The sequence below is a fragment of the Phyllobates terribilis genome, unplaced genomic scaffold (assembly GCF_046119375.1).
Source record: "Phyllobates terribilis strain yellow unplaced genomic scaffold, ASM4611937v1 Scaffold_8__6_contigs__length_399053987, whole genome shotgun sequence".
In the NCBI taxonomy this organism is placed as follows: domain Eukaryota; kingdom Metazoa; phylum Chordata; class Amphibia; order Anura; family Dendrobatidae; genus Phyllobates; species Phyllobates terribilis.
Window position 1 is genome coordinate 252,200,777 of NW_027362768.1, and position 144,179 is coordinate 252,344,955.

Below are 144,179 nucleotides of genomic sequence, written 5' to 3' on the forward strand. Positions count from 1 at the left end.
TCTCCGGGATTCAGAGCTATTCTGAATCTATTCTCAGTGATGTGACCATACTTCAGACTATCAGGATTACTCTATGCATGGGCCAAAAATTTATTTTGCAATGCAAGCCTATGGAGCCTTGTTCTGATGCTCCATGAACTTAGTGGGGCCGTGGCCTTATAGTGTATCAGTATTTGGCCAGTATTTTTTTCTCAGGAGTGGGAGCCAAAACACTGTGAGGAACAATCAGAGAAAAGGTATAATACAACCCCTGGCAAAAATTATGGAATCACAGGGCACGGAGGATGTTCATTCAGTTGTTTAATGTTGTTGAAAAAAGCAGATCACAGACATGGCACAAAACTAAAGTCATTTCAAATGGCAACTTTAGGGCTTTAAGAAACACTAAAAGAAATCAAAGATTAAAAATGTGGTACTCAGTAAGGGTAATTTTTTTCAGACCAAGCAGAGGGAAAAATGATGGAATCACTCAATTCTGAGGAAAACATTATGGAATCATGAAAAACAAACACACAAAAGAACACTTCAATACATCACTAGTATTTCGTTGCACCATCTCTGGCTTTAATAACAGCTTGCAGTCTCTGAGGCATGGACTTAATGAGTGACAAACAGTACTCTTCATCAATCTGGCTCCAACTTTCTCTGATTGCTGTTGCCAGATCAGCTTTGCAGGTTGGAGCCTTGTCATGGACCATTTTCTTCAACTTCCACCAAAGATTTTCAATTGGATTGAGATCTGGACTATTTGCAGGCCATGACATTGACCTTATGTATCTTCTTTCAAGGAATGTTTTCAGTTTTTGCTCTATAGCAGGATGCATTATCATCGTGAAAAATGATGTCATCATCCCCAAACATCTTTTCAATTGATGGGATAAGAAAACCGTCCAAAATATCAATGTAACCTTGGGCATTTATTGAAGACTAGATGGTGGCCCAATTCTAACGCATCGGGTATTCTAGAATATGTATGCGGCCAACCGGGCGCAGTCAGCAGAGCGTTGTTCAAATTTGGCGCCAATATCGCGGATTGTCACGGCCGCAACCAATCTGCACAGTGGTGTTTAAATTTGGCACCAATAATGCTGATTGGTTGCGACCGCGACCAATCAGCAGAGCGGGGTTTAAATTTGGCACCAATAATGCTGAATGGTCGCGGCTGGCAGTCGCGACCAATCAGCAGAGGGGTGTTTAAATTTGGCGCCAATATCGCTGATTGTTCAGCGGTGCCGCAGGTCGGGGTACTTATGCTAGCAGCCAGGAGATGAGCAGCTAGGGCCGCTCATCTCCCGGCTGCATCGCCGCTGACCTCTGTGCAGAGCGGTGTTTAAATTTGGCAACAAAATCGCTGATTGGTCGCGGCCGGGACCAATCAGCGAATCGTATTTGAGGATCGGGCAGCGGCGTTGCCTGTGCGGGTACTTCCGCGGCGAAGAGCCGAGAAATGGTCGGCTGCTCGCAGCTGAAGTATCCCGACCGGCGGCGCCGCTCACCAGTCCTCCCTTCACACTTGCCGTCGGGAGATCAGCGGGCCAAGCCGCCGATCTCCCGACGGTAGACGCATGGAGGTCAGCGGCGGCGCCAGTCGGGGTAGTTGTGCTGCCAGCAGCCGGGAGATGAGCGGCTAGAGCCGCTCAACTCCCTGCTGCATCGGCGCTGACCTCCGTCCAGCAGATGAGCTGCTAATGGCCGCCATCTTTTTCTGAAATCCCGCGTCGCTGATTGGCCGCGGCCGGACCAATCAGCGACGCGGGATTTCCTGGACAGACGGGATAAGACTATTATATATATTAGATGTAATGACAGCCATCTCCCCAGTGCCTTTACCTGACATGCAGCCCCATATCATCAGTGATTGTGGACATGTGCATGTTCTCTCCATGCAGTCATCTTTATAAATCTCAATAGAACGACACCAAACAAAAGTTCCAGCATCATCACCTTGCCCAATGCAGATTCGCGATTCATCACTGAATAAGACTTTCATCCAATCATCCACAGTCCACTATTGCTTTTCCTTAGCCCATTGTAACCTTGTTTTTTTTTTCTGTTTAGGTGTTAATGATTGCTTATGTTTAGCTTTTCTGTATTTAAATCCCATTTCCTTTAGGTGGTTTCTTACAGTTCAGTCACAGACATTGACTCCAGTTTCCTCCCATTCGTTCCTCATTTGTTTTGTTGTGCATTTCCTGTTTTGGAGACATATTGCTTTAAGTTTCCGGTCTTGACGCTTTGATGTCTTCCTTGGTCTACCAGTATGTTTGCCTTTAACAACCTTCCCATGTTGTTTGTATTTGGTCCAGATTTTAGACACAGCAGACTGTGAACAACCAACATCTTTTGCAACATTGCGTGATGATTTACCTTCTTTTAAGAGTTTGATAATCCTCTCCTTTGTTTCAATTGACATCTCTCATGTTGGAGCCATGATTCATGTCAGTCCACTTGGTGCAACAGCTCTCCAAGGTGTGATCACTCCTTTTTAGATGCAGACTAACGAGCAGATCTAATTTGATGCAGGTGTTAGTTTAGGAAATGAAAATTTACAGGGTGATTCCATAATTTTTTCCTCAGAAAAAAATTACCCTTACTGAGTACCACATTTTTAATCTTTGATTTCTTTTAGTGTTTCTTAAAGCCCTAAAGTTGCCATTTGAAATGACTTTACTTTTGTGCCATGTCTGTGATCTGCTTTTTTTCAACAACATTAAACTAAATGAACATCCTCCGTGCCGTGATTCCATAATTTTTGCCAGGGGTTGTATTATACCTTTTCTCTGATTGTTCCTCACAGTGTTTTGGCTCCCACTACTGAGAAAAAAATACTGGCCAAATACTGATACACTATAAGGCCACGGCCCCACTAAGTTCATCCTCCGAGCCCAGTGATTCCATAATTTTTGCCAGTGGTTGTAGAAGCAAGTCACCAATTCTGCATTTATCACTCACTCCTGGTATTGGCTCCCACTCCTGAGAAAAATTACTCACCGAATACGGATACTGGGGCCGTGGCCTAAAAGCCAGTTCTGGGTCATGCCGAGAACAGTGTGATGCAGAGTGTCACTGAGAAGAGGAGCAGAATGGCGCTGGATCTCAGAAGGCAGCGGTGAGTATCTTAAATGCACACTACACTTTCCAAACACAGATTTTGAAAAACACACTTAATAGGATTGCTTCTTTCAGACCGAGCCCGTTTTCACATTCATGACCAGGCCAAATTTTACAACTCTGACCAGTGTCACATTGTGTGGTAATAACTCTGGAACAAACGAATCCCAGTTATTCTGACACCCCCCCCACCGACACATTGTACTTCACGTTAGTAGTAAATTTTGGCCAAAATGGTTTGCGTTTATTTGTGAAAACATCAACATTTTGGCAAAAATTTTGCAATTTTCAAACTTTTAATTTATTATGCTCTTAAACCAGAGAGTTATGTCACAAAATAGTTAAACCATATTTACCACAAGTCTATTTTATATCCGCATCATTTTTTAAACATCTTTGTTTGGAAGTTAGAAGAGTTAAAAGTTTATCAGCAATTTTTCAATTAGCAAACAAAATTTACAAAACCAATTTTTATAGGGACATCATAATTGAAGTGACTGAGGAGCCTATATGACAGAAAATACCCAAAAGTGACACCATTATAAAAACTGCACCCCTCAAAGTGTTCAAAACCACATTCAAGAAGTTTATTAACCCTTCAGGTGCTTCACAGGAATTAAAGCAATGTGGGAGGAAAAAAATGAAAATTTTATTTTTCCCACAAAAATATTGATTTAGCCCCAAAATTTGCATTTTTACAAGGGTAACAGGAGAAAATGGACCACGTAGTTTGTTGGCCAATTTTTCCTGAGTAAGCCGATACCACGTATGTGGTGGAAAACTACTGTTTGGGCGCATGTCAGGACTTGGAAGGAGCACCATTTTACTTGTGGAGCACAAAATTGTCTGGAATCGATGGCAGACGCCATGTCGTGTTTGCAGAGCCCCTGATGTGTGTAGTGCCGGCGTCCCTGCCCTCTGCTAGGCAGGGACGCTGTTCCCCTCACCGCTCTGCTCCGTGCCCGGCGTCCCTCTCCCGCTCTGCTGGCAGCGCGCGCTCCTTCCCGGCCACTGTGCTTAGGGCGCGCGCGCGCCCTCCCTCCCTCTTAAAGGGGCCGCGCGCGCCGTCCTAAGGAGTCCCCGGCCAATGGCCGGAGGACTTTACCATATATAAGGCACCTCCTCCAAAATGGAGGTGCCCGAGCAATATTGTTGCACTGTTCACTACTCTGCTTCAGCCCTCAGGTCCCGTTGCCAGTTACCTGCCAGATTCCTGCCTGATTATCTGCTACCTGCCTGCTAGTCTGAGGTCCGACGGTCTGCCTTGCTACTCCTGTCAGTCTGTCTAAGGACCAGCCTGCCCGCTCACCTGGGAGCGCACACCAGCCACCTGCCTGCTTGCCTGAGGTCCGACGGTCTGCCTTCCTACTCCCGTCAGTCTGTCTATGGACCAGCTTGCCCGCTCACCTGGGAGCGCTCACCTGCTACCTGCCTGCTAGTCTACCTGGAGGCTCCGCCGTCACATGCTGTGACCACCTGCCTGTCCAGTGACTCCTGCTCGCTCACCTGGGAGCGCTCATCTGCTGCCTGTCTGCTAGCCTACCTGGAGGCTCCGCCGTCACATGCTGTGACCACCCGTTTATCCAGAGACTCTCGCCTGCTCACCTGGGAGCTCAAGTCTACCATCAGCCGCCACAGGTCGTACCAACCCTTTACCCAGAGACTGCCCCGGTCACTTGCCGTGACCACCTGCCCGTTCACCCAGAGACTGCCCCAGTCACTTGCCGTGATCTCCTGCCCGTTCTTCCAGAGACTGTCCCGGTCACTTGCCGTGACCATCTGCCCGTTCACCCAGAGACTGCCCCAGTCACTTGTCGTGATCTCCTGCCCGTTCTTCCAGAGACTGTCCCGGTCACCTGCTGTGACTGCCTGCCTGGTCGCCACCCGCTCCCTTACCAGGACTGCCCCCTTGTATAGTAGCTCAGAGGTTCCGCCTCCCAGACCCGTTACAATGTGCCTAGACAGTGGAAACCCTCCACAAGTGACTCAAGGAACTTCTCTAGATGTGTGAACCCACAAGTGCTTCACAGCATTTAACGTTAAGCTATGAAAATTAAAAAATTAATTTTTCCCCAAATGTTATTTTCACAATATTTTTTCCTTAGTACATAGATATGTGGTTGAAAACTGTTTGGGCGCACGTCAGGGAATTATGGAGCTCAATTTTGGCTGGAATAGATTGCGAATGCCATGTCATATTTGAAGAGTCCTTGACATGAGAAAACAGCAGAAACCCCTACAAGTGACCCCATTTTGGAAACTACACCTCTTGAGGAATTAACCTAGGGGTGTAGTGAGCATTTTTAGCCTTAAGGTGATTCACAGAATTGTATAACATTAGGTTGAGTACATGGAAAATTACCATTTTTTCCACCAAAATGTTGCTACGGCCCCGAGTTTTTAATTTTCTAAAGGGATAATAGGAGAAAAACAGTGCAATTTGTTACGCAATTTCTCCTGAGTACACAGATACCCCATATGTGCTCAAAAATTACTTTTGAGGCACAGTGCAAAGCTCAGAAAAAAAGAAGCGCCATGTTAGAGTGCAGATTTTGCTGGAATGGTTTTAGGGTGCCATGACATACTGGCAGAGCCTTTGAAGAGCCAGAACAGCAGAACCCCCCATAAATGACCCCATTTTACAAACTACACCCCTTAATTCATCTAGGGATGCAGTGAGCATGTTGACACCACATATGCATCACAGCATTTTATACCATTGGGTGGTGAAGAATTACATTTTTTAGCACTAATGTTGTTTTAGCCCCAAGTTTTTAACTTTTATAAGTGCCAATAGGAAAAAAATGGACCTCTAATTTTGTTGTGCAACTTCTCCTGAGTGCGCCAATACCCTACATGTAATTGGAAACTACTTTTCAGGCACAGAGGAAAGCTCAGAAGAGAAGGAGCACCATATTATAGTGCAGATTTTACTGTTATGGTTTGTGGGTGACATGACCACTGGGAGAGCCCTTGAGGTGCCAGAACAGCCAAACCAACCACAAGTGACCACATTTTACACCTCTCAATGAATTAATCTAAGGGTGCAGTGATAATATTGACACCACAGGTGGGTCACCGAATTTTATACCATTGGGCAGTGAAGAAAAAATGATTACATTTTTGCAATAAAAATTTTGTTTTAGCCCCAGATTTTAAATTTTCATTTGGGGAAATGGGTAAAAATGGCACAAAAATTTGTCACAATTTCTGCTGAACATGGAAATACCTCATATGTGGTTGTACAGTACTGCTTAGTCACACAGCGAGACTCGGAAGGGAAGGAGCGCAATTTGACTCTTGGAGAATAAATGATTGTAGAATAGTTTGCATACTCCATATACAGAGACCCTAAGTGCCAGGAGAGCAGAATCCAAAATCAAGTGACCCTATTTTGGAGATTACACCCCTCTAGATATTCATCTACAGATGTAGTGACAATTTTGACTCCATGGGTATTTTCCAGAAACAAGCAGTAGTGGGATGCTGCAGAGAGAAAATTGCAAATCTGCCAGTGTAGTGCCAAGTACATTCTAGTGCTCATACATTATGTCCAGCTTGTGCATCTGGAGACCAGCACCTGTAAATTCGGCAGGCTCTTATCGCTATAGAAATGCTAAACATGTGGACGCTAAATGTGATTTAGGCCCACTGTGGGGCTCAGAAGAGAAAGGGGCATTAGGATTTGGGAGCACAGAATTTGCTGGATTTTTTTTTCTTACATCGAGGTTTCCATCTAAATCTAAACGACGTTATTCAGATGAAACCCCGAGGGATCCATTCACTACAATGAGGCAGTAGTTACTCTGTACTCCATCTGGCCTCTGTTCATATTTGTCCTTTTCAGAAGTGCACAAAACTGTGGCCGATCGAGTTTTTAGAAACGCTTAAAAAGATGGACAACGCCAGATCAGCATCCACAGTGTCCCCATCTGCTTCATTAAAGGGAATCTTCCGCCGGGGGTTCCGTCTGAACCACATATTTCAGAGATTTACACGGAAACCCCGTGTAAATCTCAGAGCTCAGAGCAGGATAAATGTGTGCCGAGTAATATTGCGATCTTTGGCAGGCGGAATTAACAAATCAACAGCTGGTGAAGAATTGGTTATAGTTTTTACGCCGTTCCTTGTGCGGTATAAGTGATTAAACGACTTTATTCTTCAGGTCGGTGCGATTACAGCGATAACAGATTTATATTGTTTTTTTCTGTTTGGATGCTATCACACACTAAAAGATGCTTTTCTTTGCAAAGTAAAGTTTTTGCATCGCCATATTTTGAGAGCTATACTTTTTCTATATTTCTGATGAGTGTCATGTGAGGGCTTGTTTTTTGCGGGACAAGTTGACGTTTTTATTGGTACTATAATCAGGCATGTAACATTTTTTAATCGCTCTCTATTCTGATTTTTGGGAGGCAGAATGAACAAAGACCAGCAATTCAGGTTTCTTTTTTTTTAAGCTGTTCACCAAATGATAAAAGTAATGACAACTTTATTCTTCGGGTCACTACGATTACAGTGAACTACATTTAGATCATTTTTTTTAATGTTTTAACGCTTTTAAACAATTTTCTAGAAAAAAAAAGTTTTTGCATCTCTATAGTCTCAGCGTTATAACTTTTTAATTTCTCCGCTGACAAAGCTGTATGGCAGCCTGTTTTTTGCAGGACAAGATGACATCTTCAGCAATACCATTTTTATTTACATTTGACTTTTTGATCATGTTTTATTCTACTTTCTTTTGGTGGTATGTTGAAAAAGCATTGTTCTTTTGACACTTTTTTTTGTTTTGTTTACGGAGTTCACTACTGAAGGGGTTAAACAGTGTGAGAATTTTATAGGTCAGGTCCTTCTGGAAGCAGCAAAGCTTTACTTTATTTTTGTGTACTTTATTATTTTTTTTTTTTTTACATGAGTATACCTATTTATTGGTTTAATTTTTTATTTCATAATTTAAAATATTTTTTTTGAACTTTTTTTTTTTTTTTAACTCTGTCCCTCAATGGGACTTTAACTTTTATTAGTCTGAACGATGGTATGATGCATTGCAATGCACTAGCATTGCAATTGATTATACCCGTCAGTGCTACACTGACAGAAGCCTCTTAGATCATGCTCTGAGCATGGCCTAACAGGTTTGCCCTAGCTAGCTTACCCAAAGTTCATCATGACGACTTCGGGTTGCCATGGCAACAATCGGGCCCTCGTAATGACGTCACTGGGCACTGATCTGAAGGGAGAGTGACACCCGCCTCCCTTATAAATGCTGCGATCGCTATTAATCGCGGCACTTAAAAGGCTTAAATGGCCCAGGGCCATATGGGCACCGCTCCTGGCAGTGACAGTCGAGGCTCAGCTTTCACTTAAGCAGAGTTCCCAGCGGCAATCGCGGGGGCACTGCTACTGTTCTCGCATGATTGCCATGACAATGTCATTTTGCGGGAACCCTTTCCAGACCATTACGTAAACTTTCGTCAAATGTTGTGAATTAAGTTATCTTAAAGGGGTATTCCCATCTCAAAGATCCTATCCTAATATGTAGTACGTGTAATAATAATATTAGCAAATATCTCCAATTAGAAATGTAGTATAGTATTTTTGATTTGCTATGTCTTTCCTCATGTGCAGGACATTGCAGGAACTTAGGTATCCATGGTTACGTCCACTGATAAAGTGACAGTTAGCTAGCTGCTAGTGGTCGTAACCGTGGATACCTAAGGTCCTGTATTGCCTGCACATGAGGCAAGTGGCAAAGCAAATCAAAAATACTATACTACATTTCTAATTTGAGGTATTTGCTAATATTATTACACCTACTACATATTGGGATAGGATCTTGGAGATGGGAATACCCCTTTCATAGAATCATAGAATGGTAGAGTTGGAAGGGACCTCCTGGGTCATCTGGTCCAACCCCCTGCTCAAAGCAGGATTCACTAAATCATCTCAGACAGATGTCTGTCCAGCCTCTGTTTGAAGACTTCCATTGAAGGGGAACTCACCACCTCTCGTGGCAGCCTGTTCCACTCATTAATCACCCTGTCAAAAAGTTTTTTCTAATATCTAATCTGTGTCTCCTCCCATTTAGTTTCATCCCATTGCTTCTAGTCTTTCCTTGTGCAAATGAGAATAAAGATGATCCTTCTACAATGTGACAGCCCTTGACATATTTGTAGACAGTTATTAAGTCTCCTCTCAGTCTTCTTTTTTGCAAGCTAAACATTCTCAAATCCTGCAACCGTTCCTCATAGGACATGGTTTGCAGACCAGTCTTTAATCCTCTTATTAATAACTTGTCACAAAGTTATCTTCTGTTTCATTGTGAATCATTATAACCTTTGCTACATATTCCGTTCCCATGTTCTGCTGACTGAAGGAGGCACAGGTGTTGCAGCCCACGGCCACATTATAAAGTCCATACTATGTTCCCAACATCCAGCCGTTGTACATCATTAAAATTGTGTCATAGCCAGTCTTTATTGACCAAAACTTGGATCACTTAAACCACTAGGGATTTGACTGTTGTAGCTTTAATACAGATGCTTTAAAATCAAGCCATATTTTTTACAACAGATGACCTATCCTGAGGATAGGCTATCAATATTAGATCAGTGGCACTTGTCTATTAGCTGTTTAAAGGGTACCGCAGTGTAAACTGGTCTAAACTGCACAAGTGCTACATTTAGTTCTGGCTTTTCTTGGTTTTGTAGCTTTGTTCCATTAATTTGGTGTGCGCAGTACAGACCAGTGGACAAGTTGGACCACTAGAGTCAGACCACCACTGACTTAATATTGATAGCCAACCCTAAAGATAGGCATCACAGCCTTTTAGGCTTTGCCCTAATCTGAATGAAGATGACAGTAATATAGCCAATTACAGTCAGCCGCATATTCAGTAGTGAAAATTGGATTAAATTTTACTAGGGAAAAACCTTTATCATTCAAAAGCAGTGCTAGCGTAAGAAAATCCATTCTTGGCACTAAATATTTTGGATTTAATAGGGAGCCATATTGGAGCCATGTAAGTCCAGCCTGAATGACAAATTACTTCCTATGTTCAAAAAATGCTCACTCAGGTCAGAACATGTACAGAAAACAAAACAACCATATACAATAAAAAAATAAATACTTGATAGGCATTAACAGATTTGATCTCAACAGACTTAACAGGTTACCCTTTCTTTAACCAAATTTTCAACCAAATTGGTATAAATATTCAGACCAACAAAATGGGAAATATTTTCAAGTTTTAAACGCTGGTGGAAACCATATATTTTAATGATTTTTTCACTTAATACTTTTAATTATGAAATGCTTGCAAACAGCATTACCGTGCCACGTGCACCACCTTGTAAATGCTTTTACTACATAACACTTCTTGTTTAAACCATTATAAATTAGTAGAATATCCATAACAAATTTTACTGTTGGCCTCATTTCCATTAAATCTTCAATTCCCCCTCCCCCTGCCCTGTTATCTACTATATAAAAAGGGAAAAAAAAAAAAAGCAATATTTCTACTTCCCACAACATCATTTTGAATTTTTTGTGCGATAAATTTAAAAAAGCTTTAATCCTACACGATTTTTAAAAGTTTTAACTGTTAAATAAAAAATAAGGCAATTAATTATGCTTATAGACCATTTGGAGAATAAGTCCCATTTGAATTAAATAACGATCTGTCAAATTCCACAAATGCAAGTTTCTTGACAATGGGCAAAAAGGCGTGTTCTGCTTTTTATTTGTAGCTACGTTTTGCCAGCAACCACCTTCTGCAATTCTCAGTAATATAGAATGGAATGCAAACATATCCACTTCATGTGGTTTATGCTCTATGATACCTGCAACAAAAATAAATATAAAACAATCATTTAGCCCAGTGATTATTTAAGGTTATGGAGGGAAATCTCTTCCCCATCTATCCCTCGCCCTAGAAGAAATCCTTTGTGGCTTGTTAGCACCAACTTATAGCCAGCCATGGTCATGAACATACTCCTGGGGCCTTCCTTCTCTTGCTTTCATCAAGTATTCTTTCTGCTCTCCACAGTGCTTGGGATTCATGTAAACATAGACAGCACACGGCAGCTTTTTCAGATGACAAAGCCCTTCCGGATAGGACAGTCCAAGCCAACCAGAAGAATACATTTTAAATCAACTTCGTTCCATTGATCAGCTGTCATGGGTTTTTACGTTGCAATTTAGAGTCTCCTTTACTTTGAGCTGCATCTGGAATAACAAAAGAAAAATGGCCAACAAGAACCCAAAACGGCAAAACAAGTTTTTCAGATGGCAATGCTTTAACAGTCGAAAAAAGATTTACTACTGATGATGGAGACTTAAAATATAACATAGCGAATGTGAAAATATATATATTAAAATGAAAATTGGCACTAGGCCCATAAACAGGATAAACACATTGGGCGGTAATCACACTTGTGGTGCACAATATTTGAAAGCATTCAAATGTAACATATCAAAAAGTAGATTGCCACTCACCATGTAGTATGATAAACCAGCTGTGCACAGTCGAGCGGTATACCAAGAGAACAATATATCGCAGGTCAGTAGCCTACAGCCAATCACATACAGTACAGCAGGTCAGTAGCCTACAGCCAATAACATACAGTACTGCAGGTCAGTAGCCTACAGCCAATCACGTACCGCACAGCAGGTCAGTAGCCTACAGCCAATCACGTACCGTACTGCAGGTCAGTAGCCTACAGCCAATCACGTACCGTACTGCAGGTCAGTAGCCTACAGCCGATCACGTACCGTACTACAGGTCAGTAGCCTACAGCCGATCACGTACCGTACTGCAGGTCAGTAGCCTACAGCCGATCACGTACCGTACTGCAGGTCAGTAGCCTACAGCCGATCACGTACCGTACTGCAGGTCAGTAGCCTACAGCCGATCACGTACCGTACTGCAGGTCAGTAGCCTACAGCCGATCACATACAGTAGAGCAGGAAAGTAGCCTACAGCCGATCACGTACAATAGAGCAGGTCAGTAGCCTACAGCCGATCACGTACAGTAGAGCAGGTCAGTAGCCTACAGCCAATCACATGCAGAACAGCAGGTCAGTAGCCTACAGCTAATCACGTACAGTACAGCAGGTCAGTAGCCTACAGCCAATCACATGCAGAACAGCAAGTCAGTAGCTTACATCCGATCACATACAGTACAGCAGGTCAGTAGCTTACATCCGATCATACAGTACAGCAGGTCAGCAGCCTACAGCCGATCACATACAGTACAGCAGGTCAACACAACACAATAATAGAACTCCCAATGGAGTCTCCAATAAAATGAGGCATAAATAGATGGTTAAAATTAGTTTTATTAAAGATGAATATAAAATATACATAAAATTAAGCAAAGGTATCCACATGTAGCAATCAGATAACAAGGCATATAATCAAATAATTTTCTGGTATGAAGTATTTTCTAGTCATCCCTAAATGAATTAAAGTGCCAATAGATATGAATAAAAAGGAAAAGAAAATTTTTTTTTGCAAAGTGCTTGTGCTTAAATATCCATATTCCAAATATAATCGCAACAAATTTAATCAAAGTGCTGTAGAGTTTCAACAAATTAATAAACAAGATGCAAGTGCCTATATTGTATTTGTATTGAATACATACTAATCAGCTAATCAGAATACTGCACATAGGGAGAAAGAAGGTAAGTTTATCAGAAGTTAGGCATAATGCCACTTACATGTTGTAATTAGAGAGCCTTGCTATCCGGCCACCACCCCGACGCCACCGTTGCGCCCCTTTTGAAAAAGCCAGGGTGAAACGGCGTCATCGGGGTGGTGGCCGGATAGCAAGGCTCTCTAATTACAACATGTAAGAGGCATTATGCCTAACTTCTGATAAACTTACCTTCTTTCTCCCTATGTGCAGTATTCTGATTAGCTGATAGTATGTATTCAATACAAATACAATATAGGCACTTGCATCTTATTTATTAATTTGTTGAAACTCTACAGCACTTTGCACTTTGATTAAATTTGTAGCTGTTATATTTGACATATGGATATTTAGGCACAAGCACTTTGCAAAAAAAATTCTTCTTTTCATATTTATTCATATCTATTGGCACTTTAATTCATTTAGGGATGACTAGAAAATACTTCATACCAGAAAATTATTTGATTATATGCCTTGTTATCTGATTGCTACATTTGGATACCTTTGCTTAATTTTATGCATATTTTATATTTATCTTTAATAAAACTGTAATTTTAACCATCTATTTATGCCTCATTTTAATGGAGACCCCATTGGGAGCTCTATTATTGTGTTGATTGACTATTGCTATAGAGGCTATCCTGTTTGAGGACACTGTGTATTAAGTACAGCAGGTCAGTACAGCAGATCACATACAATACAGGTCAGTAGCCTACAGCTGATCACGTAGAGGTATCTTGAGAAAGCGCTCAGTGCATGGGATGGCTTTAGACTAGTAACCTGCAATATATTGTCCTTCCGTATACCTCTCGACCATGCAAAGAAAATAAACCACTGTTTTATCATACTACGTGGTGAGTGCAAACCTAATTTTTGGCATGAATGTGGAAATCTGCATAGAGCTCCACTCAAAAGTGAGTGAGAACAGTTGCTCTGCATAGCATGGATTACAGAGTCACTATGCCATTCAAATACAGAGTGCACCTTAAAACTTGTAATAATGTTTGTGCCGTTAGTAACAGCAAAGAGCTCAGTGATTTGTAGCAGTGGTGATACGCTCTGTAGGTGTGACATCACTGCTATGCCAAAACAGCACCGAAGCAGAGGTGCAGAGAGGGTGCTGTAGTGCCATCTGGATTTTTTCTTTAACTATCTGATGGGTCTATTTTTTGAAAAGGTAAAAACCCCTTTAAGGCCACGTGCACACATTCAGTATTTGTAAGCCCAAACCAGGAGTGGGTAAATAAATACAGAAGCGGTGACGTGTTTCTATTATACTTTTCCTCTGATTGTTCCACTCCTGGTTTTGGCTTATAAATACTGATGTAAAATACTGACCATGTGACCGTGGCCCAAGTCCGCAATCATTTTACATACTTTGATTTAAATGCTAAATATCTACACTTCAGTGACCGCAAAAATGTCCCGTAATCGTATCCCATACCTGTGAAACCTTGTTGCAAGTGAGGAGGCAGAGGGGAGTGAGACATGTTAGGCGAGTGCGCAGAGGTGTTCTGAAGTCCTTTTATTAAATCTGAGAGAAATAAAAACAGACGCAAGAAACAGAATAAAAATCTAACGTTTGCTTTATGACTTATGGACGCACATATTGAGAAGAAAGTGTCAGCAGTGTTTAAATCATTATTGTTATGAACATACTTAAGAATTTTAGGTGATTTTTTTTTTTTTTTTATATATTTTCCATGTCATATATAGGATACAGAAAATATATATATATAAAAAAAAAATCAGATCTTTCAGTGGATACTTCTTGTTTTGTAGATCACTTGAATAGTCATCTCGCCATCATTGCAGCCAGGATTATAATTGCAGGTATCCACTCTATATAGATCCCGATACGTCATCACAGGCATTCTTCACGCCAATCTTGAGGAGATGGGATGTAGTCAGGAGCTCCTGATTCATCAAGAAGCATACACCTTCATGAATCAGGGGTGTAGACCGAGTGGCGTACAACTCGGTGTGCACCTTGTCACAAGTCTTACTCCAGTCCCTGCTACAGTAACACTTGTGGTGTATTGAATGTTGCCAAGCTCCTGAACTTCCCAGCTCTACCCGCTTTGTTGTAGCTAGACGTTAATGGCGTGATATAATGGTGTGATAACGCCAAAAGTCACAATTTTACCAGTTGCACCAAAATTGTGTAACTTTTTAAAGGTTTTTACACCAGAATACTTGCATAAAAACTTTAATGAATCAGGCCCAATGAGTTCTCTCCAGGCTACTGATTCCTATAGCCCATGTGGCAGCTGTACAGCATCGCTGTAAATTGCGGTTAGCAGCTCAGGCAAGATGGCAAGATGGCAGTCCCCATAATCATGAAATAGAAAGAAATCCACAATCCAAAATATACAAACAAATAGTAAAACATTTATTTCTAATCTGATCCGTTCTTCTATGCACAGTTGTTAAAGAAGGCTAGAGGTGAACAATGAATGGGGACAACAGTAACAACGAATTATAGAGGTTGCCCAATCTAAGAAAAGTCAGCAGTTACTCCACATCACTGCAGACTGCTGAAACGTCACAAATCCCCTGTAATCCACAAGCATTTGGCCGATCAGGCATCTGTGTGTATACAATTTGTACACTTGCAGCCATATTCAGTCAGACTCTCCTCAGCTTCTCAATTTTCCAGCAGAGTCTAGTCTGCATATGACTGCAAGTATGTAAATCGCATAAATGTGGTCATGTGACTGTCCACAAGCACAGAGAATACAGAGACAATTGTGACACACTCAGCATTCTGCAGTCAGTGACAGCAAACAATGGACTACGCTTTTAATTCTATGACTATTTGCACAATCACAGATCTTGTGTGCAATGCATGCCAATCTGAGGCAGAAATGGAAGTTTAAAGCGCACCTGTCAGCAGGATTGTGCTTAGTAAACTACATACACTGTCAGGTGGGTGACATAACACTGATTAAAATGATACCTTTGTTGATGAAATCCTTACTGTGGTACTTTTATAAATCTTTATTTTCCTCCAGCAAAATGGCGCTTGCGCAGTATCATCTCTCGGCAACCGAGAGAAGCTACTGCGCATGCGGCGGGGCTGTTTTGCTGCAGGCAAATTTCTTGATGTGTACCACGATTACACAAGCAGTATTTAAAATAGTAGGCAGGTCACTGAAGGCACAGTGACCTGTCAGAAGGCAGACATAGGAATACATAGCAGAGCACCAATTACAGCCCCTCCCCCAAGGCCGCTCAGAAGCACGAGCATATCATTATCTCAGGAACGAAAATAAAGATTAAAAAAGAACCACAGCACTGATTTAATCAAAGGTATCATTTTTAGTCAGTGTAATGTCACCCACCTGACAGTGTATGTAGTTTACTAAGCACAATCCTGCTGACAGGTGCACTTTAAGGCTCACATCATAGGGTTCAGAATCTTCACAGTAGTGAGCAATTTTGAAGGGCTGTAAATTACAAAGTTGCTTATGTTTGCACAGAGACTAATTCCTGGAAAATCATTTTCGTATGAAATTTTATAGTTTTTCTTCTTCATTATAATTCATTGGAATACTTTATTGCAAAATATTACTATTGGTGCATTTTGTATGCCCTAACAAGTGATCAGCTTTTGTTTGGCCCCCACCTTAAAAGCAATTTGTCACCAGGTTTTTGCTGTATAATCTGAGTGTGCCATCATGTAGGGGCAGAGACCCCAATTCCAGCAGTATGTCACTTGTTTGACTGCATGCTGTAATTTTAATATAATCACTTTTATCAGCTGCAGATCTAGCAGTTCTCTGAATGCTGAGCCCTGTATAACCCCGCCCACATCACTGATTGGCAGATTTCTGTGACCAAAAAGATTCTAATTTTCCTTAAAATATGCCTTGGCTTCTGCCATGGCTGAGCCTGCCAATCCACTTCACAACAGACATCCCTTACTTGTGAAGCTGCAATGAATATACACTGCTCAAAAAAATAAAGGGAACACTTAAACAACACAATGTAACGCCGAGTCAATAACACTTCTGTGAAATCAAACTGTCCAGTTATGAAGCGACACTGATTGTGAATCAATTTCTCCTACGGTTGTCCAAATGGAACAGACAACTGGTAGAAATGATAGGCAATTAGCAAGATACCCCCTATAAAGGAATGGTTCTGCAGGTGGTGACCACAGACCATTTCTCTGTTCTCATCCTTTTTGGCTGTTGTTTTGGTCACTTTTTCATTTTGCCATTGCTCTCACCCCTAGAGGTACAGTAGCATGAGGAGGTGTCTATAGTACAACCCACAGAAGTTGCTCAGATAGTGCCGTTCATCCAGGATGGCACATCAGTGTGAGCTGTGGCAAAAAGGGTAGCCGTGTCTGTCAGTATAGTGTCCAGAGCATGGAGCAGATACCAGGAGACGTGGAGGGGGCCATAGGAGGGCAACAACCCAGCAGGAGGACCGTTACCTCCTCCTTTGTGCAAGGAGGAACAGGAGGAGCACTGCCAGAGCTCTGCAAAATGACCTCCAGCAGGCCATAAATGTGCATGTGTCTGCACAAACGGTGAGAAACCGATTCCATGAGGGTGGTATGAGGGCCCGACATCCACAGATGGGGGTTGTGCTCACAGCCCAACACAATGCAGGACGGTTGGCATTTGCAACAGAACACCAGGATTGGCAAAGTCACCACTGGCGCCCTGTGCTCTTCACAGATGAAAGCAGGTTCACACTGAGCACATGTGACAGACGTGACCGAGTCTGGAGACGCCATGGAGAGCGATCTGCTGCCTGCAACATCCTTCAGCATGACCGGTTTGGCAGTGGGTCAGTAATGGTGTGGGATGGCATTTCTTTGGAGGGCCGCACAGCCCTCCATGTGCTCGCCAGAGGTAGCCTGACTGCCATTAGGTACCAAGATGAGATCCTCAGACCCCTTGTGAGACCATATACTGGTGCGGTTGGCCCTGGGTTCCTCCTAATGCAGGACAATGCCAGACCTTATGTGGCTGGAGTGTGTCAGCAGTTCCTGCAAGATGAAGGCATTGAAGCTATGGACAGGCCCGCCCGTTCTCCAGACCTGAATCCGATTGAGCACATCTGAGACATCATGTCTCGCTCCATCCACCGTCACATTGCACCACAGACTGTCCAGGAGTTGGCAGATGCTTTAGTTCAGGTCTGGGAGGAGATCCCACAGGAGACCATCCGCAACCTCAGCAGGAGCATACCCAGGCGTTGTAGGGAGGTCATACAGGCACGTGGAGGTCACACACAATACTGAGCCTCATTTTGACTTGTTTTAAGGACATTACATCAAAGTTGGATCAGCCTGTAGTGTGTTTTTCCACTTAAATTTTGGGGGCGACTCCAAATCCAGGCCTCCATTGGTTAATAAATTTGATTTCCATTGATTATTTTTGTGTGATTTTGTTGTCAGCACATTCAACTTTGTACAGAACAAAGTATTCAATGAGAATATTTCATTCATTCAGATCTAGGATGTGTTATTTGAGTGTTCCCTTTATTTTTTTGAGCAGTGCAGATTACACCAGAACAAGGCTTACACAGTCGGGATCAGAGTTTATCCTAAATCCTGCCATTGCTGGTGGGTAGCAACAATCACAAACAAACTGACAGTTGGGGGAATAGCATGGCTACTGCTGATGTCGGCTCACAATCACAGAATTGTCAATTAACAATAAAATCTAAGTGTTCTCTTCCAGTGATGCACATTAATGATAGATGTTGCCAATGATTTAAATAAACATACTAAAGCGTTATCATAAACAGAGGCAAACTGTAAACTTTGGCTGGTGTAATTAGCTGCCCTCATTTTTTCATCTCAGGGAAGGTAAATGCTACTATGAACATAATAGGAAATTGTGATAAACCTGACAATAACGACAGCATACAAGTTTTGCTTATCAGATCTGTTCTTTTGTATAGTTTGAAGACAAAAATGGTATACTGCCAAATACCTACCCATTTGAATGAATGCCACATAACCCTCTGATGGCACCCATTCTGTGTAAGGAGCCCTATGGATACATTTGGATTTTTGGATTATGCGCTGCAGTGTATAACAAGCCCTTAATTTTAATAGGTAGATACTCCCATGACATTAAGATACACAGGGTTATCTCAAGTTAGTGTAACCATTGTTTTCATTTTTCCCCCATAAATGAATAGCGCAGGTAAAAATAAGAAACTTTATATCTTCTAGAAATCTGCTTCCTTCTTCTTTTGGACTGATCATTCAGTCTCAATTCACAGGGAAAACAGGATTTTTGGTTACTCACCGTGAAATCTGTTTCTAGGAGCCCTCATTGGGGTACATAGAAAACCATGGGTGTATGCTGCTGCCAGTAGGAGGCTACACCCCACCAACTGGCACCAAGTTAATCAGTTTGTATACAAGCAGTAGGAAAAGAGACTTGTAAAGAAGAATATAAAAGAAAATATACAAAATCAACTTGTAACAATAGAAAATGATTAATACAGCTGTCAAACATGGGAGGGTGTTGTGTCCCCTAATAAAGGCTCCGAGAAACAGATTTTACAGTGAGTAACCAAAAATCCTGTTTTCTCTATCGCTTCATTGGGGGACACAGGAAACCATGGGCTGCCCTAAAGCAATCCCTAAGGAGGAAAACAGCATAAACTACATTCAGAACAGAGAACTAGCCACTGCCGCTTGTAAGATTCTCCTACCTAGGCTGGCATCTGCTGAAGCGTAGGTATGGACCCTGTAGAACTTAGCGAACATGTGAATAGAAGACCATGTTGCCACTTTGCAAAGCTGTAAGGAGGATGCCCAATGGCAAAAGGCCCAGGAGACCGCCAGGGGGAGGCGCTCTGCTCTCAATCCGGTACGCCTCCAAGATGGTCGCCTAGATCCAATGAGCAATCGTAGGCTTGGATGCTGGAAGGCCTATTCTAGAGTCCTCAGGGATCAGAAAGAGAATCCGCTTTCCGGAAGGGGGCGGTCCTAGAAAGGTATGTTAGAGGCCTGGTCAGGGTCCAGGCCCGACTTCTTCGCAACTCCAATCAGAGTCCGGTTCCGCTGATGGCGTGTCTGGGGAGGACGAATGGGTAGAAGCCGCCCGCTGAGAGGGAGATCTGGAGCGACTCACCTGCCTAGCTCTCTTACGGCCATTGCTGATAGCCGTGAAAGGAGGTAAGGATAGATCATGGGATCCGCTAGCAGCGGAGGGGTCAGGAAGAGGCAGTCTGTCCAGAACAGATACTAGGGTCTGAGACACCTTGGTAAGATCTCTCCTGAAGTGGTGGAGGCTTCCTGAGTAGTAAAGACAGAGGGATTCCTGCAATCCTGGCAGAGGGGAGAAGACTGACTTGAAAGGAGTCTGCACTTACAAGAAGAACAAAGTAAGTGTTTGACAAGAGTAGTAGGGGCCGGAGGGCGAAAGCGCTCTCCTTTAGAATTATACATTACAGAAGATAGCAGACTCACTAACTAATGGTTAGGGGACAGAAAAGAAAATTTGCTGAGAAGAGTGTCAGTCTGCAGAGCTTACCCTCTGGAGAGCTGAGGTCCTGCAATGTGTTTCCAGGAGAGCGCAGTGAAGAGTGTTCAGGAGGTTGGCTGGAGAGGCTCCTGAAATAACGATGTCCGGATGCCTGAAAATGGCGGCCGCTGGAGGAAGAGGTGGGCCTCGTGCGAAGATAAAAGGCATGCAGTCCTGGCCAGAGAGGAAGGAGAGGGGGGCGTGTTTGCGCCGGGCGCGAAAAAAGCCCGCACTATGAAGAAGGGAAGGGGCAGCACCGAAGCCAGGGCTTAGTGAGTGAGGCAGGCGAAGGAAAAGGGGATCAGCGCGGAAGCCTCAAAAGAAGCGGGAAAAACTGTGCCCAGACAAACATTCACACACACTTATGGGCCCCCAGATACCATACTGGATTCTTTTGAGAATTGCTATGTCTTATACTACATCCTGTAGACCCCCTTCTCGTCACCTCTGCAATCCTGGAGTTCTTACTAAAGAGGGAGGGAGGGAGAGGGGATCTGTGGGGGAAAAAAAAAGGTACCCCTCTCCATCCCTGAAGATGTCTCTGAAGAATACTCAGATGTCAGATGTCCAAGCCTCACCGGACTGTGGGGCGTCTGTATCTCCTGAAACAATCAGGCTCTAGTGGGCGAGCAGGCAGGAGTGAGGGGTCCAGGACCATTCTTCAGATCACCTGAACACTCTTGATGTGTTAGGGGCTAGGTTCCTGTCGGACAGATGATGATATGGGGTGGCAGTTCGTGCCGTACTCTGTCTGTTGACACAGTTTCCCTCCAGAGGAAGAAAAGAAGAGCCTTCTGAAAAAGGAAGGGGAAAAAAGTTACTGAAAAATGACAAAAATCGAGGTAGATATAGGTCTAGTGAAAAGAGCCTTGTCCACTTCGTACTGACACTAAGCTAAACTGATTAACTTGGTGCCAGTTGGTGGGTTTATACTGCTGGGGAGGAGCTATTTTTTGTGCAAGGTGTAGCTTCCTAGTGGCAGCAGCATACACCCATGGTTTCCTGTGTCTCAGAATGAAGAGATAGAGAAATCTATTTACAGTGATTACAGACTTCCCCATTACTGAGGAAGTTGGTGGCAGTTGGTGCTTATAAAGTTCTGTGAAGAACTGGAACCATCATTTCAGGAATATTTTTTTGCAGAATGTCCATCTGCCTCTAGCTCCTCCCTCCTTTCCACATAAGAGTCTTGAAAGCACCAACTATCATCTATCTCAGTAATGGGAAAACGTGTCTTCACTGAACACAGATTTTACCTATGAATTGTGTGTGAAACATCTTAGGCTGTGTGCACACGTTGCAGTTTTGGTACGTGTTTGCCATGTAGATTTGCTAGCAAAACCTAATGCCAGCAAAGTGAATGAGAAACCTGAAGTGTCATGCACACGTTGTTCTTTTTTTACTTGCAGATTTGGTGCAGAAAATAATCGACAGCATGTCAATTCTCTGTGCATTTTTCACCCATTGAATGCACTGAAAAAACGCAGGCAAAAAAGCAACCTTTTTAAGGCGGTGTTTTTCTGCCAAGATATGCAGAAATGGAGCAGAAATCCTGCACACAAAATACTCAACGTGTGCACATAACCTTAGAGCGGTGTTCCCCAACTCCAGTCCTCAAGGCCCACCAACAGATCATTTTTCAGGATTTCCTTGGTATTGCACAGATGCTAATTACATCACCTGCACAGGCAATATTTACATCACATGTGCAATGCTAAGGAAATCCTGAAAACATGACCTGTTGGTTGGGCCTTGAGCACTGGAGTTGGTGAACCCTGCCTTAAAGGACTAAGTAGTAGAATTCTCTGATAAGATCTATTTCAAAGTTTCTGATTTTCATGTGCACTATTTATTTACGAAATGACAGCTGTGGGGAACCTCAGGCCTGAGGGCCGCTTACAGCCCTTGATGACCTTTTCTCCAGCCCCCTGGCAGATTCCTGGGGACCAGTGCTTGGGCTGGCAGCGGTGCTTTGATGGCCACCGGCCTTTTCATTTCTTCTTGCTCTGTGAGCACACATACGCAGTAGTCACTCCTGAATGCTGAGACGCGTGCAATGTAAGATTACGTCCTGACACAAGTGCCAGAGTCAGGATGTACTTTGTGAGCGGAGTTAGTGCGCAATTTGTACGGCCCCCAAAAGATGGTATAAATATCCAAATGGCCCTTGGCAGAAAGAGGGTTCTTCACCCCTTGATTAAAATAATGTTTACGCTTTCATTTTACTGCATGTATAAAAAATACAATCTGCTAAAGATTAACAATACAATTCTTACTCTGTGCGAGAGTGTGGTGGAAAGCGGCTGAGGTAGAACCTGGAGATGTTACCGCACCAGCAGTGTCACTCCCAAAGTTGAGCAGCTCCAAAGGAAACTGGAATGGCATGGTGACCGGTACCAGTCCGCTCAACATGCCAAATGGACTAAGTGGGGTTGTCGTCACATTTGGGTTTGTTACAGAAAGTGGTGATGTCATGAGCGTCAACGGTGCTGTATTTGCAAGGAGAGATGCTGCAGCAGACTGTAAAAAAAATATAAAAATAAAATTTGAACATTGGAGATAAACGTAACCAAAAATTACAGTTTAATACACAAAACAGTACAGCTCACAAAGTAACAGTAGACATCATTCGGTGTTCGATCACAGCTGCAATATACTCATTATCTGGGTCTGCTACACCTGCTGGAACCCCTAAACAGTTAGCTGGACAAGTCACAATCCAGTGGGTTGTATGACATTACAGGCAGCAGCTACGTAATAGGAGTCATGACGTCACTGCTGCAGTCCATCAACAAGACCAGGGGTAGAGTCGGAGAGGCAGTGCTGGATCTGCAATGGGTAACTAGAGCTTATTTTATCCAAGAAGTCTAACAAAACTTACTACTACTAAAATTTATTTCCATACACTTGTTCTAAAAGGTGAAATTTCAGTATGGACAGTGATGTTTTGTTTTCCACCATGCAGAAGGAAAGTAGGCAGTAATAAGGCTTAAACACCATATGAATGAAAGTTAGTATAACTTTGTAATGTATTATGTTTCAATTCCTCATCAGATTAGTTTGGTTAGTGAAGGAGAACACTGTTGTTCAAGCAGATGTGAAAACCAGAACGAGTTGTACATTAACTAGTATTGTATTTTGCTTAGACAGCATTGCCCAAGTATCTACGCCTCAGCTGAAAGCAGGATTTAATTATCCATCAAGTCCCTCAACAGCCAGGGGCAGATCAGAGATCCACCTGTGTGCTATTGTCAATCACTGACAAAGCCATTTAATACGTGCAGTCAGGAAGCGCGTCATTGATCCCACCCATCAGTGCCCGTCACACGATCAAGATGGGTTGTCATAGCAGCAGGGGGTCTGCCTGTGGCCGGCATTTACAGGAGATTGTAACTTTTGCTATACATAACAGGCAATTGGACGATCGCAGCGTCAAGTCTCCTAAGGGGACAATGAATCGAGTAAAAAAAATAAAAATAATATATATATATGTTCAAATCATCCCCCTTTTTGACCCATTAGAAAAACAACACATAATTGGTATCTTTCAGTTCATAAATGTCTGATCTTTCAAAATATAAAATAAATGAACCCAATTGGTAGACGGTGTAACAAGAAAAAATTTCAAAACGCCAGAACATTTTTTTGGTCACCACAACATCACAATAGAAGGCGACCAAACATCGTATCTACCCATAAATGGTATCAGTAAAAACGTCAACTCAGGGCGCAAAAAATAAGCCCTCACTCAGCCTTAGATTGAGAAATATGATAATGTTACGGGTCTCGGAAAATAGCGACAAAGGCGTTGTTTTTTTTTTTTCACAAATTCTTGCATTTTTTTTCCACCATTTGAAAAACAAAAACAAAAAAAACCTGTACATGTTTCTGCATACTCTTACTGACCTGGTGAATTATGTTGCCAAGTCAGTTTTACCATATAGTGAACATGGTAAAAAAAGAACCCCCCAAAAAAACATTAAAAAAAACATTGAAGAACTGCACTTTTTTTTTTGCAATTTCACAGTATTAGGAATTTTTTTTCCCCTTTTCCAGTACACTATGTGGCAGAATTAATGAGGTCATTCAAAAGTACAATTGGCCCCGCAAAAAACAAGCCCTCATATGGCTATATCACTGGAAAAATAAAAAAAGATAAGGCTCTTGGAGGGGGTTGGGGAAGAACAAAAAAATTGCCCGGGGGTGAACGGGTTAAGGAAAAAAAAAAATCAGTAAGGCACTGTTGACATGCAAGTACTTGGTCAGTATTTTGCATCAGTATTTGTAAGCAGAGGCAAGGAGTGGAACCTAGGAGAAAAATAATTGAAAAAAGAAAAAATTGCACTTATTCCGTGTTTTGCAGTCACTCTGCTTTCAGCTTACAAATATGGATACAATATTGGCCGAAAAAAAAATGGTGTGTGAATAAGGCCTAGGGTAAGACTGATAGATTGGCTGACAACTTTGGCAACATGCGACTACTGCCTTCTGTTATACAATATATGGCTTTGCTGGATAAAATTCAGGACAGTTAATGGATAATTTACTGAGGAAAAATCAGTACTAGACTGCAGAATATATTTATCATGAGTCTATAATATATGCCCCAAAGGCATAGTGGCGAAAGAAGCTTTAAAGAGAACCTTTCACCAAATTTTTCATGTTGAACTGGACATGTTGCAGAGATATTAGCATATTCGTTAGAAGGATTTGCAATGTGACACATCTAAACTCCTCTGTTCTGCCCTCCCCCACCATACTGATTCATGCAGGAGGTTAAAGCAGGAGATCAGGGCTGTATCATTACAGCTCACACACTGAGAAACCTGCTCTAAGCTATTAAGTTACATTTCCCAACACTTTCAATAATATTGTTGGATAAAAAAGAAACAGTTGCTTTTCTCATTAAGCAATACTTTACAATAACTTACTTGAACAGCAGCTGCTGCAACAGGAGACACTGAGGCAGATGGTTGTCTGTGAGGCATTGGCTGTTTAGTAGCACCCAGCGCTCCACTCCCTGTTCCCCCAGAAATATGAGTCCTATTTGAAACATTTGAATTTTGATTTCCTCTGCTGATAGGCACATTTATTACTGAGCTGGGAACTGGGGATTTTATAGGCCCAGAGTGTGCAGAGTTTACTGACTTAGGAGAAGAGTTGGGGGTTTTTGTAGGTTGGTTGGGTGGTTTTGGAGATTGAATTTGTATTTTTGGAGATGGACTGGAGAGTTTTGCAGAAGGAACAGGAGACGGTACTGGAGAAGAAATAGACATTTTTGGAGAGGAGCTTGGCTGCCTGATAACAGGCGATACTAATTTGGGAGAAGAGCTAGGAATCTTGGGAGGTGCAGAAGGGTGTCTCACTCCCTGAAAAACTGTTGTGCCCCGACCAGAAGATACTGGGCTAACTGTGGGTGAAGGACGTCCAATGTTCATTCCACTTGCCAGTTTATTATGTGTCGTATTTTGGGTGACAGAAGTACATGAACTGGAAGAACTTGAAGAAGTGGTAGGTTTCGGTGAAGGAGCCATGGTATAAGGGGACTTAAAACCTGGGTTTGAACTGAGAGAGCCAACATTTTTTGACATTAAGATACTAGAGGTAGAAGAGGCAGCTGTTCGAGATACAGGTGTATGCTGGCTGCTTCCTGGAGAAGGTGAAGAAGGTGGCCTATAACCAGCTGTTTTTTCAGGTGTCTTGATAATGGGCGATGTGGAAGAGATCTGAGGACTGCTGGTCAGGCGTACAACAGGGTTAGTATGGGATTTGCTTATTGTAGCTTGCAAAGGAGTAACATAGTTTTGCTGAATGGGTGGATTGAGCTTGACGGTCAGCAAGGAAGAGTTTTGTACTTGTGATGAGGAGGAAGAAACATGGGCATGTGAAGAGGACGTCAATGGCACTGAAGTGGAGGATGGTGACGTGGAAGAAGCGCATGCTGTTTTAAGTTGAGAAGCAGAAGATGCTTTCATTTTAGCAGGTGTAGAGGATGAGGATACTTCAGCTTGCAAAGACCTTTGCAATCCTTGCTGAAGCAGCTTAGCCGGCAGTGGTTCCAATGACACTTTGGGATTCTGAATGGAAGAACCTGCAATGAGCCCAGACACCATGGTTGAATGGGCTGTTGCATGGTCCTGGGGCTTCTTTGGTACAGGGGTCGAGTGGCCTGCAATGAGACTAGTGGTATGATGAGGAGTATCAACCTTTTTAGGACCACCTAATGGCAATTTGCTCATGATAGAAGCCAGCTTTTCTTCTCTTAGGGCAACTTTTGGTCGAGAGGTTGGAGTTTCTGTGTGAGAACTGGATGAGGGGCCAGATCCATTGTTTAGAACAGCCAGAGCTTCAGAAATTGAATCTAGTGAAGGAGTTTTGAATGAAAGCTGTTCATCTAAGGAGTCATCCAGGCAAATAGTCTCAGAGCAAGTGGAGCTCGCAAGACCTCCAATAGGCGTAGCATTTAGAGAAGGTGCACGACCCACAGTAGATAGAGGTGTGGAAACCTTCTGTTCCTTTTTAGGACTTGATTCCTACAAAGAAATAAAAAATCATCAACAATAATAAAAGGCCAAGAAGATTTTTCAATAATCTTCAGTAACATTCTTCATAAAACACATGTAGTCTTTTATTCCGGGATAATGTCAACAATTACTTCTATAAACCTCCAAGGGTTTTAACTAATTGCCCAAAATATAAGCAGGAATAAGAGTTATCAAAACGAACAAACAGAAAATATTTCATGAGTGGGATAACAAAAAATGTCAACATTGATCTTTAACTGCTAAACCTGAATATAAATACCTTAACTTTGGGCTTTGGGACCAAAATAACTTTCTTCTTCGCTCTAGGAGTAAAACAGAAAAAAGACATGCACTGCTAATCAGCAATACTTACTTAGTAATCCCAATGTAATAAATTACTTTATAAGTTTGCATTGTAATGTTACAAAAACGTAAAGGGGTATTCCCACCTCCAAGAGCCTATCCCAATATATATTAGGTGTAATAACAATATTAGCAAATGCCTCCAATTAGAAAGGTCGTATAGTTCTTCTTATAACTATGTCACTTACTCCATGTGCAGGGCATTACAGAAGCTTAGGTATCCATGGTGACAGTTAATTAGTTGACGTAACCATGAACACATAAGCTAATGCAATGCACTGTACATGGGATAAACGGCATAGCTTATCAGAGAGACTATGCTACATTTCTAATTGGAGGTATTTGCTAACATTATTATTACACCTACTACATATTAGGATAGGATCTTGGAGATGGGAATACCCCTTTGAAGGGCTCCTTGCGGTGATTTGCTCACTTCCTGTGACATCAAGTAGACAGGGCAGTTTCTTTTCTTCCACTCTGCTCTGCTGACATGGCGCTAATGCCGACATGTTAATTGACGGTCAGCTCCCTGCTACGCAAGTCAGTGCGGGTTACATTGCATGAGCTGGCGCATGAGCAGTGCAAAGATTTCTGCCCGTGTCTCTGATTTCCAGCATCACTAGCAGACTTCACTCACTACGTATACTGCTCATGCAATGTTAATCACACTAACTCGGTGCACCTGCGCGGAGTTAGGCAGCGGGGAGCCTGCTGTGAATCAGCATGTCAGCAATGATGTCCCATAGACAGAGCAAAGCAGAAGAGAAGGAACTGCTTTGTCCACAAACGTTATAGGAAGCGGAATAATAGTGGCAAAGAGCAGTTCTGTGACCACCCTGATTCAGGAGAACAGAACAAGCAGGTAGTTAACGACTACCTACTGATAATTACTTAGCCCCATAAAATAAATAAATATATCTAGAAAAAGTCCTGGATAATCCCTTAACCCCTTCAACGTAAAGGTTTTGTATATCTAAATAAATAAAAAAAAATAGAAAATACAGAAAACTGTGAAGAGACTTCAAATACCGTTCCTACCTCTGAGTGTTTATGATGCATATGTTTTGCAGTTTCCCCCAAGTCATTGCTGGGTAGTTGAAAAGCAGTAAAAGGCTTTGATTTTTTACAGAATGAACCAAACTCCTAATGAAACCACATTGAGGTGGCAAATGTCAGTAAGTTGAGGCTCAGGACTGCAATGATTTTAAAGTGCAAATAGCCTCTTCAGAAAAGACAAGGCCTGGAACTCTAGTGCCACCTATTGGATGTAATAATCCAAACAGTCAATATTACCATTTTAACGAGCCTTGCCACCTGACTTAGAATAAGAAGGGCATTCTCCAGGAAGCAGTACTGTGTAACCACCGATTCCCCATAGGACGACAATGTGAATGTATCTCTTGTGAACTTCACATCGATAACTTCAGAAGCATCTGTACCATGTTCATCACCTAACTGGATGAGATTAAAGGGGTATTCCCATCTCCAAGATTCTTTCCCAATATGTAGTAGGTGTAATAATAATATTAGCAAATACCTCCAATTAGAAATGTGGAAAAGTTCTTCTGATTCGCTATGTCACTGACCCCACGTGCAGGGCATTGATATTGCTTAGGTATCCATGGTTAAAACCCTTAACAACTGTCACTAAATGAGCGGTCATAATCATGGATACATAAGCTAATGCAATGCCCTGCACATGGGCTAAGCAACATAGTGAATCAGAAAAACTATACTACATTTCTAATTGGAGGTATTTGCGAATATTATTATTACACCTACTATATATTAGGATAGGACCATGGAGATGGGAATAAGTGTATGCTCAGATTTGAACACCGATCATTCTCCAAAGTTTAAGCACTAATCCGCCCCCTTATGCAGTGGTCATATGCCTGTCGAGTCAGAAATGGAAAAATCAAACTGGTAGGGGAACAAGGCATAGGTGACACAGGAGCTTCATTCACAAACCTGTGACTTTCAGAGCTAAATATCCAAACTTTCCTTGTTTGCACAAAGCTTTCTATGGTAATTTGAATGGTCACAAAATAAGTCTCTACACCTGGCACATTTCAGTCAACTAATGGTAACAAAACTTCTCACAGTATAATATAGGTGTTCAGCTAAACTGTCTGGAGTATGCAGACTGCAAGGACTTTAGTGTGTTTTCAGACTGGTGAATGGATCACTGGACTTTAGTTCAGACTGTATATTGAGTAAAAGCCATAACACAACCTATTCTATAAAGTGAATCATTTCTTTTCTATAGAGGATAACAGAATATGCATATCACATTTTAGACCTCACACACTTGGCACCAAATGTAGACTGTTCTCGTGCTGTATATACTTACGGAGCAGAAGTGAGGTGATTATGTACACTGCGACTCTCCTTGAAAAGCAATCTACAGAATAGAAAAAAAGTCAAACAGCATTAAATCTAAATCTTGCATTATTAATACAGCAAAAACGGGTGACAATTACCTGGACTGCATCCAGCCTTTTGGCCATAATGGTTTCACTTCAGTTTCCATAAAGTTCTTTAGATAGTCTTCTGCAGTCTGACTTTTATTAGGCTCAAGCTCGTAGCATCCCAGTTTAATCTTTACTAGATTACACAGTAAGTTCCTAATTGGCGATGATGGGAAAAATGAACATGTTAGGTTGTAGCAGCCACAATCCTATACAGATAATTTAATATGTCTATAAGTGACAGGCACTTTCTACCTATTGTGTCCCCCTATTTCCTTGTAGACTGTAAGCAGGACCCTCATTCCTAATCTAACTGGTGAACTAGGTTACTTTGTATTGTCTTTGTGCATGTCCCCACTTAATTGTAAAGTGTTGCGGAATATTTGGTGCTAAAGAAAGAAAAATTATTATTACTGAAGGCAGAAAGCAGGATAGGGAGGTTCCCGCCTCGTCATCACTTAGTACTAGAAGTTAGTGTCTACGTGTGACATCATATTACCTTATTGTGTCATCCCAGTAGAACTTTTTTCTTGGTCCCATCACTCTCTTTCCAGGCTTCTCTTCATCTTCATCCTCTGAAGGATTACGGTCACGATCATCATCAGCTTGATGCCTATAGATGGAAAACACAAAATCAAGCCAACATTTAAAGAAGACCCCTTTACCAGTCTGAGCATGTTAAACTGGCCCCATCATGGAATAGTGGCTGCAGAGCTGAGAAAAATGTAGTTTATCTTTCCTTTAATCCCTCGTCTCTGTGGCAGTGATATTAGCTAGTACAGTTTATATGGCAATTTTCACTAAAACCAAGAGAAGGTGCAGTGTCTGGGGGCGTGTACCTTTCCCCTGCAGGACTTTGTCCAATCATAAGCAGGAGGCGTCATGCAGGGGAAAAAAAAGACAAAAACTACTGCCAGAGAATGTCAGGCCTGCTCTCCTCACTAATCTCACTGTGATTACAAGCAGGGGAAGGGAAGGAGAGCAGAGCTGCATGTCATTACAAACACCTCTGCAGGTCTCATCTTACAGCTGTCAGCCTGGTGGAATAGAAAGCATCCTATATTACTGAGAGAAATGCTCCCATACAAGAAAAATCTAAAAATTCATTCAGACTACAGCAAAGAAGTGAGATTTCCAAGATGGCTAGAGTACTTCACTACGTTCCCTTTGGGGGAGGCAATATTAAGTTGGCCTATTTTCAGGTCTCCCAAAATAAAGCCAAAAAAAATCAACAGGAGCCAAAATACTCTAGCTATTTATAACATGTGTGAAGTTCCCTGTAACTAGAGGTAAATGTTGACTGCAATTTGAAGGGTTTCTCTAGATATACGATATTGACCACTTATACTTTGGACAGATCATAATATCAGACTGGTGGAGTCGGGACACCTGGCAACCCCACTGATCCGGCAGCAACCAGATGTAACCATTGGGCATTGGATGAGTGCGGCGTCCTGGGGTCAGTATTATCTTAATACCATCTTATTCTAGACTGTACACATTCGTTGCCATCATTTATACTATTGTAGTAGAGCCTAGTCTGTCAGGTGTCCATTTATTGATAGTTCATGGTGATTGAGTTTTGTATCTGAGCACAATGCACTTTACTTATGTAATTTCTCATTACCAGTTTCTATAGAATGGTTGACTTTGTATTTATTACTCAGACTTTTACTATGTATCTATTGATGGTTTTTCTAACAGTGACTAATATCTGTGATTATTATGTATACATCCCCAGGTGTCAATTTGGAAACGGGAGGAGCTAATGGCAGAGCTCCTCCTTCCTCCTCCTACACAGAATCTCATCAGTAGCCACTGCCATCTCTCTCAGTAATGGGAAAGGGTCTTCACCGAATGAAAATTTTGGCAGAGAAAGAAGCAGATGGCTCTGATGAGATATATTACTAAGTTGCTTATTTTCATGTTCACTGTTGAGTTATGAAGTAGTTACGTGATCGGACAGATTTGGACGGACGACTGCTTGACCCTTAACAGTTTTGGTCTATGAACAGATTACTTAACGAGCGCATAGAAACTTACAATTGCTTTGACTGGCAAATGTATGAATTTGCATAACGAAACAAATTCGCTTAGGTAAGTAAGGGAGACACGGGAGAACAGCCGTTCATACACATACTTGGCATTTCTAGCTTGATTATGTGCTTGACAGTCCTCCTGGTATCGGGTCACCTGGCCAGGCATCACAAGGCTGATAGCGGTTTTCAATTTTTGTAATGGTTCTTTCAGTCGGTCATCCTGGTATAAATAGAAAGCATCTTTATAAATACTGTATCAACCACCAAAGTAGAGAAGTTTACAGCTATAGACCATGTAGAGGAACAAAAGTTACAAGGATTTTCCAAGTGTAACCACCTTACTAATAGGCTGAAATTCTGCTCAATATTTTATATTAATTATATCCCTTAATATTTTACAGAATTGAGTATACTGACTCGCTGGTACTAATACATGATATGATAATGCCTACTGTAATGTATTCTTACTTCTAGCAGAAAATCAATATAATAATTTACTGGTTATTATAAAATTCATAAACAGCAGTAAATCATACATCACAGTATGATGCCCCCAGTCACCCACACACAGTATGATGCCCCCAGTCACCCACACACAGTATGATGCCCCCTGTCACCCCACACACAGCATGATGCTGAGTCGGACAAAGACAGTAGAAGGCGCCTATGCAATAAAAGTGCATGGACCCACTGCAGACCAAAAAAGTGGCCGTGACAGAAGTGGATTGCTGCTTTGGAGGCGTAAGTGGGCCCTCTTACCTCTTGGGTCCCTGTGCGGCTGTACATGTGCAACAGTTATGAGCAAAATAATAGCAGTGTGTTCAAAACAACTGAGAAAAAGCTCAATCCTCATAATCGCATATAGTTCCATATAACAAAGGAACATTCAATTCCAAATGAAAACATGAACATATACATTTTTAAACGAAAAAAAGAAAAAGGAATAAGCTGCTCAAAAAAAAAGTGTCTGCATCATTGCCATTTAGAATCTCAAATATTTACAGTAAAAAATTGTTTAGACTTCACTTTTCTGTTAATCACTGAAATATTTGGTTATATTGCCTTTTTTTCTGATAACTGCTTTACATCTCTGTGGCAGAGTCAACTAACATCTGACACCTGCGAGCAGATATTCCAGCCCATGCTGACTAGACTACATTCCACAGTTCGTTTGCATTCTTAGATTTTGTATCAAAAACAGCATTTTTAATGTTAGTCCACAAATTCTCAATATGAACCAGGTCTGGGGATTGGGCTGGCCACTTCATAACATTAATCATATTGTTCTGGAAACAGGAGGTTGCCCGCTTGCTGGTGTGTTTGGGGTTATTGTTCTGCTGGAACACCCATTTCAAGAGCATTTCTTCTTCAGCATAAGGCAACATGACCTCTTCCAGTATTATGAACTATTCAAACTGGTCCATGGTGCCTGATATGTGATAAATGGGACCAACTCCATAATATGAGAAACTTCCCCAAACCACTATGCTGGCATCTCCATGTTTTATAGTCTTCAGTGTACTGTGGCTTGAATTTGCTGTTTATGGGTCATCTCACAGACTGTCTGCGGCCTTCAGACCCAATAAGAACAATCGTGCTCTCATCTGTCCATAGAATGTTGTGCCACTTCTCTTTAGCCCAGTCAATGTGTTCTTTTGCAAAATGTAACCTTTTCAACTTAACGAGGGTTTCGTGCAAATAGTATGGCTTCAAGTAGCCATCTTTTGATGGTTGCAGGACTCACAGGTAACTGAAAATCTTCTTTCATTTCCCTGGAGTTGATTATTGGATGAGTCTTTGCCATTCTTGTGATTCCATGATCTATGCGGATGGTAGTAATTTTTTTTACCACATGTTTAGGGTTTTTCTTTGCCATGTTAATGCATTGGAAATCTTTTTTAGTTGAGCAGCCAATTATTTTCTGCACTTTATGTTTTCCCCTCTCTAATTAACTTCTTGATCAAAGTTCTTTCTGCTTCAGCACAACGTCTGGAACGACCCATTTTACTCACTAAGCAAGGGCTAAAACCAGCAGGTACAACATTTGCTGCCCTTCTTTAAATAAGTGTCATAACAGACACCTGTATCTACACAGAATGAATGGACCTCACTAATTGTACTCCGCACGGCTATTAATTAGAACACCTCCCTTTCATTAAATAAGTCAATTACACTCAATTAGCAGCGTGCATGTCACGACTATTGATTTTGTTGGTTGCCCATTACTCGCCTACATGTAGTCATGCAATTTTTCCCATGTAATAAGATCTTTTATGCCATCCCCTGGGCGTGTCACCAGCCATGCCACCGGCCGCAACACCACACTCCGGGCGCGTCCCTGTTCACGTCACTGGCCCCGCCTCCTCCATATCACCAGCAGAGCCCCTGGTTGCACCCTCCGCTGCGTCACTCGCTGCATCACTGGGACATCTGACCTGTCAGCCACGCCCCCGGCAGCTTCCAGGAGATGCCGGGGCACTTCCGCAACGCGGGGAGGACGGGATTCGGCTGGAGTAGGAGGCAATCTGAGCCGCACTGGAGTCGCTCATCCCCAGGCAGGGGATGCGGCTCAATAGCGACCAATCACGGAGCAGGCCCCCTTGAGTCCACCGTGGCGCCACCAGGAGCCCTGCACCGACTGAGGTGGAGAAGGCATCCTCACCTAATCCGGTCAACCAGGCCTGGGAAGAATCTTCTGTCTTTATTGCAGGTAAGCCTGCATAGGTTCCCCTCATCAAGGACAGGAAACCAAACTGAGGCGGGAAAGAGGTGCCACCCTTTTAGCCAGTAGGTTTCCTGTCCTTGGTGGGCGGATCCCCCTCTCTCATGGTGCTGTCATGTGTAAAAGAATAAACAGTAATTAAAACACATTAATGATTTTAGACTGCTATTATTTTGCACATAACTGAATGTCCACCATTGGTGGACATTGATGTCCCTACGGCTCCCAAAAAAGTATCATGTCCGCACAGCCCCATCTATTTATTTATTTTACTCACTTATATAGCACCATTAATTCCACAGACATTATCATCGCTGTCCCCATTGGGGCTCACATTCTAAATTCCCTATCAGTATGTCTTTGGAGTGTGGGAGGAAACCCACACAAACACGGGGAGAACATCCAAACTCCTTGCAGATGTTGTCATTGGTGGGATTTGAACCCAGGACCCCAGCGCTGCAAGGCTGCAGGGCTAACCACTGAGCCACCGTGCTGCACTATTAATCTCCCACAGCCCTCTCACACAGATTCGCACCTCCTGTGCTGAGTCTCAGACCCACAGGCTAAGTAGTGGAGCAGGGAGCTAGCTACTCCCAATTCCACCATTGCTGAAATAGAGACACCGAACGGGGAAATTGCAGCACTGGGCTCAAATAATTCACAGGTGGTATGCCATTGTTTCCAGTACTTTGTCTCCGTATGCAGGCTGGACAAGAACAGTTAAAGGGTTGGATGTGGCACTCAGGCCGCGGTTTGCCATTACCCCGTCTGGCAATTCATCTGGAAACACATGCAGCATTAAAAGGCTTTGTAGGTTATTGATTGACCAATTGAAAGAAATGAGCTTAACATGAATGTGCATTAGTACAAAACCATATTTAGATTTTGAATATCTAAATACCTGTATGTGAAGGTGCAGTTTCTTCAGACGTTTGACAAGAGTATCCTTGGTGCATGGTACAAAGGCTTCAATGTAACCATATACTCCATTCCTGTTCACTTTACCGAGTTCCTGCAGCTGCACCTCAATGCTGTCAGAAAACAACAAGGGATTAGATTATTGCATTTCTGCAGTGTCACAATATAGAAACTTAAAGAACATGCCTAGGTACAAGCCATATATTTAGATGAAAATTGTTTTTCATTTTATACTCAAAAAGCACTAGGGCCAAATTCAGACATTTGAGATATGGTCAGTGTGGCGCGGCCACGGGTCACTTGGCAGCCTCATATATGCCTGTGGAGACTGTTGAGTTTGAGACGGGAAACTCAGACAGATATAGGATATACTGCAAAGCCTCATCAAATTGCAATACAATACATGTGCAAAATCGATTATGCTGCGGATTTTGAATCATATTAATTTATGAACTTTCATAGGAACATGGACAAGTTCAGAAAGATCAATAATATAAATATGTTTTATCAATCAAAGGCCCCCATTTATTAAAAAATACAGCGATACCAATGTTTTAATCTTATTGGTTTAACTATTGGGCAGTTATGAAGGAGTCTGGTTATAGAAAAAATGGAGGAGTCGAAACGGTTATAAAGATCAGTGGTTTTTTTTTCAAGTGCCTCTGATCAAACATTCGTTACCTATTACGTGGATAGGTTATAAATATTAATTTAGGGAAAATCATTTTAACCCCTTCTCCATTATCTGAAAAGGTGAGGCAACTGAAAATATGCAATTCTGGCGTTTATTTTTCTTTCTTTACAGCATTTTGAGAACAGGTTAAATTATTTTATATTTTCAGACATTGGAATTTTCCGAACTTGCCTGTACAAAATATGTTTCTTTTTTTAATGTCGTCTTCATTTTTAGTAAGGGAAAAGTTTCCCAGGGATTCAAATTTTTAGTTTAACATTTTTAAAAAGTTTTAAAGTCCCCTTCGGATACTTAGGGTATGTGCACACACATTGTGTTTTGCTGCAGATTTTTATGTAATTTTTCAGCAGCATCTGGCAGTACCAGCACAGGCTACGAGAAACCAGAATTCACTGTTCCCACATGTTGCTGAAAGAAGGGACCGGTCACTTCTTTCAGCGTTTTTTCAGCAGAAACGCGCGTATTTTGTCGGGTATTTTGCTATGTTTTTCACCCATAGGAAGTAGTGGGTGGTCAAAAATACACACCAAAATACGAAGCAAATACGCGCGTTTTTGACGCATCTAATCTCCTGCCAGATAAAAGTTATCAGCAGATTTGTTGCAGAAAAAAACACGTCTGTGCACTTACCCTTACACCTGCAATTGTGCATCTTAATGGAGATGCCCACCTTTTGTTACTTTTCTTTTTTCATATTACTATTGGTTAAAATCCATTTTTGTGATTATGTTTCATTAAAAATGTTGCACTGTTGGCCTTCTATAACCTCTGCATTGCAGTGTCTAATGCTGGCAGCAGAAAGCTATCTGAGAATAGTCCGTGTGCTCAGACTGACAGTCTAATAGGGAGTTTCTAACTCTTATTTATCTTTTTTTCTGAGCTCCTTTCTGATCATTTTTGACTACAGACCACCTCAAAGTAAATCCCCTACACTCGCAGAAAAACAAGATTTTTTTATCAGCACTTTTTCCTCAAGGAGAAAATCTGCAAATAAAACACACTCATCATGAGAGATATTGACACACTGCGGATATAGAAAAAAAAAGTGCCACAAAACAGTTTACATGGCGGTAAAAACAACAGAGTGGGCATGAGCGTGAAAAACATCCAACACTCTGCTGGAACTGTAAAACACGTACAAATATGCAGCATCAAACCCGCACCAAGTACTCAACGTGTGAACTTAGCCTTACACATCTGGCATCTGAGGGTATGGTGCAGGGCCTTAAGCTCCCGATTCCCCGCACCAAACTTAACCCCTTTACCCACCGAAGGCTGTTTGCATGTTAATGACCAGGCCAATTTTTACAATTCTGACCACTGTCACTTTATGAGGTAATCACTCTGAAACGCTTCAACGGATCCCCCTGATTCTGAGATTGTTTTTCCGTGACATATTGTACTTCATGATAGTGGTAAAAATGTATTTGATATGACTGGAGTTTATCTGTGAACATGACGCCAGTCATATTATTTGTGATCATGCACTGCGCATGATCACACTACCTTGCTAGTGCCTGGTGACCCGGATGTCATCATGATGACATCGGGTCACCATGGCAACGATGACGTCATGGGGCCTCCGATCCAAGAGCAGAGGGGCTTTTGTCCCTCTGCTCGCTCAATGCTGCGATTGCAGCATTTAGGGGGTTAAAGCTGTGATACCCTGCTGTCCTGTCTGTATACTCTGCCCAGGAGCTGTGGTATGATCAAACTCATGTCCCTGCAAGGTCACACAGCCATTACGAAGTACACAGCAGGAGCACATTTATAAGATTATCTCAGCACAGGGACATTTTCTTTCAAAACACATCCAATTGTGGAAGATATTATTATTCCAAGATCTATTAATTAAAATTAACTTTTGTTCTTGGGGAAAACCCCTTAAAAGTTGTACACGTATGGCTGATGTCAGGAAGGGGTTTAACTGGACCCTTAGCCCATGACCATGGAATGAGAGAGTATGATGGCAATATGTTTTCATTGTGTCCTATATCCTACCTAACAAAACAGTCAGTAGCGCAAAAAGTTATTTCTATAGGCTGCTTTGCAGTAAACAGAACAGGCTGTCAGGAGAGTGACTGGGCATGCATGACCAGCAGCATTCAGCTCCGGAGCTTAACCTGCACATTGCCATATACTTGTCAGTAAATACAATAAATCTTCACTTGACTGGTATTTTAAACAGCATGAAAATTGCAAATATTCATTTTTTTTTTTTTTTTATTAGCCACATAGTGGTTGTGATATGAAAGCGTGCGCCAACATCTTTAACCCCTTAACAACCGCTAATAAGCCATTTAACGGTGGTCGTTAAGAGTACCTATTCCTCAGCACTGCTTTTTAACACTGCTGAGGAATAGAATACCGCCACTCCAAAGCCGAATTTCCGGCAGGTGTCAGCTGTATGACAGCTGACACCCTGCAGTATCGGCCCTGGCCGGTTTTGAAGTGCTTCAGGGCCGATTAACCCTTTAAACACTGCTGTCAATCGCGACAGTGGTATTTAAGTGATTACCAGTGGTAATCGTAAGACCCCCCCCTTAGTAACCATTGGACCCCCGCGATGAGAATTGTGGGTCTCGATGGTTACCATGGTACTCTGAGGTCATGTGATGATTTAAGGGTACGGTGGTCTGCGATCCAGCTATAAGCTCACAGACTCACTGACAGTCTCATGCACTGCAGTATAGGAGACCAGTGATCAAACTGAAAATTATACATGTACCACAGTGAGACTAAGTGGAAAAAAAAGTAAAATAAAATATGTAAAAAAAGGTAGAAAAAAAATGCACACAAATCACTGAAATCCGTTTCACGACACAAAACGGTAGCCTTTGTGATAAAACGAAAATAAACCAAAAAAAAAAAGGTACACATAATTGGTATTGCCGCGTTTGGAACGACCCACTTTATAAAACTGGCACGTTAGTTATTCCGTATAGTGAACGCCGTAAAAAAAATTAAAATAAACACTGTAAAAATGTCGCCTTTTCATCATACTTGCTCACAAAAAAGTGAATAATAAGCAAACAAAGTCGTATGTAAAAAAAAATGGTATAAAAGAAAACGCCAAACCATCCTACAGAAAACAAGCCCTAATATGGCTAATTCGGCAAAAAAAATAAAAAAGTTACAGCTGTCAGAATACGGTGATGTAAAAACAAATTATTTTTTTAAATGTTTTTAGTGTGTTAAAATAGCAAATAAAAATCAATATAACTCTAGTACCGCTGTAATCGTACCGACCCAACAGACAAATCCGTCTTAATCACATTTACAGCACAAAACAAAACAATAACTGAATTGCTGTTTGTTGTTCATTCTCGGTCTGAAAAATCTGAATAAAAAGCGATCAAAAAATAGTATGTGCCCCACCCAAAAATGGTATCAAAAGAATCTGCAACTCGTCCCGCAAAAAATAAGCCATCAAACAGCGCAGTTCGCCAACAAATAAAGTTACAACTCTCAGAATATGGCGACGAAAAAAACTACTTTTTATAAAGAAACACTGTGTGATTGGGATACTGTGTGATTGCAGCAAAACCCCAAAAAAACAAACAATATAAATCTGGTATCGCTGTAATTACACCAACCAGAAGAATAAATCCGCCTAATCACTTATACCGCATGGTAAACCGTACAAAAATACACAGCAGTACAAGAATAGTCATTTTTATTTGCTCATTCTACCTCCCACAAATTGGAACAAGACTCGGCTCACATTTATCCTGCACTCTCCGCTGAGCGCTTATGTTGGGGGCTTCAGTGTAAATTCTCTAAACCAGTGATTCAGACAAAACCCCCGATGGAAGCATTCACTTATGAGGCAGATTGAGGCACTTTGGACTGGTCTGTGTTCCAGCAGTGTTCCATCATTTTAGGCGTCTTTTTAGAGCACAAGTGTGGGTGACCACAGATATGTGCACGCCTAAAAAGATGGATACTATCGGAGCAGAGCCAAACGGAGCCCAAAGTGTCTCCATCTGCCTCATTATGGTAGGTGGTTCCATCGGGGGTTTAGTTTTAATCGTATTTTTGTGGGATTTACACAAAAATTCCGATGTAAACGCTCAGCATAGAACCCAAAATATTGATCCCAGCTTTATTCTGGAAGCAATCAAAAAATATTATGTACCCCAAAATGTTACCAATAAAAAACCTAATTTACAAAGGAGAAAAACCTGCACCACCTGTATGGCAGAAAAGGCAGACCTGTTTTTTAGGCACAGTTTCGGCAATTGCAGTATTAGTGGTGCAAAGCTTTGTAAATAGAATTAATGACAATCAATATTAGAAAAATGAAAAGCTGCACTCACCGTACCGATAAAAGATTTGTCCTTTATTTCATAACATTCATAAAATCAGTGGCTAGCAGGGAGTGCGGGGAGACGAGAGAGGGACAACAGCCGTTTCGTGCTAAGACATGCGCTTCTGAGGTGTAGCTTTTCATTTTTCTTCTATTGATTGCCAAAAAACCTAATTTATCCTGCACAAAAGCAGCACCTACTCAGGTCAGTCATCTGTCACTGGAACTATAGGGAGTCACACATTACTGGTAGAACAAAGACTCTGGAAAAGAGACATGGCTCCCGCCCCCTCAAATAAAATCCAGTGAATTCTGTGCTCCCAAATCCAAATGCCCCCCCCCCCCCCCCTCCTTCTGAGCCCCACTGTGCCTAAACCGTAGTAAGCGGCCACATGTTTGGCATTATTGTAGTGGGGAGAGAGCAGTTAATTTACAGGGTGCATGTCTCCAGAAGCACAAGCTGGGCTTAATGTATGGGAGCACTACACAGTATAGGGGCCCAATGTATGGGCACTAAACTGGCATATTCTCCAGAAAAAAAAGCCTGGCATGGATGTTACAAAATAGTCACTGCAGTCGTAGATTAATTCATTTAGAGGTGTAATTTCTACAATGGGGTCACTTTAGTTTTTTTCTGCTGTTCTGACACCTTGGGGGCTCCGCAAATGTCACCACAAACAATTCTAGCAAAATCTGTGCTCCAAAAGCCAAATAGTGCTGCTTCCTTCTCGGCCCTGACGTGTGGCCTAAAAGTAATTTCTGATGACATATGGGGCATTAATGCATTCAGGAGAATTTGCGCAATAAATTATGAGGTTCAGTTTCACCTATTAACCCTTTTGTATTTGCTGCAAACTTGGCAGATACACAAATTACATTTTGCCACACAAATTTAATATTTCCACGTCTCAATGTTACTGAATTCTGTGAGGCACCTATGGGCTCAAAATACTCCGTACATCCCTAGATTAATTCCTTAGGCGATAAAGTTTCCAATATGGGGTCACCCGGGGAAGTTTCTGCTATTCTGGCACCTCAGGGGCTCGGCTAATGGAACCCACAAACTATTTAAACGAAATCTGCGTTCTAAAAGCAAAGTAGCGCTCCTTGCCATCTGACCCCTGCTGTGTGCTCAAACAGTAGTGTACAATCACATAAGGGGCATCACTGTGCTCGGTAAAAATTGCATAACAAACTATGGGGTCCAATTTCTTCTATTACCCCTCGTGTAAATTATAAATTTGGTGCTAAAACAGTATTTTAGTGGAAAATTTTTCATTTTTTTGTTTTCACATCTAGAAGTTATAAAGTTTTGTGAATCACCTGTTGGTTAAAATGCTCAGTACTCCCCTAGATCCTGGAGGGGTCTAGTTTCCAAAATGGGGTCACTTGTGAGGTATTTCTGCTGTTTTCGCATGTCATGGGCTCTCTGTCAGGGATATATATCCCAAATATCAAAATTATCCACAATATCACAGGCCGGGAGTCACGCAGAACCACCCACTGTGATCTTTGGAGCGAACAGCTTTCTGCTGCCCCCCATCATCCGGACAATTACACGATTGGCCGACGATCAATGGAGAAGGCGGCAGGCTGTTCGCATTAACAGGCCAGTTATCGGGAAACTAACCGTGAGCGTATGAAATACACCTCCGAATTCCAACACATGGAATATGTGTATATACTGCCTTACGATCACTTCTAACTCCATGATAACCCCAGAAAGATTATTAACTGCCACCAATCGTTTTCTGCCCGACTGGATGCAGTTTCGGGTAGCGTATGGCTTCGGGGTGCAGTTTACAAAACTATTACATTTTATATTTAATCCAAGGGGAGGCAGTGTTTATGAACAAAGTTACAAAAGATTTTACAAAGGGGACAAAACAATACAGCATATACAGCTACAGAAAAGGGATTAACAGAAGAACTTACTATACCTATCGTAGAGACTATTCAGTTTCACAGAAGGAGAGTGCTTTGATTGGCTGTTTCAGTGAATGGGGTCCCTGCATACACATATATATATAACTCCTCTCTGGATGATCGCAGAAGTTGGAGATGTATGCTATATATTTTTTAATCTGGATTTTAGCTGTTGTCAGTTCTCTGGCCACTGTGGATCCATGGCTCACTGGCAGGGGCTACAAGTTATGAGAAAATATGTATCCTTTTCCTTGGCTAGCCCCGGTGCTAAAACTGTATGTCTCATTAATATCAGATTTACATAAATTCCAATATTCCATATTTCCTTTCGGAGACGTATTTCTGTTGCCGGTGTAACATTTCTCTTACAAATACAAAAAGGTGTCAAGTGTAAATGTAAAATATTTCCCCTTTAACTGACCATGTATTTCCTAGGGACAAAAGGTTTCTTCCACTTCTGTGTTTATGTGTCAACACATGTCTCCATGTTTGTTCAACTCTCTGAAAAGACATCTCCTCTCTCAATTACCTGTCAATTGTATAACTCTTTGACTATGCACAATACACATCCTCATGGTCTTTGTCCTATAAGAAGCTCTTGCATGTTAAATAGGGTTGGCACTACTCTTTTTACCCTGCCACTTTACATAAAGGCAGCTATAGATTGCTAGCTCCTGTTTCCTTGCAAATGCCAAAGGGAATGAGGGAGGGGGGAGAGTCACTTCAGAGATTTTTAATATTTTTCCATGACACTCTCCAAATGCGACATGGCATTCACAATATATTCCAGACAAATCGCGCTCTTTCCTTTCCTAGCCCTGCCATGTGCCCAAACAGAAATTTTTGACGACATATGGGGAGGGTGGGGTATCATCGCAGCAGGAGAAATTGCATAACAAATTATGGGATCCGTTTTCTCCTATTATCCATTGTGAAAATTACAAATTTGGGACTAAAACAGTTCAGTGAAAAAAAATTAAAATTTTCAATACGACAACCTAATGTTATCAAATTCTGTGTAGTATCTGTGGGTTCAAAATGCTCACTATACACCTGGATAAAATCCTTGAGGGGTGTGGTTTCCAAAATAGGGTAACTTGTGGGGGCTTTCCACTGTTTAGGCACATCAGGGGCTCTCCAAACGCGACACGATACCAGCAGACCATTCCATCAAAGTCTGGGTTCCAAAAAATCACTCCTTCCTTTCCGAGCCCTGACGTGCGCCAAAACAATAGTTTTCCCATACATATGGTGGGGGGGGGGGGCGGCGTTCTCAGTAGAAAATGGACCCCAAAATTTGTTGTGCAATTGCTTCTGTTACCCTTTTAAAAATAAAAAAAATTGGGGCTAAAAGTACATTTTTGAGGAAAAATGTTGATTTTTTATTTTCACAGCTCTACGTTATAAACTTCTGTTCAGCACCTGAGTTCAGGGTGCTCACCACACATCTAGATACATTCCTTGAGGGGTCTAGTTTCCAAAATGGGGTCACTTGTGCGGAGGAGGAGGGTTTTTCTTCTACTGTTTAAGCACATCAGGGGCCTTCCAAACACGACATGGCGTCCGTTCTCGATTACAGCTACTTTTGCATTCAAAAAGTCAAATGGCGCTCCTTTCCTTCTGAACCCTGCTGTGCGCCCAAACAGTAGTTTTACCCCACATATGGGGTATCGGCGTGCATGGGAGAAATTGCACAACAAATTTTGGGATTCATTTTCTCCTGTTACCCTTGTGACAAAAAAAATCTGGGGCTGGAGTAAAATTTTTGTGAAAAAAAAAAGCAAAATGTTCATTTTTTTCCTTTAACATTGCTTTAGTTCCAGTGAAATACCTGAAGGGTTAATTAGGTTCTTGAATAAGGTTTTGAGGACTTTGATGGGTGCAGTTTTTAGAATGGTGTCACTTTTGGTTATTTTCTGTCATATACGCCCCCTAAAGTCACTTCAAATATGATGTGGTTCCCAAAAAATGGTTTTGAAAATTTTGTTGAAAAATATTAGAAATTGCTGATCAACTTTTAACCCTTCTAACTCCCTAACAAACAGAGGTTTCAAAAATTGTGCTGATGTAAAGTAGACATATGGGAAATGTTATATATTAACTATTTTGAGTGACATAACTCTCTGGTTTAAGAGCATAAAAATTAAGTTTGAAAATTGTGAAACTTTCGCCAATTTTCCAATATTTTCACAAATAACGCAAGTCATATCAGACAAATTTTAATCACTGTTATTAAGTACAATATGTCACGAAAAAACAATCAGTTCGATCCATTGAAGCTTTCCAGAGTTATTACCACAAAGGGACACTGGTCAAATTTCAAAAATTTGGCCTGGTCATTAAGGTCAAAATTGGCCTTGTTACTAAGGGGTTAAAGTATTTACTTTTAGAACATATTGGCTAGCTAAATAGTATGATAAGATTGGTAGGATTATCAGTGGTCAAAAAGCAGGAAAAGGCTTTGTAACCTTTTCTTGTAATTAACATGTATTAGGAAGCTGTGTTGCACTTTTACCCCTTGCCTTCGTACATAAGAATTTGAGTTAAGAATATCACATATAGACACATGAATAGTATACTAATGTCAATCCAGGTGAAAAATTGTCATTTTTTTTCTGGATTTAAAGTAAAGAGCAAGATTTCAAATGCACTCGTCTGAATCCCCGGCCTTATGTTCCAGCAACAGAGCCATGTGAGGGATTTTTGCATGATAAAACTGTACCATTGGTACCATTATGTGGTATGTACGACTTAGTATTAGTCTTTGGACGAATGAAAAAAAAAAATCTTAAAATTATTTTTTTTGCACACCAATTGGTTTTATTGGCATGTTAACTTTTTCTGTGGGTCTATATTACAGCGATTTATAGAATTTTTTCAATGTTTCACTACTTTTGCACAAAAAATAATATATACCGTATATTCCGGCGTATAAGACGACTTTTGAAGACTGAAAAATCTTCTGTCTAGTCTGGGGCCGTCTTATACGCCGGTAATGCTTTTGAACTTTCAGAAATTGACATGCGGGGATACTCTGGGGGTGTTAATAAGCTGCCATGGCCGTATCCCTGCCATGTGGGAGTTAATATAAGGTGGAGGGAGTTAAAATACCGCGGCGGTACGTCCAGACAGTCAGCGCTTCTGTGCTGAAACGGACACATCGCTGCGTATTCCCAGCTCCGGACACAGCGCAGGGCTTCTGTGCCGACAGCTTTCACTTGTCACAGAAGCGCTGCGCTGTGTCCGGAGCTGGGAAGTTCGCATCGCTTCTGTGACAATATATGAAAAGCCGGCAATTCAGCAGCGGCATAAGCCGGCACCCGACAATTTAGAATAGAAAGAATAGAGCTTCACACATAGATTAGATAGATAGAAACATGTCAGTCACATATATATGAAGTACAGTGACAGTATTGCTTACTGTACTTGTCATTTAGTGTAAAGAATTTATTAAAACAAATAATAGTGTTTTCATGCACTGTCTCTTTAAAAAAGCCGGCCGGCAATTCAGCAGCGGTACCCGACAATTTATAACAGACAGAATAGAGCTTCACACATAGATTAGATAGATAGAAACGTGTCAGTCACATATATATGAAGTACAGTGATAGTGTTGGTTACTGTACTTGTCATTTAGTATTAAAATAAAGGATTTATTATTAAAAAAATTGGCGTGGGGTTCCCCTTAATTTTAGGCTCTAGCGGAGGTTAAGCAGACAGCTGGGGCAGATGTTTGAAGCCTGGGAAGGGGGTAATACCCACGGAGCTTCCCAGGCTACTAATATCAGCCCCCAGCTGAATACCTAGTCTTTACTAGCTATTAAAATGGGGAACCCCCCCAAAAAAATGACGTGGGGTCCCCCTAATTTAATAGCTAGCAAAGGCTAGGCAGACAGCTGGGGGCTGATATTAATAGCCCAGGAAGGGAGCCATGAATATTGGCCCCCTCCCAGGCTAGAAACACCAGCCGTCAGCCGCCCCAGAAATGGCGCATCCATAGGATGCGCCAATTCTGGCACTTAGCCTCGCTCTTCCACGCTGCCCTGGTGCGGTGGCAGGGGGTAATAGGGCTGGGGTTGATGTCAGCTTATAATGCCAGCTGACATCAAGCCCAGGTTAGTAATGGAGAGGCGTCTATAAGACACCCCCATTACTAACCCCATAGTCAAAGTTAAAAAAAACACAAACACCCAGAATAAAGTCCTTTAATTGAAATAAAGACACAATTCTTTATTGTTCTAAATTAAACCATACTTACCATCACGCCCATTCCAGCTGAAGCCAACGATCTCCTGCAATAAAAGTAAAATAATAAACCAACCTCATCCTTACCTCTCCATGGTTCCCAGGACAGCTTCAGCTCTGCTACATCGAGATGACAGGCTGGACCGCAGCAGAACGCTGCCATCCAGCCTGTCATCCCGCAGACACTGAGAAGCGCAGGCATGCTTGCGCTCCTCAGTGTCTCGCTGTGACGGCATCCAGATGAGCCGACAATGAACTCAGCTCACCTCCTGGACGTCCGTCACGGACAGCGTGGGAAACTTCTACTGCGCATGCGGGGAGCAGGAGAATTTTCCCACGCTGTCAGTGACGTGCATGAGGTGAGCCGAGTTCATTGGACATGATCTCGGCTCATCTGGATGCCGTCACAGTCAGACACTGAGGAGCACAAGCATGCCTGCGCTTCTCAGTGTCTGCCGCATGGCAAGCTGAACGGCAGCGTTCTGCTGCGGTCCAGCCTGTCATGTGAATGTAGCAGAGCTGGACCGGTCCTGGGAACCATGGAGAGGTAAGGATGAGGTTGCTTTATTATTTTACTTTTATTGCAGGAGATCGTTGGCTTCAGCTGGAATGGGCGTGATGGTAAGTATGGTTTAATTTAGAACATTAAAAAATTGTGTCTTTATTTCAATTAAAGGACTTTATTCTGGGTGTTGTGTTTTTTTTAATTACTTTACTAGAAATTCATGGCGGTCATGTCTAATATTGGCGTGACCCCATGAATTTCGGGCTTAGGGCCAGCTGATAATGCCAAGCTGGCCCTAACCCCTTTATTACCCAGTGAGCCACCGCACCAGGGCCCTGGATGAGTTGGGTACAGCGCCAGAAGATGGCGCTTCTATGAACGCGCCATTTTCCGGGGTGGCTGCGGACTGCAATTTGCAGCAGGGGGGGCCCAGAAAGCTTGGGCCTCCCTGCGCTGCAGATTCCAGCCCCCAGCTGCCTAGTTGTACCTGGCTGGACACAAAAATAGGGCGAAGCCCCACGTACTTTTTTTTTTAATTATTTCATGAAATAATTAAAAAAAAAAGGGCTTCCCTATATTGTTGTGTCCGGCCAGGTACAAATAGGCAGCTGGTGGTTGGGGGCAGCCCGTTCCTGCCTGCTGTACCTGGCTGGACACAAAAATATGGCGAAGCCCCACGTCAACATTTTTGGGAAAAATTAATTACAAAATTAATAATTTAGGGACTGCATCTTTATTAACCCCTCAATTGTCATTTAGTGTTAAAATAAAGGATTTTTTAAAAAGAAAATTGGCGTGGGATCCACCATCATTATAGTCTCTAGCAGAGGTTAAGCAGACGGCTGGGGCAGATGTTTGAAGTCTGGGAAGGGGGTAATACCCACGGAGCTTCCCAGGCTACTAATATCAGCCCCCAGCTGAATACCTAGCCTTTACTAGCTATTAGAATGGGGGACCCCCCCAAAAAATGACGTGGGGTCCCCCCTATTTTAATATGTTTATGAGTGACAGTTTTCCTGCTATATACCTGCATGTCATAAGAATTTAAATTAAAAAAGGACCATGTTAAATTCAAATCTGTTTTTTTTTAATTTTTACCGGTGTTTGGTATGCGTTGGAAAAGGGGTAGTCTTATACGGTGAATATATCCTAAACTCTATATTTTAACAGGAAAGTAGGGGGGTCGTCTTATACACCAGGTCGTCTTATACGCCGGAATATACGGTATATATATTTTTAAATAATTTGACATATTGAGACTTTTTGTGCTGTGAGGGCTTGTTTTGTACAGAATGAGCTGTAGATTTTTATTGGTACCATTTTGGCATCCCTGTGACTTTTTGCTAACTTTTGTGCTATTTATATGAGGCAGAATGAATAAATTCTGCCATTGCTCTTCATGCTTTTTACTGCACTGATTGTGTAGATTAAATAATAAAATACTAACATATAACTGTGGCCACTAAAACACAGAATTTTAGTAGTAACACATTAAAAAAGCAATATATCCCCCAAGGGGGAGACAAGTAGGGTAGATTAGTATATGAGGCAGGTATACTCGAAAAGGCAAGTAGGCATATATATGGGCAGCAATAAATCGGATCTGAAGCGGTATATTCTGTAAAGCTGGATTCATACAACAGTGTCTCACCAAAACTAACAGATTACCCAACCACGCGTATAGGTATCTGGTAGAAGAAAAAAAAAAAAAGATTGAATAGTTCCCAATATGCCTCAAAACAGCAAGATGGTGCACACACTCAGGTTGCCTTCCTATGGGATCTCATATCCAAGGGGTAACTTTTCTCCTTGCTGAGTGTGACACGTTAAGCATGTCAAGATGAGGAGACTTAAGCCGCAATGCTCCCCTGGGAAATTGTTTTAGATGGCATCAAGAGGTTGTTTGTGCCCAGCAGATGCATTTTGCTATGCGTGTGGACAATTTATTAAGACAAGAGCGAGAAAATATTCCATGAAAGCATGTTGTAAAATGTGCGAGACCTACAAGGCATATTTTGGCATGCCTGTCGGGGATCAAGACAAGTCCTGGGCACCTCATTTCACATGCGAATATTACAAGAAAACTCTTGAAGGCAAGGTGAACAATTGCGGCTCGTTTAGATGGCCGTGCTTTATTTTGTAGAATTTCAATGATTTAGATCTACTACAGTTTAAGGAGTTGCAATTGACAAAACTTTCACATGTCAATGCACTATAGTAAAATATGTATTAACTAATGTGTAAAATTTCCTGCTTTTAAATTTATATAACTAATTATATCTGCTATGTTACAGGTTGGTACAGGGGAGAAAAGAGAGCCATGAAGTTTACTATCCCGCGAATTTGGCAGCAACCGACAGACCACTCAAGCAACTGCTACTTCTGCATGGTGGATCCTGCCAAAAGTTGCACAGGCAAGAATGCGCCTCAAATAGTTTATCTTGACATTCCTTCTTCCATTGCCCCAGTACCACACTGACCTGAGCTGCCTGCTCCAACTCCCCCTAAGAGGGATCAGCCATCTTCAGGAAAAAGCAGCAAGTCAGACAGCGAGGAAGATATTGGAGATCAAGATTACATTTTCACAGATGCAATTTAGGAGAGAAGGCCATACTTGATTGGAATAAAGGGCTAAAAGGATACAACTTATTTGCAAGAAACAGACTTGATAAACGAGGAGGAGGTGTCGCATTGTATGTTAGAAAAGCGTATATCTGCACAGAGATTGAAGCTTCAGAGACTGGGAGTTCTGTGGAAACTGTTTGGGTAAGAATACAAGGAGAGAACAACGGAAAGCACACCATTGTAGGCATTTACTACAGGCAACCTGGGCAAGCTGAAGATATGGATGAACTCTTTATGTATCAAATGACCAAGTTCTCCAAAAAATATGACGTAGTGGTCATGGGAGATTTCAACTATCCAGACATTTGTTGGGAATCTCTCTCAAGTAAAACTAACAGGTCAAGCAAATTCTTATCCTCTCTTGCTGACAACTTTATCTTCCAAAAGGTAGGGGAGAAAACAAGGGGATCTGCTACTTTGGATCTAATCCTTATAAACAGGGAGGAAATGGTTGAGGAGGTAAAGGTGGCTGGGACCCTAGGAGGCAGCGATCATGCTATTATAGAATTTTGGATAACTAGAAGAGGAAGACATGTGAAGACTCAGACTTCAAGGTTAGATTTTAGAAAGGCAGATTTTAAGAGACTCAGAAAGAGAATAGGAGGGATCCAATGGCTGGATGTCCTTAAGGACAAAAATGTCCAGGAAGGATGGGAAATTTTTAAAAATGAGATTCTCAAAGCACAATCGTTAACAATCCCGAAAAGTAGGAAGAATGGGAAGCATTTAAGGAAACCAGGATGGATGAACACAGAACTTAAACACATGCTAAAAAGAAAGAAAGAAATGTTTATTAAATGGAAAGAGGGAGGCATAACTAAAGAAGATTATAATGCAGTCTGCAGATCCTGTAGGGCACGTATCAGGTTAGCTAAAGCTGACAATGAATTAAGGCTTGCAAGAGATGTCAAAAGCAATAAAAAAGGATTTTGGGGGTATGTCAAAAGTAAAAGAAAAGTCAAAGATGCTATAAGATTTTTACAGGATGAAAATGGGGAAATGGTAAGAGAGGATGTTGAGAAGGCCGAACTTTTTAATTCCTATTTTGCATCTGTTCTCTCAGAAAGAAAATGTAACATCAACTGATCTTCACTGTCCTTTTAAAGGAATAGAGGAATCCAAGTTATCTGTAAACAGAAAGATTGTGAGGGAATATTTAGCTAACATAATTGAGTTCAAGTCTCCAGGTCCAGATGAATTACACCCCAGAGTACTGAAGGAGATCGTAGAAGAAATTTTAGAACCACTCTCCATAATCTTTGAAAATTCTTGGAGAACAGGAGAAGTCCCAGAAGACTGGAGAAGAGCAAATGTTGTTCCTATCTTCAAAAAGGGGAAGAAGGTGGACCCAGGGAACTATAGGCCGGTGAGTCTGACTTCTATACCAGGAAAGATATTTGAACTAATTATTAAACAACATGTATGTAAGTACATGGATAAGAATGAAGTGATTAACCAGAGTCAGCATGGGTTTGTAACTAACAAGTCATGTCAGACTAACTTAATTTCCTTCTATGACAGAATCACTGACTGGGTGGATCAGGGAAATGCTGTAGATATAGTATATCTTGACTTCAGCAAAGCATTTGACAAAGTATCTCACACCATCCTTATTGAAAAAATGACCAAGTATGCAATGGACCAGGCAACTGTTAGGTGGATTCATAACTGGCTTAGTGATTGGACTCAAAGGGTGGTTGTAAATGGCTTCACATCCAGCTGGATGAATGTCTCAAGTGGGGTACCACAGGGCTCCGTCCTGGGACCTGTATTGTTCAACATCTTTATCAATGATTTAGATGAAGGAATTGAGGGTAAACTGATTAAATTTGCTGATGACACAAAGCTAGGAGGGATAGCTAATACTAGAGAAGAGAGAGAGAGGATTCAAAAAGACCTAAATAAACTGGAGCAGTGGGCAACAACCAACAGAATGGTTTTTAACAGGGAAAAATGCAAAGTACTACATCTGGGCAATAAAAATGAAAAAAGCATATACAGAATGGGAGGAATAGAGCTAAGCAACAGTACATGTGAAAAAGACTTAGGTATACTAATAGATCATAGACTGAACATGAGTCAACAGTGTGATGCAGCAGCAAAAAAAGGCAAATACAATTCTGGGATGTATTAACAGAAGCATACAGTCTAGATCACGTGAAGTCATTATCGGTCTTTACTCCTCTTTGGTCAGACCTCATCTGGAATACTGTGTACAGTTTTGGGCACCACATTTTAAAAAAGACATAGACAAACTGGAGCAAGTTCAGAGAAGAGCGACCAGAATGGTGACTGGTCTGCAAACCATGTCCTATGAGGAACGGTTGCAGGATTTGGGAATGTTTAGCTTGCAAAAAAGAAGACTGAGAGGAGACTTAATAGCTGTCTACAAATATGTCAAGGGCTGTCACATTGTAGAAGGATCATCTTTATTCTCATTTGCACAAGGAAAGACTAGAAGCTATGGGATGAAACTAAATGGGAGGAGACACAGATTAGATATTAGAAAAAACTTTTTGACAGTTAGGGTGATTAATGAGTGGAACAGGCTGCCACGAGAGGTGGTGAGTTCCCCTTCAATGGACGTCTTCAAACAGAGGCTGGACAGACATCTGTCTGAGATGATCTAGTGAATCCTGCTTTGAGCAGGGGGTTGGACCAGATGACCCAGGAGGTCCCTTCCAACTCTACCATTCTATGATTCTATGATTCTACTTTCCTAACCAGAAAGACGTCAACAATCTGATCAGAGACCTTCATCTTACCAAGTCCAATGGTGAGCTTCTGACATACAAGCTCAAGCAGTGGAACTTGTTGGATGAAAGCGTGCAAGTCACAGATCAGAGAAAGCGTCACCAAACATTTTCAAACGGGAAGATGGGTTGTGCTTCTGCAATAATGTGGCCGGTCTTTTTGAGGCTATAGGCATCACCTTTAACCCGAGTGAATTGCGCCTATTCATAGACAGTTCATCCCTGAGTCTCAAAGTCGTGCTGCTTCACAACGGAAACAACTACCCCGTCTCTCCCTATGGCTCACTCTGTTTATCTCAAAGAGGACTACACCAGTGTCAAGATGTTGCTGAATGCCTTGAAGTATGGATGACTATGGACGGGAGGTCATCGGAGACTTCAAAATGGTGTCATTCCTGATGGGCCTTCAAGGATTTTTCACAAAATTTCCTTGGCCTCTGGGACAGCTGTGACACTAAGGCGCACTATCACAGAAAGGACTGGCCACAGCGGACCAAGTTCTCTGTGGGGAAGAGCAACGTCAAGTGGGAGCCGCTGATAGAACCTCTGAAGGTACTGATGCCACCACTGCACATCAAGTTAGGCCTCATCAAGCAATTTGTCACGGCTCTTGACAAGGAGTCAGCAGCTTTCAAGTACCTCCAAGATCTCTTTCCAAAGCTGTCTGAGGCAAAGGTCAAGGCTGGTATCTTCGTTGGACAGCAGATCAAGAAGATCATAGAATGTGTAGAGTTCGCCAAGCTGCTGAACAGGACAGAGAAAACAGCTTGGAACAATTTAGTTGCAGTGGTTCATGGCTTCCTGGGTAATCACAAGGCTGAAAACTATGTGCAGTTGGTTCAGACTCTCAAAGAATTACACCATAATGGGATGCAGAATGTCTCTCAAAGTCCACATCCTTGACGCTCATCTTGACAAGTTCAAGGAGAACATGGGAGCTTACTCAAAGGAGCAAAGCGAGCGCTTTCATCAAGATATATTGGACTTTGAACGTCGTTACCAAGGAGAGTATAACGAAAACATGATGGGGGACTACATTTGGAGGCTACTTCAAGAAAGCGATTTGCAGTACACTCGCAAATCTAGAAAACCTACTCATTTCTGAACCTTTTTGAGTGATTTTTGACTGTCTGTCTATTTACCATGAAAGTGTTTTTTTTATCAGACCGCATGAATGAAAATATAATTTCCTTTTTTTGTCACAATAAATACGAATTTTTTCTGGGCTGTGGTCATAAAATCAAAGTTTGTGCTGAATGTAGTCGTTTTCCATAGACTATAGACATAAGCAGCTGAAATATTACACTTGGAAGCCAAGAACAAAAATTGTGTTACATTATTTTTAAGCTTCCGGTTGTCCCAGCAACCCACTGACACCCCACAATCACAGTGTGTGTACAGGGAGGAAAGGTGTGGGGTCAATGGACTAAGGCTGGGGTCACACAGCATCCACTACGTTCAGTGGCTCCATGGGGGCATACATTCAAACCCTCCAAAACGGGATTTAGGCGAATGCGCAGATGAGCCATTGACTATAATGATGCAAAGTCACAGTGTGCTCTGTCATGCATCATTTTTGGCTGTATACACATATTGGAGGGTGCTTTCCTCCAATAGACTATACTTCAAAAAATTCTGTAAAACAGAGCAAACTGTTTCATTATAGTCAATTGCTCAGATGGCGCAAACGCCTGAGTCCTGTTTTCTGGGGGTCATGATTTAAGCCGCTGAATGTAGGGTCAAATGCTATGTGAACCAGGCTTAACACAGGGAGTGCTCTAACTTTGAAAGGTCTCAGATGCTACCTACTGACTACAGCATCTGAGGAGTTAAATAGCTGGGATCAGAGCTCCGGTCTCAGCAGTTACAAGGGGAGCTCAGTTATGCCAACTCCCTCTGCAGATGGCAGAAAAACATCTTCTTTGCCTGTGTTACTGGGGCGTACATAACACGTCTTGATGTGGTAAGGTACAGTGGGTACGGAAAGTATTCAGACCCCTTTAAATTTTTCACTCTCTGCTTCATTGTAGCCATTTGGTAAATTCTAAAAAGTTCATTTTTTTTCTCACTGAAGTGCACTCGGCACCCCATCTTTGCTGAAAAAAAAACAAATGTAGAAATTTTTGCAAATTTATTAAAAAAGAAAAACTGAAATATCACATGGTCATAAGTATTCAGACCCTTTGCTCAGACACCCATTTAAATCACATGCTGTATATTTCCTTGTGATCCTCCTTGAGATGGTTTTACTCCTTCATTGGAGTCCAGATGTGTTTAATTAAACTGATAGGACTTGATTTGGAAAGGCACACACCTGTCTATATAAGACCTCACAGCTCACAGTGCATGTCAGACAAAATGAGAATCATGAGCTCAAAGGAACTGCCCAAGGAGCTCAGAGACAGAATTGTGGCAAGGCACAGATCTGGCCAAGGTTACAAAACAATTTCTGCATTACTCAAGGTTCCTAAGAGCACAGTGGCCTCCATAATCCTTACATGGAAGAAGTTTGGGACCACCAGAAGTCTTCCTAGACCTGGCTGTCCAGCCAAAACTGAGCAATCGTTGGAGAAGAGCCTTGGTGAGAGAGGTAAAGAAGAACCCCAAGATCACTGTGGCTGAGCTCCAGACATGCAGTAGGGAGATGGGAGAAAGTTCCACAAAGTCAACTATCACTGTAGACCTCCACCAGTCGGACCTTTATGGCAGAGTGACCCAACGGAAGCCTCTCCTCAGTGCAAGACATATGAAAGCCTGCATACAGTTTGCTCAAAAACACATGAAGGACTCCCAGACTATGAGAAATGAGATTCTCTGGTTTGATGAGACAAAGATAGAACTTTTTGGTGATAATTCTAAGCGGTATATGTGGAGAAAACCAGGACTGCTCATCACCTGTCCAATACAATCCCAGCAGTGAAACATGGTGGTTGCAGCATCATGCTATTGCGGTGTTTTTCAGTTGCATCATTCCAAAGACGACTCATTGTTGTACTAGCTCAAAAGGGTGCTTCTACTCAATACTGAGCAAAGGGTCTGAATACTTATGACAATGTGATATTTCAGTTTTTCTTTTTTAATAAATTTGGAAAAATTTCTACATTTCTGTTTCTTTTCAGTCAAGATGGGGTGCAGAGTGTACTTTAATGAGAAAAAAAATGAACTTTTTAGAATTTACCAAATGGCTGCAATGAAACAAAGTGGAAAATTTAAAGGGGTCTGAAGACTTTCCATACCCACTGTACATCACATCAGGACATACGTGGTGTATATCCATAGAAATCTGTATTAATAGAGAAAATTGCGCATGCCATTTTGGAGGATGCAATTTATAAATTCTCACCATTTTAATTATCTAAACCAAATTGTAATAGTGAAAAATAAAGTTTTACATACTCTAACAAAATGTTATTCATTTCTTGAGTGAAGAATTTCTTCCGACCTTCTTCATCAAACATTTTCGCAGCCTAAGAGAAAACAGTCACACGTTGCTGAAATATACATAAAGAAAACACATTAGCACGCAATTCAACGTCTTAGAAACTTACCGCCCTCAAGTCTTCAATTCTTTTTTCCAATTGAACTGGAAGACCCTCAGGAAGAGGTGGGACTTGTTTTGGTGTCTGTACCTGGGCTGGATTGCTTAACTGTACCATATTGCCATTCTCGCCCTGATCAGAAGCAGCCGGACTTTCATTGGATGCAGAATCCAAAAGTTTATCCAGGTCAAAGTCCCCAAACATTTCAAGTGCACACTCGGCCTCCTGCAAAAGCTCTCGCTCACTGCCACCGCCAAAGAGAGCAAGGACAGGGTCATTTCCGAGTGTCAGCTCTGACAAATCATTGGAAACAGGAGCTGCGTTGGGCTTTGAAGGGACAGACACTACTGTTACAGTTGATGGGTTTGGTTTATTGTCATTTTTTCGTATAGCATCTTTCTCCTTCTGAAACTTCTGAAGCATTGCAGCCAGAGTCATGGAATCTTTGTACAGCTTCTTCTTCTTCTTGTCAGGTTTGTGTGCATTAAAGGCAACTACCCTAAAAGGTAAATAAGGAGTCAAATAAAAACCTCCAAATAATAATACCTTTCATATACCGTATATTCCGGCGTATAAGACGACTTTTGAAGACTGAAAAATCTTCTGTCTAGTCTGGGGTCGTCTTATACGCCGGTAATGCTTTTGAACTTTCAGAAATTGACATGCGGGGATACTCTGGGGGTGTTAATAAGCTGCCGTGGCCGTATCCCTGCCATGTCGGAGTTAATATAAGGTGGAGGGAGTTAAAATACGGCGGCGGTAGGTCCAGACAGTCAGCGCTTCTGTGCTGAAACTGACACATCGCTGCGTATTCCCAGCTCCGGACACAGCGCAGGGCTTCTGTGCCGACAGCTTTCACTTGTCACAGAAGCGCTGCGCTGTGTCCGGAGCAGGGAAGTTCGCATCGCTTCTGTGACAATATATGAAAAGCCGGCAATTCAGCAGCGGCATACACCTGCACCCGACAATTTAGAATAGAAAGAATAGAGCTTCACACATAGATTAGATAGATAGATAGAAACATGTCAGTCACATATATATGAAGTACAGTGACAGTATTGCTTACTGTACTTGTCATTTAGTGTAAAGGATTTATTAAAACAAATAATAGTGTTTTCATGCACCGTCTCTTTAAAAAAGCCGGCCGGCAATTCAGCAGCGGTACCCGACAATTTATAACAGAAAGATAGAGCATCACACATAGATTAGATAGATAGAAACATGTCAGTCACATATATATGAAGTACAGTGACAGTGCTGGTTACTGTACTTGTCATCTAGTGTTAAAATAACGGATTTATTTAAAAAAAAATTGGCGTGGGGTTCCCCTTAATTTTAGTCTCTAGCGGAGGTTAAGCAGACGGCTGGGGCAGATGTTTGAAGCCTGGGAAGGGGGTAATACCCACGGAGCTTCCCAGGCTACTAATATCAGCCCCCAGCTGAATACATAGCCTTTACTAGCTATTAAAATGGGGGACCCCCCCAAAAAAATGACGTGGGGTCCCCCCTAATTTAATAGCTAGCAAAGGCTAGGCAGACAGCTGGGGGCTGATATTAATAGCCCAGGAAGGGAGCCATGAATATTGGCCCCCTCCCAGGCTAGAAACACCAGCCGTCAGCCGCCCCAGAAATGGCGCATTCATAGGATGCGCCAATTCTGGCACTTAGCCTCGCTCTTCCACGCTGCCCTGGTGCGGTGGCAGGGGGTAATAGGGCTGGGGTTGATGTCAGCTTATAATGCCAGCTGACATCAAGCCCAGGTTAGTAATGGAGAGGCGTCTATAAGACACCCCCATTACTAACCCCATAGTAAAAGTTAAAAAAAACACAAACACCCAGAATAAAGTCCTTTAATTGAAATAAACACACAATTCTTTATTGTTCTAAATTAAACCATACTTACCATCACGCCCATTCCAGCTGAAGCCAACGATCTCCTGCAATAAAAGTAAAATAATAAAGCAACCTCATCCTTACCTTTCCATGGTTCCCAGGACAGCTTCAGCTCTGCTACATCGAGATGACAGGCTGGACCGCAGCAGAACGCTGCCATCCAGCCTGTCATCCCGCAGACACTGAGAAGCGCAGGCATGCTTGCGCTCCTCAGTGTCTCGCTGTGACGGCATCCAGATGAGCCGACAATGAACTCAGCTCACCTCCTGGACGTCCGTCACTGACAGCGTGGGAAACTTCTACTGCGCATGCGGGGAGCAGGAGAATTTTCCCACGCTGTCAGTGACGTGCATGAGGTGAGCCGAGTTCATTGGACATGATCTCGGCTCATCTGGATGCCGTCACAGTCAGACACTGAGGAGCACAAGCATGCCTGCGCTTCTCAGTGTCTGCCGCATGGCAAGCTGAACGGCAGCGTTCTGCTGCGGTGCAGCCTGTCATGTGAATGTAGCAGAGCTGGACCGGTCCTGGGAACCATGGAGAGGTAAGGATGAGGTTGCTTTATTATTTTACTTTTATTGCAGGAGATCGTTGGCTTCAGCTGGAATGGGCGTGATGGTAAGTATGGTTTAATTTAGAACAATAAAGGATTGTGTCTTTATTTCAATTAAAGGACTTTATTCTGGGTGTTTGTTTTTTTTAATTACTTTACTAGAAATTCATGGCGGTCATGTCTAATATTGGCGTGACCCCATGAATTTCGGGCTTAGGGGCAGCTGATAATGCCAAGCTGGCCTTAACCCCTTTATTACCCAGTGAGCCACCGCACCAGGGCCCTGGATGAGTTGGGTACAGCGCCAGAAGATGGCGCTTCTATGAACGCGCCATTTTCCGGGGTGGCTGCGGACTGCAATTTGCAGCGGGGGGGGGGGCCAGAAAGCTTGGGCCTCCCTGCGCTGCAGATTCCAGCCCCCAGCTGCCTAGTTGTACCTGGCTGGACACAAAAATAGGGCGAAGCCCCACGTCTTTTTTTTTTTTTAATTATTTCATGAAATAATTAAAAAAAAAAGGGCTTCCCTATATTGTTGTGTCCGGCCAGGTACAAATAGGCAGCTGGTGGCTGGGGGCAGCCCGTTCCTGCCTGCTGTACCTGGCTGGACACAAAAATATGGCGAAGCCCACGTCAACATTTTTGGGAAAAATTAATTACAAAATTAATAATAATTTAGGGACTGCATCTTTATTAACCCCTCAATTGTCATTTAGTGTTAAAATAAAGGATTTTTTAAAAAGAAAATTGGCGTGGGATCCACCATCATTATAGTCTCTAGCGGAGGTTAAGCAGACGGCTGGGGCAGATGTTTGAAGTCTGGGAAGGGGGTAATACCCACGGAGCTTCCCAGGCTACTAATATCAGCCCCCAGCTGAATACCTAGCCTTTACTAGCTATTAGAATGGGGGACCCCCCCAAAAAATGACGTGGGGTCCCCCCTATTTTAATATGTTTATGAGTGACAGTTTTCCTGCTATATACCTGCATGTCATAAGAATTTAAATTAAAAAAGGACCATGTTAAATTCAAATCTGTTTTTTTTTTAATTTTTACCGGTGTTTGGTATGCGTTGGAAAAGGGGTAGTCTTATACGGTGAATATATCCTAAACTCTATATTTTAACAGGAAAGTAGGGGGGTCGTCTTATACACCAGGTCGTCTTATACGCCGGAATATACGGTATCTATGTTTTTGATTTAAAGTAGCACGTTAAAGAGGACATAACGATCAAGAGAAAATCAAAAAGTGACAGTACATGAAATTATAACCTCCTTCTTTAAGGGAACCCAGTCATGTGATTCAAGCTGCCCAAACCACGGGAATCAAGAGTCTGGCGGCATGATTGCAGCAAGGTATAGTCTTCTCTGAAATGTTCCAGTGTTTCAAAGACAATATAGTTAAAGTGGCAATAGAAGCCGGACTAGTCTTGTTTCTGGCTATGGTCCTGGCTAGCTTCTCTCTGCACTGTTGTAGATGGACAGGTCTCTCCCACAGCAAAAGACCTATCATTCATATGGAGGGGCTAGGGGAATATGGCACGGAGCATTCGGCCTAGTCTGGCCTATGGTTATGGTGTCCTGCCGAATCTTTCATCTATACTTTTTTCTGAAAAGCCCTAGAGTTTTGAAGTAAGACTTATTTGGCTGCAATCATTGCAACAAGCTACATTATGAGTCATGCTGCCCGTGGTTTGAGCAGCATTAATCATAAATCATTAGGAAATTAAGTCATTTCCCTCAGTAATGCAGGGACACAGGTTGTACTTTCATGTCACCAAAGTGAGTGCAAAAAGTCGTGAGAGTCTCTTCTATGGGAGGCACCATCTGGAGGAGGGGTTCATCCTATAGAGCAGTGTTCCCCAAACTATTTGAAGATTGTGAGCAACCAAATATGATAGGTGGTGCTGAGCCATACTTAAAAGGGGGTCCCCTGAAATAGAAAACAATAAATAACTTAAGGAAATGTCATCATCAATATGTTCCTACTTCTAATTAGCAAATCAGAATTATTTTCTCTGGCGAGATAAGACATTTTAATTCAATAGTGGTTATGTCTTGTTACACCAACACAAACCTGTCATAGGATGTTGGGAGAGGAGCCTATGAGCATGTGCAGTAGGAAGCTTCACCATCATCCTTCATGTATAAGAAGATGTGCTCTCAGTGGATAATCTGATCTAATACTGGAGATAACAGGGGTGCTAGGATAAGAAGATGCTGCTCACACTGCTGTCTGCCCTGTCTATCTGATCCAATACTGGAGATAACAGGTATGCTGAGGTAAGAAAAGGCTGCTCACACTGCTGTCCACATTGTCTATCTGATCCAATACTTGAGAAAACAGGGGAGCTGAAGTAAGAAAAGCTGCTCAACACTGCTGTTCGCCCTGTCTATCTGAACTAATAGTGAAAATAACAGGGGTGCTGAAGAAGAGGCTGCTCACACTGCTGTTCTCCCAGTCTTTCTGAATGATTATACATGATATAATCATCTCCAGGTCGCAGTGAAGCTTCTTACTGCACATGCTCATAAGCATCAGTTCTAACATTGTAAAACAGGTTTCTGCCAATCTAACAAAGCTGTAGCCATTTTAATGCTATAGTGATTACAGCCCTAGAATTTAAGTATTTAGCAATTTATAATGATTTTCTTTAGTTATCCATTGTTTTCTATTGCCATAGTACCCCTTTAATGCTAAAAGTGAAGATGCATAAATATATAGCCTAGTAAATATGGCTTTTACTCTTGTGTAAACTGCAAGTTATAGATTAGTACCCAAGTTCTGCTATGACATTCCTGCAGTGCATCATAGTTTATGGAGCAGCCAACAGCCTGAAAGCCACACGTGTGACCCGAGGCACTATACAGCATCTGAATGCCCAAGTGCTCATATTAGTCAGACAGCTACAACGTCAGCCTTTTTTCTTAAAGGGTAGAGGTAATATTAAAAAAAAACTACTAGATTTTGTAGTTTTCCTAGTTAAATATACTGAACTTATCTTGATGTCCTTTTTCTTCTCTTTTTAATGTGCTAGTTTTCATAAACAATTTTCCACACAGACCAATGGTTTCTGCTGCAGATTCAGTACATAAATACCAAACAGAAGAAGGCTTTAAAATGTAAATGTTAAGGATCCATATGTTAAGTGCAGCATAATTTATATGTAGTCACTGCAATGCACCAGCTGAATAAACTGAATGATGCTTCTCTCTAAGGCAGCAGATAAACTATATCATGAATGACCGTATAAGAGATGTAAAGATAGCTGTTTCACTTTACCCCACTGATTTGGCGACTTTCAGTTTTCTTGATGGCTTTTCCTTCTCCCCTGGATCTTCTTTCCTTTTACGTTTCTTAAGCGACCGATCATCATCTTTCAACTTAGATACCTAAAGATTACAAAAGCGATCAACTAGAAATGCTCAGCCACCCAGTGGGGAAGCGCGTGCCATCAGTAAGACATGAACGCCCATTGAGATCATCTGATATTCACGTTGTCACCTGTACAAACCACAGAACTGAGGTACCAGATTATTAATAGTACCACAATCTGTAAGAAGTGGTAATGTGAATGTTGTGTCTAAAACTGGCAGCCCTTGTTCAGTGAGGGATACTCCAGTATTCTTGGAGGGATATTCTGGAATTTATGAAAACCCATACCCATGTAGGTGCTCCAAGAATCATTCATCCTAAAGTCTGTTTGCATTGGTGGATGAGCTACCTTTAAAGCACGACTCCGGCAGTTTTTTTGTTTTTTTTTGAGTGGTGCTACGAAACAAATTCCCTGACCCTAGTCTTAAACTTTCCAGCCGCTGTCTTCAACTCTTCATAGCATAGCTTCGGTCCTGCAGCCCTATCTTGTGACTGCAACTTTTGACTAACTGGAAGTCAGAGGTAAAGGTCACAAGCTCTCAATGTAAGTCTATGAGAGTCTTGTTCTGTCTCTCAGATGTGCCCTGAGCTGTGACTTTCGGATCGCCCAGCAAACACTGGAGAGATCTGTAGGTCAAAAACCGCTGGAGACCAACAGGAACGACGCCAGGAACAGATGAAGATGGCAGCTGGTAAGTATAAGACTGGGGGCAGGGAACTTCGATTAGTAGAACCACTCAAGCGCTGCAATAAAAAAAAAACACTGGAGTGGTGCTTTAAGTGTTGCTGCTCACATCCTTTATAAAATATTGTTATATCAGGTAAAAAAAAAAACTTAGATTAAATTGGAAACATTCTAAAAATAAAGATCTTCAAAAGAGCTGCATGTGTTTGGGAAGTGAATAGTTTCACTTATGTACTGTATACGCTGTGCAGCAAGAAGAAAGCCTAGGCTATTTACTTAAGATTTGTGGAAAATGGCAAGATACCCCTGCTACAAACTCAGGTGTAGTATTGCCGGAGCTCAGCACATACATCTTCGCTCTTCAGAACACCATGTATTCGTACTGAACTGTACTTGCACCTCCCCAACACATACACTTTTCAGATTTGCTCCTTGTTTATATTTTGTTGATCCCATTTGTGTTAGTCCGACATGACTGTGCTAAATACATAGCTTAGCAGCATAAGATATGCACAGTTGTGGTTAGGAATAATGCATGCTTTTATTGTAACGCTATTTATATACTGTGTATGACTTCTTCCTCTGATATGTACAAGCTGGATTATCTTTTATTGGAACTATTTGTGCATTTGTTTTTCTACAACCCTTTAAATAAAATATTTTTTTTCCTTATTACTCACTTTTGATGATTTGTGCTTTTTATTTTCAACAAAATCTTCATTTTCCGAGTCTGAAGCTTGACGAAACTGCAATGTTCCAGTGTTGATATAAAACCCACCGTATTTCGTAGTCAAAGAAGCTGGAACCAGCTCATCATACTAAAATTGAAGGAAAGATTTAAATAAACAAATTTGTTCAGCGATAACCAATTTTTCTAAAATTAGAGTTTACCTAAAATTTGACCACAAATATATGAATAACATATTAAAGGAGCACAAAGGTGAGATAGAGATCGATATATATACACATACACACAGTACAGACCAAAAGTTTGGACACACCTTCTCATTTAAAGATTTTTCTGTATTTTCTTGACTATGAAAATTGTACATTCACACTGAAGGCATCAAAACTATGAATTAACACATGTGGAATTATATACTTAACAAAAAAGTGTGAAACAACTGAAAATATGTCTTATATTCTAGGTTCTTCAAAGTAGCCACCTTTTGCTTTGATGACTGCTTTGCACACTCTTGGCATTCTCTTGATGAGCTTCAAGAGGTAGTCACCGGAAATGGTTTTCACTTCACAGGTGTGCCCGGTCAGGTTTTTTTCTGTGATCCAATGTCTTATTCCAGAGAAATCCACATTTTTCATATATGTAAATAATCTGTTAAAATCTATGGGCTGGACACTGATCTGCCCGAGACTCCACCTCTTGAGCTTATTTTAAATGAAAGGGGATGTTACCAACATGATACAGAATGGCTACTCTCCTGGTCTCACTGCAGAATTGTGGGTGATTAAAACGGACACAAGATCTGCAGGCTACTCTCAGCTTCAGCTTCCAGCTCACAGGCAGACAGGGCTGCAATACAGCAGAGCTGTGAGAGCTACAGCAAATGTGTTTGTAAGGAGACAAAGATCAGCTCTACTGTTGTGTCAGTTACATGTCTTGCATTGGTAATGCCTCCTTTTATTAAAAATGAGCCCTGGAGGCAGATTGTCATGCAGATCAGTGACAGTTCTATAGATCTTATCAACTCATTTACATGCAAGAAAAACACCAAGGTTACTTACCAGTAGCCGGTTTTTCCTGAACCCATGACAGCACACCTTGAGAGAGGGATCCGCCCCACCAAGGACAGGAAACAGTCTGAAATAAAAGGGCGGTACCTCTCCCTCGCTTCAGTTGGATTACAGAGCATTGAGAGGACCTCCAGAAAAGGTTAGACACATAACCAACACCTAAAATATATATAATCACCCAAAACGTAAAGTGCTCACCAGGGTGTGAGAAAGACGGGGGGGGGACGGACGGACGGACTACGGGTGCTGTCATGGGTTCAGGAAAAAACGGCTACCGGTAAGTAACCTTGGTGTTTTCCCCTCACCCATGACAGCACACCTTGAGAGAATTTTGGAGAATATGAGCACCCTAGGGAGGGACCACCGCCTGAAGTACCCTTCTCCCAAAGGTGAGGTCAGAGGAGGATAGATCCAACCTATAGTGCTTGTAGAAGGTGGATGGTGCAGACCAAGTAGCAGCTTTAAATATCTGGTCAATTGAGACGTCTGCTCTCTCTGCCCAGGAGGTTGAAACAGCTCTGGTGGAATGAGCTTTAATACCGTCCGGTGCCAGAACACCTGTAGATATGCAAGCTAGACAAATGGCCTCCCTAAGCCACATAAAAATAGTTCCCTTTGACACCCCGTGACCTTTCCTACTCCCCTGAAAGGCCAGAAACAAGGAGTGGTCCTTCCTCCACTGACTAGTCATGTCTATGTACTGTAGTAAAGCCCTTCTAACATCTATATTGTGGAATCTAACCTCCCCGGGGTTTTTTGGGTTACTGCAGAATGAGGAAAGCACAATCTCTTGATTACAGTGGAATCTGGAAACTACTTTCGGAAGGTATGCTGGATCTGTACGTAGGACGACCCGGTCATCATGAATTTGGGTGTATGGGGGATCAACAGAAAGGGCCTGCAGGTCACTCTCCCTATGGGCCGATGTTAGGGCTACCAGAATGGTTTTGAGAGTGAGGAACCTTGTAGAGATAACCTGCAGGGGTTCAAATGGGTCACCAGAGAGTGCGTTTAAAACCAAATTCAGGTCCCAGGGAGGAACTCTGAGAGCCCGAACTGGCTTAGCTCTGGAACAGGATTTAATGAATCTAGAGACACACATGTTCCCCACCAAGTTGCAATTATAGAGCGCCCCTAGGGTGGACACCTGAACTTTAAGTGTTCCCGTAGCTAACCCCAGGTCACATCCCTTCTGTAAAAACTCTAGGACATCTTTAATTGGAGGTTTATCCGACAATGAGGAGTCTAAAATCCAGGAATTTTCCCCAGATTCTGCTATAAATCTTAGTTATGGGCTTCCTACTACCCAATAAGGTGGAAACTATGCCTGGTGAAAACCCCCTATTGCTCAGTAATAACCTCTCAAATTCCAGGCCGCCAGATGGAAACTTTTGGCTTGTGCATGGAACATCGGCCCCTGGATGAGAAGGTCCGGCCTGTCCAGCAGAACCCAGGGATCCGAGACAGACATTAGGCGAAGCAGGGAGAACCAGGGTCTTTTTGGCCAACAGGGGGCTATTAGAATTATCCTTGCCCCCTCCTCCCGAATTTTCCTCACAACTGCCAGGATCATTACCATCGGTGGAAAAGCGTTGGCCTTCCTGAACTTCCAGGGTATGTGGAGAGCGACTACAGCATAGGGATTCTCTGTTGGATCTAGTGAACAGAATCTCTCCACCTTCCTGTTTGCCCTTCTATGTCCGGTGACCCCCATAGCTGGATAATCTGTTGGAAGACTAATCGGGTTTAGAGCCCACTCTCCCTGTCTTAAAGTGTGGCAACTGAGGAAATCTGCTTTTCAATTTTCTACCCCCGGATGTAAAGAGCACTGAGGGATGGGAGATTCTGTTCTGCTAGTTGCAGGATTCTGTTTGCCACTACCATCAGGGAGCGTGATCTTGTTCCTCCCTGGTGATTTATATAAGCTACTATAGTCCGATTGTCGGACCTGATCTGGACATGGCGACCCTGTATGTGGGGAAGGAAGCCTATCAGGGATTTCTCCACTGCCAAAAGCTCTTTTAGGTTCGATGATGTCCCTATCTCGTGACGTAGCCGGAGCCCCTGAACCGAGAAATCTGCTAGATGACCTAGTGACACAAGTGCCTGCTACCGCTGGTTTCAGGCCCCCTGCCGCCGCTTCCCAGGTGTGACGCAGGAAGGAATATGCCTTCTTATCTAGAGCATCCTTTAGACTGCCCGAATCTTCCAGGGGTAGGGACGATTTTTTGGATGATCGGGCGACAGACCCGTCAACTTTAGGAATTTTATCCCAGGACCCAGAGACACTATCCTCGAAGGGGTACCTTCTTTTTAGAGGATGAGGGCAACACCCCCGATTTCTCAGGCTTCCTCCATTCTATAAGGGTCTGAATTTTAGGATTCACCAGAAAGGAGCGTCTTTTTTTCCTCCAGGCCTGCAAACATAGGCTGCCTTCTCCTCCCTCAACCCCATGGTAGATCTGACCGCTCTGACCAACTTGTCCGTATCCTCAATAGGAAAACAGGGCCTACCACTGTCTGATGAAGAGGAGGATGATGAATCACTGAGGCATGGATCCTCTGACTAGGAGGATGAATCATAGTTGGAGGAGATATCCTTATGGGATCTCTTTTTCCCCTTAAGCCTTTTAGGGAATCTTGAACCTCTGTACGGATTACGGAGCCCAAATTAGAAGCAAAATACGGGGTGCTCTCCGCTATGGTTTGGTTAATACAGCTAGCACAAAGCGGTTTCTGCCAATCTATGTAAAGGGGGACTTGACATAAGGCGCAAACCCTGTGCTTCTGTTTGGTGCTACTCTCCTTAGGTTCCTAAGGAATGAAGCACATAATAGTAATGGAAAGTTAAGTGACATTCACGAAGATCACTCACCCCTGAAGTCACAAAAGGGTACCGGATTTGGAGGCTGTGGCGGGACATAGGATGAATCCCTTCCGGATGGCCCTGAAGCGTCCGACACCTTTCTTCTTCTGCTGCCGCTACAGTTGCTGGAGCGGCTGTCCGTGTGCGAGGCGTCCGACTGCTTCTTCCGCTGGCGTTGTTGAGATGGAGGGGTCAGCTGCTGCTGCTCCTGGCTGTCCTGGTCTGCCATAGCTGCTATACCACAAGCATGAGTATAGGCAGCATTTGACCAGGACAACCCCCCACCTTAAACAGGGCACATCCGGAACCTCCTCCGGATCAGGTGTCCTCCCCCCTCCAGACGCCCGCTGGCCGAGGTTTCAAAAGCCGGCCGGCAAGCGCTTACAGGGCGCCGCCATGATGGATCCGGGTGCCGCCCCCTGATGTCATCGGGCACGCCTCTCTCAGCGTGCACCACGCCGTGACGTCAGGCGCGTCACACCCGGAAGACGCCGCTCCCGGCGTGCGGCCAGCCAGGAGCCTGCGGCAGGGAGAGGACAGCGCAGCGGTCTGCAGGGAGCCGGAGCCCTCCTCACCGCCTGCGCATGCTCGGACAAGGCTCCAGGGAACCGCGGACGGCGCTTCTGGAACCTGGTGCACAGGCTGGTGCCCGCTCTTCCACACCGGAACAGGCCTAGGTAAGTATGGACAGCTTCTTTTCAGACAGGTTCCCATCAAGGACAGGAAACCAACTGAAGCGAGGGAGAGCTACCGACCTTTTATTTCAGACGGTTTCCTGTCCTTGGTGGGGCGGATCCCTCTCTCAAGGTGTGCTGTCATGGGTGAGGGGAAAAACATGCATTTCTCTGGAATAAGACTTCAGATTGCAGATATTATTATTAAGTTTCCTATGATGTACATGCCCATATTGACGGCTTAAGAAGGTTGATCCTACTGACAGATTCCCTATAAACAATAGGTCATTTTTTGGTGACATACCCTTTAATGGTCACAGCACATTCCCATAATCACTAATACTATTACACATGTATCAACTTCAAATGGTGCCTAAAACGGTTGCCAAAATGACAAGCATTTGTAAAAGGTGTAAAAAAAAAAAGTTAAAGTTTCGTCATTTGCAACTTTGTATACATCAGCAGACAAGCTGCTGTGTATGTGGGGGGCATAGACGACCACAGACACCAGATGTCACTACTGTTGGGGATAGTACGCTGGCTATCCCTACTATAGGAGGAGGGGATTATACTATAGGGGGGTTCTGGATGTGTAGATTACGTCATGCCTCACTCAGCATGTGTAAATCATTGTAGAAGTTGTATGTACCTTATATTGGGTGTGGTCGGGCACTCTGCAGGTGGACATGTCATTTATTATCACACTGATTGGGACTGTGGTTCTATATTAATTATTTAAAGCAAAAAGGGGTTACAAAGATTATTTTTAAATAACCAGAAAGCCAAGGATGTACATTAACCCCTTAATGACCTTGGGTTTTTCTGTTTTTGCTTTTTCATTTTTTGCTCCCCTTCTTCCCACAGCCAGAACTTTTTTACTTTTTGGTCAATATGACCGTGAGGGCTTATTTTTTGCGGGACGAGTTGTACATTTGAACGACATCACTGGTTTTACCATATCGTGTGCTGGAAAACAATCCAAGTGTGGTGAAATTGCAAAAAAAAAGCAATTCCACAGGTTTTTTTTACCACGTTCACTGATTGCTGAAACTAACCTGCCATTATTATTCCCAGGTCATTACGAGTTCGTAGACACCAAACATGTATAGGTTCTCTTTTAAGTGGTGAAAAAAAAAATCCAAAGTTTGCTTTAAAAAAAAAAAAAATGGCGCCATTTCCAAGACACGTAGCACCTCCATTTTTCGGGATCTGGGGCCGGGTGGGGGCTTATTTTTTGCACGTCGAGCTGACGTTTTTATTGATATAATTTAGGGGTAGATCCGATGTTTTGATCGCCCGTTATTGTAATGTTGCGGCGACCAAAAAAAACGTAATTCTGGTGTTTAGAATTTTTTTTCTCATTACGCCGTTTACTGATCGGATTAATTATTTTTTTATATTGATAGATCGAGCAATTCTGAACATGGTTATATCAAATATGTGTATGTGTTTTTTTTTATTTTATTTTATTTTAAATGGGGCGAAAAGGGGGTGATTTAAACTTTTATATATTTTTTTTATATATATTTTTTTAAAAACTTTTTTTATACTTACTGCATGCTTTAATAGTCTCCATAGGAGACTAGAAGCAGCAGTTGTCTGATTGCTTCTACTGCATACAGGTGAGGAGCAGATCGCCTGTATGCAGTAGAAATGTGCTATGAGCGCCGACCACTAGGTGGCGCTCATAGCAATTGAGACACGACAATCACAGGGGTCTGCTGCCCACCCATCGGTGACCCGCGATCATCTGACGGGGTCACCGATGGGTGAGGCCAATGCTGCCCTTCCGGCACAGTGATGTTAAATGCCGCTGTCAGATTGACATCGGCATTTAACTGGTTAACAGCAGCAGGTGGATAGAGATTCAACCTGCGGCTGTTGTGGGCACATAGCTGTAAGAATCAGCTGACATGTGCCTGGTTCAGTTGTGGGCTCAGCGCCGGAGCCCTCACTGAACTGGCCTTTCCGACCTGGTGCGTACTATTACTGACCAGGTCAGAAAGGGGTTAAAATTATTGCTTAATCCTCCATCATTCTAGCACTGCCAGTCTGTCAGTAATCACGCAATGATAATATTTTGACAACTCTCAGGTAAACGCTGCAGCCAAACAGTCTTCAGCAATGACGACACGGCCACTGATGCTGGCAAGTCACTGCCATGATCAGTTGAGGGTATATAAAACGTTCTCTCTATAGGACAACTGACTCAGAAATGCAGGAATAGCAGGAAGATGGGCAGTGTGACCCATTTTAACCCCTTTCTGACATGGAGCGCAATAGTATGCCCCACATCAGATCCCCCTGATCTTTCTGGGCACATGACAGCTGATCTATACAGCTGACATGTGCCCGCAACAGCTGCGGCAACAGTTAGAGATAGACAGCGGCATTTAACTCACGCTTCCAGCCCCACCCATCAGCATCCCTGTCACATGATCGCGGGTCGCCGATGGGTTGGCATGACAACTAGGGGTCTGCAGGAGACCCGTGGTTGTCACTGCCAGATTGCTATGAGCGCCACCCAGCGGTCGGCGCTCATAGCAAGTGAGCAAATCTGCTACACAGGCAATCTGATCATTACCTGTGTGTAGTACAGAAGATCAGAAAATTGCTGCTTCTAGTCTCCCATGGAGACTAGTGAAGCATGCAAAAAGTGTAAAAAAAAAAAAAAAAAAAAAAGTTTTTAAAAAAATATATAAAAAGTTTAAATCACCCCCCCTTTTGCCGCATTCAAAATAAAATAAAAAACAAAAACACACATACACATTTGGTATCACAGTGTTCAGAATAGCCCGATCTACCAATATAAAAAAAGAATTCAACTATTCAGTAAACGGCGTAACGAGAAAAAAAAAAGTAAAAAAACACCAGATTTAAGTTTTTTGGGTCGCCGCAACACTGCAATAAAATGCAATAACGGGCGATCAAAACATCGGATCTACCCCAAAATGGTATCAATAAAAATTTCAGCTCGATGCACAAAAAATAATTCCTCACCTGGCACCAGAACCCAAAAAATGGAGACGCTACAGGTCTTGTAAAATGGAGCTTTTTTTTTTTTTTACCACTTAAATAAAAAAGAACCTATACATATTTAATATCTACAAACTCGTAATGACCTGGAGAATAATAATGCCAGGTCAGTTATAGCATTCAGTGAACGTGGTTAAAAAAAACCCAAAACTGTGGAATTGCAATTTTTTTGCAATTTCACCGCACTTGGATTTTTTTCCTCCGTTTTCTATTATGCAATATGGTAAAACCAATGGTGTCGTTCAAAAGTACAACTTGTCCCGCAAACAATAAGCCCTCACATGGCCATATTGACAGAAAAATAAAAAAGTTATGGCTCTGGGAATAAGGGGAGCAAAAAATGAAAAAGCAAAAACGCTCCAGTCATGAAGGGGTTAACGTCTTTCCGACATGTACGGCGGTACATGTCATCGCCCAGAGGTCAGCGCTCATAGCAAGAGCAATTCTGCTACATACAGGCGATCAGACAATCGCAGCTTCTAGTCTTCCATAGAGACTATTGAAGCATGCAAAAAGTAAAAAAATGTTACTAAAAAATAAAAAAATATATAAAAATTTTAATCACCCCCCTTTCGCCCCATTCAAAATAAAACAATCAAAAAAAGAAATCTACACGTATTTGGTATCGACGAGTTCAGAATTGCCCGTTCTATCAATATATAAAAAGAATTAATCAGATCGGTAAACGGTGTATGAGAAACAGAATCAAAACACAAGAATTAGGGGGTTTTTTTGGGTCGCCGTAACATTGCAATAAAATGCAAAAACGGGCGATTAAAACATTATCTACCCAAAATGATATCAATAAAAACGTCCACTCGGCACACAAAAAATAAGCCCTCACCCAGCCCCAGATCCCAAAAAATGGAAACGCTACGGGTCTCGGAAAATGTCGCCATTTTTTTTTTTTGCAAACTTTGGAATTTTTTCACCGCTTAAATAAAAAAGAATCTAGAAATGTTTGGTATCTACAAACTCGTAATGACCTGGAGAATCATATTGCTAGGTCAGTTTTAGCATTTAGTGAACATGGTAAATAAAAAAAAATAAAAAAACTGTAGAACTGCACTTTTTTGCAATTTCACCACACTTTTTGCGAGACAAGTCGTACTTTTGAACGACACCAAAGGGCAAAAAAGAAGCCCTCACGAGGCCCTTTTGACAGAAAAATAAAAGTTCTAGCTCTGGGAAGAAGGGGAGCAAAAAACGAAAGTGCTAAAACGGAAAACAGCATGGGGATGAAGGGGGTTGACCCATCTCCTGCTTTCTGGCATTTAAAAAAAAAAAATTCAAAAACACTTAAGTTAACATGATCATATGCATTTAAATTTGGCAACTAACATTCCTATTTGGCTCTTTTTTTTTTTTGGGCGCCAATGGTTCTAGACAATTTTTTTTTTAGTCTAGGGTATCTATCTATTTTTTCCCCAGTTTTTCGCAGTTAGGCTGTGTGCCCACGAAGCGTTTTTTAAGCGTTTCCGCAGCGGCAAAAACGCTGCAGAAACGCTTAAAAAACGCATGGTAGAAGGCCTGCAATGTTCCCCAATGATAATCCGCATGTGCTGTGCACATGCTGCGGAAATTTCCGCTGCGGATTATCATTGCGGAAAAAAACGCAGCACTACCAATTATTTTGCGGAAGTGCTGCGTCTTCGCCGCCATTGACTTGCATTAGACCGCATGGATAACGCATCACTGTATACGTAGATGCGCATTCCATGCGTTCTAATGTGCGGATGGTACCCGGGTGTGGAGGAGAGGAGAGTCTCATCCACACCCAGGTACCATTAAAAAAGCTGTAAAAAAAGAATAAAATAAAAAATAAATGTATACTTACCTTCTGGCGGCCCGCGCTGCGCTCCTCCTTGCTTCCCGGCACTTTGCGATGGAATGAAGGACCTGCGCTGACGTCAGAGTCATGTGACGGGTCACGCGACGCTGACGTTGGCAGGTCCTTCAGTGTACCGCTGCCGGCAGCCGGGACTGAGCGAAGCAAGACTGCGGGGGCCATCGGAGGGTAAGTATAGATTTATTTTTTGACATTCTCTCGGGTCACACTATATAATTCCATGCAGTTTGCATGGATTTATATAGTGTGACCAAGTTGTCAAGCACTTTCCAAGTGATGTCAACCCGCATGCGGAAATGCATGTGAAGAATGCTTCACTTCCGCATGTCCCTGGCAGGAAAACGCATGTACAATCCGCATGCGTTTTGTTCTGCAAGGGAGATGCAGAAACGCTCAGGAAAAAATCCTGAGCATTTCTGCATCGTGGGCACATAGCCTTACAACAAGTTTAGAACTGAGAAAACTACACTTACTGCCTCAGAGTTATCAATAAAAGGATCCGTCTCGTCATAGCCATAACCTATGTCAATCAGATCCTGCATACGATCCTTTCGATGGCGGTGACTTTTCACACCCTGTTAAAAAAAAAAAAGTAAAGAAGTTTTTTCTAATTGTTACTGTGTTAGGAGTAAAGCTTAAGGCTATGTTCACACGTTGCTATTTCACGTTTTTTTTGCTGCTTTTATGCAAATTAAAAGCTGTGTTTTACAGTACCAGCAAAAGCTATGAGATTTCAGAAATCTCATGCAAACACTTTTTTTTTTATTGACCGAATGGGAAAACTGCAGCATGTCACTTCTTTCAGTGTTTTTCACCAACAGAAAGCAAAGCATATGCAAAAATGCAGCAAAAAAACACAGGTATCAAGTTTTGCTGCGGTTTTAGTGAAAAAAAGCAGGTGCAGCAGTATGTGAAACATTTATTTTTGGGATTTTCCCGAGTTTAAACCATAATGTCTGTGTTCCCACATGAGATGGCTGTTAGGATTAGTACAGTTTAATTAAATTAGTGATGTGCAAAAAAGTAAACATTGGCTGACCAAGGTGTGAAATTTAACAATACCTGCCAACTCAAGGGCTGATCAAAGTGTGAAAGTAAACAGTATCCTACAAACTCAATGCCCTGCCCTGTTTATTTAAGATCAATGTCTTAAATCAGGGGTCCTCAAACTACGGCCCGCGGGCCACATGCGGCCCGCGGAGGACTTTTATCCGGCCCGCCGGGCTATGGGCAGAGGAGAGGAGAGCGGTGCCATTGCCCGCCATTCCCCCCGCTTGCTCAGGGCCCCGGCAGGCGGATACTTACCTCTCCCCGTGCCTCCGCAGATCCGCTGTCTTCCTGCTCTGCGCTTCCTGTGACGTCTCAGGTCAGAGGGCGCGGTGACGTCTTTACACCGCGCCCTCCCGAGTGCAGTCACAGGCAGCGCAGAGCGGGACAACGTCGCCGTGACGCTGGAGTCCGGACCAGAGTAGAGCAGCGGCACCAAGTGAGGCGAGTATTGTTTTTTTTTTTAATGTATGGAGGCATAGGTCATTATATGGGGGGGGGGGTGACATCCTGCATGGGGCATTATATGGGGGGGGGGGGGTAACATGCTGCATGGGGCATTATATGGGGGGGGTGACATGCTGCATGGGGCATTATATGGGGGGGGGTGACATGCTGCATGGGGCATTATAAAGACAGGGGAGTGATATGCTGCATGGGGCATTATAAAGACAGGGGAGTGATATCCTGCATGGGGCATTATAAAGACAGGGGAGTGATATCCTGCATGGGGCATTATAAAGACAGGGGAGTGATATCCTGCATGGGGCATTATAAAGACAGGGGAGTGATATCCTGCATGGGGCATTATATGGGGGGGTGACATGCTACATGGGGCATTATATGGGGGGGTGACATGCTGCATGGGGCATTATATGGGGGGGGTGACATGCTGCATGGGGCATTATAAAGACAGGGGAGTGATATGCTGCATGGGGCATTATAAAGACAGGGGAGTGATATCCTGCATGGGGCATTATAAAGACAGGGGAGTGATATCCTGCATGGGGCATTATAAAGACAGGGGAGTGATATCCTGCATGGGGCATTATATGGGGGGGTGACATGCTACATGGGGCATTATATGGGGGGGTGACATGCTACATGGGGCATTATATGGGAGGGGTGACATGCTACATGGGGCATTATATGGGAGGGGTGACATGCTACATGGGGCATTATATGGGAGGGGTGACATGCTGCATGGGGCATTATAAAGACAGGGGAGTGATATCCTGCATGGGGCATTATATGGGGGGGTGACATCCTGCATGGGGCATTATATGGGGGGTGACATCTTGCATGGGGCATGATATGGGGGGTGACATCTTGCATGGGGCATGATATGGGGGGCGACATCCTGCATGGGGCATGATATGGGGGGCGACATCCTGCATGGGGCATGATATGGGGGGCGACATCCTGCATGGGGCATGATATGGGGGGCGACATCCTGCATGGGGCATGATATGGGGGGGAAAGGGACATCCTGCATTGGGCATTATAAAGACAGGGGAGTGATATCTTGCATGGGGCATTATATGGTGTGAGAAAGGGACATCCTGCATGGGGCGTTATATGGGGGGGGTAACAGCCTGCATGGGGCATTAAAAATAGGGGTAACAGCCTGCATATGGCATTATAAGGGGGAAACAGCCTGCTTATTGGGAGCATTTACCTGCCCATTGGGGACCTATGCTGCCCATTGGGGACCTATGCTGCCCATTGGGGATATTTACCTGCCTATTGAGGACCTATGCTGCCTATTGGGTACAGTTACCTACCTATTGAAATACCGGTTGATTTAACTTTACTTGTTCTTCATTTTAAATATTGTATTTGTTCCTGTATTGTTTTTTTTACTACAAAATAAGATATGTGCAGTGTGCATAGGAATTTGTTCATAGTTTTTTTTAAAAACTATATTCCGGCCCTCCAATGGTCTGAGGGACCGTGAACTGGCCCCCTGTTTAAAAAGTTTGAGGACCCCTGTCTTAAATAAACTATTCCTGACCAATTCACCTCCCCCCGCTGTTACATTTGTAATTGTGTATTTTTTCATGAACTCATGTGAACTTTTTTGTTTAGAATAGTCACTATTTTTTCAGACATCAAATTATTTAGTGGAAAAAGATTTTTATCAAATTGCCCTTTTTTCCAAAAATGGTTTTATGGTTTCACATACGTCTTGCATTGGTGACTTGTGTTCATGCTTCTGTGGTGGAAGCAAAGCTGAACTTTGGGATCCTGAAAAATGCAGCAAAAAACACAGGAAATCTTGCTTTTTTTAAGCAGCTTCTTTACTGCTAAGAGCAGGTTTTCCCTGCAGAAAAAAACACAGCAAAAATGCAATGTATGAACATAGCCTATGAGTCAGTGAGCACTACTAGCTACTGTGATTGCTGCTATAATAGAGGAAACACCAATAAGAGCAAGCAGCACATTAGTAAGAGGCAGAGAACATAGAAAAGTAATGAAGATTTTGGGTTCTTTTTCCCTTGGCTCCTCTGCATGTGCTATCTGCCATGATGCCTCCACCTACTTGGTGCACTGCTCCAGTGTAGCAGCACATAATAAAGAGATCATTCTTAGGTAATTGTAGGCTTAGCATTTATTTTTTTTCTATCAGGTTTTAGTTTTGCCTTGCTGTAACACTATTTTTGATGTTTTCTGAAGCAAATCTTGGAGACCTTACAGTACAGGTCAAACATTTGGACACACCTGTTCATGCAATGGTTTTTCTTGTTCTTATTAGAATGTGCACGTTGATAGATTCAGATTGAAGTCAGCAATACTACGGAGGAACACATATGGAAACAGGAGTAAATAAACTGACACAAACCAGAACGTGTTGAACCCTCGATTCCTCAAAGTGCCTCCCTTTCACTCTGATGACAAATTTACATCCCCTTGTCATTCTGTCAAGCAGCTTCATCAGGTTGTCATCTGGAATGGCTCCCAATGAGCAGGTAAGCCTCAATAAGTTCTTCTGTGGAATCTCCGGCCTTCAGACATTGTTTGCGCCCGTCAGGTGTATTTTGCAGAGGCAGTGTTGGTACACAGCTCCATACAGTGCTGAGCCTTATGGCACAACTAGATAAAGTAAGGAGATTGTCAGCTCACCAACAGCTGCTATCCATCGTAATACAAGGGAGCGTGTTCTGAAGTGCTTTCAGCTGCAAATTGTAGGAGAAATGTCTGCAGCAAACAGGTCCACTTGGACGTCTGTCATTAATCATTGCATACTTCTAAATTAACTATTCCCCTATTAAAGTAATTTTCTTGGTGCTCACGTGTAATATATTATTTTATATTTATATATAGAATTAAACAAAAAAAGAAAGAAAGTTATATTAAATTGGATAAGGACATGGTTGTGGAATATAATAATGATATACAATACGTCTAACACTCAAATCTTGCGGTATTCCTACTTTAAGCTTATACATCTACCATGCCTGCCTATTTAGCAGTTTTTGTTTATGTTCTCCACTTATTGATTTAAATACTCACTCAATTCCTGTGACTTTAAAGGGGTTATTTATATATTCCCAGGCAGAACCCACTAGTGGGTAAGGTCCCACTCCATACACTAGGATGGCCGCGCCCACTACATGGGATGCGGCCTCGCTCTATACAAGTGCATGGAGCAAGGCTGCACCCACTAGACGTCTTCTGCCCAGGAGTATGTATAACGCATACATCACCACCAGTCCCAGATCAGAAACTGGCAAATCCCTGCAGCACAGTGCATGCACTGGGGGTGGGGGATTCATAAGTATGCAGTCACACAGTCTCTGCAGAATTATTTTAGACCGGAAAACCCCTTTAAAAGATCTTTGGTATTACCTGCACGAAATTCTGCGTAATGACATGATATAGCCAAAATATTACATTTATTACTAATTGTCTCAGACAAATGTCTTTTTATGGAATTTTTTATTGGACCACATGTACATCCTACATATTGAATGTTGCAGGATGTACATATGATTAAATATACTACGTGTGTTGTATTGCAATATAACCATTATGTTTTTTAAGTATGGAATTGTTTTATATTTGCATGTGATTACCAAGGAAATGGAATAAATAAGTGAATAGTTCATGTATAAGTATGCAATGATTAAGGACAAACGTCCAAAATATGTCGGCAGTTTTATTGGTGATGTGTACTTATGATTCTAAATAAAGCACATTGGTAGAGGCGATACGCGTGCGGGAACAATCCTACCGGTGCCCATGGCATTCTAATATGATATCTCTCTCAATGGTCATGCTGGCATAGTACAATCATTATTTACACCATATGAGATGACTATAACTTTGTACCAAACTCATGCTTATGTATGTATATGTAATGACATTTACACTTTAGATTAATGTAGTGCACTTTATTGTATTTTGCTGATAGCATTCTTTGTGCTGATGGGTCTACTTTATATATAACTAGCAGCCTGAGTTCCAAAACAAATAGGTTTCAGAAGCTAGAAAAGTGTGCTCTACATTATAAAAACTAACTCAAATTACCCATGTCTAATCACTTTCAGCCTTTTTACACGATAAACAAAGTTGTCATAGTTAATAAATTAGTAAATGGCATTACGGAAAGCAAAAATAAAATTTAGAAGATTAGAGACATTCGCCAATTCAAAAAGTGAATTGCCCAGGGCAGATGGCGTGGAAATCTCTCTGTAAGCCTTATCACCTGCAGCTGATCCTGTTAAAATCTCTGCCTCAAGAACACTTCTATTCAATGATGTTACAACTAATCTTGTACCATTGCAGAGTCATCGATTTGTATCCAAATTTCTAAACAACATAATAAAGCTGCCCACCTTAAGTCTAAGGCAATGACTTGGCATGCCTGATGGGGTTAAGCTATTTAAAAATTCAATAGGAAAATGTTCCCTTTCATTGTAGTCATCTACAACAAGAGTCATCGCTCCAACGTCAGCTGATGTTTTTCTCGGACTCACCTCAACATTAAGCTAGGAGGGATAGCTAGGAGCTAGGGATAGCTACACAAAGCTAGGAGGGATAGCTAATACTAGAGAAGAGAGAGAGAGGATTCAAAAAGACCTAAATAAACTGGAGCAGTGGGCAGCAACCAACAGAATGGTTTTTAACAGGGAAAAATGCAAAGTACTACATCTGGGCAATAAAAATGAAAAAAGCATATACAGAATGGGAGGAATAGAGCTAAGCAACAGTACATGTGAAAAAGACTTAGGTATACTAATAGATCATAGACTGAACATGAGTCAACAGTGTGATGCAGCAGCAAAAAAGGCAAATACAATTCTGGGATGTATTAACAGAAGCATACAGTCTAGATCACGTGAAGTCATTATCGGTCTTTACTCCTCTTTGGTCAGACCTCATCTGGAATACTGTGTACAGTTTTGGGCACCACATTTTAAAAAAGACATAGACAAACTGGAGCAAGTTCAGAGAAGAGCGACCAGAATGGTGACTGGTCTGCAAACCATGTCCTATGAGGAACGGTTGCAGGATTTGGGAATGTTTAGCTTGCAAAAAAGAAGACTGAGAGGAGACTTAATAGCTGTCTACAAATATGTCAAGGGCTGTCACATTGTAGAAGGATCATCTTTATTCTCATTTGCACAAGGAAAGACTAGAAGCAATGGGATGAAACTAAATGGGAGGAGACACAGATTAGATATTAGAAAAAAACTTTTTGACAGTTAGGGTGATTAATGAGTGGAACAGGCTGCCACGAGAGGTGGTGAGTTCCCCTTCAATGGACGTCTTCAAACAGAGGCTGGACAGACATCTGTCTGAGATGATCTAGTGAATCCTGCTTTGAGCAGGGGGTTGGACCAGATGACCCAGGAGGTCCCTTCCAACTCTACCATTCTATGATTCTATGATTCTATAAGCTCTTTATGTAGTAAGATTAATTATTTGTGGGATTATTGATACTATACCCATTATACTATTTGAGATGTCTACAGCTTTGTATAAAATGCATGTTTATGTGTTGAGACCAATACATATGAAGTGATATTTGCACAATGCATGTATATACAATAAGATTGCTGATTGGGAACTACAGGAAAGGCGGACTGAAGTCTAATACTACACTCGTTTTTGTTGCACTATAGCCATTTTTGTGGTTTTTAACTCTTTTGCGGCATGTCGTTTTTGATAAAATAATAATAAAAATTTATGTGAGGTGATCACTATTGTCTACATACAGTGCCGGCAAAAAAAATCTTTACAAATTCAACGAAACCACAAAATCTTAAAGTTCAAGTGTTTTAGTGTGGATATTTCGTTACAATTAGTATTTTAATTAATTAATATTGATATTTACATTTTACTAAGCCAGCTTTGGTATTATATAGTTTTTGATTATCTCCTTCATTGTGTGCACTTTCAAGAAGTGAAATCATGATGCGGATTTTACAAGTAAAGTTTTTTTTTACTGCACAAATGTAAAGATTTTTTTTGCCGGCACTGTATCTTGTCCTCTTTTCTGCCCAAATGTTATAATCGATATGTAGTAGTTGATCCCCTTCTATATATAGGTGGTGCCTTCCAATTATTACTTACGTATAGGATTTTAAATATACGTAATAAATGTCAGCTTTATCCAAGCAGACCCGTTTGCTGGAAGCATTCCACAACTGTTCTAAGCCAGAATATGTCAAAAAACACTCAACTAAGTAAAGAGAAAACAGTCCATTGTTATTTTAACATAGGGAAGGTCAAAAACAGAAAACGGCTAGAACCTTGAAGGTGTCTTCAAAGTGACGTCATGAAAAACATCAATTTCTATGATGAAACTGGCTCTTATGAAGACCGGTCCAGAAATAAAAGACCAAGAATTACCTCTGCTGCAGAGGATAATTCATCAGTTTCCAGGTTCAGAAACCCCAAAATGACAACACTTCAGATTAAAGCCCTCAGAGACGACTAACAGGCACATCTCAACATCAACTATCCAGAGGAGACTGAGAAACAGGACTTTATGGTAGAATTGATCCAGAGAAGCCATGGCTGAACACTGCAAATAAAGAGAGGAGACTATTTTGGGCCAAGCAAAACAAGGACTGGACCATTAGATCAGTGGAAATCTGTATTGTTGTCTGATTAGTCAAAATTTGGATGAGCAGATTGTTTCTACATGTGTGGTGCCCATCATTAAGCATGGAGTGGGAGGTATGATGTTGCTTTGCTGGTGATTTATTTCAAATTCAAGGCATACTTACCCAACATGGCTACCAGAGCAGGTACCGCAGCATTCTAAGACAACATGCCAACCTTCTGGTACCATCAATTACATTCACAGCCGAAAGTGTTGGCACCCTTGAAATTGTTCCAGAAAATTAATTATTTCTCCCAGAAAATTATTGCAATTCCACATGTTCTATTATATACATGTTGTTTATTTCCTTTGTATGTATTGGAAAACAAAAAAAGGGCAAATTGGACATAATTTCACGCAAAACCACAAAAATGGTCAGAACAAAATTGTTGGCACCCACAACTTAATATCTGGTTGCACACCCTTTGGAATAAATAACTGCAATCGCTTCCTATAACCATCAACACGCTTCTTAAACCTCTCAATTGGAATTTTGGACCACTCCTCTTTAGCAAACTGCTTCAGGTCTCTCATATTTGAAGGGAGCCTTCTCCCAACAGCAATTTTATGATATCTCCACAGGTGTTCAATGGGATTTAGATTCAGACTCCTTGCTGGCCACTTCAGAACTCTCCAGCGCTTAGTTTCCATCCATTTCTGGGTGATTCTGGAAGTACGTTTGGGGTCATTGTCCTGCTGGAAGACCCATGTCCTAGGATGCAAAACCAGCTTTCTGATACTGGGAACTACATTGCGACCCAAACTCACCAAGTGCCAGCAAAACAATCCAAACACAACTTTGAACCTCCACCATATTTGACTGTCGGTACGGTGTTTTTTTCTTTGTAGGCCTCATTCCGTTTTTGGTAAACAGTACAATAAATGTGCTTTATCAAACAGCTCTATCTTGGTTTCATCTGTCCACAAAAGGCTTTCTCAGAAGGATTTTTGGCTTTCTCACATACATTTTGGCAAACTGCAATCAAACGTTATGTTTTTGTGACAGCCAGAAATGGGGTCCTTCTGGGTCTCATGTCATATAGTTTAATTTCATTCAAATGTTGATGGATAGTTCGCACTAACACTGATAAACCTTGAGCCTGCAGGACAGCTTGAATTTCTTTGGAACTTGATTGGGGCTGCTTATCCACCATCTAGACTATACAGCGTTGCAATCTTCGCTCAATTTTTCTCTGTTGTCCACGTCCAGGGACATTAGCTACAGTGCCATGGGTTGTAAACTTCTTGATTATGTTGCGCACCGTGGACAAGGGAACATCAAGATCTCTAGAAATGGACTTGTAACCTTGAAATTGTTGATATTTTTCAACAATTTTGGTTCTCAATTCATCAGACCGTTCTCTTCTCCTCTTCTGTTCTCCATGCTTAGTGTGACACACAGACACACAATGCAAAGCCTGAGTCAATTTCTTCCATCTTTATCTGGTTTCTGGTGTGATTTTCATATTGCCCACACCCATTACTTGCCACAGGTGAGTTTGAATGAGCATCACATACTTGAAACAAAGTTTACCTACAATTTTGGAAAGGTGTCAATTTTGTATGGTCCATTATTGGGTTGTGTGTGAAGTTAAGTCTAACGTGCCTTTTTTCTCTGTTTTTGTGTTGCTCCAATACACACAAAGGAAATATACATGTTTATAACAAAACAAGTGTAATTGTAATAATTTTCTGGGAAAAATACTTCATTTTCTGGAACAATTTTCAGGGTACCAACCCTTTCGCCATGACTATGTTGCAATAAGGCAATGACCCAAAATATACCTGCAGTCTATGTAAGGGCTATGTGACCAACACGTTGAAGGATGGTGTTCGAACAATAACCAAAATGCGTTGAGTTGGACTGCAGAGTGAAGTTAAAGCAGCCAAGTGCTCAGTACATCTGGAAACTCCTTCAAGACTGTTAGAAAGTCAAAACATATGATTGCCCGGTGAAGCTGCTTTAGAGAATACCAAGGGGGCGTAAAGCTGGTGTCAGAGTAAAATGGGAGGGAGTACTTTGAGGAGTCTAAGGTTTAACAAATTCTGTCTTGTTTCACACGTGTTTCTTTATGCCTTGTTGCCAGAAGCGTTCCTTCATGGTTTTGTCGCCTTCAGTCTGAATCTACAATGTGCACATTTTAATAAGAACAAAGAAAACCACAGCATTCACTGGTGTCTCCAAAGTTTTGACCAGTGCTGTATATCATCACGTTATATAGACAGTTTTCTGTAAAAGGGATTGTCAGTACAGAATGACTATTCAAACCAAGTACAGGCACCCAGTGCATCACAGCGGGGCCAATCATTTATATACATCTTCCCACCTGCTTGTTTTCCATCCATCTCATCCTTCTGTAACTCTGTAAAGCCAGAACTGTCAATCAAATAAAAGGGGAGGGGTGGAGAGAGAGGGAAAACAAGTAGGTGGGAAGTTGTATTTAAATGATTGGCCCCACCATGAGGCACGGAGCGGAGGTACTTAGTTTGAACAGTCATTCTGTGCTGACAGAGTTCCTTTAACCATGTCATTGCCTTCTACTGTGTCTTTTTTCAGCTCTAAGATATATAAAACAGCATTTTCCATGTAATAATGTTCATTTTAAATTTGATGAAAACATTACATTTTTAGATCTAGGGTTGAAAAACAAAAGTGATTTTTTTTACCCTGAATGGTCCATGAAAAAAGGGTTTAAAGGATTTCAGATCTCATAATGAAACTAAAGGAATCACAATGAATGGCTGCTTTTTTGTTAGACTGGCCATACATCAGAAGGCGGTCATCCAAATGATGCTTCGGCCGATCATTCAGTCGATACTTCCATACATAGGAGTGCTCGCTCAGTGGAGTGCTCGATCGGCAGAGTGTTCCTGTGTTCTCTATGAGAAAGCCGCCAACTGACACGTTGTATGGTGCGTATCTCAAGGAGAAAAATATGATTGCCAGTTTGAAATCTCTTCTGAACATCAGTCGGACAGTGTTCCTATACACATTAGATCATTCTCCGAACTATAAAACTCTCAAATAACACTCTAAAAATAAAAAATTATAGAGGTGTGTCTATCCATAGAAATATACAGAGTCTATTAGGTCCCACAAAAATTACAATAATGAATAAAGTAGGGTATAAGGCAACTATAAATCCCCTAGTAATCTCTAATGTGCTCCTACCTATCCACGGAGGATGGCACCCAATATGGCGACCCCGCTCAACGCAAGTATGACTATTTATAATATACTTTATCCTGGTTGGTATTTTTTGGTATACATGGATATTACTCTCCTTGTACATATTCCTTAACTAACATTGAACATTTGTTTATATAACTAATGGTTTTAGGGATACAGAGATTTATATTTTTTTGCCTAATAGACTGTTTATTTATATGGATAGACACACCTATATGATTTTTCATTTTTAGAGTTTTTTGAGAGTTTTATAGATAATCAATAAAAGTTATATTTTAGGGGTCTATTTTCTTGTTGGTTTGATAACTTATTGGGGCCTCGCTCTATACAACAGTACGGTTTTACAATTTTCCGAACCCACTGATATCCACAGGTCCAATGTGTATGGGAGCCTTTAGTAGTTTACTTATCAGCTTTGTAGTGTAGACAGGGACTTGTCAATCTCAGTGAGAGATTTAAAGGACCCGTCACCAGGTTAAAGTGTTCAATTTTCACTCTTATTTCATTCCCATCGCTCCTGAGAATTCCATTTTTTTTTCTTTAAATCCACGATACGGTTTAAAAAATATAGGCCTTTTTATTTAGTGGTAATTTTTATGGTCTTTACAAGGGGCGTAGATTACAGGATTATCTGTGGGTGGGTCTTTAGGCTTCGCTGCATTACCTTGTGAGCACCGCCCCGTGGTAAATAAAAAATACAAATAATGAAGGTAGCAGGAATAAGTTCAGCACCAATAGAAGCCACCTTAGCCCTGATGACGGGTCCTCTTCAACAAGTTTCAGTTTAAAGTATTTTGGTCCTAATTGTTTTAGCGCCAGCAAGTTTAAATGCTATAACGTTTTAACAATATAAATGATTTTTGCAGATTTATGGTTATATATAATTTTAGCTTTTTTAAACCCTTCCCAACATGGGGATACTCTATTTTTTGCGGTTTCATTTTTGCTCCCCTCTACACTCCAAGGACCATAACTTTTATTTTATGTCAACATAGCTGTATTGGGGGCTTGTTCTTTTGTAAGACTAGTTGTAGTTTTGAATGACAATATTCACTTTACCATGCGATGTACTGAAAAATGGTAGAAAGAAAAATCCAAAAATGACATTTGCTGGAAAAAAAACGCACAATTCGACAATTGTTTTTCGAACTTTGTTTTTATGGCTTTCAATGTGTGGAAAAAAATTACCTGGTGATTCTCCAGGCCAGTAGGATTACAGTGATGCCTAACATACAGTTGTTTTAGTTAAGTGGTGAAACAAAATTAAAAAATTTGTACAAATTGTAGAAATTTTGCTTGTGTTGACAATTTCTGAGAACCACAAGGTTTTCAATTTTCGGTAAATATAAAACTGTACAAGAGGGCTTGTTTTTTGCATGGCAAGCTGACGTTTTTATTCATACCATGTTTGGTGTAGATATGACACTTTGAATGATTCCTATTGCATTTTTTGCGATGTGGCTTCTGAAAACACAATTCTGGAGTTTCAATTTTCTTTTCTTTATGGATTAATTTTATATTTTGATAGATTGACCTTTTACGGACACAGATATCACATGTATTTTTTATGTTTATTTTTATTGAGTGAAAAGGGGGGCACTAATTTAATGTTTTTTTTAACTTTATTCCTTAAAGGGAATCTGTCACCCCTGGGAGGTATATAACCTATTAATATGGGCATACGGGTGATAGAAATGTTAATCTATTCATACCCGTATGCCCCATATTAATGGCTTTGATGTAGTGAAATCTTATATTATAACTTTATGGTAATGATTGCTCCGGGCCTGTAAGGAATTCCTGCCTCCTGTCTTCATTACAATAGTAACCCCCTCCCCTGCATGTCAGTGTCCTGTGATGTGCAGATGTGGCAATGTAATCCCACGCCTGCGTGTTGAACTCCTTGACCCACCCGCCATCTTCCCGGAGACCAGAACCTGTTTTACCCTATGGATGGCAGTGTCAACACGTCACTGCGGACGCCTGCGCAAAAGATCTCAGAAAACACCAGTCTGATCTTCTGCGCAGGCGCCTGGTCTCTGGGAAGATGGCTGGCAGGTCAAGGAGTTCAAAGTGCGGGATTACAATGCCGCATCTGCACGTCACAGGACACCGACGTGCAGGGGAGGGCGGTACTAGTATAATGAAGAGAGGAGGTGGGGATTCCTTACGAGCCCGGGGCCTGGAGCAACCATTACCATAAAGGTATAATATAGGATTTCACAACATCAAAAGTTATGAGGCATACAGGTATGAAAAGATTTACATTTATAGCACCTGTATGCCCATATTAATAGGTTATATACGTCCCAGGGGGTGATAGTTTCCCTTTAATCCCCCTAGGGAACATGAACCTACGATTGTTTGATTATTCTATTGAAGACAGGGATCCGACATTGGACACACCATTATGGCTAATGTCAGGAAGGCTTTATTATTAGGTTTATTGCTCATCAAGATAGAAAAGAAAATAATGCTTCCAGATTTTTCTATTAATCTGGATTAGTGCAAAACTAAAATAAATTGTATAGCTGTGTTCACCATTATCTAAATGTAATTTTACTACATACAGTCTGACTCTCAAAGGTCAAGAAGACTATAACGGGACTTTACCATCCTATTTTTATTAAGGTAGAGGGCTGTTCTCCATCACTTCCTGAAGACTGGCATAATACATAACAGTCATTGCAGCTGCCATTAAGTGCACACTCAAACATCAGATTTAAACCCCCCTTAGCCTATAAAAAAATACTTACATATTTTGCTTCAAATTTTTTTGCCATTCTTTCTACTTCAAGCCTTTCACGTTCTTCATCATTAAACGGATCATTAGATGGGGGAATTTTAGCCTAAAATGTAAAGTAGAGCAGACTTATGAGATTATTAGTTACTTTTCTAATACCAAAGTTCACGATGGTCTTTTGGAAAAGAATAGAAATGTCACAAAGAGCAAAGTAACAAAAACAAACACTCCCAATTCTGGCGACACACCGGGAAGACACTTCCAGCTAGTAATTTAAAGTGCCTAACTTTAGATCCCATCGCACCAAGCATTTCATGCTCTTGCAGCAACAACCCAGTGCATCTAAGAGTCACCCCTGTAGTGTGAAGAATAATAATAATGCCTGATGCGAATTTTATAATAGCAAAAAAAAAAGGTTGCAGATCTAGAATATGATAATAGAGAATTCAGACGACATGTACCATGATTTACAGGTATTTTTGTATAGTGAGAGGAGAGCTCTGTCAATTTTACCCAAGGGCATGTCTGGGCCCTGCAGATTACACTACCCACAAGCCAGTGATAAAGCTTTACTTTCCCTAAAACTCAGCAGCCCAATCATCAGACTTACCACTTGGTCCCGCTGGCCCCAGTTAGGGTAACATTGCTGGGAGCTTCCTTTAAACCGAGGCTACTGAGAAGGAGCCCATCCAAACATATCAACATTACTCAAACTCCTGACATGGAAATGCTTTGGCCACTTGGACAATGTTCAGGCTACTTTCCGAAATGCAGGCAGACAAATCCATGGTAGATCTGCCCACCACTACAACCTTTATGCATATGCCAGGGGAGATTGGTTGTCCGCAAGTATGGCTCCTGTCTGGCAAACCTCACAACAAAATTAAAAATGGGCAGACAATCGCACTCAGGGTAGGAGTAACAGATGCTTATTGCAGAAGTGTTGCCAAATGATACATATAGAAATATTTGCTCTCACAATTTTGGGGGAGACCAACCATCTAGGTAAAGTTGACCCCGACAAAGCAGGAAGAATAGAAGAATTGGAATATCAGTAGCCAGACAGCAATGATGCCAGAAAACAGCCACATGTCACAGACTGACAACACACACATCCATATAGATATCTCGCTTGACTGCAGTATCCCCTTCATCAGGTCACAAAACAAGTTTCAAAAACCACTTCTATGTAGTGTAGATCTGGGAGGCCCACATCCAAATAATGGTGATAATCCAGGGGTTGGAGATTGTAATAAAACATCAGTCTAGTGGAGCACACGCCGATGTGGTGCTGTATGAGGACTGATTACAAAGGTGTTACGGAAAGGAGAACACAGAATGGAAGAAGTGCAATTACTTTTACGGCTGTTCATTGTAAATACTAGGAGAACAGGCCAGCTAGTTGTAAAATGCTGCCTGTACACAGCCTTGCACATTAAGTGGACAAACATCTGTATAATAAAGTTTACCACACAGGAAACGATTGTGGACACTTTGCCATACCAATGGCAGACCGGACTGTCCATTCATTCAGCAGAGCATACACTTCACCTTCTCCAGACTCCCACAGAGAGTGAGTGGAGATGCACATTCTCGAGGTCTTCTCCATTCAAATAAGGTTCACTAGAGCCCCCTGTTCTCAAGACCGCTGACACTTCCCCCTGTAAAAAGGCAGTTATACCCTGACCCAGAGATAGGGGATAACTTAATACTCTGGTGCAGACCCTTTAACTATGCATCAATTATACAGAAGCCAAAAATGATAAATAAGGTGCAAATACATGATCCCAGATATTTAATGCCACTTTCTAAGTCTCTATCCCCACCAATGCTATAGGGGCATATAGGCTCTAGGTTGCATTTCACGTATAAAGGCTTTGGTTACAGTAGACCTGACAGTAATCACACAGCAGGCAGGGTAGTAACAGACAAGTATCTAGCACGGTAGAGGGTATGATAAAATATAATTTTTAATAAATATGTTTAAAACAAACCAAATAGGCTCAAAAAGGATACCACAGGAGGACAAAGAAAAAAAAAAAAAAAAGATAAACGACACAAAAATAATCGTCACATACACAAGGGAGGGAGTACATGCCCTAACTATGTGGCCCCCTTTCAGTGTAATAGTGACGTAACAAAAGCATATATATGAGAAAGGAACAATCTCACCATTCGTTGGCATAAGGTCTTACTTATAAAGGATAGGATCCCCACTCAGCTGGTATTTCATCCAGGAGAAAGCAGTCCACAGAGGAGATAATGAAAATGGGTGGGGAGAAAACACCCGCACAGTACCCACAAAATATCTCATGTACAATATAAAAGGACCAGAGATCTATTGCACATGTCCCAAGAAGACTCCCATTTCCTACGCGTTTCGTTGATTAACTCATCAGGGGAGGATGAGGACAGCTGTACTGGCTCTAAACAGATCCTCTGTGGACTGCGTTCTCCTGGATGAAATACCAGCTGAGTGGGGATCCTATCCGTTATAAGTAAGACCTTACGCCAACGAATGGTGAGATTGTTCCTTTCTCATATATATGCTTTTGTTACGTCACTATTACACTGAAAGGGGGCCACATAGTTAGGGCATGTACTCCCTCCCTTGTGTATGTGACGATTATTTTTGTGTGTCGTTTATCTTTTTTTTAATTTTCTTTGTCCTCCTGTGGGCTCCCTTTTGAGCCTATTTGGGTTGTTTTAAACATATTTATTAAAAGTTACATTTTATCATACCCTCTACTGCTTTAGAGTTTAGTAACAGACAAGTGCAAACACCGTCCGGGCCGCAAACTGAGGTTACATCACTGAGAAAATTAACTGAGTCTTTCTGTAAATGAGATACCAAGTGCACCAATTCTCTCTAGCGCCCCAAGCAGGAGCTTGACTGATATCTGCTCTGCTATCTTACAGTGAAATCTCATGTGTACACCACATATTCCCAGCCCTCGCATAGCCCCGATGTATTGGCCATGTATGAGGCGTGGGGTCGGTGCACAGAGGGGCTATGTGCTGCCAGAATATCATCTGCTCTGTGACCGCTCGTCCCTGCTTACACCTCCACATGCTGAACTGATGGCAATGTCCTGGGGGCTGCAGTCTGCTCCGAGATAAAAAAAAAACAACATATATACTGGTCATGTGACAAACTGACCACTAATCATAGGCTCCTTCTGAAATTATCTGCAGTGGGGTGGACTAGCCCCGCAGTCAGGGGCAAACACAGAAACCATGGGGCCCTATAGGGAAAGTCGTGGGCTCTGTGGCCACGGTATGAGTGACAGTGAGCTCAGTATGGGTGGTCCCAGTGGCAGTGCCCCTGGGCTCAGTATGGGTGGTCCCAGCGGCAGTGCCCCTGGGCTCAGTATGGGTGGTCCCAGCAGCAGTGCCCCTGGACTCGGTATGGGTGGTCCCAGCGGCAGTGCCCCTGGACTCGGTATGGGTGGTCCCAGCGGCAGTGCCCCTGGACTCGGTATGGGTGGTCCCAGCGGCAGTGCCCCTGGACTCGGTATGGGTGGTCCCAGCGGCGGTGCCCCTGGCCCCAGTACGGGTGGGCCCAGCGGCGGTGCCCCTGGGCTCAGTATGGGTGGTCCCAGCGGCGGTGCCCCTGGGCTCAGTATGGGTGGTCCCAGCGGCGGTGCCCCTGGGCTCAGTATGGGTGGTCCCAGCGGCGGTGCCCCTGGGCTCAGTATGGGTGGTCCCAGCGGCGGTGCCCCTGGGCTCAGTATGGGTGGTCCCAGCGGCGGTGCCCCTGGGCTCAGTATGGGTGGTCCCAGCGGCGGTGCCCCTGGGCTCAGTATGGGTGGCCTCAGTGCAGTAGGCTGCGCGGCCTCTCACCTCCTCCGGCAGCACATGGCCGCCTTTCTTCTCGTTCTGCATCAGGAGCCGGTAGCTGAACTCCGCACAGCTCTCATCGGTGGGGTCGCTCAGCGTCAGCTCCAGCCGGATGGTGCTCTTGCTGCCCGGCTTCTCATCCTCCGCCTTGCTGTTGGCCTTGGCCGGGCAGGATCCGGCCTCCCTGACTGGAGCAGAGGCAGATGTTGCTTCTCGCTGCGGCCGGGGGAGGGAGGTCGGTGGGGGAGGCCGCGGCTGCATCCCTGGAGGCTGGGGGCGCGCTACCGGGGGGCGCTGAGCTGCAGCCGGGGTCGGGGGATTCCGCTGCTGCTCCGCTATTAGGCTGCCTGCAGTCTCGCGTGGCTTCACGGGTGACAGACTAACAAACGGCACCCTGCGCGGCTCCGCCATTCTTTACCGGTACAGGGCCTCCTGTGACGCCTCTATGCTAGGGGCCAGTACGCCGCTTTGCTTGTTCCTTTACTGCAAGCCCGTGTAGCCAGAGCGCTGGTGACGGCAAAACTCCTATCTCCTACCGGCCGCCACCAGCTCCATTACATTAACTATCCTATGCGTCGCCGCCATCTTGAACCCCACATAAATAATAACAGGGCCGCTCTCCACAGCGCATGCGCTCAGAGGTCGCCGGGTAGGGGCGTGAGTAAGACGTCAGCACGTATTTCTTTCTCCTCGTTTTGCATTTGTTTGGACGTGGTGACGGAAGGATACGCTGCCGCTGACGTTAAAATCGCAAGTGTTGTCAAGGCAACGAGGACGCCGCGCTCTTCTCTTCTGCTAGTGCAGCGATTTAGAAACGGCCGGAACTATACGCGGCCTGGGATGTGCGGAGCTATACACGGCCGGGGGTGTGCGGAGCTATACGCGGCCGGGGGTGTGCGGAACTATACGCGGCCGGGGGTGTGCGGAGCTATACGCGGCCGGGGGTGTGCGGAGCTATACGCGGCCGGGGGTGTGCGGAACTATACGCGGCCGGGGGTGTGCGGAGCTATACGCGGCCGGGGGTGTGCGGAGCTATACACGGCCGGGGGTGTGCGGAACTATACGCGACCAGGGGTGTGCGGAACTATACGCGGCCGGGGGTGTGCGGAGCTATACGCGGCCGGGGGTGTGCGGAACTATACACGGCCGGGGGTGTGCGGAGCTATACACGGCCGGGGGTGTGCGGAACTATACGCGACCAGGGGTGTGCGTAACTATACGCGGCCGGGGGTGTGCGTAACTATACGCGGCCAGGGGTGTGCGTAACTATACGCGGCCGAGGGTGTGCGGAACTATAAGCGGCCGGGGGTGTGCGGAGCTATACGCGGCCGGGGGTGTGCGGAGCTATACGCGACCAGGGGTGTGCGTAACTATACGCGGCCGGGGGTGTGCGGAACTATACGCGACCGGGGGTGTGCGGAACTATACGCGACCGGGGGTGTGCGTAACTATACATGGCCGGAGGTGTGCCTTGGATGTGCGGAACTATACGCGGCCGGGGGTGTGCGGAACTATACGCGGCCGGGGGTGTGCGGAACCATACGCGACCGGGGGTGTGCGTAACTATACGCGGCCGGGGGTGTGCAGAACTATACGCGGCCGGGGGTGTGCGGAACTATACGCGGCCGAGGGTGTGCGGAACTATACGCGGCCGAGGGTGTGCGGAACTATACGCGGCCGGGGGTGTGCGGAGCTATACGCGGCCGGGGGTGTGCGGAGCTATACGCGACCAGGGGTGTGCGTAACTATACGCGGCCGGGGGTGTGCGTAACTATACGCGGCCGGGGGTGTGCGTAACTATACGCGACCGGGGGTGTGCGTAACTATACGCGGCCGGGGGTGTGCGTAACTATACGCGGCCGGGGGTGTGCGGAACTATACGCGGCCGAGGGTGTGCGGAACTATACGCGGCCGAGGGTGTGCGGAACTATACGCGGCCGGGGGTGTGCGGAGCTATACGCGGCCGGGGGTGTGCGGAGCTATACGCGGCCGGGGGTGTGCGGAGCTATACGCGGCCGGGGGTGTGCGGAGCTATACGCGGCCGAGGGTGTGCGGAGCTATACGCGGCCAGGGGTGTGCGGAGCTATACGCGGCCGGAGGTGTGCGGAGCTATACGCGGCCGGGGGTGTGCGGAGCTATACGCGGCCGGGGGTGTGCGGAACTATACGCGGCCGGGGGTGTGCGGAACTATACGCGGCCGGGGGTGTGCGGAACTATACGCGGCCGGGGGTGTGCGGAACTATACGCGGCCGGGGGTGTGCGGAGCTATACGCGGCCGGGGGTGTGCGGTGCTATACGCGGCCGGGGGTGTGCGGAACTATACGCGGCCGGGGGTGTGCGGAGCTATACGCGGCCGGGGGTGTGCGGAGCTATACGCGGCCGGGGGTGTGCGGAACTATACGCGACCGGGGGTGTGCAGAGCTATATGCGGCCGGGGGTGTGCTGAACTATACATGGCCGGAGGTGTGCCTTGGATGTGCGGAACTATACGTGGCCGGGGGTGTGCTGAACTATACATGGCCGGAGGTGTGCCTTGGATGTGCGGAGCTATACGCGGCCGGGGATGTGCGGAGCTATACGCGGCCGGGGGTGTGAGGAGCTATACGCGGCCGGGGATGTGCGGAGCTATACGCGGCCGGGGGTGTGAGGAGCTATACGCGGCCGGGGATGTGCGGAGCTATACACGGCCGGGGGTGTGCGGAACTATACACGGCCGGGGGTGTGCGGAGCTATACGCGGCCGGGGGTGTGAGGAGCTATACGCGGCCGGGGGTGTGCGGAACTATACGCGGCCGGGGGTGTGCGGAGCTATACGCGACCAGGGGTGTGCGTAACTATACGCGGCCGGGGGTGTGCAGAGCTATATGCGGCCGGGGGTGTGCTGAACTATACATGGCCGGAGGTGTGCCTTGGATGTGCGGAACTATACGCGGCCGGGGGTGTGCGGAACTATACGCGACCGGGGGTGTGCGTAACTATATGCGGCCGGGGGTGTGCGGAACTATACGCGGCCGGGGGTGTGCGGAACTATACGCGGCCGGGGGTGTGCGGAACTATACGCGGCCGAGGGTGTGCGGAACTATACGCGGCCGAGGGTGTGCGTAACTATACGCGGCCGGGGGTGTGCGGAACTATACGCGGCCGAGGGTGTGCGGAACTATACGCGGCCGAGGGTGTGCGGAGCTATACGCGGCCGGGGGTGTGCGGAGCTATACGCGGCCGGGGGTGTGCGGAGCTATACGCGGCCGGGGGTGTGCGGAACTATACGCGGCCGGGGGTGTGCGGAACTATACGCGGCCGGGGGTGTGCGGAACTATACGCGGCCGGGGGTGTGCGGAACTATACGCGGCCGGGGGTGTGCGGAACTATACGCGGCCGGGGGTGTACGGAGCTATACGCGGCCGGGGGTGTGCGGTGCTATACGCGGCCGGGGGTGTGCGGAACTATACGCGGCCGGGGGTGTGCGGAGCTATACGCGGCCGGGGGTGTGCGGAGCTATACGCGGCCGGGGGTGTGCGGAACTATACGCGACCGGGGGTGTGCAGAGCTATATGCGGCCGGGGGTGTGCTGAACTATACATGGCCGGAGGTGTGCCTTGGATGTGCGGAACTATACGTGGCCGGGGGTGTGCTGAACTATACATGGCCGGAGGTGTGCCTTGGATGTGCGGAGCTATACGCGGCCGGGGATGTGCGAAGCTATACGCGGCCGGGGGTGTGAGGAGCTATACGCGGCCGGGGATGTGCGGAGCTATACACGGCCGGGGGTGTGCGGAACTATACACGGCCGGGGGTGTGCGGAGCTATACGCGGCCGGGGGTGTGAGGAGCTATACGCGGCCGGGGGTGTGCGGAACTATACGCGGCCGGGGGTGTGCGGAGCTATACGCGACCGGGGGTGTGCGGAGCTATACGCGGCCGGGGGTGTGCGGAACTATACGCGGCCGGGGGTGTGCGGAACTATACGCGGCCGGGGGTGTGCGGAACTATACGCGGCCGGGGGTGTGCGGAACTATACGCGGCCGGGGGTGTGCGGAACTATACGCGGCCGGGGGTGTGCGGAGCTATACGCGGCCGGGGGTGTGCGGAGCTATACGCGGCCGGGGGTGTGCGGAGCTATACGCGGCCCGGGGTGTGCGGAGCTATACGCGGCCCGGGGTGTGCGGAGCTATACGCGGCCCGGGGTGTGCGGAGCTATACGCGGCCGGGGGGGTGCGGAGCTATACGCGGCCCGGGGTGTGCGGAGCTATACGCGGCCGGGGGTGTGCGGAACTATACGCGGCCGGGGGTGTGCGGAGCTATACGCGGCCCGGGGTGTGCGGAGATATACGCGGCCCGGGGTGTGCGGAGCTATACGCGGCCGGGGGGGTGCGGAGCTATACGCGGCCCGGGGTGTGCGGAGCTATACGCAGCCGGGGGTGTGCGGAACTATACGCGGCCGGGGGTGTGCGGAGCTATACGCGGCCCGGGGTGTGCGGAGCTATACGCGGCCCGGGGTGTGCGGAGCTATACGCGGCCGGGGGGGTGCGGAGCTATACGCGGCCCGGGGTGTGCGGAGCTATACTCGGCCGGGGGTGTGCGGAGCTATACGCGGCCGGGGGTGTGCGGAGCTATACGCGGCCGGGGGTGTGCTGAACTAAACGCGGCCGGAGGTGTGCGGAGCTATACGCGGCCGGGGGTGTGCGGAACTATACGCGGCCGAGGGTGTGCGGAACTATACGCGGCCGGGGGTGTGCGGAACTATACGCGGCCGGGGGTGTGCGGAACTATACGCGGCCGGGGGTGTGCGGAGCTATACGCGGCCGGGGGCGTGCGGAGCTATACGCGACCGGGGGTGTGCGGAGCTATACGCGGCCGGGGGTGTGCGGAGCTATACGCGGCCGGGGGTGTGCGGAACTATACGCGGCCGGGAGTGTGCGGAACTATACGCGACCAGGGGTGTGCGTAACTATACGCGGCCGGGGGTGTGCAGAGCTATATGCGGCCGGGGGTGTGCTGAACTATACATGGCCGGAGGTGTGCCTTGGATGTGCGGAACTATACGCGGCCGGGGGTGTGCGGAACTATACGCGACCGGGGGTGTGCGGAACTATACGCGGCCGGGGGTGTGCGGAACTATACGCGGCCGGGGGTGTGCGGAACTATACGCGGCTGGGGGTGTGCGGAACTATACGCGGCCGAGGGTGTGCGGAACTATACGCGGCCGAGGGTGTGCGGAACTATACGCGGCCGGGGGTGTGCGGAGCTATACGCGGCCGGGGGTGTGCGGAGCTATACGCGGCCGGGGGTGTGCGGAGCTATACGCGACCGGGGGTGTGCGTAACTATACGCGGCCGGGGGTGTGCGTAACTATACGCGGCCGGGGGTGTGCGGAACTATACGCGGCCGAGGGTGTGCGGAACTATACGCGGCCGAGGGTGTGCGGAACTATACGCGGCCGGGGGTGTGCGGAGCTATGCGCGGCCGGGGGTGTGCGGAGCTATACGCGGCCGGGGGTGTGCGGAACTATACGCGGCCGAGGGTGTGCGGAACTATACGCGGCCGAGGGTGTGCGGAACTATACGCGGCCGGGGGTGTGCGGAGCTATACGCGGCCGGGGGTGTGCGGAGCTATACGCGGCCGGGGGTGTGCGGAACTATACGCGGCCGGGGGTGTGCGGAACTATACGCGGCCGGGGGTGTGCGGAACTATACGCGGCCGGGGGTGTGCGGAGCTATACGCGGCCGGGGGTGTGCGGTGCTATACGCGGCCGGGGGTGTGCGGACCTATACGCGGCCGGGGGTGTGCGGAGCTATACGCGGCCCGGGGTGTGCGGAGCTATACGCGGCCGGGGGTGTGCGGAACTATACGCGACCGGGGGTGTGCAGAGCTATATGCGGCCGGGGGTGTGCTGAACTATACATGGCCGGAGGTGTGCCTTGGTTGTGCGGAACTATACGCGGCCGGGGGTGTGCTGAACTATACATGGCCGGAGGTGTGCCTTGGATGTGCGGAGCTATACGCGGCCGGGGGTGTGCGGAACTATACGCGGCCGGGGGTGTGCGGAGCTATACGCGGCCGGGGATGTGCGGAGCTATACGCGGCCGGGGGTGTGCGGAACTATACACGGCCGGGGGTGTGCGGAGCTATACGCGGCCGGGGGTGTGAGGAGCTATACGCGGCCGGGGGTGTGCGGAGCTATACGCGACCGGGGGTGTGCGGAGCTATACGCGGCCGGGGGTGTGCGGAACTATACGCGGCCGGGGGTGTGCGGAACTATACGCGGCCGGGGGTGTGCGGAACTATACGCGGCCGGGGGTGTGCGGAACTATACGCGGCCGGGGGTGTGCGGAGCTATACGCGGCCGGGGGTGTGCGGAGCTATACGCGGCCGGGGGTGTGCGGAGCTATACGCGGCCCGGGGTGTGCGGAGCTATACGCGGCCCGGGGTGTGCGGAGCTATACGCGGCCGGGGGGGTGCGGAGCTATACGCGGCCCGGGGTGTGCGGAGCTATACGCAGCCGGGGGTGTGCGGAACTATACGCGGCCGGGGGTGTGCGGAGCTATACGCGGCCCGGGGTGTGCGGAGCTATACGCGGCCGGGGGGGTGCGGAGCTATACGCGGCCCGGGGTGTGCGGAGCTATACTCGGCCGGGGGTGTGCGGAACTATACGCGGCCGGGGGTGTGCGGAGCTATACGCGGCCGGGGGTGTGCTGAACTAAACGCGGCCGGGGGTGTGCGGAACTATACGCGGCCGAGGGTGTGCGGAACTATACGCGGCCGAGGGTGTGCGGAACTATACGCGGCCGGGGGTGTGCGGAGCTATACGCGGCCGGGGGTGTGCGGAGCTATACGCGGCCGGGGGCGTGCGGAGCTATACGCGACCGGGGGTGTGCGGAGCTATACGCGGCCGGGGGTGTGCGGAGCTATACGCGGCCAGGGGTGTGCGGAACTATACGCGGCCGGGAGTGTGCGGAACTATACGCGACCGGGGGTGTGCGTAACTATACGCGGCCGGGGGTGTGCAGAGCTATATGCGGCCGGGGGTGTGCTGAACTATACATGGCCGGAGGTGTGCCTTGGATGTGCAGAACTATACGCGGCCGGGGGTGTGCGGAACTATACGCGGCCGGGGGTGTGCGGAACTATACGCGACCGGGGGTGTGCGTAACTATACGCGGCCGGGGGTGTGCGTAACTATACGCGGCCGGGGGTGTGCGGAACTATACGCGGCTGGGGGTGTGCGGAACTATACGCGGCCGGGGGTGTGCGGAACTATACGCGGCCAAGGGTGTGCGGAACTATACGCGGCCGGGGGTGTGCGGAGCTATACGCGGCCGGGGGTGTGCGGAGCTATACGCGGCCGGGGGTGTGCGGAGCTATACGCGGCCGGGGGTGTGCGGAGCTATACGCGACCGGGGGTGTGCGTAACTATACGCGGCCGGGGGTGTGCAGAACTATACGCGACCGGGGGTGTGCGTAACTATACGCGGCCGGGGGTGTGCGTAACTATACGCGGCCGGGGGTGTGCGTAACTATACGCGGCCGGGGGTGTGCGGAACTATACGCGGCCGAGGGTGTGCGGAACTATACGCGGCCGAGGGTGTGCGGAACTATACGCGGCCGGGGGTGTGCGGAGCTATACGCGGCCGGGGGTGTGCGGAGCTATACGCGGCCGGGGGTGTGCGGAACTATACGCGGCCGAGGGTGTGCGGAACTATACGCGGCCGAGGGTGTGCGGAACTATACGCGGCCGGGGGTGTGCGGAGCTATACGCGGCCGGGGGTGTGCGGAGCTATACGCGGCCGGGGGTGTGCGGAGCTATACGCGGCCGGGGGTGTGCGGAACTATACGCGGCCGGGGGTGTGCGGAACTATACGCGGCCGGGGGTGTGCGGTGCTATACGCGGCCGGGGGTGTGCGGTGCTATACGCGGCCGGGGGTGTGCGGACCTATACGCGGCCGGGGGTGTGCGGAGCTATACGCGGCCCGGGGTGTGCGGAGCTATACGCGGCCGGGGGTGTGCGGAACTATACGCGACCGGGGGTGTGCAGAGCTATATGCGGCCAGGGGTGTGCTGAACTATACATGGCCGGAGGTGTGCCTTGGATGTGCGGAACTATACACGGCCGGGGGTGTGCTGAACTATACATGGCCGGAGGTGTGCCTTGGATGTGCGGAGCTATACGCAGCCGGGGGTGTGCGGAGCTATACGCGGCCGGGGGTGTGCGGAACTATACGCGGCCGGGGGTGTGCGGAGCTATACGCGGCCGGGGGTGTGCGGAGCTATACGCGGCCGAGGGTGTGCGGAACTATACGCGACCGGGGGTGTGCGGAACTATACGCGGCCGGGGGTGTGCAAAGCTATATGCGGCCGGGGGTGTGCTGAACTATACATGGCCGGAGGTGTGCCTTGGATGTGCGGAACTATACGCGGCCGGGGGTGTGCGGAACTATACGCGGCCGGGGGTGTGCGGAGCTATACGCGGCCGGGGGTGTGCTGAACTATACATGGCCGGAGGTGTGCCTTGGATGTACGGAACTATACATGGCCGGGGGTGTGCGGAGCTATACACGGCCGGGGGTGTGCGGAGCTATACGCGGCTGGGGGGGTGCGGAGCTATACGCGGCGGGAGGTGTGCGGAACTATACGCGGCCGGGGATGTGCGGAGCTATACGCGGCCGGGGGTGTGCGGAGCTATACGCGGCCGGGTGTGTGTGGAGCTATACGCGGCGGGAGGTGTGCGGAACTATACGCGGCCGGGGGTGTGCGGAACTATACGCGGCCGGGGGTGTGCGGAACTATACGCAGCCGGGGGTGTGCTTAACTATACGCAGCCGGGGGTGTGCTGAACTATATGCGGCCTTGGGTGTGCCGACATGTACACAACTTATATTTTAATGAGAAAAAAAATGAACTTTTTAGAATTTACCAAATGGCTGCAATGAAACAAAGAGTAAAAAATTTAAAGGGGTCTGAATACTTTCCGTACCCACTGTACAGGGACAAAATAAAATACCAAACATACAAAATATGCACTCTCAGACAACAGCGGGAAACACCGAAGGAATTTAGAAGGTAAACAAAAATAGAAGAGGAAGGGACTATGCACACAACCAAAACTTCAAGCAACAGTCACATAAAACTCTCCTTAAACGCCATTACTGAACAGCAACACATCCACTTCATTTCTCACCAGGCTGTACAAGATATAACACTGGCATTCCCAGAAAGCCAGAGTAGAGACTATATAGGAGAGGGGAGTGGCTCATGCAGCACAGCTGAGAACTTACAAGAAGGAAGCTAGAGAGACTCAAAGCTGAGCAGATTAACTCCTGTACTGAGAGAAGTGCTTCTATTTAATGCAGGAGTGTGTAAACTCAAACGCTGAGGACCTGTGACAGTACCCCGCTCTATGAGGGACCTCTGGAAGGACTGGAGCAACCTAACCGCATCGATGTCAAATGATGGTACCCACACCTCTCTTCCGGACCATAACCCTGTACAAAATACTGAAGGGACAGACGAACCAAGCGTGAATCCATGATCTTAGCTATCTGAAACTCCAAATTCCCATCAACCATCACCGGAGACGGAGGCAGGGGTGCTGGTTTAGAGGACGCAACATATTTTTTGAGGTGAAACACATGAATCCTAAAAGTAGATGGCAAAGCAAGGCGAAAAGCTACAGGATTGATGACGGCCACAATCTTGTAAGGACCGATGAACCTGGGACCCAGTTTCCAAGAGGGAACCTTCAACTTAATGTTCCTAGAGGACAACCATATCAAGCCACCAACACACAGGTCCGGACCCACCACACGTCTCCAATCAGCCACACTCTTCTATTTGGACCCCATCTTTTTCAAATTATTAAGAACCCCTTGCCACAAAGATGTAGTAGATGATGAAAAACGTTCCACTTTAGGTATTCCTGAGGAGCAATTCCTATTAAACGAGCTGAACTGAGGATGAAACGTAGGCTCCGAAGAACGGGACTTACCAGTAGATTCATGACAACAGTTATTTACCCAAAATTCAGCTAGAGGTAAATAACCCAATCCTCCTGATTCACAGACACGAAACATCTAAGATAAGTTTCAAGATTCTGGTTAACGCGTTCAGTTTGCCCAATAGACTGTGGATGAAAAGCTGAGGAAAACGACAGATGGATCCCCAACTGAGTGCAAAACGCTTTCCAAAACTTGTAAATAAATGGCAACCCCTGTTAGAAAAAATATCAGTAGGAACCCCATGTATTCTTACAATTTCCTTGATGAAAATTTGCGCCAAGGTCTTGGCGTTGGGTAAGGTGGATAACGCAATAAAATGAGACATCTTGCTGAAGCTGTCCACCACTAGCAAAATATCTGTATTACCTGCAGTGGTAAATCAGTAATAAAGTATACTAATAAATAAGTCCGAGGTCTACTGGGAATCACCAATGGTTGGAGAGACCCAAACGGATGAGTATGAGGGGTCTTAGAACGTGCACACACACCCTACAGGCAGCAACATGTTCCAGAATATCCTGATGCCCCCCCAGACCACCAAAAACGCCGGGTAAAGAGATCTGTGGTGGCTTTACTTTCAGGGTATCCGACTAAGACCGAATCATGATGTTCACTTATTTTAAGATGTAGATTCACAGGTATGAACAGTTTACCTATAGAACAGGCAGCCAGAGCGTCCCCCTGAGCATCTATAACCTCTTTCTCAAAGTCAGAACTTATAGCAGAAGTAACTACTTCTTTCTCTCCCAGGAAAACAACGAAATAAGGCATCCGCCTTAACATTCTTATCCCCTGGCCAGTGTTACTGTCACGATATTGTTGTCTGACATGCCGGGACTAGGGGCTCCTACCCTGTCCCTAACACTAGGGCCACCCTATCTATCCCTGTTCCCCAGATTACTTCAGATGGTGAAGATGCTGAGTGTCACGCAAGGTGTGTGAAAGACTAAGTTCAACACAAAGGGAAGGGGGAAAGGGAGCCCAGACTCTAGGGAAAGGGGGGAATGGAAACCTCCTAGGCTGATCTGATCTGATATCACCCTGTCTCCACTAACGTCCCTATATCGGTTCCTCACCAATTGCCGCACGCGAACCTAAACTCTGTATTTCCCCAGCGCTTGGCCCTGGATAGGGAAGGGGGCAATAAACACTAGTTGATCCCCATTAACGACTAAAGACAACAAGGGAGACAAACACGGGGGAAAGTAGCTTAGCTTTAGCCGACTTCAGAGAGATAACTCCAAGCGTCCTCCTAGCACCACAGAGGAAGATAGCAGTCTGAGAGCTCCAAGCATTCACAAGGAAACGTGAGTATCACTGGCACCTTCCTGCTGCAAAGTGAAACTATTTAAACACCCAAGCCAGGGTGTCAATTAGCAGGAAGGAGGTAGCCACTGGGTCCTAGAGTGAAACAGCTAAGAAGGTGTCTGTAATGCCAAACGAAGAGATCTTCTGCAACCAACTGCAGGGCGACTGTCACATCTGACATACCCATGACAGTACCCCCCCTCTACGAGTGGCCTCCGTACACTCAGGACCAGGTTTCTCAGAATAAGAGGTGTGAAATGAATGAACTAACCTGGGTGCGTTCACCTCTGATGCTGAAGCCCACATCCTCTCCTCTGAATCATAACCCTTCCAGTGCACCAAATATTGTAGAAAACAACGTTAGAGACGAGAGTCTACAATCCTCGAAATCTGAAACTCCCGATTACCATCAACCATTACTAGGGGCGGTGGTAGAGGTGAGGGCTCAAAAGTTTCCACATACTTCTTGAGTAAGGACCTGTGGAAAACATTGTGGACCTTAAGGGCTGAGGAAGCTCAAGATGAAACGCTGCTGGGTTAATGAAGGCGGTTATTTTATAGGGACCAATAAATCTGGGTCCTAACTTCCAAGAAGGAACTTTCAATCTTATATTCCTGGTGGACAACCACACAAAGTCATTCACATTCAGGTCCGGAGCTGGCAAGCCTTTTCTGTCAGCCATATGTTTATACTTGTCTCCCATGATCTTTAAATTACTCAGAACCCCTTGCCACACCGAGGCGAGTGATGAAGCAAAACGTTCCTCCTCAGGAACTCCCAAAGCTCCTCCCCCACTAAAGGTACCAAACTGTTGATGGTAACCGTATGCACCAAAAAACAGTGACCTGCCAGTGGATTCTTGATGATGATTATTAATAGCAAATTCTGCCAGCTCTAAGTAGGATGCCCAATCCTCCTGATTTTTGGAGGCGAAACACCTGAGGTAGGTCTCAAAATTCTTATTGACACGCTCGGTCTGTCCATTCGACTGAGGGTGGAAGGCAGAGGAAAAGGACAGCTGCACCCTCAGTCGAGAACAGAATGCCTACCAGAACTTGGATAGAAACTGGGTCCTCCGATCTGACACCACATTGGAAGGAACCCCGTGAAGCTTCACAATATCATTTATGAACACCTGAGCAAGTGTTTTGGTATTTTGAAAGTGCAGTTAATGCAACGAAGTGAACCATTTTACTGAACCTATCTACAACCACCAAAACCACCGTTTTGCCTGCAGAAACCGGTAGGTCAGTAATAAAATCCATGCACAAGTGTGTCCACGGCCTACTAGGGATATGTAGCAGAAGAAGAGTACCAGACGAACGGGAATGCGAAACCTTAGAACGTGCGCAAATACTACAAGCAGATACGTGTTTAATCACATCCCGATGCAACCTCGGCCACCAAAAACGACGAGAGAGGAGATCCGAGGTTGCCTTACCACCTGGATGACCAGCAAGCACAGAGTTATGATGTTCTTTAATTACTTTGTGGCTCAGATTAGATGGTAAAAACAACCTTCCTGAAGGGCAGGAGGCAGGGGTGTCCCTATGAGCCTCCAACACCTCCCCCTCCAGTTCAGGATATAATGCCGAAATGACTACCCCCTTCTGTAATATCGGGGCGGGATTCTCATGGTCACCGCCACCAGGGAAGCTCCAGGACAAAGCACCAGCCTTGACATTTTTGACCCCTGGATGAAAAGTGACAACATAATTGAGCCTAGTAAAAAACAGGGACCATCTGGCTTGCCTAGGGTTGAGACGTTTAGCTGATTGGAGATATGACAGGTTGTTATGGTCAGTAATAACAGTAATAGGATGGACAGCCCCCTCCAACCAATGTCGCCATCCTTTGAACACCAATTTGATCACCAAAAGTTCCCTATTACCGACGTCATAATATCTCTCAGCCAAAGACAATTTTTTAGAAAAGAAGGCGCATGGATGCCATTTACCAGGGGACGGACCTTGAGACAACACAGCCCCAACCCCCATATCCGACGTATCAACTTTCACAATAAAGAGTTGGGAAACATCAGGTTGACTGAGTATAGGTGCAGTGGCAAAATAATTCTTTAAGGAAGAAAAAGCCTGGAGGGAGGCATCCGACCATTTGGAAAAATCAGACCCCTTCTTAGTCATATTATTAAGGGGTTTCGCAATTACTGAGTAATTTTGGATGAATTTACGGTAAAAATGAGTAAAGCCCAGAAAATGTTGTAGAGCCTTCAGGTTCTCGGGATGGTCCCGTCAAGGACTGCACGGATCTTCTTCGAATCCATCCGAAAACCCGTAGATGATAAGTACCCCAAAAACTACCTCCTGAACGGCGAAAACAAATTTTTCTAGTTTGGCATAAAGTTTGTTATCCCTTAATATCTGGAGCACCTGTTTAACATGCCCCCGATGTGTCTCAAAATCAGGTGAGTAAATCTAAATATCGTTCAGATAGACCACCACGAACCTCCCCACAAAATGATGGAAAATATAATTTATGAAATGCTGGAATACCACAGGTGCATTGGTCAAACCGAAAAGCATAACCAGACTCTCGAAATGCCCTTCAGGGGTATTGAACGCTGTTTTCCATTCGTCCCCTTCTCTGATTCTAACCAGATTGTAGGCTCCCCTTAAATCCAACTTGGAGAATACCTTAGCTCCTACAACTTGGCTTAACAAATCAGGAACAAAAGGAAGAGGGTATGGATCTCGGATGGTAATTTGACTTAATTCACGGAAATCTAAACAGAGACGTAGACCGCCATCTTTTTTCTTCACAAAAAAGAACCCTGCTGCCACAGGCGAAGATGAAGGCCTAATGTGTCCCTTCTCCAGACTTTCCGCAATGAAATCCTTCATGGCTTGTCTCTCAGGGCCAGAAAGATTATATAGTCTGGACTTCGGTAGTTTAACTCCGGGGGTCAGGTTAATAGGACAGTCATATGCACGATGAGGAGGTAAATCCTGACAACCCCTCTCAGAAAAAACGTCCTCAAAACCAGACGGAAAAGCAGGTAATATTTCCGTAGAGACTGTAGCAAGGGAAATATGTAAACAGTTCACATGGCAGCAATCTCCCCATTCAATAATCTCCCCTGCTTGCCAATCTACCAACGAATTATGTTTCACCAGCCAGGGAAGACCCAAAACAATTGGGATGGGAAGACTGTCCAGGACATAGCGAGGGATTATTTCACAATGAACCAACCCCATCCTCCGTTTTACATTATGTACAATCTGAGTAAATGCTTTCTGTACAAGTGGCGTCGAGTCAATGGCAAAGATGGAAATAGGTTCAGCTAAAGCACCGCAAGCAAGATCATGAGTTTTCACAAACTCAGCATCAACCATGCTGACTCCGGCTCCACTGTCAACAAACACAGAAATTGTCTTGGTTTTTCTCTCTAGCACCACCTCTGCTGTCAGGACAAAGCAGAAACTGCAGGTAGGCGACAAATGCACCCCTTGCTTATCCAACTCCAGACTACCAAGAGTTAATTGAGTCTCCTTTGGTGTAGGAATTGAATGAGAGATCACAATAAAATGTCCCTTTTTCCCACAAAAAAAAACATACGCCTTTTTTCTTGCGAATCTCCGGGGAAATGTATGATGTAAAAGCACCCCCTAACTGCATGGCTTCCTCCACCTGCCCCAATACTGGTTCACCGCCAGACTGCTCTCCTGGCAGAGGTACATAACCCCAACAAGAAGGCCCCGGAGAAAGTGGTCTCACCCGTCTATGCCGAAGGTGTCTATCAGGACGTATGGCCAATAACATGGCAGCCTTCAAGGACTGAGGGGTTTCGTATACTGCCAAGGCATCTTTCAACCTTTCAGAAAGACCCTCACAAAGTTGGCTTATAAGGGCTGAGTCATTCCATTTAGAATCCGTTGCCCATCTGCGGAATTCAGAACTGTACGTCTCCACTGACCGATTCCCCTACTGAAGGCAACGTAGCCTAGACTCAGCCAAGGCGACTCGGTCAGGGTCATCATAGGTGAGGGCCAGAGCTGTGAAAAACCCCTCTACAGACTGGAGACAAACCGAATCCTGTAGTAAAAAAAAACGCCCAGGACTGAGGATCTCCCTGCAGTAGAGAGATCACAATTCCTACTCGTTGCTCCTCGCTTCCGGAGGAGTAAGGATGAAGTTTAAAATACAGTTTGCAGGCCTCCTTGAATACAAAAAACTTGTCCCTTCCTACTAAAAACCTGTCCGGGAGGGCAACCTTAGGTTCAGGCTGGACAGGCCTACCTGCAGAGACCCCCACATTAGCGACCTGTAGACGCTGATGCTGTTGCTGAACCTCACAGTGGAGGTCATTCACCTCCAGAGACAGACTGTGCAGCCGCTCTGCAACTGAACCCATATCAAGGAGAAAGGAAAAAACAAAAACCATGCCCGAAAAAAACAAAACACACAATTAAACCCAAGTGTCAATTTTTTTTTTCTTTTTTCCTAAATGTGCACGACCGGTGATAGCGTCATGCAAGGTGTGTGAAAGACTAAGTGCAACACAAAGGGAAGGGGGAAAGGGAGCCCAGACTTTAGGGAAATGGGAGAGTGGAGACCTCCTAGCCTGATCTGATATCACCTTGTCTCCACTAACATCCCTATATTGGTTCCTCACCAATTGCTGCACGCGAACCTAAATCCTGTATTTCCCTAGAGCTTGGCATAGGATAGGGAAGGGGGGATGAACACTAGGCAATCCCCACTAACGACTAAAGAGAACAAGGTAGACAAACACGGGCGAAAGTAGCTTAGCTTTAGCCGACTTCAGAGAGATAACACCACACGTCCTCCTAGCACCTGAGAGGAAGTAAGCAGACTGCAGTAGCTCCAAGCCTTTACGAGGGAATATGTGAATATCACCGGCACCTCCCTGTAGCAAACAGAAAGTATTTAAACACACAGAGACAGATCTAAGAAGGTGTCCGTAATGCCAAACGAAGAGATCTTCTGCAACCAACTGCAGGGAGACTGTCTGTCACATCTGACACACTCGTGACATAAGGACATTATCCTGTGTGTGTGAGAATGTGTTGTGGGGGAATGATACTGTGTGAGGATGAATGTGTTGTGGGGGAAACATAATGTGTTGTGTGGGCATCATACAATGAATTGGCGAATGTGTTTTGGCTGCATCATAATGTGTTGTGGGAGCATCATACTGTGTGAGGGAAAATGTGTTGTGGGGCATCATGCTTAGTTGTGGGGACATCATACTGTGTGAGGGCAAATATGTTGTAGAAGCATCATAATGTATTGTGGGGACATCATACTGTGTGAGCGCGATTGTTGTGGGTGCATCATAATGTGTTGTGGGGTAAACATGCTGTGTGAGGGAAAATTTGTTGTGTGGCATCATGCTTAGTTGTGGGGACATCATACTGTGTGAGGGAAATGTGTTGTGGGGCATCATGCTTAGTTGTGGGGACATCATGCTGTGTGAGGGCGACTTTGTTGGTGCATCATAATGTGTTGTGGGGTAAACATGCTGTGTGAGGGCGAATGTGTTTTGGGGGCATCATGCTGGCTTGTTTGGGCATCATGCTGTGTGAGGGAGAATGTGCTGTGGGGACATCATGCTGTGCTGTGGGGGCATCATACTATGTGGAGGAGAATGTGTTGTGGGAGTATCATACTGTGTGAAGAAGAATATGTTGTGGGGGCATCATACTTCTTGTTAAGCTTTCAATACAATATGTCCCACAATTGGCCTCCCTACAATAAGACCCCAAAATCCACAGTATGCAAACAATATCAAAGTCCCGTAACTGTAACCAGCGGTTCATGAATGATCTAGCAAAGATGCAAAAGAGGAAAACTGCCTCCAGGTAACCCAATGCTCCCATAGACATATCGCAGTGAATGATCTTTTTAATAGCTTCAATTAACTTAAAATGGGTACATCAGAATTGAGTAGGGGTTTCCCTCATTTTGACAGCAAGACATGACCTATAGTTGAAACCAGAAGTTTACATACAGAGTACACTATATAAAGAGACACAGATGAATGTTTTTCTCAATATCTGACATGAAATCAGAATAAACCTTTCCCGATTTAGATCAATTAGGATTACCATAATTTTTAATATTTGCCAAATGCCAGAATAGTGAGAGAGAGAGAATGTTTTAAGGCATTTTTATTACTTACTGCAAAGTCAAAAGTTTACCTACATTGCATTAGTATTTGGTACCATTGCCCTTAAACTGAATGACTTGGGTCAAAATTTTGGGGTATCCTTCCACTAGCTTCTCACAATAGTTGGTCTGAATTTGGGCCCATTCCTCCTGACAAAACTGGTGATGCAGATTTGTAGGTCGCCTTGCTCGCACCTGCCTTTTCAGCTTTGCCCATAAATTTTCAATAGGATTGAGATCAGGACTTAGTGATGACCACTCCAAAACATTGATTTTGTTATCCTTAAGCCACTGTGTTACCATTTTGGCAGTATGCTTCGGGTCATTGTCCATTTGGAAGACCCATTTCTGCCCAAGCTTTAGCTTCCGGGCTGATGTCTTGAGATGTTGCTTCAGTATTGCAACATAATCTTCTTTTCTCATGATGCCATCTATTTTGTGAAGTGCACCAGTCCCTCCTGCAGCAAAACAACCCACAACATGATGCTGCCACCCCCGTGTTTCACAGTTGGGATGGTGTTTTAGGCTTCCAAGCTTCTCCTTTTTCCTCCAAATATAACGATGGTCATTATGCCTAAAAAGTTCAATTTTAGTTTCATCAGACCACAGGACATATCTCCAAAAATTAAGGTCTTTGTTCCTGTGTGCCTTTGCAAACATTAATCTGGCTTTTTTATGTTTCTTTTGAAGTAATGGCTTCTTCTTGGCAGAGTGGCCTTTCAGCCCATGTTGATACAGTACTCGTTTCACTGTGGATATTGACACAATCTTAACAACTTCCGCCATCATCTTTACAAGGTCTTTTGCTTTTGTCCTTGGGTTGATATGCACATGTCGGACCAAAGCATGTTCATCTCTGGGACACATAACCCGTGTCATTCCTGAGCGGTATGATTCACATACCGCCAGACCTGGCAACAGACAGGGTGGAGGTGTTGGTCTGCTCCTTTCCTCACAATGTGCTTTCCAGGTCATTTCCCCGGTTCCCTCACTTATGTTTCCTTCCTTTGAAGTCCACACCATCAGACTCTTTAAACCCTTCTCCCTGCGAGTGGCAGTTGTGTATCGCCCTCCTGGCTCCTTCCACCAGTTCTTGGATCACTTTGCTTCCTGGCTTCCTCACTTTCTATCCTGTGACATCCCCACCCTCATCATGGGCGATTTTAACATCCCCATCGATGATCCCCTCTCCCAATCTGCCTCTCATCTACTTTCTCTAACCTCTTCATTCCATCTCTCACAGTTTACTAATTCTCCTACCCATGAAGACGGGAATACTCTGGACCTGTTTTTTTCCAGTCTCTGCTCGCTGGATGACTTTACCAACTCCCCTCTCCCGCTCTCGGACCACAACCTTCTTTCCTTCTCTGTTAAGAATTGTCTCCTCACCCGGGACATCCCCACTTACCACACTTATAGGAATACACGTACCATTAATACCCAACAGCTTATGGACAATCTCCACACATCTTTAGCCCCCATCTCCTCCTTCTCCTGTCCAGACTTAGCATTGTCACACTACAATAGTACACTGAAGAGTGCCCTAGATGATGCAGCTCCTTCTACTCGCAGAAAGACCCGACACAGACAACGGCAGCCCTGGCATATGATGCAAACACGTTTTCTTCAACGTTGCTCAAGGTGTGCTGAGCGTCAGTGGAGAAAATCTCTTTTAGCAGAGGACTTCATCCACTATAAATTCATGCTCAAAACCTATAACTCTGCCCTTCATCTCGCCAAACAATCCTACTTCACCACCCTCATCACTTCAATGTCCAACAATCCAAAACGACTTTTTGAAACCCTAAACTCCCTCCTGAAACCTAAAGCACAGGCCCCCACCACCAACCTCAGCGGGGAGGATCTGGCCACTTATTTCTTTGAAAAAATCAACCACATCCATCAGGACATCTCAGCCCAATCTCCTCAGTGCCTGGATCCCCTTCCCTGCCGCACTTCAAGCTCACTTGCCATCTTTGAGCCTGTTACAGAAGAAGAAGTTACCCTGCTCCTCGCTTCTTCTCGGCCTACAACCTGCAACAGTGACCCCATTCCTTCACATCTCCTGCAGTCCCTCTCACCGGTGGTCACCACTCACCTGACTAAAATATTTAACCTCTCTCTTTCTTCAGGTATCTTTCCCTCCTCATTTAAACATGCCATCATAACCCCTTTACTTAAAAAGCCATCCCTGGACCAGAACTGCACTGCTAACTACAGACCTGTCTCTAATCTTCCTTTCATCTCCAAACTCCTGGAACGCTTGGTCCACTCCTGTCTTTTTTTTAAATCAGATACATTTTTATTCGTTTAAAGATAGAATAATAAAATACATCTTCAGTACAATAATTTCTCATTTTCTTAGTAACAAAAAGAACCCCTCACCCACCCTCCCTCCCCTTTTACGGACGACAATAATCCCTTATCGTTATATAACATATGTTTCAATGTCTTATAATCATTACAATGTATTTTATACTGTAATGTAATCACCGGATTCTTTCCTCCAAAAGCATTAACATTAACACACCTTCCATGGTGCCCATAGGTTGTCACTGAGTTTGGCGTTTTTCCTTTTTAAATAAATTTTTTCCTCCATTCGTACCACATAATCCACCTGCCTTATGTACTCCTGTCTAGAGGGAGGCTCCGGTCGCACCCAATACCTAGCTATTACCTTCCTAGCTGCATATAAGAGCCTGGCAATTGCCAATTTTGCAACATCATTCCCCACAAGTTCCTCCACATATCCCAGCAAGCTAACCACTGGATCTCTAGGAATTATACAATGATACCGTCCTTCAATTAGGCCAGCTACTTCAGACCAATAGTTTGCAAGCTTTGGGCAACTCCACATAACATGTAATATATCAGCATTTTCTGACCCAACAGCTCGGGCAATCCGAATTCTCCCGTACCCCTATCCTGAACAAAAAATCGGGTGATCTATATGCTCTATGTACAAGAAGTAATTGGGACATTCTGGCAGGTTCATTTAGAGACAATTTAGGAATATATTCCAAAATGGATTCCCACCTGTCATCTTCAATGGTATCAACATCTGCTTCCCACCTCTCCCTTGCCAGAACAGGATAGTTCAATAGAAAGGTGTGGAGCCAATCAGCATACACCCTAGATATAACGCCTGCTGTACATCCCCCCATACAAATATAGTCAATAACAATATCCTTTTGTACAGACAGGTTCTTGATTTTCCTTTGCTTAATAAACGCATGTTTAACCTGTGTATACTGATAGCTGTGTCAGTCTAATAAATGAAATTCCTCTTTCAGCATCTCTAAGGTTTTCATGTTTTGATTGTCCAACAGTTGGTAAAAGTACTGTATACCCCTTACCACCCATCCTCTTAGCTCTCCTATCTTATAAAATTCACCTAAATTTTCGTTATCCCAAATAGGAGTATACATAGACATTCCTACTATACCTCTAATCCTCTTCAACCTAATCCACAGTTTATGGACTAGACCACATGTCGGGTATGACCTGCCTCTCTTCCCAAAAAGTCCCGACTCTAGGCCCACTACCAATGGACTCTTTTTAAGATGAGCTTCCAAAACCGCCTGGATAGTCCCCTTCACAGCCTTCAGTGCCCACCCTCTAATATGCTGAGACTGTGCTGCCAAAAAGTATATCCACGGGTTTGGTAAGGCGAGACCCCCTCTTCTTTCGGCCTCTGGAGAGTCTCCAGCTTAATCCTGGGTTGTCCTCCACCCCAAACCAGATCCCTAAATATTGAATTAATACGCTGGAACACCGACCGAGGAATCCACACAGGGGAGTTGTGTAAAACATATAGCAATTTGGGCATCAGCACCATTTTAAGAAGATTGGTGCGTCCCACCACCGAGAGACGCATTTTGCTCCACGTAGATGCTTTATCTTTTAATTTCCCAATTATCGGGTATACATTCAACTGAAGGTACTCCTTTACTGGTAATGATATCGTAATTCCAAGATATTTATACTCTCGTACTAATTTAAGTTGTGTACGTTCCACTTGTTCAACATCTAAGCCATCCAGGGTATCTATTTCCATAATATGAGATTTATCCCAATTAATTTGCAGCCCAGATAACAGGCCAAGTCTTTTGATGATAGCTATTGCACCATGTAATGACGCTTGAGGGTCCTGTAAAAATAATAAAATATCATCTGCGTACAACGCTATCTTCTCCTCAACCAGCCCATACCGAAATCCCTTTACCACATCTGACTGTCTCATTACAGAAGCCAGTGGCTCTATGGCCAAGGCAAATAATAGCGGGGAAAGGGGGCAGCACTGTCTGGTTCCTCTTGTCATATCAAATTTATCTGATCGTTCCCCATTTACTCTTATTCTAGCCACAGGGTGCGTGTACAATAACTTTACCCAGGCCACAAAAAACGGACCAAATCCCATCAATTGGAGAACTCGCCAGAGATAGCTCCACTCTACACTATCAAAGGCTTTCTGTGTGTCCAGTGAGACCACAACTCTATGCCCAGCATTGTCAGCGGCCAATTGCATATTAAAAAATAATTGCCTCAAGTTAATCGCCGTTGATCTGTCTGGCATAAAACCTGACTGATCTGAGTGAATAATACTAGAAACTACACGGCTTAACCGGTTAGACAATACTTTAGCTAAGATTTTAATATCAGCCGGTGTAACATACCTGGCGGCGTCCTTGCATAGTGGTCCATCTCCCACTGTGCAAGAGCGCGCACTTCATTTCCAGTCCTGACTGTCACTTTGGCTTCTTTCCATGTGGTCTGCTTTGCTCTGCTCTGTCTGCTTAGGCGACGCCCGCTGAACTTCCTGTTTCTTATAGCTACGGCAGACACACCCCTAATGCGTCATCAGCCTATTGCTGTCTGTCACCTGGTATTTAACCCAGCTCCTCCCTGGAATCCTTGCCTGAGCATTGTGTTCTGTCAGTTGGCTTCTTGTCACTGATGTGCCAGGTCCTGTCTATGTTTCCTGCCTTGCGGTATCAGTTCCCATGTCTGAACTGTGTCCTGTCTGAACTATCTTCTAGCCTGTTCTTTCCGCCTTCTAGGGGCCGCATACCTAGACCCGTTCCTGTATCTTGCCTGTTCCTGTCTGAACACGCTCCTAGCCTGTTCGTTCCGCCTTCTAGGGGCCGCATACCAAGACCCGCTCCTGTATCTTGCTGCTGTGTCTGTTCTTGTCTGAATACTCTCCTAGCCTGTTACCTGTTTTTCTCTATGTTCGTACCTTTCCTTTTCCTGCAGAATCTGATCCCGTACCTAACTCCTACTCGTTGTCCCTGTACTCCCGTTTGTGAGTTTAGAGTCCACTCGCTACTTCATTGCTAGTATCTTGTGTGTACCTGGTTCTGCCTTTCCCTTCCAGTCTGTTCCGTGTGAACAGAGCCCTGTCCCCTCTGCTCTGCCTTGCTCACCGCTCCGGCGGTTCTAGCCTGCTCTACCTTGCTCACCGCTCCGGCGGTTCTAGCCTGCTCTGCCTTGTTCACCGCTCTGGCGGTTCTAGCCTGCTCTGCCTTGCTCGCCGCTCCGGCGGTTCTAGCCTGCTCTGCCTTGCTCACCGCTCCTGCGGTTTCCGCTCTGCTCTGACCCTTTGCTCACTGCTCCGGCAGTCTCGCTCTGCTCTGACCCTCTGCTCGCTGCTCCGGCAGTCTCGCTCTGCTCCTCTCCTTTGCTCGCTGCTCCGTCAGTCTCGTCCTGCTCCTCTCTCGCTCTTGCTCTGCTCTGACTCTTTGCTCGCTGCTCCGGCAGTCTCGTCCTGCTCCTCTCCTTTGCTCGCTGCTCCGTCAGTCTCGTCCTGCTCCTCTCTCGCTCACCGCTCCAGGCGGCCTTGTCCTCCTCTTCTCTCGCTCACCGCTCCAGGCGGTCTCGTCTTGTTCTGCTCTTGCTCGACGCTCTGGGCGGCCTCACTCTGCTGTGTTTGTCCACCGCATCTGCGGTTCTGTTCCTGAGTCCCAGTCTGTACTGGGTCCTATCCACTCGGTGCTCCAACCTGTCGTACCTGCCAGTACCTCCCTGCCTGCATACCAGTCGTGCTTACCAGCATCCGCCAGTCTGCATACCAGCCGTGTCTGCCTATACCCAGCAGTCTGTGTGCCAGCCTAACCTGCCTGTTCCTGTATTCCCCTGTGTGGGTCAACAGCTGTGTCCGGGGTCTGTCCTGGAGTAGCACCTGGTCCCTCTGCTCGGTTCCTCCTTGGTGCACTGGCGTCGTATGCCATCGTGCGACCCTGGTCGGATCGGGTGGATACTTAGTTACGCCCCTCCAGGCATTCACTCTCCGGCACGGTCCAGTGGAATCACTACATATACACGCACACGCCACTCAGCCCGGGCGTGTGCATTACATCATGCTCAGGTCATGGTTCCCGTTGAGCCCCACGGCCTTCGCTCTCTGAGACTTTTTCCAGTGAATACGTGCATCTAGAAGATATTTTTTTTTTTTTGCTACTAGCTGAGTTCCAGGCGAATTACGCACCCGTCCAGATGGAGCTTTCTGCACCCGTTCCTGTGGATCCGCCACGTTACTATGGGGATCCAAGACAGAGTCGTGCATTTGTGGAGCAATGCATGCTACACTTCAAGTTCTACCCTCTATGTTTTCCCACCGATCGGGTTAAGGTGGGATTCATGATGTCTTACCTAGCGGCTGATGCCTTGAAATGTATCACCCCCCTATGGGACGCACAGGATCCTATCGTCCTGGACCTGCAGGCCTTCCTGGTGGCCTTTCTATTGGTCTTCGATGACCCTAACCCGGAAGCCCCTGCTGAAGCTTCACTTCCCAATATCCCGGAGCAGCCCCGATGGGTAATGTGTGTGGGTAGCGCACTAGTCCTCCTGCCCGAAGAGACTACTGCCCATCCAGAATCCACACAGGATGACTACGCTCTCCGGAATACTTCTCCCAACCTCAAGAGGCAGTCCAGACGTGCTAGGCGTAGAGGCAAGCCATCATGCCAGGGTCTGTCCTCCCAATGACCTCCTGATCCCAACCTTGAAGTCCCTGCTGAAGCTTCATTTCCCTGTATCCCGGAACAGCCCCGACGGGTTATGTGCGTGGGTAGCATACCAGTTTTCCTGCCCGAAGAGACTTCTGCCCACCTAGAATCCACACAGGAGGACTTCCTGCACCCGGTATCTAATGCTTCACCCACTTTAACTGGTGAGCCTGTCCAAGGGTACTCCGAAGTAGTGATTACCTCCGAGTCTGTGCATCTCTACTACCTGGCAGAGGACCCCCTGTTGCCTCCTGAGTCCTCTGGGATACCACCTGATGACAAATGGAGAGAGACTTCCCTACACCCGGTACCCGATACTTCGTCCGCTCCGTCCCGTGAGCCTGACAATGGGTACCTCAAAGCGGTAGTTAATCCCGAGTCTCTACACCCCTCCGACCAGGCGGAGGACCTCCAGTTGTCTCCAGAACCCTTCTGGGTGCTACCTGATAGCGAATGGACAGAGTCTTCCCTATACTCTGTACCTGATACCTCGCCCGCTTCGTCCAGTGAGTCCGACCTAGTGTACTCTGAAGCAGAGGTTATCCCCGAGTCTCTACACCCCTCCGACCAGGCGGAGGCCCTCCAGTTGTCTCCTGAACCCTTCGGGGTGCTACCTGATAGCGAATGGACAGAGACTCTCTTATACTCTGTACCTGATACCTCGCCCGCTTCTTCCAGTGAGTCCGACCTAGTGTACTCCGAAGCAGAGGTTACCCCCGAGTCTCTACACCCCTCCGACCAGGCGGAGGACCTCCAGTTGTCTCCTGAACCCTTCGGGGTGCTACCTGATAGCGAATGGACAGAGACTCTCCTATACTCGGTACCTGATACCTCGCCCGCTTCTTCCTGTGAGCTTGACAAGATGTACCCCGAAGCAGAGGTTACCCCCGAGTCTCTGCCCCCCTCCAACCCGGCGGAGGACTTCCAGTTGTCTCCTGTACCCTCTGGGGTGCCACCTGAAAATATGTGGAGAGAGACTTCCTTGTGTGCTGTTCATGGTACTCCACCCGTTTCGTCTGTTGCTGAGGATGGCTGGATAGGAGGTAGCATCCTAGCTACCCAGATGAGACCAGTTTTTTCTGTGGACAGCAGAAGTAATCTTGAAGTGAAGGATTGGCCCTCGAATTCCCTGCGGAAGATTCTGGCAGGCCTGAAGAAGAGGGGGCGTAAGGGGGGGTACTGTAACATACCTGGCAGCATCCTTGCATAGTGGTCCATCTCCCACTGTGCAAGAGCGCGCACTTGATTTCCAGTCCAGACTGTCACTTTGGCCTCTTTCCATGTGGTCTGCTTTGTTCTGCTCTGTCTGCTTAGGCGACGCCCGCTGAACTTCCTGTTTCTTATAGCTACTGCAGACACACCCCTAATGCGTCATCAGCCTATTGCTATCTGTCACCTGGTATTTAACCCAGCTCCTCCCTGGAATCATTGCCTGAGCATTGTGTTCTGTCAGTTGGCTTCTTGTCACTGATGTGCCAGGTCCTGTCTATGTTTCCTGCCTTGCGGTATCAGTTCCCGTGTCTGAACTGTGTCCTGTCTGAACTATCTTCTAGCCTGTTCTTTCCGCCTTCTAGGGGCCGCATACCTAGACCCGTTCCTGTATCTTGCCTGTTCCTGTCTGAACACGCTCCTAGCCTGTTCTTTCCGCCTTCTAGGGGCTGCATACCTAGACCCGTTCCTGTATCTTGCCTGTTCCTGTCTGAACACGCTCCTAGCCTGTTCGTTCCGCCTTCTAGGGGCCGCATACCTAGACCCGCTCCTGTATCTTACTGCTGTGTCTGTTCTTGTCAGAATACTCTCCTAGCCTGTTACCTGTTTTTCTCTATGTTCGTACCTTCCCTTTTCCTGCAGAATCTGATCCCGTACCTAACTCCTACTCGTTGTCCCTGTACTCCCGTTTGTGAGTTTAGAGTCCACTCGCTACTTCATTGCTAGTATCTTGTGTGTACCTGGTTCTGCCTTTCCCTTCCAGTCTGTTCCGTGTGAACAGAGCCCTGTCCCCTCTGCTCTGCCTTGCTCACCGCTCCAGCGGTTCTAGCCTGCTCTGCCTTGCTCACTGCTCCGGCGGTTCTAGCCTGCTCTGCCTTGTTCACCGCTCCGGCGGTTCTAGCCTGCTCTGCCTTGCTCGCCGCGCTGGCGGTTCTAGCCTGCTCTGCCTTGCTCACCGCTCCTGCGGTTTCCGCTCTGCTCTGACCCTTTGCTCACTGCTCCGGCAGTCTCGCTCTGCTCTGACCCTTTGCTCACTGCTCCGTCAGTCTCGCTCTGCTCTGACCCTTTGCTCGCTGCTCCAGCAGTCTCGCTCTGCTCTGACCCTTTGCTCGCTGCTCCGGCAGTCTCGCTCTGCTCTGACCCTTTGCTCGCTGCTCCGGCAGTCTCGCTCTGCTCTGACCCTTTGCTCGCTGCTCCGGCAGTCTCGTCCTGCTCCTCTCCTTTGCTCGCTGCTCCGGCAGTCTCGTCCTGCTCCTCTCTCGCTCACCGCTCCAGGCGGCCTTGTCCTGCTCTTCTCTCGCTCACCGCTCCAGGCGGTCTCGTCTTGTTCTGCTCTTGCTCACCGCTCTGGGCGGCCTCACTCTGCTGTGTTTGTCCACCGCATCTGCAGTTCTGTTCCTGAGTCCCAGTCTGTACTGGGTCCTATCCACTCGGTGCTCCAACCTGTCGTACCTGCCAGTACCTCCCTGCCTGCATACCAGTCGTGCTTACCAGCATCCGCCAGTCTGCATACCAGCCGTGTCTGCCTATACCCAGCAGTCTGTGTGCCAGCCTAACCTGCCTGTTCCTGTATTCCCCTGTGTGGGTCAACAGTAGTGTCCGGGGTCTGTCCTGGAGTAGCACCTGGTCCCTCTGCTCGGTTCCTCCTTGGTGCACTGGCGTCGTATGCCGTTGTGCGACCCTGGTCGGATCGGGTGGATACTTAGTTACGCCCCCTCCAGGCATTCACTCTCCGGCACGGTCCAGTGGAATCACTACATATACACGCACACGCCACTCAGCCCGGGCGTGTGCATTACAGCCGGTAGTAGAGATATGGGTCTATATCAATCTGGCTGCGTCCGGTCCTTATCTGCCTTGGGTAAAACCACTACTGTAGCCTACCGCATTGATTCCGGTAATTCTCCCACCTCCAGGAACACATCCTTCAATTTTGGCAATAGTATATCTCTAAGATGTTTATAAAACTCTGTTGGTAGGCCATCTGCTCCTGGGGCTTTATTATTTGCCATTGAAGCCAAAGCTTCCTCCATCTCCTCCGCCGTCAGGGGGCCCTCCAAGCTATCCCTAGCCTCCTCACTAAGTTTAGATATCTGGGTTCCCCTCAAGAATTGGTCTATGTCATCTCCCGAATTACTTAACTTAGAATGATATAGATCACCATAGAAGTCCCTAAACACCTTCAAGATATCCCGCGTTTCAGTGACTAAGGTGCCAGTTGGATCCAGGAGACCGTATATATATCCCGGTTCTCTCTGCGCTGCTGCTATAATAGACAACAGGTGGCCAACTTTTTCACCTTCTTCATAAAAGGCAATTTTTTGAAATTCCCTCTTTTTTCCCCCACTGGATAGAAATACTTTATCCACCCCTTTTTGAGCTTCCTTCATGATCTGTTGCGCCTCTACGGTGGGGTTAAGCACCAATTCCTCCTCTGCTTTCTTCAGCGCAGCCAATACCTCTCTTTCCTCCATTCTGTTCTGATTTTTACATATGGAGATATCTCGGATCAGTAAACCCCTAACATATGCCTTCATTGTGTCCCACACAGTTCCTATGCCTGTACTTCCCATGTTATTCTGGAAGAATTCCTCCACTTCTCCTGCTATTTTCTGAATATCCACCGTTTCTAACCATACTGGGTGAACCTTCCATTCTTTCCGTCCACAGCCCCCACATATACCGAGCCTCAGTTCCACCAACAAGGGACAATGATCAGAGAGTATCCTAGGTAGATATTCAATATGCATAACGTTTTGGTCAATCATCCCATTTCCAAGGGATAGGTCTATTCTAGACATAGAACCGTGTGTCGAAGAGTAGCACGAGTATGTCCTCACTCCCACATGTCTCACCCTCCACAAATCTATCATGCCCACCTCTGATACATACTTAGCAAAGGATGTCTCCTCTTCTCCGTCATTTCTTCCCGATTGCCTATTAGTTTTATCCCAAATTTTATTCATTATGTTGTTAACATCCCCAATCAGTAACACAGGAATCCCTATCCAATGCCTCGTGATCTCTATAATCTCCTGCAGTTTCGTCCCAGTATATGGCGGTGGAAAATACACTGCCACCACACAATATAATTTGCCACAAAGTCTGCAAACTAGAAAAAAGTATTGCCCATCTTTATCTATTTTAATTTCAACCTCCTCGAACGGAGTCCCCGCATGCACCAGGATAGAAACCCCCCTTGCATATGCAGAATAGGTAGAATGGTATGCTCTTTGAACCTACTTCTTCGCTAAAAAAACAATTTTGTCACTTGTCAGGTGTGTTTCCATAAGGCAGATAATGGAGGGCCCTTGAGCCAAAATATTTTGAAGAATAGTGGCCCGTCTCTTACGGTCCGCCAAACCATTTATGTTCCAGCTTAATACCTTAACCATACCCGCCATTGTTTATCAGAATCAATATCTGTGTATATAACCACATCATACATTGTCCCCCATGCCGTCCACCCCCCCCCGTCTCCCTCCCCCACCCATACCCAAAACCAAAATAACTTCTAACTCTTCTAACCACCCCTGTCACCCCCAATCCTCCACCCAATTTGTCGTTCCGTTCTGTCTCTCTATCCGAGAGTGGGTGAATGAAACTGGCCTATTCCACCAGATGATCCCTCCCGCCTAAACTTCAAATAGACAAAAAAAACAATGTCTTCCCCAAGGTCTCTCCCGCCTTATGAAAAACATATTATATAGCAAATATATAAACTGTATGCATCTCCAGCACACCGCCATCGTCCAGATTCAAACTTGTATCCTGCAACAAGCAGTTAAATGCATTTGAAAAAAGACAGTAAATGATAAGTATAAACACATGCATAAAACATATATTCTGCCTCTCTTCAGCTGTCTTTGTATTCCCGCACTCTTCTAGAGTTCTTTTCAATCCAGTCCAGAGCTTCTTCTGTAGATTGCAGAAAGTGTACTCTACCCAGTGCAACCAGTCTCAGCTTGGCCGGATACATCATAGAATACGCAAGTCCCATGTCTCTCAATTTTTTCTTTACATCTCTATAACTCATACGTAATTTTTGCACCATAGGTGAATAGTCTGAGTAAAACGAGATATCTTGACCATCTATTGTTAATTCCTTAGTCTTTCTCGCCATACGCAGGATAGTGTCTGTCTCTATATTTTAAGATCTTAGCCAGCATGGCTCGGGTGGCTGCTCCTGGAGGCTGGGGTCTCAGTGGGACTCTGTGAGCTCGCTCTACAACAAAGACTTTTGATAGTTTATCAGCTCCAAATTTTTCCAACAGCCAATTCTCAATAAATTCTGTAGGGTTTGATCCTTCTGCTTTTTCCGGGACCCCCACTATCCTGGCATTATTACGTCTCGACCTGTTTTCCAAATCGTCGTTTTTAGCAATAACATCATTTAACAGCTTGTCCTGCTTTTTTTGAGCAGCTTGTACAGATATTATGGTGTCCTCAGCAGTGCTCACTCTTTCCTCTAGCTCTCCTGTGCGGACATCGGCTTTCTGCATGGCAGCTTTAATATTAGTAATTTCTGCTTGCACACCAGTAACCTGCTTTGACAGCTTAGTACAGGGGTGGGCAATTAATTTTCCCGAGGGGCCACATGATAGACCGTGACTGTTGGGGAGGGCCGAACCAATAGGCTGAAATGAATTCTGCTCAATATTAATATTAACATGAGCATGAGTCCCACACAGCCTCCCCATGTCCAGCATGAGCCCCACAAAGCCCCCCATGTCCAGCATGAGCCCCACACAGCCCCCCCCATGTCCAGCATGAGCCCCACACAGCCCCCCCATGTCCAGCATGAGCCCCACACAGCCCCCCCATGTCCAGCATGAGCCCCACACAGCCCCCAAGTCCAGCATGAGCCCCACACAGCCCCCCCATGTCCAGCATGAGCCCCACACAGCCCCCCCATGTCCAGCATGAGCCCCACACAGCCCTCCGGTGTCCAGCATGAGCCATACACAGCCCCCCATGTCTAGCATCAGCCCCACATAGCCTCCCATGTCCAGCATGAGCCCCACACAGCCCTCCCATGTCCAGTATGTGCCCCACAGAGTCCTCCCGTGTCCAGCATGAGCACCACACAGCTCTCCTGTGTCCACCATGAGCCCCACACAGCCCCCTATGTCCAGCATGAGCCCCACACAGCCCTCCCGTGTCCAGCATGAGCCATACACAGCCCCCCATGTCCAGCATGAGCCCCACACAGCCCTCCCATGTCCAGCATGTGCACCACCCACCCCCCCATGTCCAGTATGAGAGCTCGAGAGCCTCCTCATGTCCAGCATGACAGCCCTTCCAAGTGTCCAGCATGACAGCCCCCCAGTGTCCAGCATTAAAGCCCCCCAGTGTCTAGCATTAAAGCCCCCCATGTCCAGCATGAGAGCCCCCCCTGTGTCCAGCCTGACAGCCCTCCCTAGTGTCCAGCATGAGAGCCCCCCATGTGTTCAGCATGAGAGCCCCTCTGTGTCCAGCATGACAACCCTCCCTAGTGTCCAGCATGAGAGCCCCCTATGTCCAGCATGAGAGCCCCCCTGTGTCCAGCATGACAGCCCTCCCTAGTGTCCAGCATGAGAGCCCCCCCTGTGTCCAGCATGAGAGCCCCCCTGCGTCCAGCATGAGAGCCCCCCCTGTGTCCAGCATGAGACCCCCCTGTGTCCAGCATGACAGCCCTCCCTGTGTCCAGCATGACAGCCCTCCCTGTGTCCAGCATGAGAGTCCCCCCTGTGTCCAGCATGAGACCCCCCTGTGTCCAGCATGAGAGCCCCCCCTGTGTCCAGCATGAGAGCCCCCTGTGTCCAGCATGAGAGCCCCCCCTGTGTCCAGCATGAGACCCCCCTGTGTCCAGCATGACAGCCCTCCCTGTGTCCAGCATGAGAGCCCCCCACTATGTCCAGCATGAGAGCCCCACTATGTACAGCATGAGAGCCCCCCTGTGTCCAGCATGAGAGCCCCCCCTGTGTCCAGCATTAAAGCATCTCTTGTGTCCAGCATTAAAGCCCCCCTGTGTCCAGCATCAAAGCAAAGCCGTCCCTGTGTCCAGCATTAAAGCCCCCCCTGTGTCCAGCATATACTTACTTCACTCCCCGTTTCCCTACGCTCCTGTCTCTGATGCACTGACTCTCCGCAGTGTGCAGGCTGATGCCATTGTGTCAGCTGTTTCTAACGCTGATTGGTGGAAGAGGGAAGTGGCGGCCCCTCCTCCACCAATGCATTCACCGCGGATTGAGACCACGGATTGAGACAGCGGTGACGGTGTGCAGGCGGGCAGTGATGGCGAGCGGTGACGGCGTGCGGTGCAGTGCGGCTCGTGGGCCACTGTTATCAGCCCTTCGGCTGTCTCGGTCCGCGGGCCGGACTGGAACAGCCAGAGGGCCAGATGTGGCCCGCGGGCCGCACGTTGCCCAGATCTGGCTTAGTAAGTGTTTGTTTGCAATACGACACCACAGTGAACACATGTCTCAAAGTATGTTCCCCCACCTCAGGATCAACAGCAGACTCCACATTTTTGTCCTGCCCATCTTCTCCAGAGCCATCAGCCTCACAATCCACTGTACCTATTGCACTCTCCTGATCGTCCATGCCATTTTCTGCCCCAGCCTCCCCCTCTGAGAGTCCAGCTTTATTATTACTTGCTTCTACCCTCGCAAACCTCTCCAGGCGTGCAGCAGCCGACATCCTCCTGGAGCACGCTGTGTTCTCTCTGGCCGCCTCCTCCTGAGCTACGGCGCCATCTTGGCCCCTACCACCTCTTCCAGGGCTGGGATCCCGCTGCCTGGTGCGGGTCATTACAGCAGCCTTGCTTATCAGGAACGCTCCCCGGGGCGACAGGAGACCTTCCCCCACGACCCAGCGGTACTTCAAAGGCTTTGCGGCGTCCTGGCTCAGCGCACACAGCTACGGTCGGCGGGAGAGTTCCAAACCTCGTCCTCTCACATCGCTGGCTAGACCACGCCCTGGTCCACTCCTGTCTAATCCGCTAACTCTCAGATAACACTCTCCTCGACCCTCTACAATCTGGTTTCCGCTCCTTACACTCCACTGAAACTGCCCTCACTAAAGTCTCTAATGATCTACTAACAGCCAAATCCAAAGGTCACTGCTCCCTGCTGATTCTCCTGGATCTCTCTGCAGCATTTGACACTGTGGATCACCAGCTCCTCCTCACTATGCTCCGCTCTATAGGCCTCAAGGACACCGTTCTCTCCTGGTTCTCCTCCTACCTCTCTGACCGCTCCTTCACTGTATCTTTTGCCGGCTCCTCTTTCCCTCCTCATCCCCTTATATCGGGGTTCCACAGGGCTCAGTCCTAGGCCCCCTCCTCTTCTCTCCATATGACGCGCCCCTGGGCCTGGGTCGCGCTGCGTTGCGCACGCGGGAGCTTACCCGGAGCCGGATCTCTTGAGGGTTGTAGTCTCGTGGCGGCGACCCGGTCCGTGCCCAGGGAGTCAAACTGAGCGGCGATGTACTAGCAGTAGATGGTTGATGACTACGCCACCCGTTGAATGCAGCTATGGAGCTGCCGCTGCAGGGCAGACCGCTGAGGCCGGTGGAAGGATGGTGCAGCGTGGATGGTATAACCCCCAACGGGAGGGGTATGGCCTCAGGGCAGCCGACGTGGATGATGGGGGTAGCAGGAACCACTCAGAGACGGTGCGGTGTAGTTCAGGGTCTTTACTGGTGACAAAGATAGACCCTCCCGGAGTACTTGCTAGTGATAGGGGCCTGGTCAGTCCTTGAGCAGATGGGATCTCCCCTGGCCAGGCGGAGTTGTAGGCCTTCCCAACTAACTGTACTCTTCTGGCTACCTTGCTAGAGGCGGGAATAAGTAGCCCACGTCCCTGAGTGTACCGTGTGGTGCTCACCCGTATGGCCGGTGACTCGGGGCCTTCTAATGGCTTCCGCTCCACGATGGCGGTGCTGGTCCCACGCGTGTGACCGTGCCTTCGGGCTTCTGGGCCAGAGGACCTGAAATCCTCTGCCGGACGGTTTCTGCTGCTGGGTAGGTGTTAGTCCCCACAGCCTCGGACTCCGGGTCCGGTAAGAAATCTTCTCAGTCAGGGCAAGCTCTGCAGCTGCCAGCCCCTGACTCGTTGTAACACTGCTCCCCACAGAGCTCCTGATGTTTGTTGCTATGCTGCTTCTCTTCTCTACTCTTGTTCTGTCTTCTTTCTCACTAACCCTGCCTCAGCCCCGGGTTTATATAGGGGAAGTCCTTCCCCTCCCAAGACTGGGCAGGAGGTGTGGCATGCACAGGATCCCTGACCAAAGGACCTCCCACCTGCTCTCAGACGTAATATCTCTATCACTGTGGCAACCAGACCCCTGGGGTGTCACATTCCCCCCTAGTGAAATTTAGTACTCCGGGACTAAACATATATTTTTTTTTTTTTTAGAAAAACATAACAAGGTATAACAATAACAATACAATAAGAAAAACACATAAGATGGTTACGGCGTGTCCGCAACCGGGTGCAGTTTTGAAAAGCAAGGTGTCCATTTCACCAAAACAGGGAGACGTAACCAGGTAGGGGCCTGTCCTGCCCCGAGTCCTTAACAGTCTTTAGTCCATCCTGGGTTACGCTCCAACTATGTACAAGGATTCCCGGTAAATCCACCAAGGACTCCTAAAAAGAACTAGAAACACAAAATTATACACAAGCAACTATAAACAAGTAAACATATAAGATAGCTTAAACATTTAGATCCTCCAACGTGCGGGTAGCTGGCCTCTAGTGGCCCTAGTGGACCTACGGAGCTGACTGTCTGGCCCTGAACTACAGGGTGTAGGAGCTGTCAAGGGTAAACTGGGCAGCTGTCTATGGGCCCTCTGGCTCACTAGGGGTATGGCAGGCTCACTATAAGCAGAGGGTTGATTTTCCGGGTCTGCTTGTGTAGAGTCTTCTGCCTCCTGGACCGGCTGTTCTTCCAGCTCTACCGGTTGCTCCGTAGGTTCTTGGGATGATGGTTGGAGAAAGGTGAGTACGGGTACCACAACTGCACCATTGACTTGAGTCCAAGACCGAGGGAAGTCCCCGAGCACGGTACTAACCATATCTTCCCTTTCCTCTACGGGTCGATGGTCTTCTTGTTCCTCTTCAGGGTTCCTCAGTTGTTCGGGACACTTCTTCAGGTGGTCCCGGGATACAATGGCTGTGGTTTCCCCTCCGTCTTTACTGATGGTACAGACCTTCGGGTTTTCGTGGCTTGAGGGCAGTACGGTGTACGGGTCCTTCTCCCACTGGTCGTCCAACTTGTGGAGCCGTCTCTTCCTCTTCAAGACCTGCTCTCCGGGTACCAGGGGAACAGCGGGAGCATACTGGTTGTAAGTTTTCTCTTGTCTTTCCCTAGCCTGACAGAGACTTCGCTCCACGCTCTCCTGTACTCTCCGGTACTGCTGCTGCCTCTCTGTGTCCCAGTCTGTTTCTGGTGAAGTGTCCTCGGGTGTCAGGACTCCCATTTCCAGGTCAACAGGTAACTTACCAGGTCTTGCCCTCATTAGGTAAGCCGGGGTACAGTTGGTGGAACCTACCGGGATGTGGTTGTATAGGTCCACCAGATCGGGCAACTTTTCAGGCCACAGACTGCGTTCTTCCAGGGGCAACGTTTTTAGAAGATCCATCACCACCTGGTTCATTTTTTCACAAAGTCCATTAGTCTGCGGATGGTAGGGTGTCGTCCTTATCTACCGGCAGCCATACAGATTGCAGAATTCCTGGAAGACCTCCGCTTCAAAGGCAGGTCCCTGGTCCGTCAGCACTTGGTCCGGGTACCCGTGTGGACGGCAAAAGTGCTGCTGGAAGGCTCTAGCTGCTGTTTGAGCCGTTAAGTCCTTGACGGGGACGACAACCAGAAACCGGGAGTAATGATCCACGATGGTTAACGTGTAGACGTAGCCACTTCTGCTTGGGGTCAGTTTTACATGATCCAAGGCTACCAGTTCCAACGGTTGCCGGGTGACGATGGACTGCAGGGGAGTCTTCTGGCTGGCGCGGTCCTTCCTTCTCAGGTTGCATGGGCCACAGTCTCTGCACCACTTCTCAATGGTTCCCCTCATGCCTACCCAGTGGAATCGCTCGCGCAGCAGGAACTCCAGCTTCTTCCACCCGAAGTGTCCAGCTCCGTCGTGGTATGCCTCCATCACCATGGCTGCGTCTCTTCGTGGCACCACTACTTGCCAGAGTAATTCATGCGTCCGGGAGTTAACCATTCTGCGGCACAACTTCCCTTTGTAAAGGAACAGTCGACTCTTCTCTGCCCATAGTTGTTTGGCTTCCTCCGGAGCGTCTGGTTCAAGGCGAGCCTCCGGCCGAGTCAGCATCTCCTTCACCAGTCGGACGGCAGGGTCGCTGTCTTGCGTTTCCGCCCAGTTGTAGTGAGGTAAGGGGTTCAACGTAGCAGCCTGCTTACTCCTTACCCGGTGGGAATACTGGATAGTCCCATGACGGTGGAACGCAGGGAGTTCAATCTCTTCCAGTCCCTCCGGATCTTCTCCTTCGTCCGGCAGGTTGGGCATCCTGGACAGGGCGTCCGCGTTAGTATTGGAGCGCCCTGCCCGGTATTTGATTATGAACTCGTAGTTGGACAGACGGGCCATCCACCTCTGCTCCAGGGCACCGAGTCTTGCCGTGTCCAGGTGTGTCAACGGGTTGTTATCCGTGTACACGGTGAACCGGGAAGAAGCAAGGTAATGCTTAAAGCGCTCAGTGACTGCCCATACCACGGCCAGGAACTCTAGCTTAAATGAGCTATAATTCTCGGGGTTCCTTTCGGTGGGTCGCAGTTTTCGGCTGGCGTAGGCGATTACTCGTTCTTTCCCCTGCTGGATCTGGGACAGTACGGCTCCTAGCCCGATGTTACTGGCGTCGGTGTAGAGGATGAAGGGCTGGCTATAATCCGGGTACGCCAAGATTTCATCCCCCGTGAGGGCCATCTTCAGCTGGCGGAAGGACTCTTCTTCTAGCTCTTCCCATTTGAAGGGCGGCTTCTGGTTCTTGGCCTTCCGGGACTGGCCTATCAGGAGGTCCTGCATAGGCGCTGCCTTTTTGGTGAAACCGGGAATAAACCTTCGGTAGTAGCCTACCAACCCGAGGAACTGCCGCACTTCTTTTACGCTGGAGGGGCTTGGCCATCCCTTAATTGCGGTGATCTTATCGGGGTCGGGAGCCACTCCATCAGCGCTCACCACGTGTCCCAGGTACTGCACCTTTGGTTTCAGGAGGTGACACTTGGAGGGTTTCACCTTTAGGCCGTAACTCGCCAGAGCTTCGAACACCTCCGCCAGGTGTTTCAGGTGGTCCTCATAAGTTTTGGAGTATACGATGACATCATCCAGGTACAACAGGACCGTCTCGAAGTTTCTGTGGCCCAGACAACACTCCATTAGTCGTTGGAAGGTTCCCGGTGCGTTGCAGAGTCCGAACGGCATGCAGGTGAACTCGCTAAGTCCCATCGGGGTGGTGAATGCGGTCTTCTCCCGGTCCGCCTCTGCTACAGGAACCTGCCAGTACCCGCTAGTGAGATCCAAGGTAGAGAAGAAGTTAGCAGATCTTAAAGCAGCCAATGACTCCTCTATCCTTGGTAAGGGGTACGCATCCTTGTGTGTGATACGATTGATTTTCCGGTAATCTACACACATCCTCATGGTGTTGTCTTTCTTTTTGACTAAGACTAGCGGGGCTGCCCAGGGGCTACAGCTATCCCGGATTACCCCAGCCTCCTTCATGTCTCTAAGCATCCCCTTGGCGTGCTGGTAATGTGCAGGGGGTACGGGTCGATACCTCTCTTTTATGGGAGGATGATCTCCCGTGGGGATGCGGTGTTCTACCCCCTTGACTCGCCCGAAGTCTAACGGGTGTTTACTAAACACTCTCTCATACTCTTGAACCACCCGGTAGACTCCCTGTTTCTGGTGGGAGGGAGTGGAGTCAGTTCCCAAGTGTAGTTGCTGACACCAATCCTCCATTACTTTCTTAGAGCCGTTACCTTCCTCCGGGTGAGATGGAGGCAAGGGTTCCACAGACTGTATAGAGTTTTGGTTGATGGTATATAATTTTGCTAGCGTGGCATACCGGGGCAGGTACACTTCCCTCTCCCCGATATTGATTATGCGAACGGGCACCCTCCCATGGCGTACATTGACCACCCCCCGTGCTGTCAAAATGGTGGGCCTACTGTCTGAGTAAACTGGTTCTACCATTGCCTGGTAATCTCTACCTCTCAGACCAATAGCTGCCCGGCACCAAATCATCATTTCACTTTTTGGGGGCATGGCAATAGGGAAAGGGTCACACATTCTTACGCTACCAATCTCACCGCCGGAGAGTTCCACCTGTTGCCGTCGCATCAGTGCCCGGATCTCTTTCTGGAGCACTCGCTGCTCGCCGGAGCTGGCGTTCTTGGCAACCTGCTGTAGAAGGAAAATCACCTCTGCAAGACAATTCTCAATTACATTAGTTCCTAGAGTTATTTTTGGGTGGCTCTCATGTTTGTCAATGTCTACAATGATCAGTCCCTGTGCTGCCAGTTCGACTCTACCGATTTTGATGGTCACCTCTTTAAATCCGATTTGTGGCACGGGCTGGCCATTGCTGGCGATGATACTCAAGTCGTCGTCAGGGTAGCGGGTAATATCCGAGTCATTCCAGTACTGCTTAAAGAGCACGTACGGGATGGTGGTGACCTGTGACCCGGTGTCCAGTAGGGCACTCATGGGAATGCCATCCAGTACCACAGGCAAGACTGGACGTCCTCCCACATATCTGTCGCGCCAGTTCGATGGGCCTGGTGATCTTTTTCCTGGGGGTTGGCCCTCTACCCCAGGTTGTGCCCGTTTAAAGAACAGTACCTTTCCATATGTCCGGGTTGATCGCAGCGGCGGCAGATGGGTCGTCCGTCCTCGCTGTATCGGTCACTGGGTCTTCCTCTGGCCGGTGGGGTCCTCCTTGGTCGACGCCACGGGATGTCCTCCGGTCCGGATGCCAACTGGATCTTCCCTGGGGTGGAAACCTGTAAAGACTGCACAGTTCGGGTTAGCGCAGCAACGCTCTTAGCTAGCTCTTGGACCTGATGGCGTAGGTCTGGAGCCGGGTCATTGTCCAAAGCCTGCGCATCAGCTCCCACAGGCCCTGCCGACAAGGGCGCCGCCTCCTGGTGGTAAGTGATAGCTGGGCGCCTGTGGGTCACAACGCCACCCGGTGCCGGTTCTCGGAGCACCCGGATGGCTCTGTCCTTGAACTGTGCAAAGTCTAGATGGGGATCCTGTAAGGCCATTGCCCGCAACTGGGTTCGGTGGGCATTGCAATATAAACCCTCTATAAATGGTTCAGTCAACAGCCTGTCCTCGTTTCCCACCCCATCAGGGTCGGTCTGCTTTATGGCCCTCAGGGCCTCTTGTAGGTTTAGTGCATAGTCCCTTATACTCTCATGCGCTCGCTGCTTGCACCCGTAGAATCTAAGCTTAATCTCAGCTGAGGTGCGGGTATCAAAGGTGTCCTTCAGCCGGGTTAGTATCCCTGCGACAGTCTGCCTCCCAGGTGGCCAGGATTTTACTTCCCTTTTGGCTGCCCCAGTTAGTTGGGCCACCAGGATGCTCACTTTTTGCTCTTCTGTGAGGGGGTACACCTGGAAGAGGCTATCCAGCTTTTCTCTAAAGTCATGCAGGGTATGTGACTCCCCTGAGTACTGGGGTAGCCAAGCTGTTCCCGGGATATAGGGCATGGTGAAGGGCATAACTGCAGCAGCGGTGGCGCTGGCGGGGGTTGAGGCAGTGAAGCTCTCCTCCGTATCCGACATCTTCCTCCCCCCTAGTGGACCGTGGCCTACCTTGCGATGATCCTGTTCCGTAGGCCGCGGCTCCGCAGTGGATCGTCAGGGTTGAGGACCTTCCGTCGCGCTCCGGTGACGTCGGCGTCTGCTGGGCTCCTTCCAGGACCTTACGCAACGTCCGGACGTGAGGCGGGGCTTCAGTTCTCGCGCGCTTTCGGAGTCCACGCCCCTCTTCTTCCCGCGCGGTGTCCTCAAGATGGCGTCCAATGGCGGGAAAACTCCACGGATGGCGGGAAGAAGGTCGAAGATGGCGCCGGATGGCGGGAAAACTTCGCGGATGGCGGGAAGAAGGTAGAAAATGGCGCCGGATGGCGGGAAACCTCCACGGATAGCGGGAATCTTCACCACTGGTAAGTTTGAACAGTCTTTGCTTTTCAGGCACGCAGTACCCGGTGGTTGCGGGCACGAAATCCTGCCGACTACGCCAAAGTTGACGCGCCCCTGGGCCTGGGTCGCGCTGCGTTGCGCACGCGGGAGCTTACCCGGAGCCGGATCTCTTGAGGGTTGTAGTCTCGTGGCGGCGACCCGGTCCGTGCCCAGGGAGTCAAACTGAGCGGCGATGTACTAGCAGTAGATGGTTGATGACTACGCCACCCGTTGAATGCAGCTATGGAGCTGCCGCTGCAGGGCAGACCGCTGAGGCCGGTGGAAGGATGGTGCAGCGTGGATGGTATAACCCCCAACGGGAGGGGTATGGCCTCAGGGCAGCCGACGTGGATGATGGGGGTAGCAGGAACCACTCAGAGACGGTGCGGTGTAGTTCAGGGTCTTTACTGGTGACAAAGATAGACCCTCCCGGAGTACTTGCTAGTGATAGGGGCCTGGTCAGTCCTTGAGCAGATGGGATCTCCCCTGGCCAGGCGGAGTTGTAGGCCTTCCCAACTAACTGTACTCTTCTGGCTACCTTGCTAGAGGCGGGAATAAGTAGCCCACGTCCCTGAGTGTACCGTGTGGTGCTCACCCGTATGGCCGGTGACTCGGGGCCTTCTAATGGCTTCCGCTCCACGATGGCGGTGCTGGTCCCACGCGTGTGACCGTGCCTTCGGGCTTCTGGGCCAGAGGACCTGAAATCCTCTGCCGGACGGTTTCTGCTGCTGGGTAGGAGTTAGTCCCCACAGCCTCGGACTCCGGGTCCGGTAAGAAATCTTCTCAGTCAGGGCAAGCTCTGCAGCTGCCAGCCCCTGACTCGTTGTAACACTGCTCCCCACAGAGCTCCTGATGTTTGTTGCTATGCTGCTTCTCTTCTCTACTCTTGTTCTGTCTTCTTTCTCACTAACCCTGCCTCAGCCCCGGGTTTATATAGGGGAAGTCCTTCCCCTCCCAAGACTGGGCAGGAGGTGTGGCATGCACAGGATCCCTGACCAAAGGACCTCCCACCTGCTCTCAGACGTAATATCTCTATCACTGTGGCAACCAGACCCCTGGGGTGTCACACATACACTGCCCCTATTGGACAATCAGCAGATTTGGGTTCCAGTATCATCTCTATGCTGACGACACCCAATTATACACTTTTTCCCCTGACATCACCCCTACCCTAATACAAAATACCAAGGATTGTTTGTCTGCTGTGTCTAACATCATGTCCTCCCTCTATCTTAGACTGAATCTCTCCAAAACTGAACTTCTTGTGTTTCCCCCCTCTACTAACCTAAGTCTACCTAACATCGAAATTACCTTGGAGGGTTCAACCATAACTCCCAAGCAGCACGCCCGCTGCCTTGGGGTCATATTCGACACTAACCTTTCCTTTACTCCCTATATCCGATCACTCGCTCACTCTTGTCACCTGCATCTTAAAAACATCTCCAGAATCCGATCTTTTCTCACTTTTGAAACTGCTAAAACTCTTACTGTCGCTCTTATTCACTCTCGTCTGGACTACTGCAACTCTCTTCTGATCGGTCTCCCTCTTACCAAAATTTCCCCTCTCCAATCTGTCCTGAATGCAGCAGCCAGGGTCATATTTCTGTCCAGCCGCTTCACCGATGCCTCCACCTTGTGCCAGTCATTACACTTGTTACCCATTCGCTACAGGGTCCAATATAAACTCATTGCTCTCACCCACAAAGCTCTCCACAGTTCTGCACCACCTTATATCTCCTCTCTCATCTCAGTCTATCGTCCTACACATGCCCTCCATTCCACAAATGACCTAAGACTAACATTCCCCATAATCTGAACCTCGCACCACCGTCTCCAAAACTTCTCTCGTGCTGCGCCAGTTCTCTGGAATGATCTACCCCAGACGATTCGATTGATGCCTAGCCCCGATGTCTTCAAGCGCGCTTTAAAAACCTCATTAAACAAGCCTACCACCTCAAATACCCAGTAAACTAACTTTCCCCTGTTCCCTCCTAAATACTATCCAGAATCTGCTCCCTACTGTTCATCTGTCTCTACACCCTCCATGCACACAATAACTGCACTCGTTAATTGAGTATTGCACTTGAACATACAGGCTGATGACCGGATCATACAGCTTTATATGATAATCCCAATTTATTATAATTGCCAGACCTGAAATAACAAGCACTTTCCACCTATTGTGTCCCCCCATTTCCTTGTAGAATGTAAGCTTGCGAGCAGGGACCTCACTCCTAATGTAACTGTTTAAACTGTCTCACCTTGAATTGAATTTATTGTTTGTACATGTCCCCGCTTATTGTAAAGTGCTGCGGGTTATGTTGGCGCTATATAAATAAAAATTATTATTATTATTATTATGGCTGGACATTCCCATCTTGTTTGTACTTGCGTATAATTGTTTGTACAGAGGCACCTTCAGGTATCTTGAAATTGTACCCAAGGATGAGGCAGACTTGTGCAATTCCCCAATTCTCTTCCTGATATCTTGGCTGATTTCTTTAGACCTTCCCATGATGCTACACAAAGAAGCAGTGTGTTTCAGGTGTGCATTAAAATACATCCACAGGTGTGTATCTAAGTAACTCAGATGTTGCCAGAAGCTTCCAAACACATGACATCATCATATGGGCAGTCCAGAATTGTTTAAAGGCATAGTAATCTTAGTGTATGCAGACTTTTGACTTTGCAGTAAGTAATAAAAATGCCTTAAAACATTCTCTCTCTCTCATTATTCTGGCATTTGGCAAATATTAAAACTTATGGTAATCCTAATTGACCTAAAATGGGAAAGGTTTATTCTGATTTCACGTCAGATATTGAGAAAAACATGCATATGTGTTTTTTTATATAGTGTATGTAAACTTCTGGTTTTAACTGTAAGTATGTCTCCCTCACTTGGCATGAATGTGACATCTGCACGTTGGGTAATATTTTTAAGTTAAGCTTAAGTGCAGTTGCTGCAATTGTAAAATTGACAAGGATTATTTTTTGTGAGTTTGGGAAACCTCTATCTCTCTCTTACAAGTTGTTCTAAGGTTCTCAGTAGAGTCCTAATGGGAGGAGCAGCTTGAGATTGATTAAAAGGGTTGTCTGATACTGAAATATTTTGAAATATTTTTTTTTATTAGGCATGGAGGGTTTTAAAACAATAAACTGAGGCATACTCGCCTTCCAGGGCCGTATGCATCAAGCACAGGTTGCTCCAGATGTCTGTGCCAATTCTGGAAGCAATATCTACTCTGTATGGAAGTCAACACGACTGCTGGAGCCTGCGATTGGCTGCAGCGGCTAAGTGGCTGCAAGAATGCATCATCAGAGAAACATCCAATGATGTTTTTCTAGTCACCTGACTGGTGCAGCAGTCCTGTTGACTTACACATGGGGCAGAAATCGATTCTGGATCTGGAAGCAAAACTCCAGTGTGATCTGTTCTTAATCCGTGAGGGCACTGGAAGGTTAGTCTGCAGCCGTTTATTGTTTTTAAACCATACAAGCCTAAAAAATGTATTTCAGCACCAGAATACCCCTTTAAAGAGAACCTGACAGCTGATACCTGTCAGCATGTATCAGGCACTGGCTGTATGATTTAAGGCAGGTATGTTTAGCTCTGAAAAGCTGCTGTCTTTCAGAGAAAAGCATAGTTTTATAGTTGTCGTGGACAGAGCCACACGGGAGACTAGTTGGACAGGTGGGTGGCTTCTCCCCATCTGCTGACAGGTTTCTGCCTATCACTACAGGACAGTGGTCAGGGAGAGCCACGGGTGACCTGCCTGTCCTTCTGAGTCTCACAAGCGGCTCGGTCTCTGGCTATTAAACTATGTTAAAGTGCACCTGTCAGCAGAATTGTGCTCCGTAAACTACATACATTTTCAGGTGTGCGACATTACACTGATTAACATGATACCTTAGTTGATGAAATCCGTCCAGGGGTTCTTGTGTAATCTTTACTTTCAGTTTGGGGATAATGATATGCTCGTGCTCTGGGGCGGCCTGTGGGGGGGCGCTCTATCTGGTTCCCTGCTTACATATTCATCTGTATGTAGTGCAGGACTACGTAAAATAGAAGGCAGGTCAGTGAAGGCACAGTGAACTGTCATAAGAGCATACAGATGAATAGCAGAGCACCAGATAGAGCGCCCCCACAGGCCGCCCCGGTGCACAAGCATATCATTATCTCCAAACTGAAAGTAAAGATTACATAAGAACCACAGGATGGATTTCATCAACCAAGGTATCATATTAATCAGTGTAATGTTGCCCACCTGACAGTGTATGTAGTTTACTGAGCACAATCCTGCTGATAGGTGCGCTTTAAGCATACCTGGCTGGAATCATCCTGCCACGTTCTAATACATGTTGCTCGTGGATCAGATAGCATGCATCAGCAGTCACGTTCCCTTTAACCCCTTAATGACCGAAGCATTTTCCGTTTTTGCGGTTTTGTTTTTTTGCTCACCTTCATCCCAGAGTCATAACTTTTTTATTTTTCGGTCAATATGGCCGTATGAGGGTTTACTTTTTGCGGGACAAGTTGTACTTTTTAACGACATCACTAGTTTTACCATATTGTGTACGGGAAAACGGGAAAAAAATTGCAAGTGCGGTGAAATTGCAAAAAAAGTGCAATTCCACAGGTTTTTTTTTTACCATGTTCACTGAATGCTAAAATTGACCTGCCATTATTATTCTCCAAGTCATTATGAGTTTGTAGATACCAAACATGTATAGGTTCTTTTTTGTTTAGGTGGTGAAAAAAAATCCAAAGTTTGCTTAAAACAAAAAAAAAAAAAAAAAAAGGAGCCATTTTCCAAAACCCGTAGTGTCTCCATTTTTCGTGATCTGGGGCCGGGTGGGGGCTTATTTTTTGCGCATCAGGCTGACGTTTTTATTGATACCATTTTGGATTAGATACGATAACATTTTATTGCAATGTTGCGGCGACCATAAAAACTTAATTCTGGTGTTTAGAATTTTTTTCTCATTACGCCGTTTACCAATCGGATTAATTCTTTTTTTATATCGATAGATCAAGCGATTCTGAACGCAGCGATACCAAATATGTGTATGTGTGTTTTCTTTTTTACTGTTTTATTTTGAATGGGGCGAAAGGGGGGTGATTTAAACTTTTATATATTTTTATATTTTTTTAAATATTTTTAAAAACATTTTTTTTTACACTTTTCGCATAGGAGACTAGAAGCTGCAGTTACCTGATCCCCTCTGCTATACACAAGTGATGATCAGACCACCTGTGTGTAGCAGAATGAGCGCCGACCACTGGGCGACGCTCATAGCAATCTGGCAATGACAACCACAGAGGTCTCCTGCAGACCCCGGGTTGTCATGCCAACCCATCGGCGACCCGCGATCATGTAACGGGGTCGCTGATGGGTGGGGCCAATGATGCGCTTCCCGGAAGCGCGAGTTAAATGCCGCTGTCAGAGCGGTTGAAAACAACCAGGCTCGTTCAGAACCCCCCAGAGGATTCGTTGGCCCGGAGTCAGAAGGACCCACCTGTTCACCTCTGGCTGCACTGTGTCCGGCGCGCAGATAATGCCTCAGTGTCTGCTCTGTAAGTGCAGCTGATCACAGCACGGCCCCTGCTCTCTCTGCCTCTCCTGCTCTCTAATGTTCAGCTTTGTTCTCCCCATCTGGCCTTCAGCCCTGCAATTATCAAGAAAGCTCTGCAGTCGGGCCCTGGGAGATGGGAGGCTGCACCGGAGAGAAATGCATCATGTGCAGTCATCTGCAGAATGGGTAAGTCCATGTGAGTGTGTGTGTGCATATATGTGTGCATATATGTGAATGCATATGTGTGCATTGTGAGGCAGTGACTGGGATCGTATAAGAGGGACGTTATATATCCCCCAGAATGTGTACAGAGACCTATTAAACCCGTTGGAGTGCATTGCAGTCACAGACACAGTTGCGGCTGCAATGCAGGAATGAAGGTGAGCATTGACCTGGTCAGGCTATCTGAGGTCCAAAAATACTGCGACTCCTGCCCCGAATGTCAGCTGACCACACCCACCGCAAGTTTCCGTAGCCCATTGGTACCTCTGCCAGTGATAGTTACCTTTTGAACAGATTGCAATGGACTTGGTAGAGCCCATTGTAAAATCCGCTCGTGGCCACCAACATATACTGGTGGTCGTCGACTATGCCACCCGGTACCCGGAGGTTACACCGTTACGCCACACCTCGGCGAAACTGAGTGCACGGGAGCTGTTTTCTCTCCCTTTGAGTTATTGTACGACAGACACCCTAGGGGTCTGTTGGACGTAGCCAAAGGGACGTGGGAACAAGAGCTGACTCCACATAGGAGTATAATTGAACACGTGACTAGTATGCAGGACCGGATCGCGGCAGTCATGCCCATCGTGAAAGAACATCTGTTAGATGCCCAGGCAGCACAGAGGCGCACATATAATAAAAGAGCCACAGTCAGGTCTTTTAACAAGGGCGATCGAGTGTTAGTACTGGTACCCACAGCCGAGAGTAAGCTCATGGCCAAGTGGCAAGGGCCATATGAGGTTCGAGGAAAGGTGGGGGAGGTAAATTACTGGGTGTATCAGCCCAGAAGGAGGAAACCTGAGCAGCTTTATCATGTAAACCTGCTAAAACCTTGGAGAGATCGAGAGTGTTTAGTTACAGACGTCACTCCGGGCATGTCGCCAGAGAGTTCTCTACCTTCAGCCAGGGATGTGTCCAGAGGAGAGGTCAGGATAAGTGATGCTCTCACTAAACAGCAGCGACGGGAGGCTCGCTCGCTGGTACAGAAAAATACTGACGTGCTCTCAGAGCTACCAGGTAGGACTACGGTTCTCCAACATGACATTGTCACCCAACCTGGGGTAAGGGTACGAATGAGACCGTACCGGGTACCCGAAGCCCGGAGGCAAGCCATCACGGCTGAGGTAAAACAAATGCTCCAGTTAGGCGTCATCGAGGAATCACGGAGTGTGTGGGCTAGCCCCATCGTACTGATCCCGAAACCAGACGGATCATAAGCTTCTATATCGATTTCCGGAAATTAAATGAAGTGTCAAAGTTGGACCTTTATCCAATGCCCAAGGTGGATGAGCTGATTGAGAGACTGGGGCAGGCCCAGTACTTTACCACGCTCGATCTCACCAAGGGTTACTGGCAGGTACCTCTCACGAAATCGGTGAAGGAAAAGACCGACTTCATAACTCCGGAGGGTCTATATCACTATGTGGTCCTACCTTTTGGGTTGCATGGGGCCCCGGGTACACTCCAGAGGCTAATGGATTTAGTGCTCAAGCCCCATCAGGAGTACGCGTCCGCTTATCTAGATGATATCATCATCTATAGCACCGACTGGCATACGCACCTATCCCAGGTACAAGCGGTGCTGGATTCTCTCAGAGCCACGGGGTTAACTGCAAACCCAGAAAAATGTGCGATAGATCTAGAGGAAGCCCGATATTTGGGGTATGTGATTGACCGAGTAGTTATCAAACCCCAAATCAATAAAGTTGAGGCCATTAAAAACTGGTCTAAACCGTCAAGTACAAAACAGATGAGGGCGTTCCTTGGCATCGTTGGGTATTACCGTTGGTTTATACCTAATTTTGCTGGGAGAACGGCTGCCCTGACCGATCTCTTGAAAGGGAAAAAATCGGTAATGGTTCGGTGGAACCCTCAGGCAGAAGAAGCGTTTCAGTCCATGAAATTGGCCCTGTGTGGACAGCCGGTCCTCATGAGCCCCAACTTCAAGGAAACCTTCATTGTACAGACAGATGCCTCGGAGGTAGGCCTAGGGGCAGTATTGTCGCAAAAAGTGAATGGTGAAGAGTACCCGGTCACCTACTTGAGTAGAAAGCTTAACCGGCAGAGAAAAACTATAGCGTGGTGGAGAATGAGTGTTTGGCTATTAAGTGGGCCTTGGAATTGTTACGTTATTATTTGCTCGGCGTCAGTTCCGCTTGGTGACGGACCACTCACCCTTGGTATGGATGAGGAACGCCAAGTAGAGGAATGCGTGAGTCACCAGGTGGTTTCTGTCACTGCAAAATTTCAGTTTCTCTGTAGAACATCGCACTGGGAAGTCGCAGGCAAACGCGGATGCCCTGTCCCGGGCACCCTGTATGGTGACAAATGTTCAACCCCACAAAATTGAACAGAGGGGGGAATATGTTAGGCAGTGACTGGGATCATATACGAGGGACGTTATATATCCCCCAGAATGTGTACAGAGACCTATTAAACCTGTTGGAGTGCATTGCAGTCACAGACACAGCTGCGGCTGCAATGCTGGAATGAAGGTGAGCATTGACCTGGTCAGGCTATCTGGCTAAGGCAGATTAAGTAAAACCCGGCAGGGCCTTCATTTCTTGGAGGAGGCTACAGGAAGACAGTGGGGCGACCTCCTCCCTGCAACCCGAGTTTTCGAGTGGCTCTTGCTACAGGTCCTTTAAAAACCCTGCATTAAGGATTAGTATTGTCCAGTGTGGGACCTGCTAGGAGCATAGCAGGAAAACCCGGCAGGCCTGTGAGTAGCTGAACCCACGCCTGGGAAGGCTCTGAACCTGTCAGGCTCCAAGTGGCCCAGCGCGGGCGTTGACCGCGGCAACCGTTGTTCATGGACTTGTGTTAACCTGGCTGCGAACCGGAGGACTTTCTGTTTACCCGTGAGTTGCTGAATAAAAGCTGCTTATGTTGGACTTGCTTGGGTCACTGCCTCAGTTACTGCATGGTCTGAACACCGCTGCCTTACAGCATATATGTGTATGCATATGTGTGTGTATATATGTGTATGCATATGTGTGTGTGCGTGCATATATGTGTTTGCATTTGTGTGTGTATATATATATTGTGGTAGATCGGCTCACTCGGCTATGCATTGAGGTATAAACGAAACACTGTCTCTTTAAATTTTCAGTTGATTTATTTGAGCAGCATAAACCAATGTAAAGTTCATGAAAAGAAACCGAGCCCCTCCGGCCTAATGGCAAACAATATAAGAAAAGAGTCCACCAAAGTCCTTGCACCGGCCGGGGTCTGGCCACTCCGGGTTAGCAAAGAAACACACGGTTCAGGGTTAGCAGGAACAAACATATGCTCCTCTCTCTCTGGAGCTGGCCTCCAGATACTGACCACCTCCTGAGTCAAAAGGCTGGCTTTTTATAGCCCCTAAACCACTCCCTGGAGTGGAGATAGGGTGGATAGCTTCCCTCCCAGCACTTAGCTATCCATCTGTAAAGCATGCCCTTGTAATTCTGGCTATTAACCCTCTCTGCACCTAATGTGCAGAATAAATCTCCATGTTTTACATCACTGAAGCAAAAAGTCTCAGACACTTATCTCCCCTCTAGCATTCTGCCAGTGATTTTGTCACAATATATATTTCTGTGCATATATGCAGTGGTGTACCACCATGCCCTCACCGCACTGGGCCCCGCCTCCGCCCGTTGGCAACCATACTACCCGGCCATCGGGCACACAGAATGATGGGGGTGGAAACGTCTGCTGACGCTCCCTCCTCAATCATCATTGCTCACGCTGATGGCCGGAGAGGGGGGGCCCAGTGCGACCAATGATGATGGAGGAGGGAGCGTCAGCAGACGCTTCCACCCCCATCATTCTTCCTCGATGTATGACATCATTACAGGGCGCTCGCTGCTCTGAGATGCCCATCGCTTCTCACCGAACGCTGAGGAGACTGGAGCATCGGCTGGAATAAGGAGAGGTGAGTATAGTATTATTTTTAAAAAATCATTGACTGGCCATAATATAACATGAGGGGTGCATTATACTGCATGGAGGACCATGGGGGTGCATTATACTGCATGGAGGACCATGGGGGTGCATTATACTGCATGGAGGACCATGGTGGGTGCATTATACTGCATGGGGGTACATTATACTGTGTGGTAGACCATGGGGGTGCATTATACTGTGTGGTGGACCATGGGGGTGCAGTATACTGTATGGAGGATCATGGTGGGCGTATTATACTGTATGGAGGATCATGGTGGGCGCATTATATTGTGTTGAACCCCTGTTCAACACTTTTCTTTATGACCAGCCTGTTTTACTTTGCCTGTGTTTTATATCCTGCATCTTGCCCAATTTGTACTTATGTAATAAACATGAGTCAGAGACCTCTCCATTCTGCTTAACACCTGAATGCACTTACTAGCATATACATTGTGAGCCCTCAGTCCGCCCAGTGTGAATTCACAAGCGTGATTCATACAAGTATGGCATATATTGAAGAATTAGACCTGAATTGAACCTGAAGGGAACTGAAAGAAACTGGATACCCAGGCAAAGTAAACAATGTTTCTGTTTGTTTTCACTCTCTCCCCTATAATCCTCCACTTTCTACTAACCCCCCTAATCCCTACACCTAGTAATGAACTCTTCATCTCTCCCTCCATCCTCCCCATCCATCTCACCTCCTCAGAACTATTCCTCAACATACAATCCTGTGTCTCCAAACACAGACAGCCACTGTAAAAAAATACTTATTTCCGTATATTTTTCTATCGAGGACTTCTTATCAGATGCGATCGATCAAAGTATCGATATCCTTATAAAAAATGTATCGATTTATTCTTGAATTGTCCATTAAAAAGAATTATTGCAGAAGTTACATAAAATAGTTAAATAGTTACAGAGTAATTGTCCATTTGTCCATAATTAGCTTAATAGTTGAGATTTACCCATCTTTTCCTGGAATCCTGAATGGTAGATTGCGTCTGTCTGTGTCCAGCACGTGTGTCAGGATGACATCATGTGTCGTCCAGTGTCCTGTGAAATGGCAAGAGCGACCCCCTGTCTCTAACATGGGCTTATATAGCCAGTCATACCAGCTGTTCTTCTACTTATGGTACTGTAACCGGTCTGGGAGGTGGAACTTCTGAGCAACTATACAAAGGGGCAGTCCTTGTAAGGAAGCGGGTGGCTCCCAGGGAAGGCGGGCAGGTAGTCACGGCAAGTGACAGGGACAGTCTCTGGATAGGCTAGCAGGCAGGTAGCAGGTGAGCGCTCCCAGGTGAGCGGGCAAGAGTCTCTGGACAGGCAGGTGGTCACGGCAAGTGACGGCAGAGCCTCCAGGTAGGCTAGCAGGCAGGTAGCAGGTGAGCGCTCCCAGGTGAGTGGGCAAGAGTCTCTGGACAGGCAGGTGGCCACAGCAAGTGACGGCTAAGCCTCCAGGTAGGCTAGCAGGTAGGTAGCAGGTGAGCGCTCTCAGGTGAGCGAGTAAGAGTCTCTGGACAGGCAGGTGGTCACAGCAAGTGACGGCTAAGCCTCCAGGTAGGCTAGCAGGCAGGTAGCAGGTGAGCGCTCCCAGGTGAGCGAGTAAGAGTCTCTGGACAGGCAGGCAGGTATCAGGCAGGTATCTGGCAGGTACTTCCTGGTCCGCAGGCGGACTGATCCATAGACAGACTGGCAGGTGCTGGTAGGAAGACTGTCGGACCACAGGATTGCAAGCCGGTAAGCAGATATCAGGCAGGTATCAGGCAGGTATCAAGCAGGAATCTGGCAGGTGACTGGCAGGTAACTGGTAACGGGACCTGAGGGCTGAAGCAGAGTTGAAAGGCTTTGCAACAACATTGCTCGGGCACCTCCATTTTGGAGGAGGTGCCTTATATATGGTGAGGTCCTCCGGCCATTGGCCGGGGACTCCTTGGGACGGCGCGCGCGGCCCCTTTAAGAGAGGGGGAGCGCGCGCGCGCGCCCTAAGCACAGAGGCCGGGAAGCAGCGCGCGCTGCCAGCAGAGCGGGAGGAAGACGCCGGGCACGGAGCGGAGAGGTGAGGGGAACGGCGTCCCTGCCTAGCAGGAGGCAGGGACGCCGACGCTACAGTACCCCCCCCCTTTAGGCCCCCCCTTTTTTAGGCCAGACAGAAATTTATCAAGGATGAGCGGGGCATGGATGTTCTCCCGGGGCTCCCATGTTCTCTCCTCAGGACCAAACCCCTTCCAATCCACTAGAAAAAAGGTCCTTCCTCTTACCCTTTTGGTGGCCAGAATGTTCTCTACCACAAACTCGTTTTCCGCGGAAACCGGAGCAGGAGGCGTACCTGTAGACTTGGAAAAAGAGTTAAGTATCACGGGTTTGAGTAGAGATACATGGAAGGAGTTAGGAATTCGCAAATTGGCCGGGAGTTTCAATTTATAGGCCACCGGGTTGATTTGTTTGATAACTTCCAGTGGGCCGATGAACCGAGGCCCTAACTTGTAGGAAGGAATCTTGAGCCGGACATATTTGGACGAGAGCCAGACCTTATCTCCAGGACGGAATTGTGGTGGATCCAGACGTCTCTTGTCAGCCTGTTTTTTCATCTTCTCGGATGACTGAAGAAGTGTGGATCTGGTACTTTCCCAAATGGAGGAAAATTCGTTAACGAGAGATTCCGCAGCTGGATTGTCCACCGAGGCGGAGACGGGAAAAGGGATCCGAGGATGCTGACCGAAGACTACAAAAAATGGGGATTTGGAGGAAGATTCGCTCTCGTGATTATTGTAAGAAAATTCGGCCCACGGTGAAAGATCCACCCAGTCGGAATGGTGAGCATTAACAAAGTGCCGGAGGTAACTGGTTAAAATTTGGTTGATCCGTTCTACTTGGCCATTGGACTGTGGGTGATAAGCAGAAGAAAAGTCCAAGGTGACCCCCAGCAGTTTACACATGGCTCGCCAAAAACGAGAGGTGAACTGAACCCCTCGGTCGGATACGATGTGGAGAGGAAGACCATGAAGACGGAAGACGTGATGGAAAAAGTCTTTAGCTAACTCTGATGCAGACGGGAGACCCGGCAGGGGAATAAAGTGAGCCATTTTGGAAAAGCGGTCAGCGACCACCCATATGACCGTACAACCGGCAGAGACAGGGAGGTCCGTTATAAAGTCCATAGCTATATGCTGCCACGGGGCAGCAGGTACAGGAAGAGGAAGGAGACGGCCGGCTGGCAGATGTCTCGGAACCTTGTTGCGGGCGCAGGACACACAGGCTGAAACAAAGTCTATTATGTCCTTGTGCAGGGTAGGCCACCAGTAATGCCGGGCAATAAGCTGGAGGGTCTTTTTCTGACCAGCGTGGCCAGCTAGCTTGGACGAGTGTCCCCAGTGTAGAACCTTCTCACGATCAGGAACAGTTACGAACGTCTTACCGGGTGGAAGACGATTTAGATTCACGGGGGCCACTTGCATTACTTTGGCGGGGTCGATGATGTGTTTAGGCTCCTCCTCAAGATCAGAGACCAAAAAGGATCGGGATAAGGCATCAGCTTTGATGTTTTTGTCAGCCGGGCGAAAATGAAGAATGAAATTAAAGCGGGCGAAGAACAAGGACCACCGGGCTTGGCGCGGGTTAAGTCTCTGGGCACTCTGGAGGTAAGCCAAGTTCTTGTGGTCCGTGTAAATTATTACCGGGTGAAGAGCCCCCTCGAGCAGGTAACGCCACTCCTCCAGTGCCAGCTTAATGGCCAACAATTCTCGGTCACCTATAGAATAATTGCGCTCAGAAGAGGAGAAGAGTTTGGAGAAGAAGCCGCAAGTTACCATTCTTCCGGAAGACGACTTTTGGGTAAGTACTGCTCCGGCTCCGGAGGAGGAAGCGTCGACTTCTAGAAAGAATTGTTTGTTGCCGTCCGGACGATGCAGCACAGGGGCGGAGGAAAAAGCTAGTTTTAAGGAAAGGAAGGCCTCCTCTGCTTCGGGCGGCCATTCTCTGGGATTAGCGCCCTTACAGGTGAGCGCCGAGATAGGGGCAGTCCGGGA

At 46.0% G+C, this 144,179-nt stretch overlaps 1 protein-coding gene across 2 annotated transcripts; it reads right to left on the minus strand.

Annotated features, from left to right (window-relative positions):
* Positions 1-10,599: 10,599 nt before the first annotated feature.
* On the minus strand, positions 10,600-91,215 carry UBN2 (ubinuclein 2). Of its 2 annotated transcripts, XM_073644171.1 has the most exons (17): positions 90,565-91,214; positions 86,735-86,827; positions 73,101-73,202; positions 63,131-63,268; positions 61,673-61,782; positions 55,957-56,446; positions 55,805-55,875; positions 35,335-35,464; positions 31,813-31,931; positions 30,172-30,285; positions 29,685-29,828; positions 29,555-29,605; positions 27,116-27,158; positions 25,243-26,844; positions 22,588-22,831; positions 14,251-14,340; positions 10,600-11,337 (listed from the first exon to the last, which is right to left on the minus strand). In XM_073644171.1, exons 1-17 carry the CDS (start codon positions 90,970-90,972, stop codon positions 11,288-11,290), a joined length of 3,999 nt encoding a protein of 1,332 aa, XP_073500272.1. In that variant the 5' UTR covers positions 90,973-91,214; the 3' UTR covers positions 10,600-11,287. The 2 variants fall into 2 exon arrangements, with proteins under 2 accessions (XP_073500272.1, XP_073500273.1); XM_073644172.1 differs by lacking the exon at positions 73,101-73,202 and having other exon boundaries at positions 90,565-91,215.
* Between the last annotated feature and the right edge of the window lie 52,964 nt (positions 91,216-144,179).

Coding starts and splice junctions, on each gene's coding strand:
- UBN2 (XM_073644171.1), bottom strand. CDS start 90,972: ATGGCGGAGCCGCGCAGGGTGCCGTTTGTTAGTCTGTCACCCGTGAAG. Junction 55,876..55,956: donor GAATTGAAGACTTGAGGGCG/GTAAGTTTCTAA, acceptor GTTTTCTCTTAG/GCTGCGAAAATGTTTGATGA. Junction 14,341..22,587: donor CCACCACACTCTCGCACAGA/GTAAGAATTGTA, acceptor TATTTCTCTCAG/ATTTAATAAAAGGACTTCAG.